The sequence below is a fragment of the Mchenga conophoros genome, linkage group LG1 (genome assembly GCF_057382185.1).
Source record: "Mchenga conophoros isolate Kocher_MC1m ecotype Shallow Benthic linkage group LG1, M_conophoros_male_GT1.1, whole genome shotgun sequence".
NCBI lineage: Eukaryota > Metazoa > Chordata > Actinopteri > Cichliformes > Cichlidae > Mchenga > Mchenga conophoros.
In genome coordinates this window covers 41312598-41456776 of record NC_140526.1, presented here as the reverse complement: position 1 = coordinate 41456776, position 144179 = coordinate 41312598, and the positions used below count along the sequence as shown (strand labels likewise).

Sequence of the window (144179 nt, the reverse complement as noted above, 5' to 3'; positions counted from 1 at the left end):
AATTTACTCTCAAAATACCGTTGCAGGTTTGTTTGTTTGTTCCACATGACTGAGGGTGGTACAGAACAGGGAGGTGTTAGGTATACACACCTCCCCTGTACGTAGAAAGTGTGGTATCCTGTATCCTGCACTTTCATTCTTAAATAAACAGGTTAAGATTCTTGGAGTATGCTGGAGGACCTGGAAAGTGAGGATGAGATCAAGGATACTGAAATAGGACACTTCCTCTCATGTGTTAAAGGTTTCTTGTTGTCTTTCACTATGTAACAATAGTGTGATCAGACATTTCCAGTTGACCTCATGTTGCACTCTTTTGATAAGCTAGGCTTATAGCCTGCAAGTCCAGTAACTATTATTAAAAGAATGACAGATTATTCTTTTAATCAATTTACACCTTGAAAGGTATAAAAGGAGGGATTTATTTTTATTTTTAGAGCTAATGCCTCATCATTGGCGTAACATTTTTGTGTTTTGTCTATTGTAGAATAGTTTTGGATTCACTCTGATACTAACAGACTACGACCCCTTCACAAAAATGTGGAGGTTGTGGTACGTACAAGACAAGGGTAACGGAAATGTAGCTGGCAGAAGCATGAAGTGCGTTTCCAAATAATGAGATGCCCAGAAAGTTGCAGAAGAAGAAACGTGAGCTGACATCAGACCCAAGGCCACCCCGAACTCTTTCCACCAATCATGTTATCGTTATGTTTTTGTGACTTGCAATAGAAACGTGTTTAGCGCCCGGGCGCGGCAGCCTTTTGTCTCTGAGCCAGAGAGAGAAGGTCCATGGCAACATGAAAAACTAAAGTGAAATTCTAACCGTTTTGATAATAAATTGTGAAAACTTATAATTGGAGCACATTTGTGTTCTCTCTCATGAAAAACCTACAGTGACTGTAGCTCAGGAGGCAGAGCAGGTCATCCACTAATTACAAAATTGGTGGATTGATTCCCTGGCAGCCAGTCAGCAGTGCTGCCTTGGGCAAGATACTGTGAATGTGTGTGGATGTTTACATAGAAAGCATTTAGGCAACGTGCTTATAGGAATTCACTAATTTGAGTAAATGGGGCACGTTGTCTAAAGTGGTTTGAGTGCTATTACACATATTTCTCTAAAATGGTCTTCTCGTTGCTGTAATTTCATCACTTGCAATTTCTTGGTCTTTTCTGGTGAATCAATTTTTTTTCCCCCAATTGCAAATTACTACGGAGCCCCGCAGGGGACATGGGAGAAAAAAAAATTAAGATGGACTTTTGCGAGATCTCGCAAAACTAACTCGGGATCTCGCAAAAGTTGAATTCCAACAATGGCAGCAGCTACTTAGTTGTAATATTACTCTTTCTGGGTCACAAAATACACCTTTAAGATATTTTGAGGCATGAATGTAGCTGTGTAAACGTCAGATACCTGCTCGGTTTACAAGACATCACATATTTGCAAAAGTGCTCCGACGTTTTCGGAGATCTGACACCCACTAGCTCGAAGCTAACGGGAGGTCGAGACCTACTACAGCCGGGAGGAACACCGCTTTCCCGGCACATCGTGCCTCGACCTCCCAGTCGGCTTCGAGCTGGCGGCCTCCAAAGAATGCGGCTAAAACTTTTGCGAGATCCCGAGTCCGTCTTAATTTTTTTTTTCTCCCATGTCCCCTGCGGGGACTTTTCAAAGTCGAAAAGTTGGCTTTTGTCATTGCTTTAGAGTGTTCTAACAGAATGTACATTTAAACAGTGCTGTACCTGTGGAAAAACACACATACACATGAATGCATTTGTACAAATAATTTTAACCGTGACCAATCATCTTGTCAACCTCATCCAAGTTCCTGAACTATCATTCTAAACCACTTCTGCTGTCAGTGTCACTATAACCATATGACCTCCGCTATTCAGTCTCGATGTGTCACTCACCTTGTACAGCCCCACAGTAGTTGGACCGCTTAAAATCTAGACCAGATTTGGTCTTGGCTGAACGTGATTGCCGCAGAAGCTGGTGTTTAAGACCGGAGAATGACAGGGATGGGTCATGTACAACAGCAGGCTGGATAAACAGGCTCTCCTCTCCCATCTGGATAAAACCCATCTGTCAAGACATATACAACCTGAAATTATTATGACTGTGTTGGGAAATCTGGTCCTGGAGCAAGAAAAGCATGATTTTAAAAGTTATATTTATTGTAAATTTACATTGTTTATTATTACAACCAATAATTCCAACATAGTGAAGATATAACAAAGTACTACATTTGAAAGAGCTCCATTATTTCTACATTTTTAAAATAAATACAGAATAAAAATAATGTAAAATTTTGGAAAGTTAAAATAATTGCAGGTATTTGTTTGTACTTTTTAAGTAATTTCTGAGAAGAGTTCACATTTTGCTGTAATGTTAATTCTGTTTACCTAGTGTATTGCTACAACAATTTTTTCCCACATTCAAAAAGTTTGTTAACACCTTGGATTGGGGCCAGATTAAGTGTGATTCAAAAAAGTCCAATGATGATAAACGCAAAAAGACACCTGGCAGATGTGGCTGTTTCTCTGGAGAACAAGTGTGACAATTTAGAGGCCAGATCAAGAAGGAAAAACATCAGGATAATGAGGGTTCCCGGGACACGCCTGCTCTGCATCCCGTTTCGGCACTGCTGAAGGAAGCATTGGGCTTGAAAGGAGCGCCGCTGCTGGACAGGGCACACAGATCACTTCTACAGGCTCCCAAACAGGGGGCTCCACCACGGATCATCATTGCCCATCTCCACTACCTGTAAGAATGTGCAAATATCCTGCCGCTTGCTTGGGAAAAACAACAGATCACTGTGAATGGCCTGTCTATTTCCGTTCTCCCGGACTATACCACACTCATGACTGTTTAGTTCATGCTTTTCTATTCCATCTACAGTACTGTGCAACAGTTTTAGGCAGGTGCTGTAAGCAAAGAATGTTTTCAGAAATATAAATGATTATTTATTGGCCCCAAATGTATTCTGCAGCAGGACAGCAAACCCAAACGTACAGCCAAAGTCATTAAGAACTATCTTCAGCATAAAGAAGAAGAAGTAGTACTGGGAAGGATGCTCTGGCCCCCACAGAGCCCTGATCTCCACATCATCGAGTGTGTCTGGGATTACATGAAGAGACAGAAGGATGCGGGGAAGCCTACATCCACAAATGATCTTCCCATCCCAGAAGTTAATTCTGAAAACTGATTTTTCTCTTTTGAATATTTATTATTTCATAGTTCATAATTTTTATGGACAGGATTTCTAGGCGCAGCCAAGTGGCGGAGGGCTTTCGCTTTGGTGGCCTCAGAATCTCATCTCTGATTTTTGCAGACGATGTGGTTCTGTTGGCTTCATCGGGTGAGGGCCTCCAGCTCGCACTGGAGCGGTTCGCAGCCGAGTGTGAAGCAGCGGGAATGAGGATCAGCACCTCCAAATCTGAGGCCATGGTTCTCAGCCAGAAAAGGGTGGAGTGCCCACTCCGGGTCGGGGATGAGTTCCTGCCCCAAGTGGAGGAGTTCAAGTAACTCGGGGTCTTGTTCGCGAGTGATGGGAGAAGGGAGCCGGAGATTGACAGACGGATTGGGGCTGCAGCTGCAGTAATGCGGACGCTGCTTCAACCAAGGCCACCATGATCGTCTCTGGAAGTCTCTGGTGTCCTGCTTCAACGACTACCGTCCCATTACACTCACACCCATTATGATGAAGTGCTTCGAGAGGCTTGTCATGAGGCACATTAAGACCATTATTGGCTAGCTTAGCGTTAGTATGCTGCCTGTGCAGGTGCTTGCAAAAAGCTGAAGTGTTAGCAGCATAATGCAGCCGTTTCTGACCTGGAGCAGTCTCCACTTTACCATCTCTCATGGTCTCATGCTTTTATCCAATAAAAATAAAAGTAATGTCTATATCCACGCTGTAAACACCATTTTCCTCCTTCAACACACAAACTGCAATCAGCTAATCATAGCGAGAGTGCAAGAACCGATAAGCGGGATCGATAGGCAGGCAGACTAACGATTCCAATGAATTGGACTATTCCCATCCCTAATTAATAGTAACCCTGAATTCTTGATCACCTGATTTGGTGCTACTTGTATACAATAGCAATTCAAATTTAATAGCCGAGCTAACTACATTTGATTGCCTCCTACACAGGGCAATCCTGTTTAATTTGAAGTCTTACAGATTTTTTCAAGAAGCATTTGACAGTTTTATTTTCTATTTTGAATGGCTTCAAATCAGTAAAACAGAATAAGGTTTAGTATAGTATAAACACAATGGACAATTATACTCTGCATTTACTATAAACAGGCCTCCTCTGACTATAATGGTGTGGTATGCCATAAAATACAGCTCAGCCTGTTCCAGCATTTGTGCAGACATTCCACTTCCAGCTGAACCTCAGGACTAACAAATGATGTTAGCCAGCAGAATGTGGTCTGGAGGATGGATTAAAGGATTTCTACAGCTCCATCAACATATGAATATGATACCAGTCAGTTACTGGAGAGTAAATATATCAAAACTATGCAAAGTATGTAAAGATAGCTGTATTTGGAGGGATGTGTGGTAACTTTAAAACTTTCTCTATTCTCAGAGTTTCAAAACTTTTAAAGAGATTAAATTGATTCATGAAAGTTTGATTTAACCTATCAAGTGCTGCACAGCGAAAGCAAGTGAGAAATGGGTTTGGTTAAATGATATAGTGTAACTGTGAGAATATCAAATTTTAGAACTACTGCTCTTTCCCATGCTTTTTATACATTATTACACTGAAATACAGTTTATTTATATGGTAAAATCCAGTTTTTAAGTATGAGAGATTTGAATCACCTATGTTTAATTCTTATCACAGTCTCATCAGTCACTACTGGGGATGGAAATTAGATAAGAATTTAGCAACTATCGATTTCACTTATCAAGTCGATTGTGTATCGAGTCTCTTATCAGTTGTCGTTGGGTTCTCTTTGGTTCTGTTTGGACAGTCGCCTGAAGTAGCAATAAAGAAAGTCCTCTCTTGCAAATGAATTCATGCTGTGGGTTAAATGTTTGTGCATGTTTTTTGTGTTGGAGTCGTTACTCAAAAAAGTCATGATTGCAAATATTACATCCTCCTCCGACCACAGGTACAACATGCCCAGGACCCACTACAGTTCGCAAACAAGGCGGATGTCGGAGTGGAGGATGCCATCCTGTACCTCCTGCATAGAGCCCACTCACACCTGGACAAGTGAAAAGGCACGGTCAGGATCCTGTTTCTTGACTTTTCAAGTGCCTTCAATACTATCCGGCCCTGTCTGCTTCAGGAGAAACTGAACAGGATGCAGGTGGACCCCTGCCTGGTCGCTTGGATCTCAAACTACCTCAACGACAGACCACAGTACGTCAGGCTGTGACACTGTGGTCTGCAGCACCACGGGGAGCTGTGCTGTCCCCTCTTCTCTTCACCCTGTACACCTCTGACTTCTGCTACAACTCTGAATTATGCCACATTCAGAAGTTTGCAGACGACACAGCCATCATGGGGTGTATCTGGGATGATCAGGAAGAGGAGTACAGAAGTCTGGTGAGGAACTTTGTCGCATGGAGTCACACAAACCACCTGCAACACCTCAAAGACTAAGGAACTGGTTGTGGACTTCGGGAGGTCCAGAGAAGGTCCACTGCCGGTTCAGATAGAGGGGGAGGAGGTGGTCAACAAGTACAAGTACCTCGGGCTGTGGGTAGACAATAAACTGGACTGGTCATGCAACACAGAGCACCTGTATAAAAAAGCCCAAAGCCGACTGTACTTCCTCAGGAGGCTGAGGTCTTTTAACATCTGCAGGAAGCTCCTGAGGATGTTTTACCAGTCGGTGGTTGCTGGAGTACTTTTCTATGCTGTGGTGTGCTGGGGGAGCAGCACAGCAAAGAAGGACTCATCCAGGCTGGAGAAACTGATCAGGAGGGCTAGCTCTGTGGTCGGCATGAAGCTGGACACTCTGGTGACAGTGGCAGAGAAAAGGACATTAAAGAAACTGATGGACATTATGAACAATGCTGGGCATCCTCTGCACACGGCCATTAACAACCAGAAGAGTCTGTTCAGTGACAGGTTGCTTCTCCCCAAGAGAAGAACTAACAGACTTAAAAACTCCTTTGTCCCACACGCCATCAAACTGTTTAACTCCTCTCTGGAGGGGAGTTTCATCTAATCTAATCTAATCTTTCACGTTACTCTGTAAAACAGCTAAAACACACTGTATCAGGATCAGCCTTTAACAATATAAACCTGAGGCTCCAACCCCACACACCAACACAAATTCCTAATGAGGACATCCATCTCTAAGATCTTTCTCTTAGTAGAATACAAAGCTGACCACACAAAGCAAAGATGAAAACCAGCACATGCGATCAGAAACATGAGGTAGAAAGAGAGGCTGCAGCCTGACTGCTCATCTGCTTGTTACTTGCTGAACTTAAGGATCTGGCTTTTGGCTGAACCGAGAAAGCCAGACCAGACCAGAGTAGTTTTTGACTCGCACAAAACAACGGCATCTCTCTGAACAATGTTCTACTCACTGGACCAGAGTTGTACCTTCTCAGATGCTTCAACCAAGGCCATCAGTGCTGTAGCATACCTCAAAACAACCAAGACCACCATACCCAGATTAGACCTCAGCAATTTCCACAGCCAGCACTGCCGGGAAGAGCTTATTGTCGAGGAGACAGCCTTGGAGTTATGGATGGAAATCAATAAGAAATTAGCGATTTCGATTCCATTGCCGATATAACTTTTCGAGCCGATTCTTTCTCAGTTCTCACTGGCTTTGAGCTTGATGCAGTCTATATATGCACTGGACCAGCATTCTTGTATAAATCACACAAAAGCTCTGTTGAGCAGCAAGATACCTTCAGTCTTGTTGACCCAGACTTTAGCCATTACTAAAAGGTTTTCCTCTTTATTAGTGGCACATCAAGTCAAATGTGTATATGATCCAACTTAAGCTTTATCAAACAGATATACATGAAGTTGTATTAAATCATTACATTAATCACCTTGCTATTGTATTTTTTTTTTTTTTTTTGCTTGATCATTGGCTAGCAGCAGATTCCCTTGACTCCAACGTCTACGAAAAAATTTGCTTTCTCCATCCCTTGTTTTTACCAATTCTGTCTAGTGTCTGATGGAGAGCTGCATCAACATGCTGCCGTGTACCTGGATGATGTCATGATCCACAGTGACACCTGGGCGAAGCATATGCAGCGAGATGCCGCAGTGCTGCAGGGGTTCACCACCAACCCAAAGAAGTGTGCAGATGCAGATGGAGAAGACTCCAGCTGTTGCATCCTGTTCTCATCCCAAGACCAAAAAAAAATGAGATGCAGCAGTTCTTGGGGTTGGCTGATTACTTCTGTAGGTTCATCCCAAATTTCGTGGAGCTGACCAGCCCTCTGACCAACCTCACACAAAAGAGTGCCTCTGAAAGCTATCAGAGCATGATTTAACTAGATTTACCCTCTGGGATCAATGGACACACCCAAATCATATGACCCATTCAAGATGACATAGCAACAAGATGCACCCACACTGAGTTTCCATTTCAACTTGTGCTGAAAGTGCAGAGTTGAAACTATGTACACAACAGTTTTGAAATTGTGTTGATAGCACATGTAAAACAAGACAAATAAATATCAGGTTTAGTGTGGCAAGATTCAGTAAAAATTGCATTTTCTAAGGACCGTGAAAAAAAAAAAATCCATGACATTTCTTTCCTATTGGTGTAAAAAAATAAAAAAATAAATAAAAATTACAAATTTCAACCAATCAAAAATATTCTATGCCAACATGTGGCGTTTAGTTGTTTAGGAAGAGAGAAACGTTTTGGGAGAGACGGCAGCGAGAGAGTTTTGAGATGTGAGAGATTTGTGACATTTAGCGTGTTTGGAGTATATAGGGGGTGTCCAAATTCATGGGCTGCATCCTCCTGAGGACGCATTTGTAGACCAATTGCGTCACAGCGACGCGCCGAAGGCTGTCCAAATTCGTAGACTCCTCCGAATGCAGCCGACAAATGCGTCCTCCTTTTCCCCGAATTTGAAGGATGGGTCGGGTGTGTCCTTCGTGGCCCACCATATCCCAGAATTCATGGCGTGGCCCAGCCAAACTCCAGTTTCCGGCAATGGCGGCCGCTACTAAGTTTTAAAATTACTCTTATTAATCTTCCTGGGTCGATAGCTAGCCGGGAGCTCGAGGGTCATTAGAGCCGCAGAGAACGGCAAACTCCCGGCACATCATGTTCAGATCACCGCGGACTTTCGCTGCTCGGGTTAAATGTAATATATAAGTCACTTAGACAACCTAAAAATGTTATGGTTTGGCTTATTTCAGTGTTTTGTTTGTTCGTGAGTAAATCGGTTTGGCTGAGATTAAAGTTATTAGATAAGATTAGATAAAATAAAACTTTATTAATCCCCCGGGTGGGTTCCTCCTTGGTTTTCACACAGCTGACTAAACGTCAGACAGAAAACTGATTAAACAGACGTGTGAGATGGTGGAGAGTTTACTCCAGTGTCCTGTTATATTTTAGATAGCAGGGAGCAGACGGCTGAGTTTATTAAACTCCACCGAGACAGCGGTGACGCTAATCTGAAGGCTGGACCGTCCAATTTCACAGCCGCTTACTTCCAGCCTACCCGACCTTCTGAGGACCCGGCCCACGTAGACCGCAAAGGCCGGGTCCTCAGGAGGATGCAGCCCATGAATTTGGACATGACTATAGTGTCTTGTCTTATGTTAATTAGTGTGAAGTCAGAACAAAAAGGGCACTAGTGAATGTCACAGTTGCTAGCCAAAAAGTGACCAATGGCAGATTGCAATGCAAACCCTGTTTTGTGATGCAGAGAAACTATTTTTTGGATCTTATTGTGACGCCTAATTGTTCTGTCATTTTAAAATTGACAATTTATATTTGCATTTCAAGTTGTGAAAATGTAAACAGAAACATGTTTGTGGTTTTCACAGAAAAAAAAACTTCATAAGTAATTTAAATTTGATATTTTTCGTGCACTTTTAGATCAATTGTGCTAACACAGAATGTCAAAATGAAAATGTAACTGTAATTTCAGACAAAGGTAAAATCAAAAGTAGTCACAAATGTGTAATTATACACTAGACCCTAGGGGATTAAGAAATTCAAGCACAAAGCGACTGCACTTCCTGAGACGACTGAAGAAGGTGCACCTCCCCAAACCCATCCTTATCCTTAGCACCTTCTACACAGGCACCATAGAGAGCATCTTAACCAGCTTTATCACAGTCTGGTACGGAAACTGAAACGCGTCCAACCACAGAGCCCTCCAGAGGATTGTGTGGACTGCTGAGCGCATTATTGGCAGCTCTCTACCCAGTCTACAAGGTATTTACACCTGACACTGAATTTGTAAAGCCATTAGCATCATGGCTGACCCGCATCACCTCTCCCACCAACTGTTTACTCCTCTTCCATCCGGAAGATGACTCTGCAGCATCAGGACCAGGTAGTTTTTTCCCACTAAGCAGTCCGGCTCCTGAACACCATGCTGCCCTCCATCACACATATAACACTCTCCTCTCACTTCCAATACTTGATCTATTCCATATTACACTGTTCCACTCTTGTATTTATTTATTCTCATTTTTCTATTTTTTATTCTATTTCTATTCAATTACAGTACTGCTGTACTTATTCTTAGTTTATCTTAGTTCTGTATTGTTGTATTTGAAATTTTTAGTGCTGTCAAAATTAACGCATTAACACAAATTAATCCACTACATTTTTTTAACGCAATTAACGCATCTGGAGTGCAGAATGACTCAAAATCCCTGAAATGTTTCTGTCAGCGCATTTCGGGCAGTTTGTCCAAGTAAAGTTACCCTCGCACATGTGCAAATGGGCAGTTGATCTGGTAGTGACGGGCAGCTGAACCAATCAACTCAATATGGAAGATGATAAACACACATTGGCCCTCTCGATGGGAAATTTCAGTATTAAAAAAAATAACAAGATGGAACAGTCGACCGACATAAAGTATTTTGCACATTGTGCAAGAAGGAATTTTCTTTTCACCGAAGCACTTCCATCTTAAAATATCACATTGAAGCGAAGCCTACGTTAGTCAGGGATGCTGCTAGCACTTTGGCTAACGTGTCACCCATCTTGCACCAAACCAATCACGGAGCATCGGGGGCTCGGTAAGTCGACCTCGGACATATTAACTGACACAATTGCAACAAACTGCAGACCTGTTAATATCGTTGAGAAGAGAGAGGATAAATGTTCACAGAGTTTTGTTTACATGAAGGTTTAAGATGTTCAATAAACATGTTAAGTGCCTATATTTTCCCTTTTTTCTGTTTGCTCATGCAAACTGAAATAAAAATGAATGATATTTAATTGTGATTAATCAAAATTAATCCACAGTAACCCTGTGATGAATCTGATTAAATATTTTCATTGTTTGACAGCACTAATATATATTATATATGAGTGTATACTTACTTCTTAGTATATAGGTTTTTAAAAAAGTTGTATTTCACAGGAGAGAAGCTGTGTTAAAAGACTGAAACTATTCAAATTCTCTTTGAATTTAAGCATTTAACATTTTTTGTGTTTATTCTGCTTCATTATGTTGCATAAATGTCAGTTACAAGCTTAAATATAAAGTTGAAAAAGTGTAATTGCAGCCAGGCTATTGATCAAGTAATTGCGATTAATTACAGAAAAATTGTGCGATTAATTAGATTGTTTTTTGTTTTTTTTAAATCTATTGACTAGAAATTTTATTTTTATTTCTACACTTTGTAACTTCGACCCAGGAGGATGACATTTCATCCAACTGTACACTTTGAGTGTATAATGTTGGGTTGACAATAAAACTCTGTTTGACTTGAAATTCTTTGGCCAAGGGTCTGGATTCACAACAGTTACGAATCACCAACAACCTGGAACTTTTTTGTAATTCAATGTCTAGGCCTGTTTTTGGAGAGGGAGAGGAGTCTTCATCAGCCAGTGAGGAAGTTCTGGATGAACAAGAAGGACTGGATGGGTCCACAAAAGCCCCAGTAGTCAGTGAGTCAGAAGAAATCCAACTGAAAGCAGGCAGGGACCAGACCTGCAGGCAAACTTCAAGTAAACCTTAATTCTCATCAAAACACCTTCCCACTTCTTCCTTGTCCTGGAATATTTGAAGGAGATTTGATCACCCAAGTAATGCTTTATCCAAGTTATGTGGGATGATCTGATTTCAACAAGTGTTCGGCGATCACACACCAAAGGAACAAACTCATCTTTACTGCAAATACAGAATAAACATACTGCAAACAGGAAACAGTTTAGGTCACTGGTCAAACGTGTGCCCATATGCCTTATTGCTAGAAAGCAACAGCCGGGGTTTGAGTGCGACCTGTGGCCTTTTGCTCTGTCTTCCCTTGCCCTCCTATCCTGTCTACTCTGCAATGATGAATTTTGAATACGGGTTAAAAAAAATAGAAGAAAGAAATGCAGCAAACCATAATCCAAGCAGACCTGACAGATGGCCATGCAGATATCAGTCTCATTTATGCTTCTTGGTCGCACAAGGGCAAAGTGGGCTTGCACTCTTATGAAATTTATCCAACCACAAACAGTTCAACTACCAGATCAACTGAGCAACATGGTTAAATCAACTCTGTGCACGTGTGTGTAGGCCAGGCTATCTCACACATATACACAGTAAAGTGCGACTGACAGGTGTCCCAGAGCTTGACATGGTTACCATCCATTGCCATGGGTCCCAATTTAGAAATAAATACATTTTTAAAAAGGAAACGTTTCTCTTTCTCTCAGCACAGTGGGCAGCGGTTAGCACTCTCACCTAACAGCACAAAAGGGTCGTTGGTTGTAATTTACCAGCTGGCTTCTTCTATTTGTTAGCCACACCATAAACTGGGAACCTGGCAGGGGTGTATTACACAGCCAGAGCAGGTCAGCCACTAATCAGAAGGTCGGTGGTTCGATCCCAGGCTGCCTCCAGGCTGCATGCCAAATATCCTTGGGCAAGATACTAACCCCATGTTTGCCTACTGGTGGCGCCAGTGTCCGGCAGCCTCGCCTCTGTCAGTGCGCCCCAGGGCAGCTGTAGCTACGATGTAGCTGCCATCACCAGTGTGTGTGTGTGAATGGGTGAATGACTGAATGTAGTGTAAAGCGCTTTGGGGTCCTTAGGGACTGAGTAAAGCGCTATACAAATGCAAACCATTTACAGTCCCACTGTGGAGTCAGCCAGTAGTTTTTATCCAATTTCCACAAAACACTAATCATGGATAAAGTTTGCAATACATTTATAAACACTGGACAAGCAACTGAAACATTTTCATGCAGATTGCATTTCTGCTTTGTTGCTTACAACTTTTGTGTTATTACTTTGGAACATAATTTCTTCCAGTAGTAAAAGCAGCACTAACTGAACTGTGGCATGTTTAACAGGAGTTTTTATTCCCCTTGCTGCCTCAGTGTTCTTTCTCAGTAACCTGCTCTCCAACCTTCATCCAGCTGCTTGTCCTGGAAAAATTAAACTTTGACGTGATATTGTGTTATCATCCCCTCAGTAACCCATTTAGGGTTGGTTTACTTGTAAGTCAGATGTAATGTAATGTGAATGTGAGTTTACAGAATTACTTACTGTAAGCACACATTTACAGTGAGTAACGTGTTTCTGGTCTTTGACCACTTAGCCAATTTAGAATCGCAGAATAAGCTACCATGCAGGAGGATATGAGGCTGTAAGTTCATGGATTGCAGCTGCCAAAGTTTTTGTTTTTCCATATGAACACACTATGTGTCTGTTCACTGCTGGACAATGATCTTCTCATTCAGTGTAGGTGGGTTTAATGCTCAAATGTGGCTACTAAGACTATACAGAGAAAATAAAGAAGCACAGCTTTGAGAACTGACCTCAGGCCTGTTGAATCCAGGAGTCCAGGACTGAACCCGGACCCCTACCTGCACAGTCCCATTACATAAGAGTATTATCAAAATACCAAACACTAACCCCACCCCATTCCTCTACGAGTGCCTCAGAGATCAGTGACTGCTATAGCTAGTAAAAGTACGTGACTCAAAACATTTTAAAGTGATAGTTTCCGATGGATGTTGGCAAACTAACAGATTTGACTATTTAACATCCAGTATTTTGTAGTTAGGCAGTATTTTCCTTGCAATACTTTAAGACTGAAGCAATCGCCTTATTCCTCTGTCACTAATCAAGATGTGGACAAAGTGATTACGTAGCACCACTCAACACACACAGAGCATGAAAGAAACACAAATTGTTAACTCCTGGCCTGCTCGCTCAGCTTACAGGTATGTTTCACAGTGGAAGTTGCTAATCTTTGACTCACTGAGGAGATTGTAAGAAGCAGTTGAGAACTGCTGAGTGGAACTTGAATTACAGTGTTTTGCCAAGCCCTTAATATACAGTTAGTATCGAGCTGCATTGTGCGACTTTGAACTGACTGACCCACCATCAGGTCAGTGGGGTTTAAGAGATTAGCAGTTGTTACAAAATCATGCTTCAGAGGTGCTTCACTAGGTGACTGAAGTCTCACTAGCCAGTTTGCTGTAACGTAGTCTTTAGTTTTATGAAAATGAATAATATGACCCCAACTGCTTGAATCGAATCATATGACACCTATTAACAAGTCCAAACACACACACACACACAAAGAGAAACTGCAGACACATTTACCAGACCACCGCAGGTGCTAACTGATGCCAGAGAGTCTGTATGGTTAATGATGGCTCCAGAATAAAAGCATAGCTGGTTCTTGGATAAGCTGTTTACCACAGCGCTTTCCCCCTTGTACCTCTCCTCTACTACAAAGTCCTTGGACAGAAACGTGCTATCCCGCGTTAGATTTAAATGCAGGTTGCTTCCGAAAGCGGGCAGTAAGACGATGATGTTTTCTGGTTCCGAGCGTCCTTCTCTCGCGGCGTCCAGGGAGCGCTGACCGCGGCGCAGGGTGCGGGTAGTGTGGTCGGATAGGTGCGCCTCCTGGCCATACAGCAGCCTGGGAATTACTTCATCTGTCTCCAGCTCAGACTGGGCTGTGGATAGAGACAGCCTCCATCAAACAGCGACCACATTGGACAAAAATAGTCTATCCTAGTCTGCGTGAGGAGACAGTCTGCTCCGGTGCTCCCTGACTCTTAGCACACACGTTCAACATCCGAGCTCAGTTTGTGGATCTCAAAAATCTAAAGCCTTCGACTATTCGTAACAGAATACAAGTAACTGGTGAGAAACATTTGGATTTTTAACTGCAGAAAGACATTTCTTCAGCTGCCCTGTGTCAGCCGTCGTACAAGGCAACGAGTTCATGCGTAAGAGCTGTTATACTTACCAGTGAATGCGATGCAGAGGAGAAAGAGCAGAGGGACAACATGGCTGTTAACCATGATAAAAACAAAGCAGCGCAGAAAGAAAAACTAAAAGTGCTTTATTTTGAGGAAACCGAAGCGCTCAGCGAAGCATAGGTCGGAAACTCTACTTTTCCAAAGTAGGAGAAGCTTCAGTAACTCAGGCTGGAATTACTTTGCAGCGCAGGACACGCCCACACAGCTGGAGTCCGCCTCTACTCGCGTGAGATTGGGTCCGTTAAACCTTAAGGCGACCGAGGCCGAGAAATCTCTCTATTCTCATTGGCCGGCAAAGCTGTTGGAAAGTGTCGTGGGTTGAAACCCTACACGTGGTTTCAAGTGGGGAGAATTGCTGATAATTGTCAAAGGTTTTTTTTGTATTCTGCTTTTCATTTTTAAGAGAAAACTTTACATAGACGGGAGGGGATGAACAAATGATTGTTGGACAGTAAAAATACAAATAAAAAAGGAGATCATTTTTAAGACTACATAAACCAGAGTTTTTAGGAGTAACTGCATAAATTGTACTTAAATAGTTTTTTATATTCTAATTGTGCTCTCAAGAAACTTTTTATTTCAAGCCTCATCTGACAGTCACACATGACACAAATTCCATAATATACTTTGAATTGCAGTCTGGAGGAGCCAAGGATTGAGGCACCACTCTCTGGATTAGATGACCTGCTCTATCTCCTAAGTCACAGCTGCCCCATAAGGAGGCAACCTATATAATCAACACACAAAATTAAATGATTCAACAGATGCACTCCAGCTCTAAACCTTTGTAGAAGTTACCCATCAAGAATTGAACACTAAACAGTCTTTAGCCTGCTGGCCTCCTAACACAGCATCTGTGCGATGTCCTATATGTGTGAGAACAGTGCAGGTAGTTGCCCGCTTCATTTGTTGCATTTGCTGTATATAAAATATGCCCTTGAGTCTGAAAAATTAAGTTCATATGTAAATTCCTTTAACCTGCATTCTTTTGAATGATTAGTTGTTACTAACTATGATTACTGAAAGAAGTCCAGCTATATAGAAATCAGTGGAGAAATAGAACTTAGCTCCCTTGATTCATTCATTCATACAGTTGGGGTGACCGTGGCTCAGGGGGTTGGGAAGCGTATCTGTAACCGGAAGGTCGCCGGTTCGATCCCTGGGCTCTCTGTCCTGGTCGTTGTGTCCTTGGGCAAGACGCTTCACCTACCGCCTACTGGTGTTGGTCAGAGGGGCCGATGGCGCGAAATGGCAGCCTCGCTTCTGTCAGTCTGCCCCAGGGCAGCTGTGGCTACACCTGTAGCTGCCTCCACCAGTGAATGTGAGAGTGAATGATTAGTGGTATTGTAAAGTGCTTTGGGTGCCTTGAAAAGCGCTATATAAATCCAATCCATTATTATTCCCTTATTAATCAGTGATGAGTATAACATCTCAGTTTTTAGTTTTAAGGCTTTTAAACACAGCATGGTATTCATTATGTAAATAATGGTCCAGTCCACATTAGATTCCAGATGCACAATAAGTACTTTAATCATTTAGACCTCTTTTCAAAATACATTGAGACAGAAATGGCTTTACATTAATATTGGTCACAGGTTTTGAATATGTGAAATTCTGAAACATTTATTTGATACAAAGTAAATGGATCCCTGACCCTGCATACTATCATCTATGGCTACACTCAGTGGCCGAGATGGCCTGTAGGTGGGAGTGGACCCAAGAGCAGACTCAACGGACAGTTAGGTTGTGATTTAAACAAAGCCTTATTCAAATTAGTGACGTGAACTGTAGGTGTGGTGGTGAGAGTCCCTATCGAGGAAGCAACTGGAACAGAGGGAGCGAATAGTTCATTTTAGTGAACGGGTGAGGATGACTGAAGGCAAGTAAGAGTTGGGATGATGAAGCCTTACTTGTAGGTGGATGAGAGTTTGCTCTAGGGTAGAGTATGACCGAGTGAGCGTCTGGCTGACGATGTACGCGAGCTTGCAGTTACAACCTTTTGTTTCCAGAGGTCCAGCGATGGTGCAGCAAGCAGGAGGGCAGGCAGGTGGGAGCAGCTGAGTTTCCAAAGAATGATTTTGCAAGCTTACTTGGAAGGTTTAGCATGAGGAATGTGTCTAATCTTTCCAGCCAATTGCTTTGCCAAAAGGCAGATCCCACGAAGCCCTTTTTAACAGCTCGTTTGAAAGTACTGACATCTGTTGGTTATTCAACGTACAGCAGCCCTGCTGTGGCATTAAATGTGTGCTTCATACCAGTAGTAGGTATGTAAATGTAATGATGTACGAATTATAGAATACCCATATGAGGCTACACATATTGGTGTACACACACACACACACACACACACACACCATGACTAGTGACCAGCATCCAGAGGACTGAGTTACCGGTAAGTTGAGACTGAAAGGATCTAGAGGCATAAAGACACAGGAGTGGATACAAGGCAACACTTGTTTAACAACAAGCACCATGAAGGTCTAGTTACAACCGTGATGACAAACGCTGATTGTTGCTGACGGACGACGGGTAGCGATGCAGGTGTGGAACCAGGGGTTTGCTCCAATGGGTGGACACAAGAAAAGCAGAGCCAAAACAGAAAAACGCTGGACACTCACTCGGGTCATGACAACTAGCCTGTATAGACAATTGCAATCTCTAGTACCTTGCCACATTCCAGAATACTAATACGGGAAAAATCTTTTTAGCTCAGACTTACAATGCTGCTTTAGATCAAGTTGTTTTGTGGAAGAATATACAAATAAACTTAAAAAAGACTGTTGCAGAAATAGTGGTGGCAGACCTGCAAATAAGCACACGGAGCAGTTGGATGAATTGTTGACAGGAATAATGGAGAACCAACAACCTTTGGAGAACATATCAGATCTAGAGAGTTCAGACGAGGGATCACGCACACCTGAACTGAGTATATTAATGCACCGATTTAGCCTTTCTCTCATTTCACACCATTGTTGGTCATCAACAACTGTCTCATTTAATTTGTTCATTTGATCATATGAACTGTTCTTGTGTGTAGGTGGAAGTCAAATGGACAGAACCACAGTGTTGCAAGGCAGTTTACCCTTTATGAAGGACCGCAGTAATACCAGCAGTGAATAAAGAAATGTTCATTACATCATATTGTTTTCCTTGTTAATATACCAGACAAATACACTTCAGCGTGTGAAAATGAGTATTTCAGCATAACAATGAAAAGCTAAATGTCTAACGCTGCTACTTAAAGTGGCACAATGCAAACGCACCTCTATAAGAAATTGTTTCTGTGGTTTGTTAGAACTGAAGGTTGATCAGTCCTGCCTGAGCTGTGTTCATTGTTTTTGTTTGTTTGTTTTGTTTACCTTGTTTTACATTTTATTCTTTTAATCATTTCTTGTAATGCTGTTAACTTTTCAGTACTTATCTTTGCCAATAAAAAGTTAAATTGAACATTTTCAAAACAAGCTTTTGTTTAACATGTCCACCTAATAAATTATATGTATCTAGTTCTTTCATGGACAAGTTGTGACTGACAAAATCTCTACATTTTGTTTCACCTTATAATATTTTTAACCAAATTATATTTGACCTTAAAGTATTAAAGTTGCTTTCCAGGGCTTGTATAAGATGATAGTTTTCATCACATCATTCTGTATCATGTGGTTGCCACAGTAGCTTGACTTACGACTGTTGCTGTGTGAACAGGATGTCGGTGTAATAATGTATCAAAATAGAATTCCAGTGATGACTGTTAACTCTCTCCAGGCAGGCGTTGCCGATTTGCAACAGTTAAAAACTAACAACCTGATTACCCCACATACATATTTTATGAGTTTTTTAACTCAGAAGCACCACTGCAGGACTTGGTTGTGCATTAGCAACAAAAAGTTTAATTTGAGCCTGAGAGGGTTAAACACTTGGTCTCCATGTGTTTTTGTTTCCAGATATATACCATGCACCCAGCTCTTCTAATAAGCAAATCTTCCACTTCCAGGTCTTACTGGCTTCTGATACAATTTATCATCAGTAGCATACAAGACATTTCTTCAAAAATTTAGTTGAGTGTCTCAATGCAATAACTCAACTAGAAAATGTCTGTATATAATTTATCCAAATTATTATTTTGATAATTATGTGTGCCAATGTAATACAATTACTAATAATTTTTTTGTTTCAAGCCCAAACCTTTTGATCTCCATGCATAACACACGCATCAAAATGTAACCAGTGTTGTCCTCTTTCAGCCAGTGTCATAGGATTTATGGTTCCCTCATGAATTCCACCAAAACACAGACTCCTGCAATCACCTTGATCATAGAGAATAATTATAAAACAGCTGCCAAATTTTGTAAACTCCACACGTCCATCTAATCCACAAACATGAAAACAGAGAATTTTGTTTGTGGAGCAATCTCTGCAATAACTTAGAGTTTGCTCTAAGTTATTGCAGGGACATCCCTGCCTCTCCCTGATGAGTGCATATGTAGATGATACCCAGCTTTATCTATCCATGAAGCCAGGAATGGGATGATAATGTGGCATTTGCCTGGTGGGTCAACGCACTAGTGGGCCAATGAGTCAACAACATTTTTTGTTGTTGTTGTTGTTTTTTCATACACATACATAGGTAGAGGACATGCCCCTTAGAGACCTGGCAGCGATGGCGGGGCTATGACAGAAAGAGGAGGGAACCCATAGGGTTAGGTGACACATGCCCTATGGGCTCAGAAGTGGATTAAGCAGGCAGGATGAAAAACTCTAGGAACGCAGGACGGATACGATTTTCTGGAGACATCAGAGACTGGGGCTGCTTGCTGGAACACCCAGCTGGCGCTTGAGGCTATGGCTGCTCGGTAGGGCATGCAACCAATGTTACAGGTGACAACGACTGTGGCTTTTCTGGCATGGGATCCACCGAGGCTCCAGATTTAACTGGGAATCCCAGCTGGGGAATAGACTCTGCACATGCCAAAGTCCCTGATGGGGTAAGCTCAGAAACAGAATATGCAGTCTTGGGGCAAGGTATCAGAGTGAGCCAGCCGGGGAAGACGAAACACAATTCTTTCCACATTGAACAACAGGGAAATGAAACAATCAGAGGCCAATTCAGACACAGAAAAGTCTAAATACTTTCTTACCGGTCGACACAGGAACACCAGGTAGTGTTCTATTTGTGACAACAGTAGCACAAACATCTGTACCTTTATTATTCGGCCAGCTCAAACACATCTTTCTCAGTTCTCAAGTGAACTGACTCATGAACAGAGAAGACACCAACTAACCCATTAACACTGACTGGCTTGGAAACTAAAAACTCAGAAGCAAGCACAATATTGTTGGTTTCAAAAATAGAAATCATAGTCATTACCTCAACTGGGATAGCACCACACAGAACAGTTTTGTTACTGAACTAGAATTAAAAGCCCATCTTTATTCTGTCAGGCTCAGAGTGACCATGGAGGCACACGTCTTTTTCATTCACCCTTCTATTGGGTCACGGAGGCCTGACATTGGCTGATGCAACTGGAGGCGGGCACAGGCTGGAAAGCAGTTGAGAGTGGTGACTAACACCTGCTGTCATAATCTGATGTGTTTTGGTTTTCCTGGAGTAGTTTTCCCATTTCTCTCACTTCAGCTCCAACTTCAGACTCCAGGTCCACCTCACCTGCAGTTCACTGGCAGCAATCAGCACGGCAGTATTGAAAACCAGCTCAGAGCTTCACTCCCTGCCAGATCGTTAGTGTTACATTTACGCTCCAACCATTCACTCAGCTCAGCCAAGAACCTGATTCCCTCTTATGCTGATCCCCTCACGCTTGCTGCCTGCCTGTAGCGCACCTGCTCTTTGCTTACCTCTGAGCCGCTCAGAAATCTTGCGTACCTGCCTTCCTGCACACCTTAGTTCACCTCCGCTCTAGAAAGGAAAGATCAGAAATCAGACAAATTGCTTCCCTCATGCACCTCGAGAATCACCCACCCCATCCTGTCCACGTCGCTCTAACAACAAGTGAGAAAACCTCGCCTTATTTCCTTGAACAACATCACTCCTCACATCAAAAACTCTGTAATTAACTCACCTCTCCCTTGCAGTGCTCCCCCGTCCAGTGAGACTAGATCTCTACTTTGCTTTAGAAATTCCTGTGTTAAATAAAAGACTTAATTCAAATTTTACAGTGTTTTGAGTGTGCTTTTGGGTCCAATCTTGTACGCCGGGGGCAAGAACATTGCTTCTGTTGGGAAGATGGAGCCAATGAAACTGGTGCAGCAGAAACAGAGGAAGCAGGCTCCTCTTCTTCAACCTATAATTTCGCCAGAAAGGAGGCAGGAGGACACTTGCTGCTACAGTGAGATAGACTTGTGTCCTCGACCTAGTTCCTCACTGTACTCTAGCAAACCTGAGTCTGCTGGGTCCTTTGGTATCCTTCTGTCAAGACTGTGCAGGCAGGAGTTGGACCCAAATGCAGGACTCAAATTAAGGGGGGGTAAGCTAAAACAGTTTTATTTAACTTGAACTGAGTAAAAAATAATCAACGCAGGTCAAAACACAAAAAGAAAAACAAAGAGGAGGAGGACATGAAGAAGAACAGAAAAAAAACAGGATTTAAATACACAACAGAAAATGACTACAAAGTAGAGACACCTGCGGAAACACAATTGAACTAAATCTATCTAATGCGACAAAGGGAAGAGAAACTGAACGCAATGCACAGGAGACGAGGTCGCTATTGTAGTGACTGTTGAGAAAACATGACGGGGAAAAAAGGATGCTAGAAATCAGCAGTGGTCCGTGTGAATGCAGCAGCTCAGTAGTCAAGTTGTTGTTTTGTTTGTATTCCCTTTAATGCAGTAAAGTAGTGTTATTATTTTTATTGTTATGAGATTCATATGAAATATTATCTCATTAAACGTTCACATCAGCATCTCTGCAAACAACACATGCTGTTTGTGTGCAAGGAGCTGCTGTTCTGATCGTTATTTCACAAAGAGAGAAATCAGGAAGGTATTTCTGCCTGTCAGACCGAAAGTTAGATCAGAGACTAATGGAACTATGTGTTTGCAGAGACAACAACTTATAGTTGTGATCAAAAGTTTAAATACACTCATCATGAGCATGAATGTCAGAGTGGTGAAAAAAGGACCAAGTGAAGGCACTGACTTTACTCTGAGTGAGCTTTATTTACAGTGGATGAGACACAAACAGAAGCAGAATGTCCCAAAACTAAGTTACAGAAAGTAATACAGCCAAAAACCTGAGCGGAGACATATAACATGGATAAAACACAGACGAAGAAGCAACAAACAGCAGAAGACGCAGAGCTTAAATACACCAGGGAGTAACAAGGGAATGGAAAACAGGAGGTAAGCACAGCTGGGGCTGATTTGACATGACGAGACAAAGGAAATAAAGCAGAATATATTTGACACAGGACACAGACTGTCAAAGTAAAACAGGAAGCAAAACACAGAGACACAGACTGTCAAAGTAAAACAGGAAGCAAAACACAGAGACACAGACTGTCAAAGGGATGCATCACAGGGAACACGGTGTAAACAGTGACTGCGACGTGGAAACACGACTGACTGGAGAGACACATGAACGTAGACAAGAAAACATAACTGACTAGTCGTGACACATGCAGGCACAGCGCAAAACCTAACCTAGTCTTTTTTTTTTGCCTGTCCCGTTTGCCATCAGAATTATTGTCTAAAGGCGAAGAAAGATGCCCAACGGATTTACTTTACCAAAGGGACCATCCCAGCCTTGCCGTAATGGTCCATTTGATTCACCTTTTATTGTTTATTTTATTTTTTATTTTCACTTGCTAAATACGGGACAGATTTGACTGAGGAAAAGAAAGGGGAGAAAGAAAAACAACGGAGAAGAGGAACGGGGATAAAGGGCAAAAAAACCCAAAAACCAACAAAATAAGCAGACAAAAGATACATCTATCAATCACCTGGATCACCTGTTGAGAAAGAAACGACGAAAAAGAGAGCAATAGAATAAACAACATCACGATAACCTAACCTAGTGTAATAAATGGAAACAGAGAATATAAATACTCAAAAACCATAAACACTGAGTCAGAAGACTCAGGACCATGACATCCACGTTCGTTTGAGGGTTTTAATGATTTCTTTGAATCATTTTCCATGTTGGAATGATTGTACAGCATACATCTTCAAAAGAAAAAAACAAGAATTGGGTACACAAATTAAAATTTATTTGAGATTTTCTCTAAATTATACATGCAGGTTGAATATATATCTACCTCCTCACTAATGTTTGGTTAAATGCCCCTTAGTAAGTGGCACCTCATCCACACACCACCTTCTTTCATGGCTGGATGTTTGAACATTCTTGTAGTAAATTTGTTCAGTTCTTGGCACTTACACAACTTTTAAGCTGGTTTTGAGGCAACTGCTCAGTCTTTTTTCACTGGGATAAATACAGTATCTGCTCTGGGGCAGATATTTGTACCAGAGCAAACACAACACACACATTTATTTAACCTTAGCTGTAAACTCATACCATCTTTTCCAACTAGTTTACCATAAATGCAAAACAGATTTTGTTGAGACAATTGAATGACAAGACAACTGTGGTTAATAGACACAACTGAGTAGTCTGATGGAAAACTGGAAGAGTCAGTCTGCTTGGGAGCAGGTTGCTGAGGGCCAATAAGCAGTCTTGATGTGGAGCTACATGTTTGTTACTATAGTTATAGGCCTGCACAGGACTGGTGATGGGAGAACATGAAGCACATATGTGGGAAACGCTAGATCAGGAGCTGTGCTGCTGTCACGTTACTACCTGTTAGATATTGCTGTCCAGGAAAGGACACTAGTTGACATTGCTACTTATGGGCCCAATCCTGTGAGTAGCCTGAGTTCCAGAGGGGCATTAAATACTGGTTACGGCTGTGCCGGCTTTAGAGCAGCCAGACTCCCTTTGAACCAGAGTTTTTGTCCTTGTCCAAGAGTCGCTGGTGGAGCACACCTGAAGGTGTTAGTCAGCTGTGGGTTTGGTTGTTACAGAGAGAAGAGATTAGGCTTCAAAACAGCCGCTGGACTAAAGATTTTGAGCACTGGAGTGTGCAGTACTTGTTTGCTGGACTGATGTTGCTTTTGTTTTTTTCAACCTCAATCAGGATTTTTATTTGTCTTTATGCATGAAAAGAATAATAAAAATCCTGATTGAGGTTGTCCTAATTCATGCATGAAAGGGTTGAATAACAATCATTACAATCAAACACGTCGCACATCACATGCTTTTGCTTTTAACTGTACACAGCAAAATCTCCAGTGTTAAATTAACACTGGAGATTTTGCTGTGTAGACTCTGGTTGTGCTGCTGTCCTAGTAACCTTAGACCTGACTGCAGCCTCCGACACTGTCGATCACAACATACTGTTATCCCGCCTAGAACACTGTGTCGGTTTGAAAGGTACTGTCTTAAAGTTTTTCCAGTCCTACCTGGATAACAGGAGTTTTTCTGTTCACCTCGGTGAACTGTCATCTCCCAGAGCTCCTTTAACTTGTGGTGTACCTCAGGGGTCCATTCTAGGCCCCCTGCTGTTTACTCTGTATTTGCTCCCTCTGGGCGATGTGCTGCGCAAACATAATGTGTCCTTCCACACCTTTGCTGAATGTCATCAGCAAAGGTGTGGAGTCCTACCTGTGCAGGAACGATCTAGAAAGGGTGGTCCATGCTTTTATTACATCACGGCTGGACTACTGTAACTCCCTTTATGCTGGTTTAGATCGTTCCTGTCTGCATCGCCTCCAACTGGTGCAGCACCCTGCTGCTCGCATGCTGACCGGTTCCAAAAAGAGAGACCACATCACTCCGGTCCTCTGCTCTCTCCACTGGCTCCCAGTTGCTTTTAGGATTGATTTTAAAATTTTACTGCTGGTTTTTAAGGTTCTTAACGGTACTGCACCTCCTTACCTGGCAGAGCTTCTTAGCATTTACCGCCCCAGGAGATCTTTGAGGTCAGCAGACCTGATGCTTTTAGATGTTCCCAGGTACAGATACTTGTACATAAACCACTACATTGGACAATGTGTGTCAGCCCATACCTGCCTCCCACTGGTTGTTTAATGTTACTATAGATGTCAAGTCAAGTCAAGTTTATTTATAAAGCACATTTAAAAACAACCGAGGCTGACCAAAGTGCTGTACAATAAAATACAAATATAAAATACAATAAAACGCAAGTACATAAAACACCTCACTGATAAAACAATAAGTTAAAACAATAAGTTAAACCTTGCTAAAAGCCAATGAGAAGAGGTGAGTTTTAAGAGCAGTTTTAAAAGTTCCTAGGCTTGTGGAGAGTCTGATGTGAGGAGGTAAACTGTTCCACAGTCTGGGTGCAGCCACAGCAAAAGCCCTCTCTCCCCTATCAACACTGACACAAATACAAGAAAACAGCTTTTGAATAGCTGTAACTGTGGTGACCACTATGCATGAAAGAGATACGAAATGGTGTCTCGTCAAAGCCAACCTCAGGCATGCGTTTGTCCACAGCTTATCACAGCAATCAAACCCATGTGTTTTTGTTTGTAGGGAAGTTGAACTGAATTTTTTACTACTCCTCACTTCAGTCTTTCATAAGCAAATGTACTGTATTAGTGTAAACTTCACTTTGTTTCCAATTCATCATTAAGAAAAGGCTCTCTGTTTGAGTGTGTCAATCTGTCAAACCCTTAAAAGGGAAATGTGTGAGAGTGTGTTTGTGAGAGGAAGGGGGAATTGAAAGATTTAAGCGCAGAAGTTTTGACCGCCACTGGCAAAATAATTTTGTGATTAAATTTGAAGCCCAAAATTTTTGCTTTCCTTTGGGCTGAAACTCCTGATAGACAATTCAGCAATAAATACAACAGACGAGTGAAAGTCTGTTCATGGAGAAGAAAAGTCAAAATGCATGTATGATTACACAAAACTTCAGTTTTAATGAGGGTAAGAATGGATTTGGTGTTATCTGTTATATTTTCACTCTATTAGACTATCATTGTGTGTTTCAGTATACTTTTTTTGACCCACTACATCACAGAACTACACACATCAACTTTTGGGACAAATTTTTTAAACACAAAAAGTAACTGCCTCTGTGAAGTGCCACTCGTTCAAACTCATTCATGTATCTTCCTGATGGGAAGCACAGACATCAAAGGCAAATTATGTGTTGAACTTTATTGAACTAAAAACATTTGGTAACACTTTATTTAAACTCTATAAGACTGACAGCACATTTTCTATCAGTAATACTGAAACAATAACGATCTGTCACGATCATATAAGTGTTACTTACTTACTTGTGGCTTTTTCATTCAAAGTTAACACCTGAGAGATCTTTAACATTTTCTACTAAGGTGCATGAACTTTCCCTCTCTCCATACTCCACCAAGAGATGAGGCTACAGTTTTGCTGAGTCATTTATGTGGCTGTTTTGCATTAACTTCCAGGGACCTTAGCTAGAGGTGGATACTCTAGGCAACATGTGATTGGCTGTCCAGTAGGAGGTGGGGCCTTTCTAAAGTTAAACATCTGGAAGAGCTTACTGCTCAGTCTTTTGGTTAGTCAGTAAGCTTCAGTTGAATCCAGCTGCCAAAGAGAAGATGTCCTTTATAGCAGTAGATCCAACTTCTGACTTCTCCTTCCACAACCTTCCTTATGGAATATTCTCTACACCTGACAGTGTAAGTGTAGTTTGCTTTTTACTACTATTCTAATGAAGGAATATTGCGTAACCTTTCAGTAACAGAGATGACAGCAGAGCCTCTTTTTCTCCAAGTAAAAACCTGACCCATGGGAATGTTCTGCTCACAAACACTAGTTTAGTCACACAGACAAAGAGAGTTGATTAAAATTGAATGAAAAACCTCAACCCTTCCCCCCATACATACATACATACATTCAGTGTCTATGTTTTCTTGCCTGGTATGGGTCCACTTGTCCCTTTACAAGTGGGGTTGGATGACAATGCTTCCATCTACAGGACACAATGAGAATTAAATTAATGTGAAGAGAGAACAGTGGTATTAGTAGGGAACTATTATTTGCATTAAAGGGAGCCTTTTGCCCTGATGTACATAACACTGGTGGTGGAACTGTGGTGTATGTGAAAGCATAGTAGATAATCTTTAGTCACGTGTATTTCTGTGGATGCATGTACTTCCCAAGCCCAGACATCGCATTGGTGTTGCGATTGGGGACCAGATCCTAGACCTCAGTGCAGTGAAGTCTCTGTTTAGAGGACCTGTGCTTTCCAAACATCAAGATGTCTTTGACCAGGTGAGTCTAAACATTAACCAATAACACAGGTTACCTGTTTAATCTGACATTAACTAAACAAAATTTCAGTAAATGAAATACAGTGGCTTGCAAAAGTATTCGGCCCCCTTGAACTTTCCCACATTTTGTCACATTACAGCCACAAACATGAATCAACTTTATTGGAATTCCAGGTGAAAGACCAACACAAAGTGGTGTACACGTGAGAAGTGGAACAAAATCATACATGATTCCAAACATTTGTTACAAATAAATAACTGCAAAGTGGGGTGTGCAAAGTATTGACTCAGGGCTGAATAATTACGCACACCCCACTTTGCAGTTATTTATGTGTAAAAAATGTTTGGAATCATGTATGATTTTGTTCCACTTCTCACGTGTGCACCACTTTGTGTTGGTCTTTCACGTGCAATTCCAATAACATTGATTCATGTTTGTGGCTGTAATGTGACAAAATGTGGGAAAGTTCAAGGGGGCCGAATACTTTTGCAAGCCACTGTATTACTGCCATACTATGTCTCTTCATCATACAGTAGAATATCAATACAATCCAGCAAGTTAATTTTTTGTGTCAGTTAAAGATCAGATCGTTAATAGACAATCTTATGCCTTAAAAAAGGAAATAAAAATGAAAATAAAGATTCCAGGAATACCGCAGCTTCAGATTTTACAGATTTGGCATTCTCAGTAACATGACAGACTGCAGGTCTCGTCCTAAACATCATTTAGAAAGACAAATATGCATTCTTAAAACATAATAACCTTTCAAATGATGATGGTGTTTTTTTAAATGCTGCCGTTGGTGGCAGTTCTTAAACAAGTTAAATCATCATATTTTGTATTTACAAAGGTTGTCTTTCTATAATATTAAAACTTATTAAAATATTAAAATCTATTTGATCTGAAACATGTAAGTGGGACAAATATGACAAACAGAAAGGGGAGCAAATATTTTCTCAAAGCAATGTAAATATTTTCCTTTGTATAGAGATGAGTCAGGAAGAATCACATTCTGAACTCTGTGGATCATATATTTTAGATATCCTACATTACAGGACAGTAGAAATGTTTGAAAGTATATTCACTAATTAAGCAGCTTTCATTAGAACAAAAGGGTTGTCATTACTAGTTCTACTTTTTGATATGTTCACAGTACAACAGACAAAGCTGGAAGTGATCAAGTGGTTCCTGTGTACATTTAGTCACACAGAACCCCTACACTTGGATTGTGGTCTCGCCCACTAATGTATTGTGCATCAGCCAAAGTTTTATTTGTTTCATGTTCCATTGAAGAAATGTACCAAAAAGGCTACTTGGTGGATCATATACTAACGTTTATCTGTGTCCCTATAAGCCTACACTGAATGCATTCATGGCTCTTGGTTATGAGGCCTGGAGGGAAGCCAGAAGGACAGTGCAAATGCTGCTGTCAGCCAATGAGAGCACACTGAGAGATGATATGAGCCTTCGGAGCAGGTCAGTCTGTTTACAGGAGTGTACAGTACAAAGCATAGTCTACACTGCATCTTCATCCTCAGGCTACTGTGTTGTTTTTCTCTTAGAAAATACATATATTTTTGTGCTTTCTATTACAGCTCTGTAATGAAGTAGTAATAATAGGGTAACAAGGCAGAAACATGAACGTAATAATGTGCTGATTTCTAAGTTATTACCACTTAATTACCAAAGTAATAACCACTTAATATCCAAGTAATACAATGGTAGCAACAGTGGTTACAGTTGAGTAATATTGCACATAAATCTATGTATAAAGCAATAAATAACCTGCTTCCAACTACAAAATCCAAAACTGCCTGCTTCTATTTAATAACACATTAATACCCATGTTAATAAGCTTTTAAAACAAGCTTAAAGAATAGTGATGACCAGGAAACAACTGGCAGTTTTGGTGTAATAAGCAGCAATTTAATACCATGGCAATGATAACTGAATAAAACACGAATCAGAAAGAATCAGGAAGTCTGGAATAAACTGGAAACACATGCTAAATGCTAATAGTTAGGTTTAAAAGAATTATACATGTGAATATATTAGATTTGCTCTTTCACAGCATCTGGATGACAATACATAATATGGTAAAAGTATTTCAGGCAGGAAAGAAGGGGGAACACATGTTTAAAATGTCCAGTAAACAAAAATAAGATACCATCCATGTTTTCCCAGTTGTCCAATTCAGTGTTGTGAGGTGTGCAATCAGGACACAGATTATTTTGGGTTATTAACATTAAGATGAAATTATGTTAATTAGGGCAATAGTCAGTGTGCATCCCTTTAAATTGCCACTTCAACACTAGACACTGTTGCAAAGAGCCAGCTGCCAGTAGGTGGCAGACTGCTGCTTATCGGGAGTCTGCATTTTCTATTATAGCCCAGGATGAAGGAAAAGAATTGAGGCACCAACAGTTAACTTTAGCTGCCATTTTCCTCTGTGGCTTGCCTCACAGAACCATACTTACATAAACCAATGGGTTTCAACAGCAGCAAACCCCACATTCTAGCTACTGCTCAGGACTGCAAGGTAGCTAAAACCTTTTTTATTTCATACATTATATTTAGGACTGTCTCTTGTAGATATTAACTTATACATCATACTATTAACTATTACTAACTATTAATACCCCTGACAGAGTAGTTAAAGGTAGGTAAGTAGCTAAAGTTAGTATGATCAAGTAAACTACCATGTTATAAAAACTTGAGTTCCTGATGAAGGCTCTTAGGGTCCTGTTGATATTGTACAGTTCGACGTATTCTAGGATCCAGGTGTGGGGCATCGAGTCATTGGCCTTCTTCTAATCAATCGAGGCAGTGCACAGGTTGGTCAGCCTGCTCTTGCAGTCTTGGACGACTGCTCTGTCTACCAGGAGCTGTTGTTTTGTGCCTCTAGTATTCTTGCCCATTCCTTTCTGTGCCCCACATCTATCTATCTATCTATCTATCTATCTATCTATCTATCTATCTATCTATCTATCTATCTATCTATCTATCTATCTATCTATCTATCTATCTATCTATCTATCTATCTATCTATCTATCTATCAATCAATCATAATGTGGCTAATGGTATTTAGAATATTCGCCCAAAATTTAAGCACTCCAGTTGTAACAGTTTAGGTGAGGAAGTTGGAGATGTGGTGTACTCAGACTCCACCACCAGTGAAGTTTGTAGTGGTTATTTTCTAATGATAGAGCGAGCTACCATAGAAACTATGCCTGTTGTCAACTAGACTGAAAAATAACTTTGCTGTCTGCACGTGCCTAAATATCTTTAGGTGTCTGCAGCACCAGGAAAACTTGCCATATTCAGTGTGGCTCTAAATTTAGTGTACCCTAGGTTTAATTACTTGCTGTTTTTTATGGCTCATTAACAGCCATTTGAACAAAGCACTTTCATTTTTTTTTACGACAGATTGTTAGAAGTTTTCTGTTGTGGTCTGTTTGTTAACAGAATTAAATGCTGAGGCAAAGCAAGTAAGTGTGTCCTAATTATTGAAGAGATGGCACTGTAAAACAAAATCTCATTGTTCTCTAATTTTTGAAAAAGTTATATAAAATGATAAAATGGTCTCTTTCAATATTCATATTGATCAGTATGTGCATTATAACATCTGTAGTTAACAATATATTATAATTACAATAACAAGGATAATTTTTAAAGGGTAAATCCATTAACTTTATGCTAGAATACACGTAAAAACCTATTACACAGTCCGTATAAAAATAAACAGTAGATTGCTGTATTTTTAAACCACTGTACCCGTTTAATAAAAATATTGTGACTTTTGTTTAATGGGTGGTACAGAATATTATTGCATTAATTATGGATAAAAAGTACAAAAATGTTCACATTAAATTACATAATAAAGCCCAACTAATAAGAGTACTTTTCTGCTGTTAGAGGCCTGATAATTGTATTAGATCAGTGTTTTACCATATTAATAGGTAATGTCATTGTTTTTAATACTACTACTGCATTTATTTTTAATATACAAAGTCTGTGATTCTAGTAAATTTAAAGCTAAAACAGCTGCAGTCTAATTTAATATCCCACACGTCACACACATTTATTGTATTTAAATTACAGAAAATTTCCACAGTTTTACGTGATGATAGATTTTGTTATTTTCAGATATTTTTCTGGTGCAAAGCTGCCAGAATATTAAAGGGGGGGGGGGGGGGGGGGGGTTTCTGGATTTTTTTGCACTCTACAAGTGTGTCTGTGTTTGTAAATGCAGTTTTGTATTGTTTAATCCCCTTTGAACCACATATAACAAAACAAAGCAAAACGTATCTTTGCATTATTTAGTCTTCAGGAGGTTTTATGTCCATAAGTGTGTGTATCCTCTTTTGAGAAAGCTTATTTTGCTAATATCCACCTCTTTCCTTTGTCTGTGCAGAGCATTTATCCATCAAAGCGCAGTCATCATGCACCTTCCTGCAAACATTGGTAAGCCTCACCTAAACTTCTCTTATCAGAGATTTTGTTGTATGAAAATGGACTTGCTTTTGTATACAGTCACAATTAAAAGTTAAAGACGACTTGAAAAATGGCAAAAAACAAACATATTTTGCATGATTATTGAAGAGATGGCATTGCAAAACAAGTTTCCAAGTAGAGCTTCAACATGCAACAAGCAGAATTGGGAGTGAGACAAAATATTTTTTGGAGCAATTTATTGAAAACAACACTTAAATTGAAACAGGCTGTTTCACAGCTGATCAAAAGTTTAGAACCACAGGCCAAACCTGTGCAAAAATGTGGCTTCATTGTCATTTTCTGTCAGGTAATCACGCTATCATGATGTTCTGATAGCAAAGGCAAAAAACGGTTGTTAAACTGCATACGTAGGGTCTCTGGCAGCGCGCCGTAGCTGCTGAGTCTGGACGCAGTGAGAGAGTCATTAGTCTCTCTTGACTGCAGCACTTTTCTAGTCTTTAAATCTTACTGACTGCCCAAAGAACTTCAGAGTACACTTATACACACTTGTATATACCATTCATTCATGAATACATTTTCTTAACCGCTTATCAAACTTCAGTTAATGTGATTTAATGTCATTGTACTTGACCTGTCTGAGTTTAATGTTGTGGTTGACGAGTTTATATAAACTTCCACTCAAAATTTCAAGGTCATGTAGAAATATCATTATTTCCAAAGAAAATGGCAGGAATGGTGCCTGCAAGCACCTTCTGCATTGTTCTGATGTCATATCTATACACACCTGTGTACAAAGCCTTTTTTGATTAATTTCACACTGTAAACGACCACGGCAGGCCCGGTGGCATAAACATGCTTTTCAACATACTTTATTAACACTCACACGGTTGCTATACATCCACACACAGCTGCAGCTAGCCCGCCACCAGCTCAACACACCAACAACCACATTGTTAACCACATCTCCAAACTTTTAAGCAGGCGAGGCGTCATTGCAGATGCCGCGCAGGTGGATCAAGCGCACCTGCAGCAGCATCGTAAACCACGCCCCACCACACACACATCAAATAATGCTGTTTCTTCTTTTACAAGGACATTGCTGGTTCTATAGCAGTGGCTCAAGACACTTGCAAAATTCAGAACACATTTTTACAGCCTACTACAGCTGTGACAGAGCAAATATAACTGGGTGGAGAACCACATAGTGGACCCAGAATGCAGGCGGCAGAGAGTACAAGCAAAAATAAGCTTTTTTATACTTAATCTCGAAATGGTACACTAAATCAAGTGCCTAGGCATGCAGACCGCTCCTGCAAATGTTTGTTAAAGAAAGCATCCATCCCATTCATGAACTGTCTGTTTTTCATAGGAGACTACACGGACTTCTACTCCTCCAGAGATCATGCCACTAATGTTGGGATCATGTTCCGGGGAAAGGAGAATGCTCTGATGCCAAACTGGTACATGTGAATCCAACCAACAGTAAACACTTGATACAATGAAGAAAATGCTGACTGGGAGGCCTTAATGTGTAGTAATATTAAAAGAGATCATTTCAAATTGTCCACAAACTGTGGCCACTACAAGGTTTGCCTAATTAATTTGTACTTCAGAGCTTTGGTGTGGACTTGCAGGAATCCCCACTGAATCCCTCTGTCACAACGTGCGCTCTCAGGGGACTAATGCTAAGTATAACTGTGTGCCCCTCTGACACACTGTACTGGATAATTTCATCTCAGGCAGTGAAGGTTGCATAAAGTTACCTAACACTTCATTTTAACAGTTCATTTATAAAATGAAGCAATTTAAAAGCTCCAAAAGGCAAATGGTAAACCACAACATGTCATATATTGTATGGGGTCCCTGGTTGCTACCAAAACACCTGCCAAACTAAACGCCCATACAGTCTTTCTGAGGTTACTGCCTGAAAATGACATGGCCAAAATGAGTATTTCTGTAAACCACAGTAATCTGTGTAAATATTACAGCAGATGTGACTGTGTCAAAGTTACTAAAGCGAATTTATTTTTGGATTTTATTGCATATAAACACTTTGAAAATATGATTCAGAAGACAATTAAGTCCAGAAAACCAGCAATCAAACTATGAACGTGACCAACGATCGATGCTGCTGAACTGAAACAGAAATGCTACCGTGGGGTTTATCATCTCAAAGTCAGACATTTTGCCATTTAGCAACATATGTGATTTGAAATTTCTTAGTATTCAACATTATTTACATGCCTAAAAATGCTTGTTTTTGGAATATTTTGTGAAGAATTACCCACACGCTCGCGTACATTGAGCTTTTTTACATAATTAAATGAGTCATTATTTACTATGGTTAATATTTCATCTTCAACTATAAGTACCTTTGTCTCATTTCTGCAGGTTATGCCTTTACCCTTATCTTCTTCTTGTTGTCACTAACTGTACATTTCGAAGATAACTGGAAATGATGCAGCTTATTTGCCAGAAATCAATTTCCTATCCATTTTGCACATTGCAGACTTAAAGCAGCACAGCAGCTTGTTGTAGTGACTTGAGTTCTGTATTATGCAGGTTGAGGCTTCCTGTGGGATACCATGGCCGGGCATCATCAGTGGTTGTTTCTGGGACTCCCATCCGCCGCCCTTCAGGCCAGATGAGGCCTGATCAGAGTAAGATCCTTATAATTCAAGGATTCTTTATTGTATTCGCATCACATGTTTACATGAGGTGGAACGAAATTACGTGCACATGTTCCCTCAGCGAAAGAAACAGAATAACAAAGAAACAGAATAACAAGTACTAAGTAATAAATTAGTCTCAAGTCTTGTGAAATCAAACCATTTACATCTTAAGAGTTCATGTAAACCTTTACTCATCAAACAGGATAAGTAAAGTAAATCAATGCTAATTTAATGAATCAGCAGTGATATCTAATGCTAAGGAATTTACAGCAGCAGCAAATAGTAAAAAAGTTTTGATAAATCACTTTACACTATGTGTTCAGCAAGACGCAAAGTTAGAGACTAGTAAGTGAACTGAATTCGATCGATCTATATTACCCCGATGGACCAAATCAGAGGTAAAGCATCCAAATTACATTCATCATATAAGTGCTAAAAATCCTCAAGGCTTCCCCTGATCTAGTTTCAAGAACTTTATTTTATTTTTGTTTGTATGTTGCTTAACTAATTTGTGTTTTATTAGTAATCAGAATATCAATTAATGCATCTTTAGCGTCTAAATCCAATCATATGCTGTATATAAACCATTTACTTGTCCACAGATATGACTGCGTGATGTGCTTGTGACTTTGAGCAGCTTCGGCACAGTCTCACCTCGTAGCTGACGATAACTGTTGCCTTTGTTCTTCTTTTTAGCAAAACCCCCAGTGTTTGGCCCATCTAAGAAGCTGGACATTGAACTGGAGATGGTGATTAATGTGTTTGTTTAATCTAACAGCCCAGGTGTATTTTATTTGTAATTGTATTAATTTAATTTCAACATCTGAATTAACTGAGAGAAAGATCAGAGTTTCTCTGGTCAGAATATTCAGTATTGTACTTCAGTATTTAGTTGTTTTCATATTCACAACTGCTTCTGTTTGTGATCAGGCATTCTTTGTTGGAGGAGGTAATCCGCTAGGGGAAGCCATTCCTATCCAGAAAGCCCATGAACACATCTTTGGAATGGTACTCATGAATGACTGGAGTGGTAAGAGTCTCTAAACAATACACCTCACCAACATTTTCATGTTGTAAATGCTTGAAGATGGTTTTACTATGCAACAGAAATGGGAATGTTTATAGTAGATAATCTGCAGGAGAAGAAGGGGGGACTCCCAAAACGTTACTAGAGAACACATTGGTACGCCACCAACTGCAGTGCCATAGTCAAACTAAGGTTTACACAGAATCTTACATTTCACATGTGGTTGTGACGCTATTCAATAAGAAAACCTATGAGACTCAAATAATTATGTTCAAATGACACATTGTATCTGGTTGTATAAGCTAATTGTCCTTTTATATTCATAGATTGTAATTTTACATGCTATGAATGCTGCAAGCTGTTTTCATATTTTCATAGCTATAGCTACTAAAAGTGTAACTGAAAGTTTATTTCCAGTTAAAGTAAAGTGAAAAAATAAGTCATGAACTTCCACCCTCCACAACAAACCAAGTCTGCTGTTTAGTCTTATATGTATGCACTCTGTAATCCTCTGCACAACACTGGGTGAGTTACTTCTGCCCTGCCCGGCCGTGATTTGGGAGGCTATTCAGGGAGTACAGGTTGTGCCTTTTCAACACAACTACTATTGTAGCTTTGTCTTTTATTGGTACTTGGAGAGAGGCTACATGAATCCCATGTGTCTAAAGTACAGGAGCAGATATTGCTGCTTTGTTATCCCAAGATGTTCATTGAACATAGCAACACAAGACTTTCAAAATAAAACAGGAAACATGGAGAGACATAGACATGACAACACAAGCTTGACACTATGGAACACACAGACCTAAAACACATGACGGACTAGACAAGAAACAAGACACAAAATCCAAGGAGACAGATGATAGTAACGGCTCAACTCAACTCAACTAGACCCTAATAAGAATAACACAAACCTTACACAAGAAACTCAAAAATACAGAACAAACTCAAAACCCCTGACAGGTGGGCCATGTGAAATCACAGGGCAGTGGATGCTGAGATTGACATTGCTGAGGAAGCACTTGACTAGCCTGCACAGAGTCCTCCTCTCAGCTTGATAGAACACCTTTATGATGAATCAGAGCGGAGATTGTAAGCCAGGCCTTCTCGTGTCTGAGTGTCAGAGAGATACAAGCCGTAGGAAAAAGAAAAAAAGCTAAATGTACAAAACCTTTGAATTTAACTTTACTCTTAAAATATCCAGTAAGTAGGGAGTTGTCTTTAGGGAACATATTCTCTGGACTTTTGATATTTCAAGCACATCCTGTCTTACTAGTGAACTCTTCACTTTAGTCCCCAGCTTTTCCTCCTAACAGTACAGTGGTAAGAGGTTTTTCAGCCTGTGACATTTCTGCTGAATATGCAGCTTGAAGGTGAACTGATGTCACTTTTACTTTATACACGACTGCTGATGCCCTCAGGACATCAGGCTGCAGACTTCACCACAGACTTTCTATGAATATTTGCCATGTAAACTTTCTCCCATAGAACTGCACAATAAGCTAAATGCAATGCTTTCTTCTTGTTTATAAAGTATTTTTTTCAGTGGAGAAAGCTCAGGCAATGAAATGTATCTGTGTGCAAGAACAGAAAAAGATTCTGAAAGAAGACTGGCATTAAAACTATAGCCAGCACGAAACAAACATTTCAAAATGGACCCATACATTCTTTGAACATCAAAGAATAAGTAACCCAGAAAGAAAAAGAAAGTGCTTTCATTCACACACATTTTTAATCTGATAGATGCATCAGAGAACAAATTGAGGTTAGTATCTTGCCACAGGATATTTGCTATGCAGACTGGAGCAGCCAGGCATCAAACCACCAACCTTTCAGTTAGCGGAGCTGCTCTGACTCCTGAGCTACAGTCACCCCCAAAGCAGAGAGTTACTCTTCGTAAGTAACAGTCCTGTTACACTGCCACAGCTCCATTTGAGTCATTGTTTGTGAAAATATATACTTACACAAACTGTTGTATAATATACTTAAACAACATCCACTGTCTAATTATGAACTGCAGCTAGATTTCATGAGAGGAACCAGCTTCATTAAAACTAAACCTGTAGGCGGCCATGCTGGTACCTCAGTAGCTAATGCAACTTTGAACCAATCTAGACGATTTAATTAGACGGTCTCCACTGCAGCTTTAAATTGTAGAAAATGTTTTCTTAATTTAATTAAAAATATATTTTTCTAATCACTGATTTGTTAAAGATGTAATTTTAAACATTAAAATGTTGTGAGATCAAAAGAAATCAGTTTCTAAATGAAGTGGAATCTGAGGAACAGTGAATATGAAACTTTGGATTACAACAATGAATTATGGTACCAGGTATGAACTGGATATACTAACCTTTCAAGATCAAGATTAAATTTAACTTGTCAACAGTTTGTTTTAGTACATATAAAACATTACTTAGACTAAACATGTGCTTGTGCGTGTATTTTAGAAATGTCCCTTGGAAAATTGATTCATTAATAAATAGAATGGATGAATTGTCCCTTACTACCAATTCTCATGGCAAAACATGAAAAGACCGTGACAAGGCAATGCATTTGTTCGTGTTCACTGACATAAATACACAAATCATTACACTCTGCATGATTTTGAAACAAAGATATTTAATCTGGACGTATACTTGTCACGGTCTGGCTGGGGCAGACCGTATGTGTTGCAGAGGAGGACTCAAACGCAGACCAAAACGTAGTGTGGATAAACAAAACAAGCCGTTTATTGAGGCTAGCAATGAGGGTAAAAATAATCGGGCATCGGTGAAAACTAAACAATAACCTAAACTGGGTGAGCTAATAACAAAACATGAAAAAGCTTAACCATAGTGAACTGACATGGATGAGCAGACGACCTGACAACAAATGACTGAAAGCACACGGACTAAATACACACAGGAGGATGATGAGGGAAGTGGGAACACATGGGGAAACAGCTGGCACACATGAACATAATGACGTCACAGTGAACACGATGAACACAGAAACACCAGACCTCTTCACAATAAAACAGGAAACATAATGAGACATAGACATGACAACCCGAACTTGACAACGTAAGACACAGACATGAAACGCATGAAGAGCAGGGGAGATTTAACATAGTTGGAAACACGAGGGGGAAATAATAAGAACTAGAAACACCTAGGCATGATAACAAATGAACTTAGGAAACCTGAAGGGCTTACATAAACTAAAACTCAAAACGCTGGGTCAACAGACCCAGGATCATGACAATACTATGTGCGACCAACGTATAGACTATCTCAGTATACACTTGTCAATGTGGCAACGAAGAACACAAAGTTTTATGAATGGACAACCATATTTGAACTCTTGTATTAACCGATAATTATGCACTTTGGAAATTTGTGTCCTGGAATACAACTTATTAAATTAAAGGTTTGCCACAAGAGTGGATTGAATAATCTGCAAAGTAATTTGGAAAGAAAAAAGAATAACCTTCCTAATTTTCTCTCACTTGTGTTTATTCTCAGCTAGGGACATCCAGGCCTGGGAGTATGTTCCATTGGGACCTTTCCTGGGGAAGAATTTTGGGACAACTATTTCACCTTGGGTCGTCCCCATGGAGGCACTGTTACCCTTTGCTGAGCCTAACCCCATTCAGGTGAACATAAGGTTCTCAATTAACAACAACAAAGATAAGCGGCATGTAGTACATTGCTCAAAAATAATTAAGGAGCACATTTGAATCAGACTATAGCATCGAGTCAAAAGATGAACTCAGCTTGGGCGTCTATTGTCTTATGCAGTCTGGGAGTTAACTGCATGGATGGGGCTTCCTCATGCTCTGTGTGGCTTGGTGGTGCTGCTGCTGTGGGCCTCAGTCTGGATGGGCCCAGGCACCCACTGTCCTTGGTGGATATCAGGGAACGGCTCACACATGGGGGTCGGGGGTTGAGCTGACTCCAGGAAGGGGCTTCCTTTCTTCACACACCCCGTTCTCTGTTTGCCATCTGGGGTGGAGGGTTGGGAGGAGAAGCTGGTCTGAGTCTGGGCTGGTGGGCTTCCCTGCTGTTGCAGGACCCAGGGTGGTTTTCTTTCTCCACCCCAGCGTAAAGGGAACCATGTCCATGGTCTGGGATTGCATGAGGGTGGGAACGGATCTTTGTGTCTGTGTGTGCCTGTTCATCTATATCTAGGTGTTAGGTCAGGTCTCAGATTCCACCTCTCTCAGAACATCTCAGGCCCCTCCCACCACACACCCTCCCAGTGACTGGTGCCCCCAGCTGCCGGTGCATTGGTGGTTATGCTTGGGTGAGTACTGGCTCACTCCTGGTGGCATAGCCGGCTGCCAGTGGAGCCTCTGGGCCCGTCGCCCTGTGGCTTCTGTACAGTGGCTGCTGGGTGACCTCTTTCTAGGACACTTCTCAGGTCTTTTCTGAGTGGGTGGTGTGATTGCCCCTGCAGTGGTCCTCATGCTCTGGGCGGCCTCCAGATGTCCGGGGCCCGGATCTCCTCCATGCCTGCTTCTTGGGGGGGCGGGGCTATGACTTCCCACACCCACTTTTTGACACAGGTGTACACACATGTGTTCATACAGGTGTAGAAACATGTACTCAACATTCAGTATTTATTATTTACTGTTACGTGTGCTTATGTTGGTTGTTGCTGTGGTTTCCCTGCTGTGTTGTTTTCTTGTTGGTTGTTTTTTTCCAGCAGGTGGTCAAGTAGATTTTCAGTGTCCTTTCTCTCTACCCATCTTCTCCTTTATTTTTGTCCCCTCTCATTCGTTTAACTCTCTTCCCAACTTCACTTTCCTTCTTCTTAATCTTCTTTCTAGTAATAACTTAAAGTAAAGAAAAATCTAATCAAGTGGACCAGTCAATCAAGACCAGTTTAGCAAATACGTAATGGTCCACTAGGGAAAATAAATCGATTCGGCATTTTTCTTGGCCTTCAGACAATAATTCTGATGGCTACAGTACTGGACAGGACAGGCAAAACAAACAAACAAATTAAAATAATGCTGGACAAGGCGGTAAAGGTCCTTAACCCATCAGCAGAACAGGAGCTTGAACTCTAGAACAGTGGAGACGTGTCTCTGAAGTAATGAATCGTGCTTCTGTCACTCTGATAGAGGAGTCTGGGTTTGGTTGTTGCCACAAGAGTGGTACTTCACTGCCATTGTGCCAAGTGTCATTTTCTTAAAGGAGGGAGGATTATGGTGGGTTTTTTCAGGAGCTGGGATCAGCCCCTTACTTCCAGTGAAAGGAACTCTTAATGCTTCAGCATTCCAAGTCATTCATGTTCAGTTTCATTCAGTTTCATGTTCCCAACTTGATCCCTTCCTACATGACTGTGCACCAGTGCACAAATCAAGGTCCATAACGATGGGATTGACTGGTGAGATTGACAAGGAAGAACTTGACCTGCACCGAGTCCTCATCTCAACCTGACTGAACACCTTTGCGATGAATTAGAGCAAAGACCACAAGCCAGACCGTCCCATCTGACATCACCTCACAACCTTTTTCTTCCATCATTCTAACCTGTGAAATGAAAATGTGTTCTTTTTCATCTCTTTTTGCTCACTGTTCTTTTTCAGCTTTGTATTTTGTGTCTTCCAACAGGATCCAGAACCCCTCCCATACCTACAACACCATGATGCGTATACTTTCAATATTAATCTGTTTGTTTCACTAAAAGGTACCATCCACAAACTGTCATGATATCAATTGTACATATACTCATGGTCAAGTTCTCTCATGAGGAGTAGCACTGTCCCTGCCAGTGTTAAGTAATATATAGTAATAGAGTTTCTGTGATGTTTCAATATGCAGGCAGCATCCTAATGCAGCTGGTTAAGTGAGTCTCATTCAACCTTCTACATACTGTTGGGTAGATACTTTAATGAATGCTCATACCCTAATGACTGGGTAGCATTAGCACTTAATAGACAACAATCTTCTGCTGTTTGGTTTGGGAATAAAATATTCAAAGAAATACAAATTTTTCTCGTAGTTTGATCAGATTTTTTTTTTTTTTTTTTGGCCTGTCCCGTTTGGCTCTTTTGCATCAGAATTGTTGTCTAAAGGCAAAGAAAGATGCCCAACGGATTTACTTTACCAAACTGACCATCCCAGCCTTGCCGTAATGGTCCATTTGATTCACCTTTTATTGTTTATTTTATTTTCACTTACTGAATACGGGACAGACTTGACTGGGGGAAAGAAGGGGAGAAAGAAAGAGGGAAAGAGAAACAGCTGAGAAGAGGGACGGGGGAGAAGGGCAAAAGACAAAAACCAACAGAACGGGCAGAGAAAAAAAAATGCATATATCAATCACCTGGATCACCTGCTGAGAAAGAAAAAAGAAAGCAAGCAGAAGAGAACAAGAGTAATAGAATAAACAACATCACGATGATATATGGGAATATGACAGTAAATACTAAATATTAAACATTATTGTGCAGCACATAAGATCAACAGAACACAGTGTGCTTTGAGGTAGGAGCCAAAAAGGGTGATCAGATTTTTTTCAAAGAATGAGAATTTTCTGGCCTTAAAAGTTTAAGATTGGGTTGACCCCATTGGATTTTCTGGTGTAAAGCATTATTTCTGTATTTACTGTAAACTGGTGGTTGCCTGAAAACCAAATCTCCAAATGAAATAAAAATAAAAATTAGAAACTACAAGACTACAATAACTTTGATCCTAGATTATTATTATTATTTTTGTTTCATTTGGAGGTTTTGTTTTCCCTTCAGTTTAGCTTCAGTTCGTTGCCAGAGTAAGTTTATTCTTTTCAGTTTAGCTTTTAGTCTTTTTAGTCAAAATATTTTATTTTAGTTTGCTTTGTAAAAGTGTCAGTGCTACTCTGCTATTATAACATAAAGGAAGTTGCACTTTTGTTGACTCACAGACACACTGACGGTCCAGGTCAGGCAACAAACACAACTGACCAAACTGTCACAACCCTAAAACAAGCTCATTTATTATATACTTTCATTTGAACTTAGTTATTTTAAAAGTACACAATGCTGCTTTAATTTCTTTTATTAATTTTTTTTAAGGATAGTTCTTATTTCTACTAAATAGAAGAAGATGGATGCGATTTTATTTCAGTTAACCATTTGCCCACATTTTTAGTTTAGTTTTAGTTCACTATAATAATGCTCTTGGTTAGGAGAGTAACATGTTTTGAAATGAATATCTGTTCTGTTGTTAAAGGCAAAGGCATGGCTGAAGCTGTGAACATCTGCAGATCCAACTTTAAGGTAAGATTCATGGTTGCAGAGCCAGAACCACTATATTACATGTTTTTAAACAAACAAACCGTATTATATAAAATACGATTAAAGAGGACTTGACATGTTGCTGTCTCAGCTATGCCTGTTTTGCCAGCATTTTATGGTTGCTTCATTCTTAAATGATTATATTTTATTATATTCTTTGGCTGCACCACTAAAGAAAAACAGCATGTATAAACAAAAGTAGTAAGCCATCTACACATTATATATGCAACAGATGCTCAGTCATGGAGATCCATGCTGTGAAGCTCTCAGCACACGGTTTTTGTGCTGATGTTAATGCCAGAGGGATTTTGAAGTTATCGAGTCATTTAAAGCCTTGGCTCTCAGCAATCCTTTGATTTAACTTGACATGGATTGCTCCGGTTTTTTGAGTTGCTGCAGCAAAGAAACAACATAAAATTGGCCATGGAATAAGGGAAGTCTAAGGAGCCTGGTAAGAAAAGCGTCTGGACTACTTCAAGTTTCCCTCAAGACGTTTCACCTCTCATCTGAGGGGGTCCATGTCTCTCTTGGGGGGACACTCCCATAGGGCTTAAAAGCTGTGACTCTGCACCAGTTGTTCTTAGAGCTGAAGAAGCTTCTCGGATGAAAGTGAAACGTCTTCAAGGAAACTTAAAGACGTTCAGACGCTTTTCTTACCAAGCTTCTTAGACTACAATGACCGGGAGAACCTGGAGAACCTTACCAGACATGGAATAAGGGAAGCATTTTTATGAACTGATTTGAAATCCTGTTACAGCACCACACTCAAAGTCAGTGAGTTCTTTAGAAAGACCGATTCTCTTGTAAATGTTTGTGTTATGTAAAATGTGTTCTGACATTTTTATCTATTTAGTGTAGCTGTAGCAATTTTGACATTGTTGACTTCTTCATTTCTCTCAGCTGGTCAGAAGACTGCAAAAGGAAGGATTGGCCTTTATTCGTTAGGAGAATGGAGAATCAGTATAAAGTTTCAGTTGCTCTCTTTTGGAATAGAATAGAATAGAATAGAATAGAATAGCCCTTTATTGCCAATGTACATCTACAACAAAATTATGGGTGCTCGATGCTAACTGTGTAGGAATAAAAGGTAAATAGAAAAACAGCAGGAATAAATAACAAACAGGTGAAATATATACAGTCAACAGGAATATATACAAAACAAGAGAAAGGCACCCACTGGAGAACCATGTGCTTGGAAGTAGTGCAAAGGATTTGCTCTGAGTATAGAGTCCATATTTGTGTGGCACATGTAACATGTTGTTGGAATTTGGTACAGAGCACAGATTTAAACATGACTTCTGAAAGCAAGATTATGGACACTCTCCGGGCGCTCTCTCTGCTGTTTGATGCAGCTGCCGTTAGCTTGTGAGGTAAATTAAAGGGCCTGCACTTATTTGACATGTGAGTAGTGACTGTCCACAATCCTATTGTTACGGCACCAGTCCTGAAGCACATAAGCACAGAGCACCCCCCCCTTCCTTTGTTGCGGTCCTGGCAGTGTAATGTCTGACCGGTAACTCTGCTGAGGGATCAGGGATGTTTGTGAGGGAGCTGTCATTAATGAGGAGGATGAGGATGGATGGAGGGGTTTGTGTTGTTATTTTGACAGCTGGATATGATAATCAGTTCTCCATCCCCACTTTTGTTTCCTCTCCCTCGGCTGTCTGTTTCTGACAATGTACCACAGAGCGCTGGGTGGTCTCACAATCTCAGGTGGGATAATGTCGGTCGAATCTGAAGTAAAGGCCAGGTTCAGGCTGAGGCTGATGTCTGACGACTGAAAGTGACAGTGTGTTGCAGGAAGCTGCAGTAAAAAGGCATAAAAAAGACAAAATAAAGTGCACAGTAGAAAAGCGTGCTGTGCCGCTGCGTACCATGACTGTCCCCGTCTTGAATTCACTAATGTTTTATTTTTATTTCTGTCTCTCTGACTCAAGTACATGTACTGGACCATGAAGCAGCAGCTTGCCCATCACACGGTCAATGGTTGCAATGTCAAACCAGGAGACCTGCTCGCTTCAGGCACCATCAGTGGACCTGTGAGTGTCCACGTGCACAGTATGCTTAGGACTCGATGACTGTAATGTGTACCTTTTTGTCTGTCAGTTCTCAGTTTGTAAGCTAGATTATATAACATCACTCATTAGCAAATTCTCTTGTGGGCTTTTCACACTGTTGTTGCTTTTCCATTGTCCTTATTGCAACTGGTTTGTTTCATGGCAGGATCCAGAGAGCTTTGGGTCCATGCTTGAGCTGTCGTGGAATGGCTCTAAGAACATTGACCTGGGAGGAGAAGGAACTAGAACCTTCTTGAATGATGGAGATGAAGTCACTATATCAGGTTGGTCTGTTTAAAACGTATGCTTTCCACTTCATATCATTTGGATTTATGTGACAATATTTTTAGAAGTAGCAATAACATTTTTGCATCTTTACATAATGCCAACATGGACATAAAGATAAGGTTAACTACAATAGACAAAACATAAGGATTGAAGAATTAGAACATAACTGTCGGACTCTCGTGTGCTTCAGGCATTTCCAGATAAACTCTTATCTTAATTTTGCAGCTGAAGTTTGGACTTGTTGAACTTGAAAATTTAATCTGGCTGACATTATGAAAGGAATCTGTTCAGTTTCAAAGTGTATTTCAATATTTTATTATTGTTGTTAAAAACAAATAGTTAAATAATAACAATAATACATAAACAAATGTAGCTGTTCGAGATAACGATATCGGCTCGGATGATGATATGAAAACATCCATCGTTTCATATCACGCTACCGTTTGTTTCTGTCATGGTGCTGGGTCGTTGACCCAGCGTTTTGTGTTTTGTGATTATTTTCCTCTGTTCTAGTTATTCTGTGTCCTCCCCCCTTGTGTCCGGTTCGGGTCCTAGATTTCCTGTTTTGTTCTGAAAGTCTGTGTCTGTTGTTATTGTGTTCAGCTTGTCTCCTCCGGTCCTCATGTGTATTAGGTTCAGCTGTTCTTCCCTCCTGTGTGTGATTACCTGATTACCTTGTGTGTGTATATTTAGTGGGTGTCGGTCTGTGTTCGTTGTCGGCTCGTCTGCATTCACCGTGTATCTCTGCGTTCTATGGTGTTCCTGTCTCTGCGTCTCTCTGCCCCGCACGCCTTTTGTATGGTCTCAGGTTTGTCATTTAGTTCTCCCAGTTTAGGTTTCTTCAGTTGTTCTGTCATACCTCTCTGCCTGTTTCTGCCACTACCACTTGTGAATAAACATCACTCGTACCATCAGTCACTGCTGCATTTTGGGTCCTCCATTTCCTCCACACCACACGGCTCACCCCGCCAGCCGTGACAGTTTCGTGGTGTTGCAAATAAACAATTTACAGCAATATTTTATCAGCGTTGTGATGGTCACTGTAGTGGCTCTATTAATTTCTTAAAGTTCTCGCTTTTTTTTTTTAGATATAAGCGGCCTTTACTACTTATATCAGAAAATGTATAGTTTCATGCATGGGTCAAAAGACTCAACACCCAGCTGAAAACATTTCATGCAAGTCGAGATTCACAGAATTGGCAGAAAATCTAAAATTTTTCTGATATATATCGTTGTCAGGACAATAAATGTCTTATATCGGGATATGAGATTTTGGTCATATCGCACAGCCCTAAACAAATGTATGACTACAAACAGATGGCTCACTAAAGTAGAGAAAGTTTTACTTTTATATTGCCTGTCAGAAATTCAGCTTTCGAGCTTACACAGTATTACACAGCATCATGACACTGGTCATATACGTGTCCAATGGCTTCCTCTGTTTAGGTTACTGTGAAGGAGATGGCTACAGGGTGGGCTTTGGGACGTGCCAGGGAACAATCCTTCCAGCTTTGCTGCTCTAAAACAGATGTCTACTCACACAAGTATTTCACTTGGCTTTGATGACAACAATGGAAAACTGCAACATGGACCTTCCCCCTCACTCTCGTCTTCTCTTTAAAGGGGCGCTATGGGCTTTAGTAAAGAATGAATGCAGATTTCTCTCAATGTGATCTCTGACCTTGTTACTGATCTATAATGAAATAACCATCCAGCAGAGAGATTGTCCTGTATCATATCACAATGTTACTGCTGTACCAGGATCAGTGTTACTGATGTTTTGTATCCCCTCTATGACGAAATCATCCATTTTAAATTTGGTTCTGTTATTGTCTTGTTTTCATGCGGACTTACTCAGCCACCTCAGGAACACAGCTGCATTCAGAATTATCCAACTGGAGCTCTTCCACTTCCATAGAAGTTGATCTGAGATGAATATATTATCTCTCTATGTCACCTTACAGAGCAGCAGCTTAAAATTGGTTAAATGTAAATGTTCAGGTCATTCTGATTTTTCAGGACTTGTAAACATTTTGACCTTATTATCTGAAACTCCAGTGGAACAGGATATGCATATGACCAAAAATAGGAAAAAGATGAATTGGTAAACTTGAATACAGGGTAAAGATGATGCAAGAATGAATGCTTCCAAAAATCTGACAATCATTTCTGAAAAGCTGAATAAAAAATGAATAAAAAAAAGCTGTCTGGAGGTGGTGATTCTGTATTTGCTTCAGTGTGCAGTGAAGAAGAAACAGCGTCATGACACACTGTCTCATTATTGCTAAACAGTAATTGATTTTGTAAGCAAGGTTTCAGGTAATATAAGAATATCAGAATCAGATGTGTTCACCCAAAGTTACACTGAATCCAGGTTAGGAAGAAGACTTCTGACATTTAAATAAATAATACCTTTAACATCACAAGGAGTACTCAAACATTTGTAATCTGGACCAGGATTGGGGTGTACATTTCTAGATAAAAGTAGGAAAAGAGCAATGAAGCATTTTCTTTTCACAGATTTTTGTAGATTTCTTCTGGGACCCCAACTCTTTGAGAGGTGAGAGTATGAGGAAATAAACCAGTCAGAAATAAACAAAACAGATGAAATGAGATCTCCCCTGATGATCATATTTGAAAAGCTTCTAAAAGATTTAAAATCCCACTTTTCAATTCAATTCAATTTTATTTGTATAGTGCCAAGTCACAAAAACAGTCACCTCAAGGCGCTTTATATTGTACAGTAGATCGTACAATAATAGATTCAGAGAAAACCCAACAATCATATGACCCCCTATGAGCAGCACTTTGGCGACAGAGGGAAGGAAAAACTCCCTTTTAACAGGAAGAAACCTCCGGCAGAACCAGGCTCAGGGAGGGGCGGGGCCATCTGCTGTAATTGGTTGGGGTGAGAGAAGGAAGACAGGATAAAGACATGCTGTGGAAGAGAGACAGAGGTTAATAACAGATATGATTCAATGCAGAGAGGCCTGTTAACACATAGTGAGTGAGAAAAGGAAAAACTCAATGCATCATGGGCAGTGTTGGTCAAGTTACTTGAAAAAAGTAATCAGTAACTAATTACTTCCCCAAAAAGTAATCCAGTTACTTTACTGATTACTTATTTTCAAAAGTAATTAATTATTTACTTTTTAAAAACACGATTTACAACCTGAATAGGTGATAAAGCGATAGATCTTTCAGCCCAATTCTACTTTTTCTGCATAATCCATCATACAAAATGTAATCAAATGAAAAAGTCTCTTTTTAAAACTTGTTTTATTAGTTTTAATCTTTTAACTTTATGCATCAAGCAAAAATTAAATTATATGCAACATTCTCTGACTGGAAGAAATTAGTTTAACATTTAAACCTATTTTCTGCACATTCCAGCACATAAAATAAAATATTTTTTGTGTTTACACTCAGTCTTTCAAATAGATGCAAGTAAAACACAGCAGAAAATAAATAAAGTCAAAGACTCAGCGGTCCTGTTGCTCTATTTTCACCTGTAAAGCAGGAGTGGGGCAGGCGGAGGTTTACCCTGGTGCAGGTGTGCAGCGGTCAGTTAAAGAATCCGCGAGTTTCTCTGTGAATTTCCCATTACGTCGTAGCTACTCGGTACAAGTAACGCGTTACTGCCCATCTCTGATCATGGGAATCCCCGGCAGCCTACGTCTATTGCAGCATAACTAAGGGAGGATTCAGGGTCACCTGGTCCAGCCCTAACTATATGCTTTAGCAAAAAGGAAAGTTTGAAGCCTAATCTTGAAAGTAGAGATAGTGTCTGTCTCCTGAATCCAAACTGGAAGCTGGTTCTACAGAAGAGGGGCCTGAAAACTGAAGGCTCTGCCTCCCATTCTACTTTTAAATACTCTAGGAACAACAAGTAGGCCTGCAGTGTGAGAGCGAAGTGCTCTAATAGGGTGATATGGTACTACAAGGTCATTAAGATAAGATGGGGCCTGATTATTTAAGACCTTGTATGTGAGGAGCAGGATTTTGAATTCTGGATTTAACAGGAAGCCAAAACAGGAGAAATCTGCTCTCTCTTTCTAGTCCCTGTCAGGACTCTTGCTGCAGCATTTTGGATTAGCTGAAGGCTTTTCAGGGAGTTTTTAAGACTTCCTGATAATAATGAATTACAGTCGTCCAGCCTGGAAGTAATAAATGCATGAACTAGTTTTTCAGCGTCACTCTGAGACAGGATGTTTCTAATTTTAGAGATGTTGCGCAAATGGAAGAACGCAGTCTTACATATTTGTTTAATATGTGCATTGAAGGACATGTCCTGGTCAAAAATGACTCCAAGGTTCCTCACAGTGTTACTGGAGGCCAAAGTAATGCCATCCAGAGTAAGAATCTGCTTAGATACCATATTTCTAAGCTTTTCAGGGCCGAGTACAATAACCTCAGTTTGATCTGAATTAAGAAGCAGAAAGTTAGCGGCCATCCAGGTCTTTATGTCTTTAAGACATTCCTGCAGTTTAACTCATTGGTGTGTGTTATCTGGCTTCATGGACAGATAGAGCTGGGTGTCATCTGCATAGCAGTGTAAATGTATGCTATGTCTTCTAATGATGCTGCCTAAGGGAAGCATGTATAATGTAAACAGAATTGGTCCTAGCACTGAACCCTGTGGAACTCCATAATTAACCTCAGTGTGTGAAGAGGACTCTCCATTTACATGCACAAACTGGAGTCTATTAGATAGATATGATACAAACCACTGCAGTGCAGTACCTGTAATACCTACAGCATGTTCTAATCGCTCTAATAGGATATTATGGTCGACAGTATCGAACGCTGCACTGAGGTCTAGCAGGACAAGCACAGAGATGAGTCCACTGTCAGAGGCCATAAGAAGATCATTTGTAACCTTCACTAAAGCTGTTTCTGTGCTGTGATGAGCTCTGAAACCTGACTGAAACTCTTCAAATAAGCCTCTGCAGATGATCTGTTAGCTGTTTGACAACTACTCTTTCAAGGATTTTTGATATAAAGGAAGGTTGGAGATTGGCCTATAATTAGCTAAGACTGCTGGGTCTAGAGATGCTTTTTGAGTAAAGGTTTAACTACAGCCAGCTTGAAGGCCTGTGGTACATAGCCGATTATTAGAGATAGGTTGATCATATTTAAGATCGAAGAATTAATTAATGGCAGGACTTCTTTGAGCAGTTTTGTAGGAATGGGGTCTAAAAGACACGTTGATGGTTTGGAGGAAGTAATTATTGAAGTTAACTCAGAAAGATCAATTGGAGAAAAAGAGTCTAACTTAACATCAATGGTACTAAGAGTAGCTGTAGATAATATTACATCTGTGGGATGATTATTGGTAATTTTTTCTCTAATGACAAAAATTTATTTGTGAAGAAGTTCATGAAGTCATTACTAGTTAACGTTAAAGGGATTGTTGGCTCAACAGAGCTCTGACTGTTTGTCAGAGACCTTAGTTTTCACAGGAGCTACAGTATCCAGAGTCGTACGTAGTGAGGAGGTGAAATTATTAACAAGATAATCGACCTCTGTTGGAGCAGCATTCAGATAGCTGCTCTGCTCTGTGTTGGTACAGGGCATTGAAGATGATAACAGTGGGTGGATTATATTCTTAAACATAGTTACAGCGCTTTCAGAAAGACATCTACTTTGATAAAGTCTACTCTTCACTGCTGTGTAATCAATTATTGTAAAAGTAAATGTTATCAGGAAATGATCAGACAGGAGAGGGTTTTCAGGAAACACTGTTAAATGTTCAGTTTCTATGCCATATGTTAAAACAAGATCTAGAGTGTGATTAAAGTGGTGGGTGGGTTCTTTTACATTTTGAGAGAAACCAATTGAGTCTAATAACAGATTAAATGCCATGTTGAGGCTGTCATTTTTAGCATCTACATGGATGTTAAAATCACCCACAATAATTATTTTATCTGAGAACTAAATCAGATAAAAAGTCTGAGAAATCAGAACTCTGTGTAAGGCCCAGGTGTATAGATGATAACAAGTAAGACTGGTTTCTGAGTTTCACAGCTGGGGTGGACGAGGCTAAGCATCAGGCTTTCAAATGAATTAAAAGTCTGTCTGGGTCTTTCATTAATTAATAGGCTGGTGTGAAAAATTGCTGCCACACCTCCCCCTCGGCCTGTGCTTCGAGGTTTCTGGTAGTTAGAATGACTCGGGGGTGTTGATTCATTTAAACTAACATAATCATCCTGCTGCAACCAGGTTTCTGTAAGGCAGAGTAAATCGATTTGTTGATCAATTATTAAGTCATGTGCTAACAGAGACTTGGAGGAGAGAGACCTAATTTTTTTTTTTTTTGCCTGTCCCATTTGGTTCTTTAGCCGTCAGAATTGTTGTCTAAAGACCAACAAGGAGACCCAATGGATTTACTTTTGGATCATCACGGCCTTGCCGTATTGGTCTATTTGATCGACCTTTGTTGTTATTATTTCTTTTATTTTATTTTCAGTTGTTACAGATGGGACAGACATGACTGAGGGATAGGAAAGGGAGAAAGAAAGAGGAAGGAAAAGAAAACCAGAAGGGACAGTGAGAAAGGGCACTTAAAAAGAGAAAGAAGAGAAAAAAATCTCCTGGATCACCTGTTGAGAGAAAAAGAAGAGAAAACAAACAAAAAAACAGAGCAACATACTAAACACAACACCATCACGTTAATCTAGCTAAGTGTAAACAGCAGTAAATACTAAATATTGAATGTTGTTGTGTAGCACGCAGGACCGACAGCGCACAATGTGCTTGGAAATAGCAGCCAATAAAGGTGTAGTTTATGATTATGAACAGTGAACACGGTGTGCCGTGCTGGTTTTTAGTTTGTTTTTTGTCTGTTTGGGAGCTGACACAGTCTCTATGGAAATGGGGTTTTGCCCTTTGACAGGACTAGAAAATGTGTTTTTTTTAAGTATATATAGAAAAATATAGAAAAATATAGAAAAAATACATGAAAAAGAGCTGCTGAGGGTAACATGCTGATAGACACGTAGCAGAAATCCACTCGGTTTGAAAGCTAATTCAGTCCAGGTCTTTGGTCCAGTCCCAGCCACATGATGTTGTGTGACATCACATGTTGACCTGGAAATCAGTTTGGATGGAGATATTAAACAAAATCTGACCACATAAAGCCTACAACCTCGTTCTGTTTTCTTTCTTTCATTTTCTTTTGTTTAATTAATTAATGAATTAACTTGAAATAAAATCTGAAATGTGTTTTTCTGAGTGTTAGAGGATGACCTGTCCTGGCTACTGCACCGAGAGGAACCTAGGACCCAATGTTGGACCTGTCAATTCTCAAATTCTATGGCAAATCTCAATGAGACTCTGTGGTGTTGGGCAGTGCACACAGGGCCAGTAGAGGGCACGGGGCCCTCGGGCCACCCTCATGAAATGTCTTTCTCATTGTTTGGTCACACCAGTGGGCTGCTGGAGGCTGGAGGTATTTTGTTGGACTACTTGTGCAACATTGATAGGGTCCAGGTATTCATGAAAGTTTAAATTAATTACAAATAATTAGCAAATTACATAAGGCTCTTTGGCGCCATACAGAGGCCAGTGACAAATGCTGTAATCCAGACTGGAATGTCTTGATGCATCCTCCATCATCCTGGCAAGGAAATCCCTCCCTGCATTTCACTTACCTCGACACAGGGAAACTAATCTTTGCATAACAGAATTTGAGTCTTCCTGTTCTCAGCTTTGGCCCCTTAGACATCCAGGCAGCAGGACAGTGTGCTCTCCACTGAGGAGCAGTAGAAGGCCAGCAGCAGCTTCTGGTCGAGGTCATTCTTCCCGAGGACACGGAGGAAGTGCAGCTGCTGATGGACTCAGGGTGAGTGTAGTGCATCCAGGTGAGAGCGGCTGATATATGGGTACCCAGAAACCTGAAAGTGGAGACAGATTCCACCTGTTCTCCAGTCATAATGAGACAGGAGTGGACCTGTCTGTGCCTTCTGAAGTCTATAAGAAGTTCTTGAGAATATCACATAACCAAAGATAAAGACCCTGTTTCTGTGAAAGCTGTCTACAAGACACAGGAATTTTCTTTTTATGTGAACTGGATCTGAGGTAATTCTGAGGATCATCACGAGCTTGCAAGGAGACTGTAAGCACATTACGGAGCCACCGAAAAGGTGAAAAATACCAGCAGTTAGGGAGCGTTTAACATGTCATTTCCCAATAATAACATACGTCTTCTGAAATCTCAGAGGATGGTTAGTTAGAGAGGTGTGTTTGTGAGTAATTGATCGGAATTAATACTACTACTACTACTACTACTACTAATAATAATAATAATAATAATGCAATTTCTCAAATGGAAACCAATGTTTAATAGTTCAACTGCAAACAACAACTAAAAACTAACCCTTTCAGTGTATTTACATGGCATATCAAATGTGCAGTAATGTCAAATAAAATAAGGTATACTTGTGTCTCCTGTGTGTCCATGTGTGTATTTTTGTGCATGTGTTTCTGCCTGTGTAAGTGTTAGTGAATGAGTGAGTCTGTGTCTGTATTGCTTGTATGTGGTTGCTGCAGTAAAGAAAAGTTTGCCCTGTGCGCTGATGCAACATGTTATACTGCTGAAAATGACTCATTGTGATGGTGTAGATGTTAATAATTAATGTCCAACCCAACAGCCCCTCAGCTCAGAGTTTTATTGGCCCATGTACATTTTTATTGATCTGTGAAAAAATCTTTCATTTGTACATTTTTACTAATACTATTACAGTTGGATGCTGGTCTGCTGCTGTTGTTTGAATCTCCCTGCCTGCACGTCTCAAGCTGTGCTGGGATTCTCCTTCCCTTCATGGTGGAGCTTCCTGGTTTCTGGCACTTCAGCTGCGACACATGTTGTCCATCTGGCTGATCTTCTCCAGTCTCCATCAGATCATTTTCCTCCTTCATGTGTTTCTCTATTGGCTGAAGTCTTGAAGTCTTTATACATTTTGTCGTCAACAAAATGTCATTTTGGTCAACTTTTGGATAACAGCTTCTCACCCTTGAAAAATACAGTTTTATTGCTATAATACTTTTTATTTTATTTTATTTCACTTTAAATCACGTCACTCACTGCTCTGGTTCTTGTATAACATTTTTCTGCTCTTTGTGAACACAAGTTTTGACTCCAGCTCACAGATAAAAAGTAAGAAAAAAATTTTGCAGAAAGTCTTAAGATACTATACAAACAAGTTTGTATAGCTTGTAAATGAAAAACTGTGTAGTTCATTGTGCATATGGGTATACAACCTGAATGATATAGCAGTGCGTTATTTCACGGTGTCCTTCCGAGTGACAGCCTGAGGGAAGAAACTGTCTCTGTGGTTTTTGTAAACAACACCTGCCTGAAAGCAGCAGTTGGAATAGTTTTTCTGGGGTGTGAGGGGTCTGCAGAGATGTTTTCTGCCTGTTTCCAAACACTGGACCTGTACAGGTCTTGGATGGAGGGAAGATCAGTACCGATAATCCTCTCTGCAGACCTGATTCTCCATTGCAGTCTGGTCCTGTCCTGCTTCGTAGCTGAGCCCAATTAGACAGTGATTAGTGGGCACAGGATAGACTGGATGATGGCAGCGTAGAAGATCACTAGCAGCTCCTGTTGTAGGTTGAACTTGAAGTCCGATAACACACACCAAGTAGTTAAACTGCAGGAATGTCTTAAAGACTCAAAGACCTGGATTATCTCTAATTTTATGCTTCTAAATTTAGTTAAAACTGTGGTTATTGTGCTCGGCCATAAAAACCTTAGAAATATGGTGTCTAACCAGACTCTTACTCTGGATGGCATTACCTCAGCCTCCAGTAACGCTGTGAGGAACCTTGGAGTCATTTTTGACCAGGACATGTCCTTCAACGCACATATTAAGCCTTCAGTTTTCAGGCCTCTCTTCTTCTGGAACCAGCTGATAGTTTGGAATCGGGAGACAGACGCTCTTTGTAAGATTAGGCTTAAAGCTTTCCTTTTTGATAAAGCATTTAGTTTTGTTTGGATCAGGTGACCCTGAATCCTCCCTTAGTTATGCTGCAATAGATGTAAGCTGCTGGGGGATTCCCATGATGCATTGAATGTGTCTTCTTCAGTCACGTTTCTCACTTACTATGTGTTAATAGGCCTCTCTGCATTCAATTATTTGATGTTATCTCGGGCTGTCTTCGACATGTGTCTTTGTCCTGCCTTCCTCCCCTCACCCCCAACTAGTCGTGGCAGATAACCCTCCCTGAGCCTGGTTCTGCTGGAGGTTTCTTCCTGTTAAAAGGGAGTTTTTTTCCTTCTCACTATCACCAAAACTCTTGCTCATGGAGGTCATATGATCCTTTCATCTGTTTTCTTTGTATTATTGCAGGACCTTTACCTTACAATATAAAGCACCTTGTGTCATGGTCCCCGTGTCTGCCCGGCTGACTCAGGTTGGCTACATATGTTTCTTGTTTACATCTACCTCTCTCACGCTTGCTGTGTCTCGCCGGGGCAGAGCTCATTGCGGGCTCCCGCCCCTGGCCCTCGCACCTGAAGTTAATCACACACCTGTGGCTCATCGCCTAAATTCATCCACTACTTAAGGCAGTGGTTGGAAACATCTCGTTGCTGGACTATTGAGTAACCTCAGTAGTAAGCTCCGGAGTACTAGTCTCTTGTTTCCTTTTCGTGTCGCTGACCCTTTGGATTAATCACTTGTTGTCTGTAAACAGGAATTCCGTTTCCCTGGAACCCTTGGTGTGCGGGCTGCTGATGTGCTGTGTTTTTTGTGAAGTCCCTCGTGTGTGAAGAGCTCCTTTCCCGGATTTCCCTGTGCCCTGGATTCCCCCCGCCCTCTCACTTGTATATATTTGCACCTGGTGTTGTATAGTAATAAACGGAACTGTATTCTAGCTGCCTTTTCTGCGCTTGAGTCCATCCCACTTCGTGACACCTTGAGGCAATTGTTGTTGTGATTTAGCGCTATTTAAAAATAACATTGAACTGAAATGAAGTAAATATCCAATCGGTTGTCACAAAATGTTGCAGCATCACCTGATCCTTTCAGTGATCATCTGTGTTTGTCTTTTAGTTTGTTGCCTATCTGTTTGTTTCTTGGTAGTTGCTAGAAGGCACGCACACATTCACATGAATGCATTAAGGGCAACTCGGCTTCAGTATCTTGCCCAAAGATATTTGGACATACATACTGTAGTAGCTGGACACTTAACCCCTCAGTGGTAGATGACCAGTTCTACGAGTAGTTAATGCCTATAGAGTGTAGCCCACAGACTCTGGGATACAAGGTAGAGCAGGTCATCTACTGATTGGATGGTTAGTGGTTCAGTCCCTGGAGGCTCCAGGCTGCATGTCAAATACCCTTGGGCAAGATACCACCCCCAGGTTGCTCTCTGATGCATGTATCAGAGTATGGATATGTTTTCTGGTAGATGGAGCATGGCTGTCTGTGGAGAAAGACACTATACAATTTTGAAACCCGAATGAAAAGTTGTCCAAGGACTTTAAAGGATTTGAGGAGCTGATCTAGAACTCTGTATTAAATGGCTCCTCTGTTGTTTATTATGAGCATAGGCACTTCATAACATGCATCTTACATTTCATACATGATAAATGCAGTCTACGCACAAATATAAGTCAGACATATGCAACAAGAACACCCAGCTTATTTTAAACTAGTAGCTGAGACAGGCAAAGGTGTCAGTGCTATACTGCCCTAAACCGGGACACATTCAATCTCTGCTTTGGAGTTTATCTTTGCATGGACACGGTGTGTGCATTCCTTTCACCACCAGGAGAGGAAATCCTATGCATCAACATGCATTAGCACATAATCAAGCAAGACTGCTGTCGTAAAGGCTACAGATTGTTTGAGCATTTATCCTCACAGACACTACATCAAAAACAAGCTATAATTCTGTCAAGTCAGAGTTATTTAAAAAAACATATAAAATTTTCACATGTGGCTGACAGCGAAAGTAATATTCAAAGGCCTCGTTATGTTGTATTTGTGTAATAAGTGATATAAAGGGGCACTCTGGTGATTTGGCTTTTCATCTCCATGAGTCTGGCAACTTGCAAGGGTCATATTTAGAAGACTGAAATTGCTGCAATTTATCTGTTAGTATTGGTGAAAACCTTAAAAACCTTGGACCCTACAGGTCCAGTAATGCAGTTTGTTTTCTGTAGAGCCTGGTAACCACTCATATGTTATCTTGTTGTCCGTTATTAAGTTCTGACTAGTACTTGAAATTATTAGTAAACTTGTTTAATCAGTTAAGTGCCATTGTCTCTGTCCAGAAATGAATCATTTTAAAGTATGCTGGTCTAACCTTTTCTTTTGTGATGACAGCATTGAATATTTAAGTAACTGGGGCTGTTGCATTTGTCTACTGTGGATGGCCAAAATAACATTACATCATATGTCAAAATCACATCATACGATATACTGTCAGCACATAACAGAGATCATGGCTAATGTTCTTAACACAACTTTGTATTTTTGCAGTTTTGTAGGCCATCATTTCAATAGTAATAATGAGACCTGGGACCAACACAACTTTACTAAAAGGTCAAAAGGTTTGTTAAAACCATGACCTGCCATGTAATTAATCAAAATTTAATTACATTTTTTACTTAGAAACTTTGGGCCTGTAGTCAAAAATATGATTATTTAGGTATTCGTTCCCTGGAATTATATGGCAAAACAAGGCATTTGGCAGGAAGACGGGAAAGTTTTGGGAGTGACATCAGGCAAGAGAGAGCGAGCGAGCGAGGGAGATAGCGTATTTTCACATTTAGCGTTTTAGGAGTGTGTAGTTTGTGTGTATTGTTGTCTTATGTAGTTAATGTGTAGTGTAGTCATTTGTTTGTTTTGAGCATCAAAACAATGAAGCCACTAATGAAGGCAGATTGTAAACGCTGTCTCCAGGTGGAAAACAGGAGGAGTGATACACCTGTTGTCAGTTTTTAGACCTAGGACTGTTCCTCTGTCTTGTTGTGGGCAGAAAATATTTGTTGGAGCGGCAAAAATGGTCAAATTTGTGTGGCATCTTATCGTGAAACCAGATTGTTCTTTAATTTAGTAGTTTTAAAGGGTTGTACAAAAGCGCCTGAGAAATTGGCTGCATTTTTAGGTAAACAGCATGTTACTTTGCTGTTGGCAAAATTTGTGCATACGTTTTAAAAATGTGCGATTTATATTTGCATTTAAAAGTATGAAAATGATTCGCTAAACATGTTTGTGAGTTTTTTCCGACTCTGATTTTATGTTTTATGTGTGATTTTAGATCAGTTGTGTTAACGCAGAATGGCAAAATGAAAAATTGATGAGAGGTTGTGCTAAAAAATTATAGCAAACAAGGCAAGACAAATAGTTTTTTAAGGTGAAATAAATATAAAAGTACGATCAAAAGTATTAAAAAACGGCAAATTATGCCCTGGGCCGCAGAGGGTTAATGGTTAACCTCGTGGCTGCATCACATCATGTGATCTCTTGACTGAAATTTGGTCAGTTTTCAGTGTCTTGTCCTTTGCTGTTGGGGACCAGGTAGCACATGGCCCAACTTAAATAACCCATCAAACACTGCTGTTGTTTAGTTTTTTCTGTCTTCATTTCTCTTCAGAGCCTTTAGTTGTTCTGCCCCGAGACCACACACTGTCTCACCACTTTTAAATCACGTCTCAAAACTCATCTATTTAGAATTGCACACACCTGATCTGTCTTAGTCCATTTTTACCTGCTCAGTTTTTATACTTGCCTTTATGACTGTTTATGTCTAAATTTTATTTACCATGTTTACTATATATACATATTTTTTTTATGTTTTTATGCTATTGTTCACGTGTCATTGTAAGGTGACCTTGAGGGTCTGAAAGGTGCCAATAAATAAAATGTATTATTATTATTATTATTATTATTATTATTATTATCTCCAAAGTAATGGCAAATCTCTATATTTTAGGCTTTTTTTAAATAAAAAAAATTTAAAAAAAAATCAATCAGGTGTCCATGAGGTTAACCTCATGGCTTCATGATTATCTACTGCTAATTTCTACCAAAGTTCCAAAAACAGGGAAAAACAATATTTTGGACAACTGTAATAAACTGTGGTTGATGACTACATATAATTATCAGTCATCAAATGATGACTTTGATTTAATCTGTTCCAATATCTTCAGACGTTCCATCATATTTGTCAGCATTCCAGAATTGTAAATAAAACACCAAGAAATAAAACTTGCAATAAACTAAAATGATACTTTAGATTATTCTTAAACATTGCTTAAGTTATGTGTTATCACTATATGGTATTTTTCTTTGTTTCCACTTTTGTGAAAGGGTCCTCTTCTTTATATCATCGTCTGCTTTTTTTCTCCAGTCTGTAATGTTGTAAAGGGAAATGTGCGGTCAGTCAAGTGTTTTGTCCACTTGTAAATACTAATAGTGTTTATTACACAAACAAGAATTCAGGCTCTGGAAGACATCCCTAGGCACAAAAGCCAAGGTTATTGTATCGGTTGTATTAGTGTCACTCCAACAATGGTTTTTCAAACAGCAGCATTTCCTTCAATCTTTGCTGATGTGTAAATTCCATGTTTATGTCTGGATTTCATACAATTTTCGATTGTACAGCAGTACATGTGTTCTGGAGCTTCAACATTTTAGAGAAGAAAAAAAAAAACACACACTGTCATTTAGTGAAATGAAAAACCACCACTACCCCCTTGTATATGTATATATGTGTTTCAGTTTGTTAGTCATCCAAGTGCTGTTCCTCCCATGTGGAGGTAGGAATCGCACTATATGGGTCCATTATGACCTTGGCACAGCGGATGATCATGGCCATCAGCAGTAAGCAGAGGAAGGCGACACAGGCTAAAGTCAGGCCCTGGTCCACATCCACAAAGGCTGGCTCAGCAGTACCTTCCATCTCCATGACTGCTGTTCACTGCTGCTGCTGTCCTCAGACACGCCCACATACCATGCTACCATCCTGAAGACCTGACTGGAAGCACAACAAAGAGATATGGTGAGTATTATACTATAGATATGTGGAGGCTCCTCATACCCTGCTCATAATCTCTTCAAACTGCTGCCATCAGGCAAAAGATACGGACACATCAGAACAAAGACTAATAGACTAAGAAGCGGTTTCTACTCTGACATATGTGTTTTATCATAAATGATTATGCACAAGTCATGTTTATTATAGTGTATTATATGATTTTATTTAAAAACTGAACAAAGAAAAAAGAACAAATAAATTTTAAAAAGAAAAGAAAAATGTTTATTTATAGCATATTTAAAGGACATGTTGTTCTGTTTCAGAGCTGCAATGGTAAAAGTCTAATTACCTGTAGCAGCAAGTCTGGTACATTGAACTATGAACACCTACTCATCAGCTGATCTAAGTATTCAATAAGGGGCATGTCAAGGTTCGCAGGGCAAGCCGTGTGGAGTTATTAAGAAGGGCCCAAAATGCAGGCACTGGCTGATGATGCAAGTAAGCTTTATTAACAGGAGGTGAAAACAAACAAAAGCGAGGATGGCGAGGACAGAACTAAGAAAAGATCTGAACTGGGAAAACTAGAGAACAAACCTGAAACCATAACATGCAGGGAAGAACACGGGATGATGAACAGAGATACGAAGAGAGACACCAGGAAACACAGGCAACCGCGCACTGTATACACACACGGAAACAAGGAATGGCAAACAGGAGGGAGGCACAGCTGATCCTAATTAACGCGACGAGACAAAAGACACAGACCTTCAAAGTAAAACAGGAAGTCCACAGACACAGAGACACGAAACAGAGCACAGAGAAAGCACCTGGACAGGGATAAGTAGACACTAAACAGAGGAAGAAAGCCTAAGACCTAGAGACCCTGAGAACAAAACCTGAACACTAATAGAGAATGAATGAAATGAAAAAAATCAAACATCAAATCAGAACAAATCTCAAAGCACTGGGTCGCCAACCGAGCACCATGACAGGGCATTTATTAGTGAACAAAAGGATTTTAAGATGAATTCTAGACAGGACCCAAATGCAGGACTTGGAGACCAAAAAAAAAAAATCAACTAACACAGCAGCTTTAATACTGTAGCTTGTAAACACAAAAGTAGAACAACCAAAAACTCACACAAGACACAAAACGAATCTGAGAAACCAGGATATGAATGGTTACTGTGTAACCTCGGTTCTCTTCTGCTCTGTTACATATCCCGCATGTACAGGAGAATGACCCCCCATTAGTCAGGTTGTATAAAATTCTTGAAGACAGTACTGCCACACCTCACAGCTTAACTATAAAACAGCTGTGCAGACATGAAATCGCTGATAGTGTCATTGGGACGTGTTTCCAAGTGTCCTTAAAGTTGGGGAGAGAGTTTCTCACTCAGAGAACCAAGGTTGCAAAATAACAGCATGCTTTCTATCACATCAAGACTATCTGTCCGCTCATTTACATATTCCATATGTAAAACAGCGCATGGGGAGATGGTGCGGTCCAATACCTTAAGCACATGCCCACCAGGTCAGCACCCTGCCAGAAATGAAGGCCAACCCTAAGAAGCAGAGGAGCTATCAGTCTGAAAGACACAAGACTGACACAAAGGGATCCCGCAAGATCCAGGTACCACACTGTAATGGAGTAACTGCTCTGCTGACACGCATGATACCAGGCTGACTGTGGAGACAACACCTAGTTGGCTACCGCCAAGATACACCCAACACCCACTCTAGAAGGAGGGGCTGTCTGCTCCCTCTTCCTGTCAATGCTGTAAAATTAGAGTTCAACAAGAGTCCGAGAAAAGTTCAGGGGGTCGACCCAGGGGTCGACAACACAAAGACCAAGACAGTTCTGGAGGCCGGCCGTGCACACGGCAACGGCGGCGCCGCAGGCAAAACCAATCAGGAGGCCGACCACTTGGAAGGCAGTGGCGGCCACTGAGCAGGTCCGGAGGTCGGCCACGATGCCAGCGGCGGCGACAAACTTTTTCAGGAGGCCGTCCCCGAAGGCCATGATGCTAACTTAGAGGCCCGGAAAATGGCCGGCAGAGGCGAGGCGGAACGGGTCGAGTTGGCTCTGACAGCGGTGTGGCAACCGCCGGACCAGACGAGGCAGGACCAGACGAGGACGAAGACGAGGCAGGACCAGACGAAGACGGTGTCACGGAGGCAGGACCAGGTGTGGATGAAGGCACGGCTGCGGAACCTGACAGTGGTGATGCTGCAGTAGGTGATGTGGATGCAGGCAACGGTGTAGAAGTCACAGGGGATGATTCAGCAGGTGGTGGCTGAACAAACTTCCCCGGACCGTCAGCAGATGTGAGGATGTGCTTGCTGGGTCCTCGAGGACCCCCAGCAGACGAGGCGTGGTGCTGGGTGGGCTCCTCAGACCCACCAGCTTACTTGGCTTAAAGCTGGACAGGCGTCTCGGGCCCTCCAGCAGACGACACTCGAGGCTGGACGGGCGACTCGGGCCCTCCAGCTGACGACACTCGAGGCTGGCTGGGTTCTCCCGAACCCCAGCTGACGACACTTGAGGCAGGATGGGCTCCTCAGGCCCTCCAGCCGACGAGGCAGGACGCTGGCTGGGTTCACCTGAACCCCCAGCTAACGTGGCTTGAGACTGGACGGGCTCCTCGGGCCCTCCAGTGGAAACAGACACTGAAGCAGCCAGTACGCAGACCTCTGCCAGTGTGGACACTGGCTGGGACTGAGCTGCACAGTGGCTAGACTCAGGCAGCAACAGTGGGATGCAGTCCTCAGAGGGCTGAAAGTGTTCCCCAATACACTCAGCAGAGGACGGAGGCGGACGGATGAACTCACTTGAACTCTCAGGGGGTGCTGAGAGCCGAGACTGTTCTGGTGAGTTCTCCAGTGAGGCTGCTGGCGCTGGCGTCTTGACCTCTAGGGGTCCAGAGTTGGCTGGTGACTGACACCCAGCCTCTGGGGAGGCCCTAGAGGGAGCAACTGTCTCTGACATGGCCAGCTTAAGAGAACCAGCAGATATTGTGGTGAAGTGTGTTCCCTGCTTAGAATTAGACAGTGAAGATGGAGGCTGAATGAAAGAGTGGGTAGGCTGCTGAACTGGTGGCAACTGAGCTTCAGGTAGCAAAGTTGTAACAGGTGGTGGAGCGGCTGACTGAACTGCGGTTAACTGAATTGCAGACCCAACGTTAAACTGTGGTGAAAGTGTGGATGAAGAACATGATCAGGAAAAACTGTTTCGGTGAGGTTTACAACTTCCCCTGAATGAATCAGCGCAGGTAAAAAAAGGGTCCCAAACATTTCCATTCTCTAAATTCATAATACCAGGCTTGGAAACAGTCATTAACACAGAGCGTGGGCTCAGGAGAAACAGACTTTGAAGCAGTGGCCATGGGTGAGACAGAAAAATTATTGTTATCTTCAGAAGACACACAAAAAATAGCTCCAGAAAACACAGTCACAGAGTCTAACGCAGCAGAAAAAGCGTCCCTTTCACTCACCACAGCCGATTGTTTACATGTGGGGTGCCACGCCGACAGCGCAAACGTCGCTTCTTTCTTGGAGACGGCTCCGACAGGCCGGGTAATCCTTCGTCCAGCGGTTCGGACGGCACGTCCTCCATTGAAGCGAGCAGGCGAGCGGTAGCAGGGGGGCGTAGGTGAAGCTCGTGGAGAACGAAATTCTGCACGAGCGGATGCAGAGAGTCCAATAACCAGGGATAACCGGAAATGAGGTGTTGTAGGTTGGCTTCCACAGTGTAAAGAGGGGCTTCTCCCTCATGCTCTAACCACTGGTAAATTAATTTAGAAGCAGAGTCGATAACGGCCTCCTGAAGCTCCCTGGGTGGTGTGACTGCCGCTGGATCCATATCTGGCTATTCCGTACTGTCACGACGAGTGAGATGAGCCGTATGAAAATAATAAATGAGGATTCAATCGCATGCAGAAGTGGAGGAGTGAAGGTGGTTTATTGAACACAATGCGCCAGTGGAAAAATGGAAACAGAGATCACACTAAACTATACTGGAGACAACTAAACTACTGAATACAAACCGGAACTCAAACATGAAGCAAGGTGGACGACGGTACAAGATGGTGACGGCAGGGAACACATGGATGAAACATGGTGGAATACACAGACAGACCACCAACTACAAAGACTTTAATGCACACAGAGAAACACAGGGAGATTACACACAGGTGGGGGCACAGCTGGGAGTAATCAACGAGACGAGACAAGAGGTAAAACTGAACACACTCACATGAGACGCAGACCTTCACAATAAAACAGGAACAAGAAACCACTAAACAAAGATGCAGACACGACACAGAGACAGACAGAAAATGACACATGGAACTAAACTAAACCTGCAAAAACATGACAACTCAAAATACTGGGTCAAACTGACCCAGAACCGTGACAAACTAAATGCAAAAATAGTGAAAAACACTCGGAAAGATAAGGAGGGCAGCAATGTTAGTAGCATGTAAAACCATTTCCTTTTTTGGGGTTGTCTCATTGTTGCCTCTCTAGTGCACCTGTTGTGAAGTTTGTTAACACCAAAGTAGCTAAACCTGGTCAACAATCCCCTCTGCTACTTAACTAGCAGAGTACTATTCCTGAAGTTCATTGACTTCATGCTATACTCTGATTCAGAGGTGTTTTTACATTTTTTGAGCAGTATCAATAACTTCCTTGTACAATTTTGTGACTTGTCCAGGTCCGGGTCACGGGGGGAGCATCTAAGCAGAGAAACCCAGGCCTCCTCTTCCCAAGCCACCTACTGCAGCTCATCCAGGGGATTTCCAGGCCAGCCTAGAAAGATCTAATCTCTCCAGTGTGTCCTTGGTCTATGCCCTCCTCAGAGTAGGACATGCCTCAGAGCACCTCTCCCAGGTGGCACAGGGAGGCATCCCAGTGAGATGCCTGGACCTCCTCAGCTGGTTCTTTTCAATATTGAGGAGCATTGCCTCTAGTCTTAGTCCACCTCGAATGTTTGAGCTCCTTACTCGGAGAAGCCATTCACCTTTCTGAGAAAGTTCATATTCGCCACTCACATTTGTAATTCTTTCAGTCACTACTTAGTTAATGATTTTTAATTGCAGAAGTATTTTAGAGATTTCTTTCAGCTACTCGCTTTAGGGGTCACCACAGTGGATCTTCTGCTTCCATCTTATCTCAGCATGTACTAATCCGAGCATCCACTTCTGTCACACCAACTGTAACATGACTCAGAACATATTCTTGGCCAGAACAACCCAATTTACAGCATTGCCTTTCCAGGATGTTATGGCAGCTAGCTCATATTCCCCATAATACTGAACAGCAGCAGCTGCAGCTGTTCCACACAGACAGTTGCTCTGTCATGTCTGCTGTCTGCAGCTGTCCACTTCCAGCTCCTCTCCTCTCTCTTCTAGTTTCTGACCGGTGCTACTGAAAAAGTGGCGGCATGACTTAATGATGACCACCAACTGTGCTGGCCAGCCTCCCCCGGTACTGCCACCTGAACCCACTGCACCACACCTCCCCTGCAGCTGAGCTACAGACCACACCCACCATTTGCATCTCCTCTTTCACTACTTCCACGAGTCGTCTCTGCGGTATCCCTCATATACCTTATCCCTTCTATACATTTGCAAACCAACTCAACCTCGCCTCTTTAACTTTGTCTCAAAACTACTTAACCTGAGGTCTTGCTACTGGCAATGTGCTCAGGGGGGGTTGTCATTAAGTAAGTTGCGACCTGCCACCTAGGGGAATTTCACTCCTAGGAAATATAAAGATGGAATATTTAAGCAAATTAAATAGAAGGCTGCACAGGTTTTAAAATGCAACCCAGTGAGATACATTGGTTTAAATATTAAGATATATTTATTACATGTATAAAAAGAAATTATAAGCAGTTGCAGGCTGGATCACTATCAAGAGTTGACTGAAGCAGATAAATCTGTCCAATAATCAAGTAAAAACAAGAGAAAGGCTGAGCTGGACTCACCAGTTGCTCAGGACAAAAAGAAGAAGAAAAAAGGAGCACATACAAACTCACCAACGTTACACCCAGGTACTGTAAAACAAAGGGGGGGTGGAGAAGGACCACCACCATGGACCTCGCATGGCTTCAGGCTTATCCTCCTGGAAGCCAATCCAGCCACTGAAATAATCAACATGAAATGGACATTAAAAACCACAAAAGGTAGTAAGACATTCAGCACAAGACTTTGAGTTTTAATATACTTTGATGTTTATGGATTATGTTTAAGTTCACTTAGTCATCTTAAGCTCCTGTTTCCCAGTTCTAGTTCTTTGTTTATTAGACCCCTTGTGTCTAAGTCTCCCTTCATGTGTTTCAATAATGTCTTTGTCCACCGTCTCCTCCTCTTGCCCCCCCCATGACCCATTCCATCTACTATGTGTATTTTCCCCCAGCCATCATGTTCTTTTTGTACTTCGTTATGTCCATGTCTCATGTTCCCTTTTCCCTCTGAATATATCTACAGTGTGTTTCTCGTCTGTTCGTCATGTTAGGTCTGCGGGTCTTAATCTCTCATGTTTCATGTCTGTGTGTCCTATGTTGTCAAGCTCGTGTTATCATGTCTGCATCTCATTATGTTTCCTGTTTACATGTACAACAAGCTTATGGGTGTTCCACACCGCTGTGAATATATGCAAAACAAGAGAAAGGCACACAATGGACAGCAAAGTGCTTGGAAGAAGTAAGGACGTGGTGTGAATATAGAGTCCATATGTGAGAGGCCTGAGTGATGAGGGTTACTGAGACCATAGCTCAGATTGGTGAGGTGGGTGGGTAGGGGTGTGGTGTGGGGTGATAGTGTTTGTTAACAGTCTGAATGGCCCAGAGGAAGAAGCTGTGAGTGAGTCTGGAGGTGTGGGACCTGACTGACTTGAGGAGCAGACCAGAGGGCAGCAGGTGGGCGGGGTGCAAGGGGTCACCTGTGATGGCCCTGATTTTTCTGAGACAGGAGGATCTGGCAGAGGGCAGCCAATGACTTTTTGGGTGGTGTTAATTACTCTCTGCAATAATTTAATTAATTAATTAAACATATAATTAATTACTTCGTGGCATATTTAATTCATTCATTTTGGTGCCTCTGGCCCTCCACGGGTCACACACACTTGCCTACTCAGGCTATAAAAACTCTGAACTAGGGGTGGATTCGGATGAGCACGAATATCGTGTTTTTTTACGAATACTTATTTTGAATAAATATTTTTAAAAATATTTGTGTTCGGGAACAAGAAAAACTTTATATCAAAAAGCTGAGTGTCCTTATTAGACCGCAGTGCATGTAAAAGGTGAATGACACAGGCTGCTCCACGCAGACAAGACTGAACTGAACTGCATCACTATGTTTGTTGAATAGATTTTTTGGACCTTAACTGGGTTCCGGAGGCAGTTTGTAACTTTAGCGAGGATCGGGAGATGATTCCATTACGCTGCATTATTGACGTCTGCAGTGCTCTCATGTTCGCTCTGTTACGTAGCTCTGTTAGTAATTTAGACCAGCGGTCCCCAACCCCCGGGCCGTGGACCGGTACCGGGCCGTGAGTGATAAGGTTCGGTTGTGAAATTTATGGTTTATAGGGTTTTATTCGTTTTTATCGTTACCTCAGTTTCCCTGTGTCTTTTCCCGTGTGTTATGAATACATATTTTTATTTATTTATTTTTGGTACCGATACTCGTTTTATTTTGTTGTATTTAAAGTCCGGTCCGTAAAAATATTGTCCGTGGCGCAAAAAAGGACCGGATTTAGACAATAGGCTGTTGACAGAGTAACGTTAAAGTTCGGTTTAAAAGGATAAAACAATGCTTCTGTTGTGTCGAACTGTATGCACCTGTGGGAGTTATATGGTACATATATGTTACTCTGTCTTTTGCAGACAGCAAGATATAGGCTAGTAGCAGAGCTTTCCGTCACTCATTAACTTAGCTGAAACTCCCCACATGGAGTTGGTCAACCAAACAGAAAAGAGTGCTGCTGCTGCTGAGCCACCTCTTGGTCCTGCACCAGCCAAAACAACTTGATCAACTTGTGTGGAAGCATTTTACACTCAGTGCTGCAGATGAAACCAAACTGTTATGTAATGTGTGCAAAAGTCAGATCAGCAGAGGCAGTTATGTCAAACATCTGTCAACATCTGTTATGCATAATCACATGCACTTAAAGCATCTTATTCCTGGTACTGTCTGCCAACCCCCCCATAAGCACCAATCCCCCCCACCGGCACCACTACTAAAGAATACTTACACTAATGTTAATTAGAACTGTAACACAAAAAAACTGGATCTTTACGCCTATTTTGATACTTCCCCCCCTCAACAAATACCAATACCGACTGCTTTGCACATCTCTGCTCTGAACACTGAATTCACTAAAAGCTCTTTCAACATCATGCCCCCCCCAAACACACACACACCCTTAATACCATACATAATTCTTATTTACTCATTTATCTGTATCTGTATGTAATTTGCATCCATTCCCTTTATATGTATTTATTTGAATATTTATGGAGATGTTTATGTATTATAGATACTCAGCAGTCCCCAACGTTTTTTGCCCCACGGACCGGTTTATTTCTGACAATATTTTCACAGACCAGCCTTTAAGGTGTCGCAGATAAATACAACAAAATAAAACCAGTACCGCTACCAAAAAGAAAAGAAGCAGATTTATTCATACCACATGGGAAAAGACCCAGGAAACCCCGTTAACGATAAAAACGATTAAAAAAAATAATGATAAAAATCGATAAAAACCCTGAAAACCATAAATTTCACACCCAAGCCTCAAATCTCGCGGTCCGGTACCAAACGACCCCTGGGGGTCGGGGTTTATTCTTTTTTAAATGACCTCCAACAAGAAATGTTAATGTCTGCTGTTCAATACTGAAGAAATGTAAACTTAGAAATGATGCCAGATCATCATTGCCAAATTGGATCACTATAGCATCCCTGACATCACTGCCATGCTCCAGCAGCTGCGTGTGGGATTGTGTGTCCCCTATGAAAGATCTGTAAATCCTAAAATACATTTGGATGCAGGCAAATGTCTAACAAACACATCTAGATTCTGTAGTTCCACAATTTTCAGGCAACCATATATAATAAGGTCATCTAAACCCTTGCATCTTGTGAGTTATGATCTGCCACAGCCAGGTGTTGGGGTCATTACTCAAGAAAAATAATGCATTACACATTACTCATTACTTATCATAAAAGTAATTGAGTACGTTAAGCATTAGATTACTGTGTTACTGACTAATGTATTACACCCAACACGCAAAGTCCAAACTGGCTTCCACCAAAGAGCAGGAAAAAAGAGTACAAAAGAGTTCCCTATATACATCTTAGCAGTCCCAGATGCACCACAGGTATAACATCAACATTTACATGGCACAATTGGGTTGCCTTTCTTTAACCAATGATATAGACTTGCCTGTATAACATACGGTAGAGTAAAGATTCATAAATCGTATCTGGAACGGGAGATCACCAGGGCTAAGCTCTCTAAACTTTGCTCTGTGCTCATGAAGTTGCTGTTGTTGTTTTTTAAATGAAAAAAGTTATCGACTGTGCAACTGAATCATACACAGCCTGCAGAGCTTTCAATGCACTATTAGTTGGAATTCTATCACAATGCCAACTATTAAGGTTTCTCCTGTCACAATGGGGGTGTACATCCCTAGCATGACTCTTGTGGGTCAATATTTTGTCATCAGCTAAAGCTGCTGTTTCAAGAACATTAGTAATTTTGTGCTCTGATATTCAGTTCTTAAATTACTATAAGACAAATAAATCAAAAGGCCTTTCAAAAGCATTTGCAGCAGAACACTACTGATTAAAATTAGCCAACAAATCATCATCAAATTCCACATTAGCTTGCCAGGACTGAAAGTGGTGGCTGGATGTCTGTAACATTAACTCAGACTTTAGTTCAAGCTACCCTCTGTGCTTAATGCAAAGTGACCAGCCTGAGCTTTCTCAGTAAATAAACCATTGAGCAACAAAGTTTGTTTTGAATTCACCCACTGCCTCAAATTAGCCACCTGCTCAAATAAAGACCAAATCAAACATAGGCATGAGACACAAGTTCGTCCTGATATGAAACGTATCAGGACGGTGGCGCCAGTGTCCGGCAGCCTCGCCTCTGTCAGTGCGCCCCAGGGTGGCTGTGGCTACAATGTAGCTGCCATCACCAGTGTGTGAATGTGTGTGTGAATGGGTGGATGACTGGATATGTAAAGCGCTTTGGGGTCCTTAGGGACTAGTAAAGCGCTATATAAATACAGGCCATTTACCATTTACAGGCCATCCTGGCCACACTGTCCCTGCATCAAAAGCAGCTCCTGCTGCTCAAAATTAAGCCTTGTAGTCACCAGAGGAGCAACTACTGGCTCTAAACCCAAACTATGTTCTCAGCTACAACTTTAATAACCTTTGTCTTGAAGACCATAACCTTAACGTCAGTTCATAGTGTCCAGCTATTTTCAACAGCTGTTCCTTGGTATATTTTCTAACAAGATCCAAGAAGGAGAGCCAACAAAAGCTGCGACTGAGGCCATGGTATAGGATGACACAAAACATCAAAGATAGCAAAACCACTAGAGTTTTCCACTATCTGCATAACCACAACTAACACTACACCCCTAGTCTTTATGTGCCTTTTACACAAGTAGGTTTGTAAAGCAACCTACAAGCTGGCAACCCCACAAATTCCTGTGCACATGTAGAATTGTCCAGAGGCAACTGACACTAACCATGACACCACAACACAACCAGAATGTGGGAAAGAGAAACGATGCAACCCAAATGACTAAAGCTCATCTAAGCAAACACCAACCATTGTTCTCAAGGCGTCCAAACATCTAATCTCTGATGGAAAACAAACACACCTTATTTTGAACACCTAGTGCATCCACCAAAAACCAGACCAAACCTGGCTTAATGCACAACATGATCAAATGAGCTAATTAGTACAAACTCAAATGCACTAAACTGATCAAACCTGGACAAACTCTCATTTTTATCTGAACCTGGAGATGTACTCTAGCAGTTAAAAGTTTGGACACACCTTCCCATTAAATGTTTTTTCTTTAGTTTCATGACTATTGACATTGTAGATTCTCACTGAAGGCATCAAAACTATGAATGAACACATATGGCATTATGTGGTAAACAAAATGGGCGATTGTGGCTCAAGAGTTGGCAGTTCATTCTGTAACCGGAAGGTTGCTGGTTCGAGCCCGGGCTCTCTGTCCTGGTCGTTGTGTCCTTGGGCAAGACGCTTCACCTACCGCCTACTGGTGATGGCCAGAGGGGCCGATGGCGCGATATGGCAGCCTCGCTTCTGTCAGTCTGCCCCAGGGCAGCTGTGGCTACAACTGTAGCTGCCTCCACCAGTGTGTGAATGTGAGAGTGAATGAATAGTGGTATTGTAAAGCGCTTTGAGGGGTCCTGAAAAGCGCTATATAAATCCACTCCATTATTATTAAAAAAGTGTGAAACAACTCAAAACATGATTTATATTTTAGATTCTTCAAAACAGAAACCCTTTGCTTTCATCAGTGCTTTGCACACTCTTGGCATTCTCTTGATAAGCTTCATGAAGTCTTCACATGAAACAGTTTTCCAGCAGTCATGAAGGAGTTCCCGGAGATTGGCCCTTTTGACTTCGCTCAGTGGCCCATCTCATCCCAAACTAGGTTTAGGTCTGCTGACTGTGGAGGCCAGGCATTCTGGCACAGCACTTCATCACTCTCCTTTTTGGTCAAATAGCCCTTACACAGCATGGAGATGGTCCAACTAAAAGCAAACTGGATGCGATGGCATGTTGCTGCAGGATGCAGTGGTAGCCATGCTGGTTCAGTGTGCCTTCCATTTTGAATAAATCCCCAACAGTGTCAGCAGCAAAGCTCCCCCACACCATCACACCCTCTCCTCCATTCTTCACGGTGGGAACCATGCATGTAGAGACCATCTGTTCATCTTTTCTGTGTCGCACAACGACACGGCGAGTGGAACCCGAGATCTCATCAGACCAAAGCACAGATTTCCTCTGGTCCAGTATCCATTCCTTGTGTTTCCCGGCTCAAGCAAATCTCTTTCGCTTGTTGCTTTTCCGTAGTCGTGGTTTCTTAGCAGCTACCATAAAGGCCTGATTCGCGCAGTCTCCTCTGAACCGCTGATGTAGAGATGTGTCTGCTACTGGAACTCTGTGTGGCATTTATCTTTCTACAATGTAGAAAGTGGTAAAAATAAAGAAAAAACATTAATAAGAAGGTGTGCCCAAGCTTTTGACTTGTAGTGTAAGTCATGAAAGGGCCAAATCAGAAACCACAGTTTTATTTTGAACAGAAACCAGGAGTGTGAACAGGCTATCTGCAGCGCAACATCAACAGCAGTCAACTTTCAAATCTGTAGAGATACAGGAAGGAAACAGAGTTTACGCAGGGAGGTGATGGATTCTGGAACACTTACAAAAGGACAGTGTGCAGTTTTCAACCTTTTGGAAAGGAAGGTGAAGACTTCTCAAATAGCCAGTAACAAGAAAAAGGCCATTTATAGTTTGAACCAGGTGAAGGATGACAAATGGACCTTTCAAGATCAATCAGTGTAAATGTTTAATTTCAGATACACACCATTCTTTTGTTTTTTGACCTCCACTCATGACTTCTGCATGCAGCCTTAATTAAGGGTTAGTTTTTAGTTTAACCAGAGTACCTGTCTAAGTATTTCTCTTATTCCACACTTCATCAGAAATGACAAATGCATAGGCAAACTTAACCTAATCTCTTTGGACATAGACACTATGCTGGTGCAGGTGTAACAGGCAGACCCTCACTACCCCCCCAACACACACACACACACACACACACACACACACCCTGTTTTCTATTTCTCCCATCTGTTCTAGTCTCAGGTACGGAAATAAGACTGGAGAATTGCAATTACAATCCACTGCTTCCTTAATTTCTACAAAAAAACATCTCACACAGTGCTGCTCAAATACAGCACTGACAACAGTTGGGGTTTCTTACCTGCTTTTCCTCACATCCTGCAGCTGCTGAAGGTAGGACGGCTCTGCTCTGCACTGAGGAGCTGCTATGACTGAGAGTCGGGGGAATGGGACAGAGGAGTGGATGAGGAGACAAGGAAGGATGACAAGTTAATGGAAAGGATGTACAAAGGGAGGGCAGAGGAAAAGATGATGTTGGGGGCAGATGGGCAGAGAGCAGGAGGAAGAGTTACTGGTGGCTGCTGCATCTCCGCTCTGCATCTGAGTCTTATAAGCATAGCAGTGCAGAGTGCAGCACACAACCCTACCACTGCTCCACTCTCACTCTCAGTGTGCAGCTGCATGTGTGTCCACCTAACAGATGCAGCAAGTATTTATGGCACTGTATTTGCTGAACTGCCAACAAAAGCTCTGGTGTCATATGCTACAACTGATAGAATGTTTTCAAAGGTTAACGAAATTACGCCATTTGATGATGTGCATTTACACTTTGAAAAGGGGGATGTATTATTTAAGGCATTAATCAGGCTAAAAGTTAAATCTGCTTTAAATGAACTGGGGATGTTTGTCTGAATCTATATTTTTCTTTTGATCAACAATAAAAAGATGCAAACAAAACATCACCTTATCTAATAAGAGTTGTGTATCCAAGCTCTGGCATACAATAGCATTACACACTTCCTTCAGAACTGTCAGCTACACATTCACATGAATTTCTCCTTCTACCAAATCCCAAACTCTCTTGAATTGGCCAGGGGAGGACATCTGAGTGCAGCCAAGTCATTGACAGGTTCAAGAATCCAATCAGAGATGATCTGAGTTTTTTGATCTTACGCCACACTCTCCTGCTGGAAACAGCCAAAAGATGGGAACTCTCTGGGATAGAGATGATGGTCCGCATTAGCACTTGGGTAGGAGGTGGCGTTTATATTAAATTGAAAATTGCTAAATTGGGTGTGGAAAGTGTGCCAAGAAAATATCCCTTGCACCATTACATCAAAATCATCAGGCTGAACTGTTATAAGCAGGCTTTTATGTCGTTATGCCAAATTCTGACCCTAGAATAGAATTGAATCGTTTATTTCAAACTTGTAAATATAACTAAAACAACAAAAGGAAAAACACTTAAAGGCATAAATTTTGCATGAATGTCTCTATAGCTACACAATAACATTCAATAACACTGAATATGTTATTTATTGTCAGTATGGTAGAATATATGTGATTCCCAAATGTTATGAACTTTAGCCAAGCCAGGACCCACAGCGAGTAAAAATCATTCAAATCATTTGCAATTTTTTTATGTCACTGATTATTGTATTTTGCATTTGGAAGTTGTTTAGATAGTCCAATCCTTTAGTTCCTTTGTTTACAATATTATTGATTACTATCCATATGCTTTTCATATTATTTTTATTTTCATCTAAAAGCTTACTGTAGTAATTTCCTTTGCTGTGTTAGTATTACAGAAAAGAAGTTGTCATTAAGTGTAACTGTTATATAACTGTTAAATCAACTTTCTTAAAAGCAGAAATGTTACCACTCCTTCCCAATATATTTTACATTTAAGATAAGAAGCAGTGAAATAAGTAAGGACTGAAGATCATAATAGTATCAGAGGATCTGCTGAGACTGAGGCGTTTACATTGTCCAACTTCTCTCATTCACACAATAAAATATCGTCTCGACCTAATTATTTACTGATGAAATCATTTTCAACTAATGTAATTTAGTAGATGAAAATAATGTGAATGTTGACCAGTTACAAGTATGTGTGTGTGTGTGTGTGTGTATGTATACATACACACACACACACACACAGATATATATACATATATATATCTGTGTGTGTGTGTGTTGGTGGTCTTTTTCTTAATTATTTTTCTTAATTATTATCAGTAATTAGTGTGAAATCTTTTCAGTTGTTGAAGATTGCATTATCCTGTGCGTAGAGGGAAAATAAGGCCTGTACTTGTGTCTTAACTGTTTCAGGTTTTGCCAAAATCGATTGATTTAATATAAAAGGTACAAGCCAGTGAGGAGTTAAGCTCAGCTCAGTTTTATTATATAGCGCGAACATCAGTCAGGACCCTGCAGTGATACGGATACTGCAATGATACTTGATGGCAGATAATATTTTAAGGCAGAACAAATGCAAAGGTTAACAACTGACGATCTTGTAATAAGTCCACGACTGCACGGCTCGGTGCCGAGAGGAAGAGCAGCGAACAAGCGTAGGCGGAAATGTATTCCTCCAAGCGTCCCAACAAACAAGCCCGCTACAAACCACCGATGCCTGCTTCCACAGCACCGTGCATTACGTACACTGTCCACACTGTAGAACATTAATTTATTCAAGCAAGTCGAAAATCTCGCGGTGTTACCATTCAGACATCTTGAATTTTATTAAAACCACTTTTTTTCATTAAAGATACGTCATATATATATTTTAAATCTATCCATCTGTCTCTCTCTCTTTATATATTTATACAGACAGGCTTTGTTAGCGGCTTGAGTTCACATTATTTTCCGCTGCTTTAGCGGATGTGTAGTTGGTGGCTAGACCGAGTCTCGCGTGCTAATCCCGCGGAGAAGAGACAGTCTCTCACGGGGGCTTTCGAGCCGTATTGTGCGTCATCTGCATCGCCGCCGTTTTGTTATTTTTCTCCGCCGAGGAAACATGGCAACCCCGGCTGCGGTCAACCCGTCCGGTAAGTGAGCAGCTATAGTGTGCTGGTGGAGAAATAAAATGGATATGTTCAGGACAGTAAAGGAGAAAATGCAGCCGGGTTTTGTTTCGACTGTTGCTGAAGAAGGTCGAAGCTCCGACAGGCCGCCGTAGCCTGGCTCCAGCATCCATATCCCTTCCCCCACCAAGCCGACATTCACACCACCGCGAGGCTTTTCTTCCCAGGTTTGCAGCCAACTTCTGTCGAAATGACGTGGTTGCTGTGTGATTTTATGGCTTTATGCCCATTTGTTGTCATACTTTTGCTGCGATTCGTGTCCCGTAGAACTGCTAGCTGTACGGGTTTGGCTGTCCAGCCCGTTGCTTTCCTCTCTCAGTGATACAAAAGGTTATTTTGCATATTGTTGCCGTACCCCATTGCCCTTTATACGCTGTGTTGCCTCTAAGATATTTAAATGCTCGTTTTTATGAAAGGGGAGCAGTCTCACATCGGCATTTGCCTTATTCGTGTATCTCTGTTCCGTGCCTGTTGATTCTTTATTGCACAGAAAGCCGATAAATATGTTCCGGGGCGCTTGGACAAAGCGGAATGCTGTTTAAAAGTCTGCCCCTGCACTTTGGGATTTCCTCTTGGTTTGGGGTAAATAAACAAGTAACTGCAAGCCGGCGTCAAGCCACGGTGAAAACAAGTGAGCTGAATCCATATATCTAAACTTTTAAAGACCACAAACAGGCTGAGGGGAAATTACGGTTGAGCGGCGTTGGCGGTGCGTGGACACGGTGTCCATCTGACAACTGATGCAGAGAACATCAGGTGTCAGAAATATGATGCACAACCTTTTGTGGGCTACTGTTGCCTGTGCTGTTGTCGGTCCTTAGCCAAGCACGGAGACGTTATAAGATACAAAATGCTAAAAACAACGAGAAGTGCCCACTGTAGCCGGTGTCGGTCACTTTTCATGATGCTGTCCTGATCTTTGGTATTTTGTTTTTCAATCTTTCTCCCATTCCTGGTAAACTCCACCGATCACCAGTCAGCTTTTGGCCCATGTCAAGCATCAGGCAGTTGCAGCATGCATGGAAGTTGGTTAAAAACCCCTCACAACATGCTTTTTGTTGCCAAATACTTGTAGATATGCAGACGGACACAACTGCAGTACCAAATGTTAAGCATCAGCATTAATAGACGTTAGCTGCTTGAATCAGTCCTAAAAATTTCACTACAATGCTAATACATTGTCCTCATTTTGCCAGTTTACTAAATAAGTTGTATGTGAAGTTCTACCTGTTTGCTACATTAATACTTGGTAAAGAATGAAAGTATATACTACTAAATAGGTTGGATTTTTTGAATTTTGATGGCAATTCAAAGGGAAAACAACCACGAAATGCTGATAAAGTTATACAGCAGCTTCAGGACTCGCTGGAATTCATTCAGCAAGTTTCAGAATGCTGCTGAACCATTTTCATCAGCAACAAAGATTTCAAGCTGTGACTGTCATCCTAGAAGAGAGCACTCCACAGTCTGTTGTTGTTAAATGGGGTCAAGCAGTCAATTACAAGCAATCTGTTTTTGATAATACAGTAATTAACTGTGGTAAATCACATGTTTTCTGCCGTCTACATAGGTAGGGATTCCTATTTAAAAAGTCCATTTGTCCTCAGCAAGTTTTCCTGTTGTACGAGAAAATAGCCAGGACTCAACTCAGCTGGCACAAATAGAGTTGAGTTCTCTGTGTGTGATCACGGACACAGACTCTGCAATCTGTTTACATTTATTAGTTGGACACAAATCATTTGCAAACCTTCAACAGTCCGAGTGAGACAGCGACTGTCTGCGGAAACGTTGCGTCTTCTCAGGCGATCTGTGCACTCGTCCTGTGATCAAAGGTGGTTGTGAGTGTGGAGCACCCTTGAGAATTTTTTTCTTGTCACACATCATATGTCACTGTAGCATAAATGAATTCAAGTTGACGTAATCTGAAAAAGTACTGCGGTAAAGTAATTATTCCTGTGCGGATGACAGAGACTCTCTTGAAGAAACGGGTCAGCCTTAATGCTTTGCGTCACTTCATTGACAGTGTAAATGAAAAGGGAATACAAATAAAGAACTGACTGGTTATTAGTACCTTTGCTGCATACAGAGTGTTGAAATGAGGTGCAATTAGAATGAAAAATGAACAGTCCTGTCAGACAATGAAAGGGCACTGTCAGCAGACAAACTGCAGAGAAAAAGGTGAAGAAGCGTGAACAGGCATGGTGGAGGAATTTCAGGAGTCATTTCTGACAGAAGGATAGAAGCAGGAGTGATGATGTATGGTTTGAAGAGGGGGGCACTGACAAAATGACAGGAGGCAGAGCTGAAGATGTTAAAGTTTTCATTGGGAGTGAGCAGGATGGACAAGATTAGAACTGAGTAAATCAGAGGGACATGCAGATGAGGGAGAGTGCATATACTGGACCAAAGATTTTGAATATGAAGCTACCAGGCAGAAGGAAAAGAGTAAGATCTCAGAGAAAACTACATGCAGAGGGCTGGTGTGACAGAGGTGCCTTCTAGGCATGTGGTCAGATGGAGGCAGATGAGCGGCTATTGTGACCCCTCAATCGAGCAGCTGAAAGAAAAGAAGACGGGGAGCAGACAAAACAAAATTCTTCTTATTCTTAGTCAAAGAAGATCTCAGTCAGTGCAGATGTCTTGTATGGAGGCTGCATCCAACTGTATAATGAGCCATTCCAATGTGTGGTGGATGCAGGCAGTGAGAGCTCTGTGTGTCATTAAGCACAGCCAGAGGAAAAAAATCAGCCTTATAGTTTCCCTGGGATGGCAGTAGAGTCAGGCACATTGACTCAGACCAGATACCCAGGGATGTGGGAGGGGCTGGTCACTGCAGGATTATTCCCATAATTCTGTGGCTCAGACTCATTTGGTGTAAGAGGGTGAGAAACACGAGAAGTGAAATGATCTGATGAGGTCTGTGTGCTTTGAGAGGACAAAAAAACCCATAAAAAAAATCAGGCCATAAATCAAACTGCAGCTCAGAAGAGTAATCCGGTTGTTCAGTGATGACGCGACGAATTCTACTTCCGGGCCTAAAGTAGTCTGTGTTTAATATGGCTTTTGTGTTGTTAACATGTTTAATGTTTTGTATTTTCTTCTATTTGATCTCAAAAAGCTCCTAAAACAGTCAGTGATCACTGTTGACCTCCCTCGGCTTTTATTACCACTAATCATTTATTTAAGCTCAGTTTTTAAAACCTTAGGATGTAACTACAGCCCAGCCCATGCAGCAGTATATGAATGACTAACCTCGTATTGTGGATGGATTATCTCAGTTGTTCTCCTGGCTGAAGTTTGGTCCTTTTACAGCATCCTGCCATGCGATTACATTTGTTCCTGACCACCGAGAACACTCACGTTAACTTTTATCGAGTGGAAAAAAAGTTAGCTTGTTTATATCATGCTAACATAGCTGTGTCGCTAGCGGTCACGTAGCACATCATTATATACCAGCTAGCCCAACTTCAGTAACCCTACAAACGTCACTGCTGTTTAGTTTTCTGTCTTCATTTATGCTGGAAGTGATAACAGAGCTGTACGTTTTAATTTGTTTCCAAAACCCCGCAGTCAGGACATGCTATATTGTATTTAGATAGAAGCTAGCGAGCTAACTCCCTGCTAACTTCTAACTCCGTTAAATGTCATAAATTCCGTTTTCATGGATGCCTGGATGTTAAACTCAATTGTTACACCTGGTAGAGCAGAACGCTGATCATTTTATTAAAGATGAAAGACTTTAGACAGTTTTTAACTCTCAGTAATGCCATAGTGATCGTTTGATATATGGACCTGCAGCGGAGTTTAGACCCAGACACGGCTAGTGACGTCAGACTGAACAACCGGATTGCTAGAATGTAGCAGAGCATCCTTGTCAGATCTTTGACTGTTCATTTATCAGTTAAACTAGTCTTATTTATTGCTGAAATCATTTTCCATTAACTAAGTGATCAAAAAACAGAAAGTTGTTCTACACCTGTACTAAGGTCAGTTGATTTATTGAATTCATAAACCTTCCAAGTAAAGTTAGTTTCATAGCCATGCCCTTATATATACACTATATTCTTCATTTCCGGTTAATACTTGTACAGCTGCTGTTATTGTGTATATATTTATTTATATTTAGATTTCTTCATACATTCTTATATAGTTCTATATTGTGTATTGTGCATTTTGTTGTACAGTTATTTTATTTTCAACTTTAATTTATATATTTATCTTTATCTTATTCTTTCCCAGTTAAATTTACCCTTCATTCTAATTTGTGTTGTACAGTTATTTCATTTTTAACCTTAATTTATATTCTATTCCTTCATAGTTAAATTTACCCTTTTTAATTTTTCATATTTATTTCCTATCTTATTCATAGCCTTTTCCTTTTTTGTTTTCTTTAGGTCACGAGCAGTTGTCCAAGCATTTCACTACATATCGTACTGTGTATGACTGTGTACGTGACAAATAAAATTTGAATTTGAATTTGATTTGAATTTGAAGCGATATATGGAGCGACTGCCTCCTCTTGCTGCTACTTCAATCATGAAACTGATCTGTGATCAGCTGATCGGCTTTTCTGTCGTGAGTCCGTCTCTCTAGTTTGTTTTTGGCCCACTTTGCACCAGAAAGAGGAAACCAGCGGCTGAACAACAGCAGCACGTTTAAGCTTGATCAGCTGTTGTTAGAATTTATTTAATATTACTTTCTACTCGAGGATCTTTTTCTACGTAGCTGACGGCTGTAACTGTGCAGGGACGGAGCTAGCAAAGTTTAGCCAGGGGGGCTGATACGGCATGAACAGGGAAAAGGGGGCACAAAGACATACTTTTCTTTCTTATTCTCATTTAAAATGTCTCGCTTTTAATAAATAATTATCTGACACCCAAAGTTTAAATTTGATGTAAAATGTATAGAAGTCCATTACTGTATATAGTGACTGTTAAGTCTAAAATACCCTAGTAAGCTATAGTACTTTTTACTTTGGGAAGGTACCATCTGTGCAGTCTGCAGTTCTGTTGAAGAAATATGTTGAATCTATTTAACATTTCTTGAAAAAAAATTTCACACTGCATCAAATTAAGGTTGATTACGTCGATTAAGCATCATGAGGTGGAGCGTGAGGGGTGGTTCCCTATTTTTTATTTATTTATTTTTGTTGTTGCTGGGAGTTGGAACCCTATTAGTTAGGTTGCTTAATATTTATGCTAAGTACTCTTTAAAATACCAGAATAGGGAGGATGGTGTAGGTCTAAGTTTATTAGATTGATCAGTATTGCTGAACTATGAAATATTTTTTTTGCATACAGGTATAACAGAATAGCTTTAGTGTTGTTGTTGTTTTAAACTTGAGTATGAACTTATACAAAATGCAGCAAGATATTTAAAAAACAGTTTTGTTGATTAAAAAACACTATATCGGATTCATATCGGTATCGGCAGATATCCAAATTTATGATATCGGTATCGGACATAAAAAAGTGGTATCGTGCCATCTCTAGTATACACCAGTATATACCAGTATACACCAGTATATGCCAGTATATAACAGCAGATCAGAATATCCCTCCAAGACTGTAAATGGTAAATGGCCTGTATTTATATAGCGCTTTACTCGTCCCTAAGGACCCCAAAGCGCTTCACACATCCAGTCATCCACACATTCACACACTATGGAGCAATTTGAGCTTTTCCCACTACTTCTATTGGATTCATGCATTCACTATCAGACTAGCTTGTCTGGATTAGGGTTGTGGGATGCTCAGGCCGATCCCAGCTTCAACTAGGTTAGGCTGTTGGGAGTATTTAAGTTACAGAAAAGGTCCCCAAAAACCATATTTACACACAGGGACTAAACAATTAACTGTCCATTTATACAGCAGTGAAACTTGGTGACTTGAGGCATATATTTTTAAGGGTTCTGCACGTTTCTATTATTAGCCAACACATGCCAGCATTAATGTATGATTGCAAACAAGCCCTGTGTACCTGTACAGGCTATATCATTCGGATTCGATTTAGACACCTGCTCAGTAAACATAGTTTGTGAATACAGATAATGTTACCTTTAAAATCAAGTCTTTTACATTTTGGCCTTTGACTTCTACGTGATGATAAGTGATAATTCATCATGAGAAATGATAGCAGAGGTATAGAGAAACACTGACGGTGTTCAACATTTTAACCATGACAATTAAAGGAGATGAAACACTGTGAAACTGACATAGTTATAACTCTTAGAAGCTGTTATTTTTTTAAAGTGCTTAAAATTAAAGTTTTAAAAACATGTTCAGCGCCATCTTCTACGTTACCGGGTTGGTTGGTTGCGTCTAATAGACTTCCATTAGTTCATGTTAGCTAACTAGCGACAGAACTGATAACTCGGGGGGAAATCGAGGGGACTAAAACTAAAAATGAGCTTAAGCGGGGTCGCTTTTGTGCTGCCCCTGAGTGCAACAATGAGTTTTAGGTTAAAACTAAGGATATAATTTCCACTTTCACTGTATGTGTCTTTAGCAGCATTTGTTTTTTTGTTATTATTTAGCTAGCTTCACTCGAAACTTGAAAGACGTGTATAGTGGTATTTTGAGTGTGTAATAATCCTGCTGTTTGAGGGCTGTTTGTTACGCTTTGTGGCTAGGGGAAAAAAAACTATGGAGGTCAGAAATAAAGCGTGACTGAAGAGCGGGAATAGAAACAACCTTGGGTAAGGGTGTGCAGTGATTGAAAAGGAGAAAGGAGGCAGCATTTCCTTCAGTCTCCCCAAAGGCTCATTAATGGATTTAACCCCAGGGCTTTTCTACTTCTGGCTTTCTGGTCGAGCTCCAGACTTCTCACTGTCTCATCAACATAGTGAAACGAGTAGAGTAGAAGATGGCGGAGGCTAAAAACAGAGCTACGAGAGAACAGACACCTATCTGATATGAGGGATGTTTGTACTGGTGTTACTAGTGGCTTTTAATTTCCTAGGTTCCTTTTTGTTGTATAGATCAGGTTTTTATCATCATTTTGTTGTGGCACTCAACAATGAGGAGACATTTAGCCTGCTTTATTTAGTGCAGTGTTTGTGTCTGTGTGCATGTGAGATTGTGTATGTATATATCTCTGGGTGCAGTAACACATACTGTATCAAATTTTAATTCATTTACTTTGTGCACTGAGTTATACTGGCAGGTTTGCTTCACTTATCCATTTCACCTGGCTTAATGAGTGAGTGGCGCAGAAAGATGTAGAGGCACAGAGTGATGATAGAGACTCCAGGAGCATAGACTGTGGTCCTCACACTGTACCAGCTTAATGTTGAGTAAAAGAGGAAGCCTGTATTTTTACTGGTGTGTGTGTATATATATGTCTAAAAACGTGTTTGATAATCTGAAAGTGTGACAAATATTTTTTTAACAGCACTGTAACATAAAAGCAATGTAAACATACATGTGAGTAGTTTAGAATATTTGACACATCTTACAGTACTTCAAATGCACATTTGCAAATTACAGTTTATATTAAGCAATGGAGAAGACACACACAGAGGACACACAAGCATAGAAACAGTTTTATAGCTGCAAATTATATTGCTTTAAGATTAGAACCATAGTTAGTCCTCCCTCTGTTATATCTTCCAGAAATGGGCAGTGAGTTGCCAGGGACAGTTTCAATGCCAGGAGCTGTTGGATCTGGACCGGTGAGGATGGGTGGAGCCGTCCCAGGTCGTGGGGGCAAGAGGAGATCAGGAGGGTGAGTGTCTTTACTGCTGATATGCTGTGGAAATTAGCTTTAAAATTAAAGGATCAAAAAAGCTTTGTTGGGTCATCAGTCCTTTAAATCCTGTTAGTGTTAAATTTACTGTATTCTGAACTAGTAAATGCAATCGGTGTAATTGTATTGAGGTTTAGGACTCTCGCAGTGTCCTCAATACTGCAGCATAACTGTATTGACACGACAAATTTTCTTATTGTCTTCTGCTTTTAAATGTATCTGCACCTACATGTCTGATTTTGGGCAATGAGTACACCATCAAAGAGCGATTTTTATCACTCCTGGGAACAATGCTAAGCCTCTCTCATCCTCGTTGGAACCGTGCAAGATTTAACACGTTGGTATTTCTAATTCACAGCGGTATGATTACACACTAGACAACTCGCTGCAATAAACTCACCACTTGCTAATTGCAAACTGCTCAGTGGAGTTGGTCCCACTGTGGGACATGGAACTGATTCTTGCTCTGTTGATGCAGCAAGATTCATTGCTATTGATAATGGAAAAATGCAGTAGTTCAGCATTTTCCCATTATCAATAGTAATTATCAACACATTGTGTCTATTGATAATACTTATTGATTTTTCTAAGAAGCGTGGGTGCTCACGTAGTTGCATCCCACAATCTCAATACCAGAAAGACAATCAAGGTTTAAATGAAAAACTAGAAGTTTGGGTGTCTCAAACTTTGAAAGCATATTGTTTAGAAGACTCGTTTATAAGAATAGTTTCTCCGCACAAGATACTATTTGTGAGGTCCAGCTGTTCTCTCTGCAGGAAAAAGCCAACAATGATCGTCCCTTCCATCGAGTTGTGATTCATTAACAGTATTAACTGAAAAAGTAACTGTATACTGTTAATACTGTTCTGTCATTCACAGTTTCTGTGAATATCCTCGCACATTTTATTCTGTGAGTGATAAAATGTGCGAGGATATTTTCTCACCTCTTTATATGAAAAATATTCTAGTGGAAAATGGAAGAAGTTGTTTGAATTTGTCATTTCAACTTTAAAAAGGATTCATTTAGAATGGAACCACATCTCATACTGAAGGCAGACCGCATTAGCATGGAAGTCACAGAATTACAAGAATGATCTGGAATACACATCGATTGCTCTAGACTTTGTATATTTCTGTTTGTTGTACATTAGTTGGTCAGTTTACACTTAACGGTGCACTTAACCCATGCACAGGCAATGTAGAAAGTAAGGTATGGCTCAAGGTTGCGATACAGTTTACTCCTGTCTATGGTGTTCCTGCTGTATGTGCCCAGCTCAGAGTGTATGTGAACGTGTTCACGTGTTTGTGTGGTTTCGAAATGATGTCAAGGTAACGAACAGCTAAAAATCTTCTCTGTTGCCTGCAGACAGTGTGCATAACAGTTTTAATTCTCCAGCAAGTATTCTTAACAGCAAACCCTAACCCTGAGAAAGGGAAATGGGCCCATAGGGGTTGGTAGCAAAGTGTGTTGGGCGGCGGCCAGAAGCGGAGGCCCTGGCGGACCGACCCCCAACTACCAAAACTAGTGACTGAGACATGGCATGTCACCTCTCTGGTGGGGAGGGAGCCTGTTAGTGCATGAGTTTGACAGAGGTACCAGCGAGATATAGTCTGGCTCACCTCCATGCACGGCCTGGGCTCTGGAACCACTCTCCTGGAGAGAGACTGGACTCTGTCTCAGTCTGGAGTTGACTTTGGTGAAAGGTACCGGGCTGGGGTGGTATCGTACTATCCCCTCGTCTTGCTGCCTGTAATGTGGGGTTTCTCCCAGTGGATGAGAGGGCTTGTTCCCTGCGCCTTTGGTTGGGGAATAGGTCCTGACTGTTGCCTGCACTTCTGCACTGAACCACAGTTTAGAGTACCCAGCTTTCTTGGGGTTCCTGGGTGGGGGTGCTTGAGGGTGCTGGGGACTCTATTGTCCTACTGGGAGACTTCAACGCTTATGTGGGCAACAACAGTGAGACCTGGAGGGGCGTGATTAGGAGGAATGGCCTCCTGGATCTGAACCTGAGCAATGTTTTGTTATTGGACTTCTTTGTAAACCACAGTTTGTCCATAATGAACACCGTATCCGAGCAGAAGTGCACGTGGCACCAAGACACCCTCAGCCGCAGGTCTGGTCATACGATTATAAATTCGAACATCAATCACCAGACCTGTGGCCTAATGTTCTGGACACTCAGGTGAAGAGAGGAGCTGTGCTGTCAACTGATCACCACCTGCTGGGGAAGGATGCTGGACAGACCTGGCGCACCTAAACATGTAGTGAGGGTGTGCTGGGAACACCTAGCAGAGGCCCCGGCCCACTAGATCTTAAACTCACACCTCCGGCAGAGCGTCAACAGCATCTGAGACTGGGGACACTGAGTCTGCACCTGAGTTCAGCATCTCCAAATTAAAGTGAATAAATAACTGTAAGTGACACTTGACTCACTTTTAGTCACTTACAGTTATTTATTCACCTATTCAGTCAGTTAAATTTTAAAACTGTGTATATACTGTATATTCTGTGTGCCTGTTTATGCCCTGTCCTTATCTTCAACGCCATGCTGCTCTGTTGTATCTTAATTGCCCCTCGGGGATAAATAAAGTCCTTCTGATTCTGATTGCTGAAGCTGCTGCACCTAGTGGAAGGCTTTTACTTTGGTGGTCTCAGAATCTCAACACTGCTTTTCACAGAGGCTGTGGATCTGTTGGCTTCATCAGGTGATGGCCTACAGCTCACATTGGAACGGTTCGCAGCCGAGTGTGAAGCGGTGGGAATGAGACTCGGCACCTCCACGTCTGAGGCCACGGTCCTCAGCCAGAAAAGGGTCGAGTGTCCATTCTGTCTCAAGGACAGATTCTTGCCCCAAGTGGAGGACTTCAAGTATCTTAGGGTCTTGTTCACAAGTGAAGGGAGCAGGGGCAGGGTACCTGATCACAGGCAGGGCCTAGGTGTTGACAGTTCTTACCGTTCAGCTCCTCAGGACTTGCCTGACCCTTTGCAGGTACTTGGTGGTTACAGCTTTCTCAGCGGCCTCTTTGTGGTTCCCATTCGCCTGTGGGACTCCTAGGTACTTGTAGCTGTCCTCAATGTCTGCAGTGTTGCCTTCTGGTAGTTCAGTCCACTCATTTCTGACTACATTTGCTTCTCTTCATTACCGTCCGCTGTCTTTGAGTCCAGCTTTGTCCAACCATTGGTAGGTATTCTATCAATGACAAAGGAGCTTTTCTACCTCTTCTTACGAATTACAAATTGCTTGTAATTTGTCGGCCAAACGTAGCTTGTGGCTATGTTCTGATACGTTTATGCAATATTTTAAATTTTTTATTAAAAACATACTTAATTAAATTAAGAAGTGGTAATTCTCTTTCCTGTTGTTGTTTCTCAGAATGGACTTTGATGATGAAGATGGAGAGGGGCCTAGCAAGTTTTCAAGGTGAGAACATTCACAGTAGATGGCACACATACTGTCTGAAATTGTTGAGTACATAGTTCATGAAAACCACACAGTTTTTGTTTCAGGGTACCGGCAGGTGCAATGAGTTGTTAATGGTTTCTTGGAACAAAGTAGCAGTTATGTTGGTTTAAATTGGTCCCTTAATTTGAGGTATCGTTCTAAAAATTCCCATTTTGTTTTGAGAATCCTCCTGATACCCTGTTTGTAACTGATGTGGACACATCGGGACTTTTTTCTTTTACATAAAGGGGACTCGAGTCTTCCTCTCACTGCATCTCAAGTGTCCTCTCACAACTTCCTTTCATTTCAGCCTGTCTTTCATTTGTTCCTTCTAATACAATGTAATGTGTGAGTGTGTAGGATAGTTCTGAAGTATAGCAGTCAGTGCTGTTTGGAGCTGACGGAATCTGTGAAGTTGAACAGTGACAATGGAGAGCAGGAGCTGCTCTCTGCTGGCTACACAAGGAACTGCATTTCATGTCTGATCCATGTGGATTGAGAAAGGCATACCATGAAAGGATGTGCCGCTGCATATGCACATTGTACATCTGCTGTTTCCACTCCAGCATATTCATCGTTGCTTTCTCCCATATGCAACAGCTTTCATTCACCTTGCATCTTATTTCATGACACAAAAGAATGAACTGAAAAAAGGAATTCACTTTTATTTTTGAGGGGGGATGGTGGGTGGGGTGAGCTGGTACTGTTTTAGGCTATAACACCTGAACTGAAGGTTAGAGGGATGAGCAAACACACTGCCCTGTGTACAGGCAGAGTGTGAAAGGTTCTCAGTCAGGTAATATTCCCTGCTAGGGGTTGAATGCGGTCTAATATTTGTTTTAAGAACTGATGAAGGTGACATGTCTTTACAAACAAAATACAAGCTCAAGCAAATACGTCACATTTCCTCCCACACTCACCTTGAGGTTGGACGGTGCAGATTCACCAGTTTAATTATTTAATTTTTCTTTGTTTTTTGTTGGAATCTGAACAACTTAAAGACTTTTACAGATATTGTGGACTTAATTTAATCGTAGAAACAATATTCACTAGTGGGTTTGTGGGGTTTTTGCAACTTGCTTATGAGCTATTGTTTGATTGAAATTCTAGTAAATGTTTAGCATGAGATGAGTGGTCCATCAAGATGTTTTCTAGCCTCATGTAGAATTTGACACTAGATGACATTTGAATGCTGGGGTTTATGTGTATTGTAGCGTGCTGTAACATGAAGTGGATCGATACACTAATTTAATTTATTAAACAATTAAAAAGATTGTTAATTTCATTTTAAAAAGGAGGCAAACACCCTCCTGTGTAACTGGGCTCAGTTCGTTGGTGCCTTGACGTGGCAGTAGTAGTGGTTGTGAGTCACTGCTGAGTCAAGTGACAATCCTAAAAACACACATGACCTGAGAAACCATCTTGTTGTCCATTTTTGTACATCAGACTTTGTCGCATTGATCATCAATCTTGAACATGTTAGGAAGTATTGCGTGGCAGCTGAATATGGACAGTGAAGCTGCTCTTGATACTTTTCCTGTATCTACATGTTTGTCACGCGTGTTACATGCTGTGTCCTCTCCTTTCTGCAGGTATGATGATGATGATCAGAATCCTGGTGGGGATAAGGAGAGATACGCCAGGTAGGCTTAGCCAGCTGGGCATAAAGAGGATTTTGCATTGATGCAGGGATCAACAGACACTTTGATCCTAACAACAACAAAAACACTTCTGTGTTGTTAGAAATGCTCACAGCGAGTTCCCCAAAAAGATGGCTAAAAATAAAAGTGGAAGCATTGAGTTTGTTAAAAGCACCCAATTTTAGTACGAGAGAGGTGAGCACAGACATTTTTTCAACAGTTTTAAAAGAGTCAATAATTCCCACTCAGTTTGTAGGTTTTGTTTTTTTAAAACCAGGTCATATTCCAGCAGTTAAACACCTTCTGCTACTGCGAGGTAATCGGAGCACCACATCCAAGATGGCAACACTGAAGTCACTTTTTTAGCCTTATATCCTGTGGCAGGGCTTTGGGATTGTTCAGCGGCGTGTAGAACACGAAGGTCTTTGTTAGACAAACAAAAGGGAACCAAACAAACTAAAAACAGGGAGGTAAAGTTAGACACTGGAATTTGGGGAAAAAGTAAACTCAGTAATGAATTCATACGAAGTTAAAATAATCAAAAATAATCATAAGTAATAAAAAGCAAATTCCAGAATCATGAGGTTTATACTGCAAGTCTTCTCTCCTCTCACAGGGTGCTTCACAGCATGGTCGACGTTCCTGCTACATAACAGAAACGAGCAAGAAGCGCACTTTATCAGCCTTGCATTAAGATTTGGCTTCACTCTGTGTTTTGTTGGCTCTTCATGAGTATAGCCAAACCATAAATGTAAAATATAACTATTATCTGAAGCCACAGAGCCTTAGTTGTACTCTGTGGTTATACCTTTGCTGTTACATCTAACAAGATTTCCAGGATGGTTTTTTCCATACTTGGATTCCCAACATGTGGGACAGATGTAAGCCAAGCCGAGAGCTTCCCTTGTGTGCTGAGCTTATGCAGGCTTGGTATGTTTTATTTTGGTATTGTGCAATTGTCTTGTATTTTATTTTATCCATTTATTTTTCAATTTTTACCCAAAATTTTCTGAGAATCGCGAGTTTCATGAGAATCTGTGAGGTGTCAATAAAAACTGCCAACTTGGCTCCAGCATGATTTTTATGTATATCCACACCGATATGATGGATTTTTTTAAAAACCTTTCTCTGCTGGTAAATCTGTAAAGTCTGCAGCGTAACCTGCTCGATGGAGCACACACAACTTAAAGATTCATTGGTTGTTTTTGTGTCTTCCCCAAATAAAGTGGGACCAGCTAATCTGGCCGTTCTAGACTCGTGTCTGTTTGTATAATAATGGTCAGAGTGCAGGAGATTATGTCCAGGATTAAGACTAATAGGTGTTTTTTACAAATAGAGTACTTAACAATACTTGGAGGAGCCACTGAAGTCCTTAACTGTTTGTGCCCTGTGTTATTGTCACTGCTTTCTTCTTAGATGAATATTTAAACACTGAATTGTTAAAATAAAGAATAATAATTTGACAACAAAGGGCATCTTTGAGATCAAATTGTACAGTTATTCATCTAAAGTTCCAAAACATCCTGATAAGATACATCCCAAGGCTGCAAGGGGTTCTCAACTTGCATCTTCCAAGCACCTAACTGATCTTCTCTCTGTTGTAGAGAGAACCACAGTGAGATTGAGAGACGCCGGCGCAACAAAATGACCCAATACATCACCGAGCTGTCAGACATGGTCCCCACCTGCAGTGCTTTAGCTCGAAAACCTGATAAGCTGACCATCCTGCGCATGGCTGTTTCCCATATGAAGTCCATGAGAGGGACGGGCAACACATCTACCGATGGCGCCTATAAGCCTTCCTTTCTCACGGAGCAGGTACTGCACTGTCAGAGGAGCAAAGCTCTAGCTGCTCACAGCAAAAAGATGGATGGCAGTGGAACTGAAACTGGCATAGAAAAATATTTTTTATTGTGAAATTTCATCACAACAAAATATTCAACAGTCAACTGTTAGTTGAAGTGGGAATGTCTGGGAACAACAGCAAGGATGAGGTTGGCCAAATAAAATCACAGAATGGGGTCAGTGGATGCTGAGGTGGGTGGTGCACAGAGGTCCCCAACTTTCTACACAGTTAATCATTACAGACCTCCAAACCTCACGTGGTCTTCAGATTAGCGTAGAGGAGAAGAGTGAGCTTTGCAGATTGGGTTTCCATGGCCAAGCAGCTGAAAGCAAGCACTACATCACAGAGCGCAATGCAAAGTGTCGAATGCAGGAGAGTAAAACATGCTGCCAGTTGTCTCTAGAGCAGTGATGCGTATTCTCTGGAGTGATGAATCATCCTTCCCCGTCTGGCAATCAGATGGACGAGTTGCTGGGAGAACAGTACTGTCGGACTACACTGTGTAAAGTTTGGTGGAGAGGGGATCATGGTGTGGGGCTGTTTTTGTGTTCTAGTGAATGGAAATCGTAGTGCTTCAGGATAACAAGACATTTTGGACAATTTCATGCTCCCAAAGTTGTAGGAACAGTTTGGGCCCCTTGCTGTTCCAACATTAGTGTGCACCTGTGCACAAAGCAAGATCCATAAAGACGTGGATGAGCGAGTTTGGTGTGAAAGAACTTGACTGGCCAATGTCAGTGTCTGACCTCACAAAGTGCTCCTGGAAGAATGGTCCAAAATTCCCACAAACAGGCACTTAAACCTTGTGGAAAGCTGTTTCAGCTGCAAAGGATGGACGGACAAGATTAAGAATGGGCTGTCACTCAAGTTCATATCTATGTTAAAGGAGACAAGCAAATGCTTTTGACAATATACTGTCTGTCTTCTAGTGTGCAACAAAGACCACTTTTGTTAAAAGAGGTCTTTAAACTGCACTTGGTGACCATTGTGACCAAAAATCTGCACGCTGTAAAATCTCATTCGTTCCCAGAACTAAAAAAAAAACAATTATGCAAACTCATTGCCTCAAAAAAACTAAGTAAAGGTTACTTAAGATAACTAAGTTGGGCAATGTACTCATTCTGAGTACACAGTAATAAGATCAACTTGTTGTTCTGACCAACATCTCAAGTTCTACTAAATTAAAAACAGTTTGTGGCTACTTACTGTTTTTCATTTTGCTTACACACAAAGTAAATGCAACAAAATCACACCATGTTTTATCATCCTTGAACTAACAACACTTAATATAAACAAATATGATTCAGAAAGAATAATTAACGTGTTTTGTAATGGAGTTAAAATCAGCCCAAATGCATTATTATGCCATTCCCAAAAAATGCTGTAAATCTGATATAAACAACCATCCTTATCTGCGGCTGAGTCGTGGAGGCTACCAGCCAAAGCAGAGAACCCCACACCTCCTCCTCCCTGGCCACTTAATCCAGTCTATCCAGGGGAACTCCAGCATGTGTCCTGGTCCTGGGACATGCCTGCAACACCTCACCCAGGAGGCATCCTTGTCAGATGCCCGAACTATCTCAACTGACTCATTTCGATGTGGATAAGTAGCAGCTGCACACTGATGCAGAGCGGGCACTCCACCCTTTTCTGGCTGAGGACCACGGCCACAGATTTGGAGGTGGTGATTCCAGTGAGGGCTGGAGGCAACCACCTGATGCTTAACCAAGCTTAAGCTGACAGGACATCTCTACAGCTTCATGGCAATTACCATCACAAGAGGCACCAACCGCCTTGCAGTCACAGCTCCTTGCAGCAGCTTCAAGATTCGTAAATCTTGCAAACCACAAACATGTTGAGAAGACGAGAGAGAACAATATGGAGCTGTCGGAATTCCCCATCACTTTCAAGAGTTTCAGACTAGACTAACCAACCTGTGCGCTGCCTGAATTGACTACAAGAAAGGCAATGACTCAGTACCTCACGCATGGATCCTGGAATGCCTAAAAGTATACAAGACCAAAAGGACACTAAGAGCCTTCATTAGAAATTCAGTGGGAATGTGGCCAACAACACCAGAGGACAACTTTAAGCCAAAAGTCAGCATGAAGTGTGGGATTTACCAAGGAGATGCTCTCTCTGTGTGCATAGGCCTGAACCCCCCTCAGCCAAATGATCAACAAGATTGCTGCATTCGATATCCCTGCAGCACATAAGAGCAGGGTGCTAGATGCTAGCAGGCAGGGCATACATAGAACGCCATAACCAAGTGTTATGAAACATCTGCACTGAGTATGGCCTGGAAGTCCTGAGGTCAAAATGGGACACACCCCTTAGGGTGGTTGAGGATGAAGTTAAGATCCTGTGGGACTTCCAGATGCAGGTAAACAAACTGGTGCTGGCAAACCAGGTGAGAGGAAGATGGCTGTAATGAAAAATACACCTACATTAAGAGATGGCAACATCAGGAAGAAGAAACGCAAGAAGCGTGAGAGATTCCAAGTGCAAGCTGGAAACGAGCAGCTGCTTCATGCTGTTTCTGACTTTAATACTGCATCTATTGACAGTCATGCCCTTGCTGCTGTTCTGCCTGCCTGCGGCCATATATGCAGACGGAGCAGCAGCACGGAGCCATGCTACCAGATCTCAATGACTATAGCTCAAAGTAACAGGAAACCTATTTCTTCAACATTACCAGAGCTGTAATTATTTTAAGTTAATCAAGAGTTTCCATCTTCTGATAAACATTTATATCTACTTAAATGCTTTATTAACATTTACTTTTACTCACTACATCTTAATTTGAGTTGAACACATTTTCACTGTGTATTTGGTTGAAATTAGCTTGATTTGTCTTTGTCTATTTGTTTGTGCTTCTTGGTTAACCAACCTTTCTTTCCCTGTAGGAACTAAAGCACCTGATCTTGGAGGCGGCGGATGGCTTCCTGTTTGTGGTTGCTGCAGAGACGGGTCGGGTCATCTATGTATCGGACTCGGTGACACCAGTGCTGAACCATCCCCAGTCTGAGTGGTTTGGCAGCACTCTGTACGAGCAGGTCCACCCTGATGATGTGGACAAATTGAGGGAACAGCTCAGCACCTCAGAGAACTCCATGACAGGTAGAGAAAGGATCGTCACAAATAATTCTTGCAGCTTGACGTGTTGTACTTTTGATCATTGTTGTTTCGTAAAATGATTTGAGCAGCAGAGCGTCTTTACAACCACCTGCTACACACACTCACCACCTGTCAGGCTGCACTACGCTTACCTTTTAGAACAAGTAACACTCTGATATTCATCACGGTCTGAAGGGTTCGCTCTTATTCTGAAAAGATTTGTTGATGAGACTTCATAGACTGGATTCATCATAACACAGTACGACAGAAGTGGTTGATCTGGCCAGCTGATCATCTCAACCCAGCGGCATAAGGCTTGAGTCACAAACATTTGGGTTTCCTTCTCATTCTGTTCTGACATTTTTGATTCGTACCACCATTTAAGCTTCAGGTCCAGTTGAAACCGTCCTACAGCCAGCTATGTTTTGGTTATTTATTTGTGAAGCTCCACAGTTTGGAGTCACTGTCACGCAGGGAGATCACAGGTGGGTTCTTGCTGTTTGGAAGATGAGCAGCTTTCTTCAATCTACCACTCCTCTCCACCTCGCAGAACTGAGTGTCATTATTGTAACGTTGGACACAGAGGAAGAATCAAAATGGGGAGAAGAGGAGAACATTTAAGATTAGGGTGGAATATTTATCAAAGGCCTTTTAATTTAGCATTTAGAAATGGAACTCTGAAACTATTATTAAGATTTAGGTCTGGTTTAAATCTGCTGTTAATCTTTCTTATATTTGGTGTTACATTATAATTCTAGCTGCATACATATGATGTATTTAAAGCTGAAAGACTGACAGTAACATTGGAACTCTAAAAACCTCTGCAATACTTGGATTGCTCACTTGAGGGCAGCATTGTTTTCTTAAACCTCCTTCTGCAGACTGTAGTCTGGATCACCACAAAGCGTGCCTGTTGGTCTGTGCGTGGACTCCAGAGCGCCTCTGAACACCCAGCAGTACTGTGTAATCCACGTAACCCAGTAATCCCCGTGTCGAGCTCTGGCAGATGAAAACACACCAGAATGCACGCGTACACAAGCACATGAGCACACGCGCACAGCCTTTGAAGTCACTGGGTTGAGTTTAATTCACTCCTCTTCTTCTCCTCCTCATCGTGTGCGTGGCTGCATGGTTTTCCAGTTTGTTGATGTGGAAGGACTGAACAATATCCGTCAGCTCCCAGTAAACCAAAACTCTCCAAAGGAGTTGCTGACGTCTGTAGCTCATTGCAGAAAGTTGATTATTTTTGGTGAGAAGGTCGTAGTACAGTTCACATCTTTCTTTTTTTTATTATGGCACACAAAAATATTAATGCTATTTTTCTATTCATATTTAGTTTAGCCCAGTACACTTTGTGGAAGTCCCCAGAACCACATCCCAGTCACTTTTAATGAGGATATGTCCTTCAACTAGTACCTGCCAGTATTTCTAACATACCAATACAATACGTCCCGGTCGTTGTGTCCTTGGGCGAGACACTTCACCCGTTGCCTACTGGTGGTGGTCAGAGGGCCCGGTGGCGCCAGTGTCCGGCAGCCTCGCCTCTGTCAGTGCGCCCCAGGGTGGCTGTGGCTGCAATGTAGCTGCCATCACCAGTGTGTGAATGTGTGTGTGGATGTGTGGATGACTGGATGTGTAAAGCACTTTGGGGTCCTTAGGGACTAGTAAAGCGCTATATAAATACAGGCCATTTACATTTGTCTCTGAGTGATGCTGAAATACAACAAATACTTTTGCATTTGTTGCTTCTAGACTCATCTGTTGTAATTCCTTATCTCACTATTCTAAAAGCTCCCTGAAAATCCTTCAGTTGACCCATAACATCCTGGAAGTTTTTCCTTACTAGAGTTTTTAAAAGTAAAATCGAAGGCAGAGCCTTCGGCTGTCAGGCTTGTGGAAACAGCTCCCAGCTTGGATTTAAGAGACGAGTACAGTCTTTGATTATGATTATCAGAATGCTGGTGGCAGCGTGGTGTTCGACGGGTAGCACTGTTGCTACACAGGAAGAAGCTCCTGCGGCGTTTGTGTGTGGAGTTTGCAGACATGGGGCGAACATGTGTGGCAGAGGGTTAGGGTTAGAGCAGGGGTGTCAAACTCAAACACACAGTGGGCCAAAATTCAAAACTGGAACAAAGTCGCGGGCTAACGTTAATATTTATTGGAAAACAAATCTTCCTCCAGATATGAGAATGAATCTTTTCTTATGGACTCAAACAAGTTTTGCTGAAAAACTGAATATGGAACAAGCAAAGCTTAATACTAAACAATATATATATTAGCTGTATAATACCAGTAGGCCAGCTCTGATAGTCATTTGGTATGGCTTCGCGGGCCAAATGTAATTAGGCTGCGGGCCAAATTTGGCCCGCGGGCCAGAGTTTGACACCTATGGGTTAGGTGGTTCTAGACTGACTGTAGGTGTGAGTGATGGTCTGCCTCTCCCTGTGACGGTCTTTGGTGTACCCGGCTGCTCACCCGGTAACATCTGGCCCAGGGATCGAAGCAAACTTCCTGCACTCCTTCCTGAACTACAGCTGCACCTGTAGTTTTTAGTTTGTCCTGTTTGTTGTATGTGGTGCTGCTCACGGGGGATCAGCTGGTTATTTGTGTGTCTAATATAATACCTTAGAGTATAAAGCAGTTTGAAGGTGTGTTGTACCTTATGATAGCTGAATCTCTGGTCCTTAACCGAGACGTTGTTGGGTTCTTTTGTGACGAGTGAGTTGGTCCACGTTTACTATGGTGCTTAACCTTCTTTCCTCTGTATGGATCATTAAGTTTGTGTGTAAAAAATCTAATATCACAATATGTTTACATAACCTCCAAAAACTGTTATCTTCAACCACTTACTGCCTAAAGTTGCACAGCTGTACTCATTCAAATGGACCCTTCATTACTTTTTTCTACTTTGAATAAAAAAAAATCTGAATGAATTGAAATGTGTGTTTTTTTTACCATCAGCTGCACTCAGACTTTCTGTGGTCAGCACCTTTAAGAAACAAAAATCATCAAAAGTACGTCAAGCAAGAAGTCATGAGACAAAATTAAAAGCGAAATAAAAAGGCACTCTTTTGTGTTTATAACAATAGTGAAAAAAACCATCTTTTTCTTTGTGTAAGCCACTAACCTGCCACTGTGAGAGCTTTGTCCAGTGTTTCTTTAAACTACCGTAACTCTTGAACAGCTTGAGTGATCTTAAAAATTCCAACATAATTAATGATGCATTTACAGCATGAGGGGGAAAACCTCGACGTGAATTTTTTCCGCTTAAGCACTTTATACTTGATGGGTACGATAAAGCCGTCATATGTGGGGAAAACTCAGGATTCCTTGAGTATATTAAATATATAACGCCCACCCCCAGTGTGAATATCCAGTCAGCTTCATGGTTTCTGGATACTAAAAGTAATGAACTGCATTTCTGAGAGGTCGGTGAAGTTGCTTTTTTCTGGCCGTCTCAGTAATCAGCTTTCTCTTCAAGCCTTCAATTCGAATGTCTCTCTTTTCATCCCCGTCTCAGTGCCAGTGAAGAGAATTGGTTGAGGGATTTAATGTGCACTTAGATCCCACAAGTGGTTTGATGTCAGTCACAGGACGATTAATTAGGCTTTTTACTGCAGCTTTATTGAAACACTCATTCTAGATACAACAGACTGATTGGATATTGCTAAAATGGCAGTATTGATGTTGATCAAACAAACATTTTACTCTGAATAGATTCTGATCTCAAGGTCCTGCATGGATCTACTCCCCAGAAACTGACCCAATGCCATTTGTTTGGTTCATTACCACAGAGGAAATCAGTAAACGCGTTCTTTTGAATGTGATAAAGGATGAGCCTGTACTCACTGCTGCTGTCAAAGCAAAAGTACACAAGTACACCTTAGCTTCACTGTGTTCGAGCCATCACTTACAATCAATAGAGACAGACCCGCCTGCTGCCACTCATAAAACTACATGTCCACTTGATGCGTTTTTCTGTCATGAAACACTGTGGCACTCAGGATTAGCACCCAGATGCTTCAAACTGCTTTAAAGCTGATTTCAAAATGAAAAACAAAGCAGTGCTGGACCGAACGTAAAAGAGCAAAAAACACAGAACACTGGGCGAAAGACCCAGGACCGTGGCAGTGTTGTTGCAGACTATACATGTGTAATATTATTATTAAAGATGTTGTTTGTGTGTCAACAGGGCGAATTCTGGACCTGAAGACGGGAACGGTGAAGAAGGAAGGACAACAATCCTCCATGAGGATGTGCATGGGCTCCCGACGCTCCTTCATATGCCGAATGAGGTGTGTGTGACCAAGTTGTTTTTTGGGGAGGGGGGATTTTGATTTTGTGCCTTTCGAGCACCCAAAAGTCAAGACTGCTGTGGGCTACCTAAAAACCAAAACTTCCAGTGGGCCCACCCAAATATACATACTTAAATTTCAGCTACGACCTTTGTGGCCCTCCAGAGCCCCAGCCCACAAATGACTGCACTATAGAGCAGTGCATTGAACTTATATTACAGCACATAAGACAAAGTCGGACAACCATTCAAAATGATAGTACAGTAACGACCGGGTTAAGCTTCATATGCACGGTTATGGAGTAGATGGTGGGATGTTTAGCTTGGCCGTTAGTGTGATTTTACTAGTTTCTCTGGGTTTAATTCCAGATGAGTTTTACTTGTCAGATTGTTTACATATATAATGTAAACGTGATCCATGGAATTTTTCAAGTGGTTACTTTTTAGTGATCACTGCATCAGTCATTTATTTGGGTAATGTTAAAGTGTTTGGGGAAAGCAGGGTAGTCTGATGTAAGGCCAAATCTGCTCTTTCATTGCTTTCAACTTGAGCTTGCATGTCAGCAGACTGAAATCTGTTGAAATGCAAGCGAGCACAGATGAAGTGATTCTTAGCAGCGTTTGATGTATTGTAGCAGGAAGGGAGCGTCTCTGTTTTTTCTACTTTGTTGTTTTAGTCTTTGCTGCGTTGCCCCTGGATCCCTTTAGAAATAGGTCATCTCAGACCTATAGGGCAGTGGTGAGACCAAGATTGAGACTTGCGTTCAGTGTAATATCTATTGAGATGTTGAGGTTGCTGACGAAAGGAAATGGAAGCCTGGTTATAATGATGTGTCTCTACGCCTCCCTCTAATCACTGCAGCGTTAGTCCACACAATAGCAATAGCAGCCTGTTAAGTGCAGAGTGCAGTCACTTATCCTGCAACCACAACAGCCTCCCTACTGTGTTAGGAGCTATAAAAAGGTAACACTGACAATGACATCTAATTTAAACCGGGACAGTTAATGGATGTGTTTATACCAGAAATATAAGATGCAAATCTAGCTCCAGAGCAGATCCCATAAACGTCACATCAGAAAGAAGTTAAGCGGTCACAGAAATGGTTGGGGATCTGTCATTGTTGTGAGACTTTTACATCAATGTGGGCAGAGTAGAGCACTGCTTTATTACCACTGGTAAGCTGTTTACTGACAGCACAGTTTGTCTAAATGTGCCTATGAGACACCTTATAGGAGGTGTAGTCCATGTAAAGCTATGTGAATAAAACAGTGATATTTTCTTTTAACCCTTTAGAGCCGGTCGGAGCGGGCACGCTCCGTTTTGTGTAACTATTTTTAAATCCCGGTAGCACCGCAACCACGTAAGCTAGCACAATAATTCTTTTTGCATATGAAACCAGAGGAGTTGTACTTACATCTTATGCCATCAGCTTGTCCTCGGTCACGGTTTCCTTCCACATACAGCTTTGCAAAAATTGCATAAAAAGCACTTGCAGCAACAAAAACATAATATTCCAGAAACACGCTTTGCCGATCCAATCAGCTGCTTGTAACACTTCCTACGTCCATCAGCGCGAACTATCGCATGTCCGCCATGTCCTGCCCGAAACCGGAAGTGACGTCATTTTCGCGGAAATGTAGTTTTTTTTACCATCAAGGCCTCATGAGCTTATGCTGGTGTTTTTAAAAGTTATCTTTGACTTTATGACTTTCTGTGTCGTTTCTGGGATGCTGAGGACTCATATTGCACTGCTGGAAATAGTTTATTTTGATGCACATGCTGCTTTTTTGCAAATTTGCACTATTATATTTATTTTCGTTTTTCCTGCAGTGTATAAAAATTGGTGTATTTCAAAAACAAAACTATAAAGACACTCAAAATAAATTTCCTGTTGTTGTAAACTATTTTGTGCAACTTTTTTGTATTTACAGTTTTGAGGGATAAACCTCTTAAATTTCTCTAACTAGAAATATATGTTAAAAAAATCAAAAACGATTTTCAATTTTTTTGTAGTTTATTGCACTTTTTTGCAATTTATGTAATTACTATGCATTTAATGCAGACATATTATTAAAATTTAGGCTGTAGTGGTTGTATTGATGTATAGCAACTTGAAATGCTCCCATAAATGGCACTACAGCATGTAAAAATATAATATAAGCTCTAGCGGACTTGGTTCTATGGTAGGTCTTAAAGGGTTAATGGTCAAACCTCAAAAATGTGTATTTTTTTCAAATAGGAATGGCTTATTATCAATTATTTTTATGTTGTTGTTTTTTTAAATTAATGAATAATGAATGAATGATGTGTTGATTTAATTATGTTTTATTTACATAGTACCAAATCGCAACAAGAGTTGCCTCAAGGTACTTTGTATTGAAAGGTAAAGACTCTACAATGATAATTCACAATCAAAGTCACAGCTGTAGGAACAGCCTAGCTACAGTCAGTAATGGCCTCATTTACTTAAAATGTTACATTTTACATTGTTGGAGAATTTTCCAGCTTCTCCCACTGACTCCCTTTAGGGGTCACTACAGCTAATCATCTGCCACAACCTCACCCTGTCTTTAGCATCGTCTTCTGTCACACCACCCGTCCTCTTTCAGTACATCCATGGTCTTCCCCTTTTTTCCTGCCTGGCAGCTTCATATTCAGTCTCCTTTGTCCAGTAGAGTCACCATCTCTCTTCTGCATATGTCCAAACTATCCCAACCTTCCCTCTCTAATGTTATGTTGTCCATCCTGCTCACTCCCACTGACAACCTTAACATCTTCAACTATGGCACCACCACTGCTCCTTTTGATGAATACTTACCACTAAAAATCAGGAGTCTGTTCACATGTCGTGCCTGTCAGTGTAAACCTTTGATCCTGTGAGGTTTATTTATTGACCTTTTGTCATGCATCTCACGCAATTCCAATTGAACAGTCCAGCAAATGATATTTTATGGTTTTATTTTATTGCATTGGACTTGGAGTTGCTCAGGTAGACTTCATGCAAATGGTGTTTCTCATCTAGAAGATGCGTGATTTTCAAATATAGACAGCAATTCTGTCCATAAGAATTATGAACAGAATCAGTGACAAAGGGCCGTCCAACACCCACTGGCAATGAGTCTGATTTATTGTCTGTGGTCCAAACTCTTGCAACGGTTGTATGAGGACCGAATGGCTCCTAGCAATGGATCAGGCTCCACCCACAGAATCCTCAGACTCCTCCTTCAGCATGATAGCTCCCTCCATCTCCAGTGTCCACCATCTGGTTTTAGGGTTACCACGACGACAGGCACCGGCCACATTTCTGCCACAGCTCAGTGAAGCAGTTTCATGTGCTGAACATGGTCCACTTAATGTCCCCAGTCTCCCGCTGAATGCTAATCTGCCTACGGTGCCTCTTGCAGGTGGTGGGCTTACAGAAGGGTGGGCTCATGTCGCTTCTTCGGGGTATGCCTGGCTGCGCCCCGTAGGCTAAGGCATGGCCACCAGGTGCTCTCCTTCGGGTCAAACTCCCCAGGCCGAGCTCCAGGGCAGGACCCTGGTAACCCTATCCCACGATGGGTGAACTGTTCCCTGGATTTTACATTCATAGGGCTTTTCTGAATCCCTCTTTGTCTGGTCCCTCACCCAGGATCAATTTGAATGACAACATAGCCCCTGGGATCCCTGGGACAGACAAAACCGCTCTATCACGATAAGGTAGAGATTCACTGTGGGGCATTGATATAGGGATTTGCTAATAACACAGACAATGCGCTAATAAGGCCTGAAGGCCTGATATCTTTACATGGTTTACATCAGGGTTATCAAACTCAACTGCACAGGGGCCAAAAGTCAAGGCACACTTTAGGTCGTGGGCCAAACAAGAAAAACATTTATTGAACACAGTAAAACATGTTTTTTTAAACATAAATATGAATAAAAACAGACGGGAATATTATTCCTTTGGTTATTATTGGTTTGCGAAGCAGCTTGAAGTTCTCTTTTTGTGCTTCAGAGTCACCAAAGTGCCGCGTGAACTCAGTGCGCTCAGCTTATCAGCAAAGTGCGCCTTCTTGGTTCAACATTACTGCAACAGGGAAAGTGCGGCAGGTTGCACTGGTGCATTTGTGACAGCTTCACGTGAAACGCCTTCACCGTATCATACACGTCATGTCCATGAACCGACAGGTTTCCTTGCTGAGCTCAAAAACTGTTTTGAGAACTTTCCCATAACTCAGCCAGCGGAGCTCTGCATGAAGGAATGTGGGCAAACTCTGAATCCATTTCCCACATAAAAGACTCAAACTGACGGTGATTTAAACCTTTAGCTCAGATAAAGTTTACAGTTCGCATCACGGTGATCATTACATGCTCCATTTTTAGGACTTTACCACACAGCGTTTCCTGGTGTGTGATGCAGTGATGTGCTGTTAACTCAGCGTACATTTCTCCTGCATCTTTACTCGCATCCTGCTGACTAGTCCGCTTTTTTTCACCGCACAGCACCGGCGCTCCATCTGTTGTAAGTCCAACAAGTTTGTCCCAGGACAGTTTCACCTTGACATACGTTTAAAAAAAATGTCTTTTCCTGTCGTTGTCCCGTGCATCGATTAATGTCCAATATTTCCTCTCCACGGATGAAGATGGCCAGCTGTGCAGTGTCCATCATGTCTGTACTTTCATCCACAGTAAGAGAGTATGCAATAACGTTTTTGCTTCTTTCACACAACTGTGTTCTTAAATCAGTGGCCGTCTCACAAACCGATCAGCAATCGTGTTTCTGCTCAGGCTCACATTTGCTAAAATCTGCGTTTTTGTCTGGACGGAAGACGTCGCACAGCTTCATCCTGCAGCTCTTCAGAGCGGTACCGGGCTCATTTGGCTCCTCTGCTACGATAAAACTTGCTTTCACAACAGCTTCACTTTGTGGTTTTGCTCTGGTGACAAACGTCTGCTGAAATGTCAGGTTCTACTTCCTGTAGTTTCTGCATTTAGGTTTTTCAGCTTATCCTGACGTTTTGTCTCGCAGTGCCGTCTTAAATTAAATTCCTTCATTACAGCCACATTAGCTCCACTAATAAGACTCATGGGTTTACCAGCATGTCTGTAAACATATATTCAGCCTCCCACCGGTGCTGAAAGGCTCTGCTTTCAGAATCTTTTCTCTCCACCATTGTGAGCGGCGAGCTTCACAATAACAGAAGTTTGACTTGATTGACGCGGGAATGTTCCCAGGTAGCCTAGCGTTCAGCAAGGAGGCTGCAGCGCTGCATTATGGGATCTGTGTGTGTGTTATTAGCGCCTCATATCGCCAGGCCATGCATAACAATAATAATAAATCTATATAAAATGATCTCGCGGGCCGGATATAAATGTCCGCCGGGCCGGATGTGGCCCGCAGGCCTTGAGTTTGACACGTTGTTAACATATCCTGACTTTACTAAGATTAGGATACAGTGGGTTTAAATCAAGTCTTCGAAGTGTGAGTATATTTTGTCGATAAGGTATTTTACAGTGATGACTTGTTGATTCTTCTGTAACATTAGATTTGTACCTAGTCAGCTGTGAAAGTGCACTCACCAGGCTTCTAAATGCCACGAAAGAAAAATCCAATATATGGCTCATACCTGATTTTTAAATGACCTTTTTCACACCACATATGCTCAGGCTATATGCCTTTTTATCCTTAAGTAATATTACTAGAAATGTTGTCTCACAGTTTTCTTACCAGGTGGCTGATGTTCTGTATACAGCTCATTAGGATTTCCCTCTGTGTATATTCTCTCCACGCCATCGCTTCAGACCCTTTGCAAATCCAGTTTGTTTCTAAATTTGTCTTTTTCTCTGTGTCAGGATGTGACTCGGTTTGCCCCACAGCCCTCATTACCCTTTGGCAGAAATGACATGAAAGCAGCACTGACTCCTTTGAGAGCTTAGAAAAGCCTCGCCTTTTCCATTTTTTCCCCTAACATGCTGTTTTTGTTATTGCCAGAGTGTGCTCTTAGCTTGTTTGGTCTGGATCTGTCACAAAGGCCTGAGAGTTGCACGGAGCTCAGTGTGTTATATTCTCAGAAATCTGTCGACTTTTTTCCTGTTGCTATTCTGGCTCTTCATAATGCAAACAGCATGCTGGAAACACTGAAATGCATCCCCTCTGTGACACATGCAGAAACAGCACTAGAGGAGAACGCAGCATGATCACCAGGCTAACATTTCTGTGGAGCCTTTATTAGATTGAGTCTCGTTTATGTAACGTTCATCTGCAGAACTAACCTATGGAGAGAAATTTGCCTCAGAAGTGCTGCAAATGTGTGTGAGATGATGTAAAGCATGAACTTTACAAACGTGTACAATAATTTGTAGGTAACTTTTAAAGGCTAATGAAGTTGTGCTTCAATCCACACAGAAATATGAAGCAATGTGACGACACGTAAAACTGTTTAACAAACTATTTTCCATCCAAAGCTGAATAAATACACACAAATCTTAGTTTACACTTGTGGATCATATCTTACACATTTGCAACACCTTTGAGGCAGATATCGATTTAGTTATTAAATGGTAGCAGTGTCACCTTCATTATGTCCATTAGGTCGTCTACTGATTGGACGCTGGTGGTTCGATCCCTAACTTGGACAATATACTAACCCCAAGATGCTCTCCGATACATTGGAGTATGAATGTGTGTAGATATTAGAGAACACCTTAGGAAAGCATAGGAAAAAGTGCTTGTATGAATAAGTCTAAAAAGGTGACTGAAGCTGCTATTGGTCGCTTCACTCTTGCTCTCTGCTGTGCCTTCATCGCTCAGATGCAGTCAATCCGCTGCACTATATTAGCTGCACTGTATAAAGCCGCTCCTAAACGATAGGTGTCGCCAATCAGACAATATCGTGCCATACGAAAAAGTTAACGCTGAAAGCCAAGTGGGTCTTTTCACAAAATCAAGTTTGCAACATCTCTTTTTGTGTGTCAGTGTAGCTTCTGTGTAGGATTACTATTAAAGTGGCGGTAAAAACTGGCATGATAGTACGCTCGTGTCTTCAACCCAGCTGCATCGGCCGCGGCACAAAGCACCAAGTTATGAAATTTAAGATGTGCACGACCGGCCGATGCACCACAAAGATTGTCTCGTGACACAGAATGTGATTTGAAAATCATCTTGAGACGCAAGCCACGTGGCGAGCATAAAAACCACTGGACTGAAGGCATATTGTATACCGCAGTGGTCCCCAACCCCCGGGCCTCGGACCGGTACCGGTCCGTGAATATATTGTCGGGCATAAACCGGTCCGTGGCGCAAAAAAAGGTTGGGGACGCTGGTATGCAGGGCTTTGAGGGACAGTAAAAACTCCCTATATAAGAATCAGTCCATTTACCGTGCACTGTTTTGTTTTGTTTTCGTCCTTCTTCTTCTTCTTTATTGTGCTGGTAATGTGATGTGTGAAGGCTGAAGGCAGTACCTTCCTTGGTGTGGTTGCAGGTGTTCCCCAGGGATCAGTTCTGGGCCATCAACAAGTATCAATTTCCATTTTTATGCTGATGACACTGTGATGTATTCTGTTGGTTCCACACCTCAGCTCCAACAATCCTTTGATACTGTTCAGCAAATTAGTTTCCAATGTTTCCAACACTAAATTAAATTCATTGAATTTTCCTTGGTTTGAAGATTGATTTAGTATTGAAATATAAATACTTCAGAATTTTGACTGATGACTCTTGAAAAGACTTTTGTCTTCCAATATGTGATCTTACAACATGCGTTCACAAAATCTGGTGCCAAGGGTTTGCACTCAGTTGGAGAAAAAAGTACTTACGCAGGGAATCGGCGCCACAATGAGCTACGTTTGAAGCAGCCTGTTTCTCTGAGTTTAAACAAATGCTTAATATTTTAAATAGTCAACGATCAGCATACAAATGTTTCAATGGATGAATTATCTGACAGCTCTGTGAGTAGTGAGTACTCTGTAACTGTCTCATTTTGGCATCTGTAGTTCAAGATGTGCACACTTTGTTCTGTTGCAGTTCTGTAACACTGTTGTCTGTGTTGTGTGTTTGTGTGTAGATGTGGCAGTGCTCCTCTGGATCACATCTCCTTAAACCGCCTGGCTAACATGAGAAAGCGATACAGGTATGTTTAAGGCTTTAATGGCAGCCATGGTTGTGATCCAGGCGTAACTCCTGACTTTTCTGGGGTTGAATGGAATATAGACACTAAGCTTTGTAGCTGTTACCAACTAAACCTTTATACAGTAAATATTTTCCTAAAAAGGAGCTTTTATTTTAACAGTCAGAGCCTTCGAGTTCTTCTTGTACTAAAGATTTAAATGCAACAGTGTAATCTTATTTCCACCAAAGCAACCTGATACTCCGAGTTGTGGGTACATTTTTAAGGAACTAAAAAGTTATATCAGAAATTCTCTTCTCATTTCATCATTATGTTGTATTCATTTTTAAGTGTAAAACTTGTTTCTTTCAACGGAAAAATGAAACTGCAATGTAGCGCTGTCTGTGTTGCTAACATGTTTTGGTTTTTCCCTCCTTTGTCAGGAATGGCCTCGGGCCCTCAAAAGAAGGAGAGGCTCAGTACTCTGTGGTGCATTGCACTGGCTACATCAAAGCCTGGCCCCCTGCAGGTAAACAAGAGCGCACTCATACATATCACACTTCTACTGAGAGTTCTTGTAAGTGAGATGTGGTGGTGGCCTCTGCTGAGCTCTGGATCAAGACTTCAGTCTAGCTGTATCTCTGTATCTACAGAGTTCAAACAGTTTCTTGGTGTCTTGTGACAAAAGGCTTTTTTTCCTGTCAAGTTCATGTTCAAATACAGTCCAAAGGAAACATTACATCTTCTCAAGTCTTTGACAGCTGGAGTGGTGTTGTACTGTGTCTTTTGGCTGATGGGTTTCCCAGCGGACAGTTGGGTGTTTACAATGAGAACAAGCTTGCGTGTCTCAGCCTCCCTTTCTCACTCCCACTGTAAAAGGTTCTTATGCAGTGCTTCTCTACTTTACCTTAGCCCTCAAAGTGCTTTATACAGCATGTTATTCACCCATTCACACTCTGATGAACACATCAGGAGCCACTCAGGGTTCAGTATCTTGCCCAGGAATACTTTGGCATGCAGACTGGAAACAGGGCTGGTACTTCCATCTGTTGGTGAATGAACAAGTGACCTTTTAATTAGCAGATGAGCTGCTCTACCTGGGTGAGTCACAGCCATAATGATACATACTCAGGAAGATGTGCTATACAGCTCAGCTGGACTGGGGGACAAAATGTTAAAATAGATTTTCTTTGATAGAAATGAGCGATGCCCAATATAAAGTCAGTACAAATCATTCTGTCTGTGTTCTGACAGACAACACAAAAGTCCAACGACAGTGAGAGTAGGACTGAGCCAATCCTGTGGTTGGCACAGAGTTAGAGCCACTTCAGATTAAGTTGAAACACATGAAAACATGAGGATCAGCATCATGTCCACAAAGGCTTGGGTATGCTGTATGTGGCTGCAGACACGAGTGAGATGAGCAGTAGCGTTACTTATTATGGAACCCTGCAAACACATACCAAGGCTCAAAAGACATTGTTGATCAGAAGTAGTAACATTTACTTACACCGAAACAGAAACTTTACAGCTTCAGTCAGCTCTTACTACTGATGGTGTTTTACAAACGGAAGCAGTCCCATCCTTCCACTGTTCACTGTTTACCTGTTCAAGACCTTAAAGTTCCAGATATTTTCAACTGCATAATTCTGTATGGCAAAAATTAAGAGCGACGCTGATACCACAACAGGCAACAGCTGTAAAAGACAGTCAAAAAGTAAGGCCAGTAAACCGCAAAGTAAAACCAGTTAGTGAAACCATTAAGCACAGTCAAAAATGTCAGATATACACGGCTGATTAAAGTAAATGACCCTCATTACCAACTCGGTCCATAACCATTTCTGTTAGCACTTGCCCAGTGGCAGGTGGTGGATGAACAAACAGCTGCATCTCATCTACCACACTGAATATGCAGTGAAGCTGCAGATCCATCATCAGATCCATGTTTGAGCCTTATTTATGTATTAATTGCACTGGAGCATACGTGGACCGCAACTGAGGGAATATATGAGTTTTGTTTTATGTTCTCCTCGGTGTAAATGAGAACATTTCTTAACTTTGTTCTGAGGACATAATCTTTTGAGGTTTTTTTCTTTCACTGTGTCACGTTTTTAGTTGGTGTTGGGGCCCATTCGCAATGCTCAGTGCACAGCTCCCTGAATATCGCTTGGTGCTGTACTGCTATTGGGGTCGCAAATCCCGAAAGATCAAATATGCTGTTTGTGCTGCTGTGCTTGACTGTGGAAAAAATACCCCCACAGGTCAAAGGCTTCTCCTGTCGGAAGACAAAAAAGGTAAAACTGTCAGTTTAAAAGTGCCAAAGTGTATTTAAGTTGGTTCCACTCAACAGGATGTTATTAAGGGAGACAGCATCATGCGCTGGAGTTGAGCACTACTTGTACTTGGCCTGGTTTACGCAGGTAATAAACTCCAAAGATTGGAAAATACCAGCACTGTTGTTCACCAGTGGGTGGTGGGGCTGGTTCAGCATGCCCTGCCTCAGAGATCTTCCCCATAAAGGCAATCATATGTTCTTTCATGTCTTTCATCAAAAGACACTTGACCGCTTTGGTTCGATTGTTGAGGAGATTGCACCTTGGTTGGTTGCCCACAACCAGCCAATGATGTCACGCGCTGTACTGGCACAAGATGGCACTAGACATGTTTTAAAAACTCTACTTTTAAGCACTTCTTTCTTAAATCCAAAACACACAGTGTTACTTCTGTGTCAGCTTTTGAGAGCAGGGCCCCATAGTGTGAATTGTCTTTATAACATGAAGTGCTTCATGTCGAAACCTTCATTCTAACAGACAGCAAAGGGCAAGTCATCTGGTTTCAAATGAAATCAGACTGTGTCAAAGTGTGAATTTGAAAACTGTCTTTGGTGTCCTGACTGTAAACGCGTAAACACTGCTGTTATAAGTTGATGGTCTTCACTAATTTCAAGCCTTATTGAATACATCATGAAGTTAATTTTGTACATTATGTTTTCGGATGGATCTTTGTCTGAAGTGCCCACCATGTAACCCCGGCTCTCTGAAAACTGCCAAAGATGAAGGAGGAGTGTTAACCATCTCTTTGAAGATTGCTAACTGCAGCTGGGCAAGTGATGTTGTTAACCTGTCTTTAAACTCAGTGTTCCCCTGAGAGGATCCAGTGATAGTCGTAGCTAATATTGCTAAGCTTTAATAGCAGCGGGGAAACAAAAACAGAAGGGCCTTCTCCTCAACATGACACACACACACACAAAATGTAAAAATATAAAGTCTGAAAACAGAAAACCTTTGAGGTGCACGTCTTTCAGATGACTGGTCTTTACATGTACATGGCATTTACGGACCTACCGTGGAGGAGCTACCACTGGTGATGCCAGAAGGTTTGGGTCCGATGCCGAGTGAGGATTAAAAGAGAACCACTGCTCATTCCTTGCAACTAGTTTCAAAATACCAAGACGGCAAAAGTGAAAGTGTTCACCTGAAGGCTGACATGGCTGTGTCCATCTTTTATATAAACGGTTGGGTAAAGTGTTGGCAAACATTTTTCAAACTGAAGATGAACCACTTTCTTTGGACCCCCAGTTTTAAGCAAATGCCTCTTACAGATAAAATAACTGTCGCCCAGCTATTTTATCTAGGAGCTGCCTTTTTTACCATTTATTTGAACTTTTGTAAGCCAGCGGTAATTTTTAAGAGGCAAAGGAAGATTGACAAAGACACAAAAGTTTATATAGGAGTTTAAAAAAATCAATCCAGCTAAAAACAAATCTGCTTCTCCCAAATGTTGGTCGAACTCCGTGTATGATTTATATGAAATTTGTTCATAAATCAGATTTCTTACAGCTGTGTTACCGTATGTTATCATGAGGGGAAAAGCCCGTATTTACAATGTAACACGCACGTGCGTGGTATGCTGCCGTGGTCTCAGACCAGGTGTCTAAATTGATGACGTGACAAAGTAGAGCGATGAGACTGAGCAACACCAAATACAAACAACAAAATTCCTCCCGGGGTTCTCAGGCCACACTGGAATAATTCCACATGTGTTTTGCAATCAGGGACATATGGTCTCTCTTCCTTGAGCTAAAAATACTCCTTTGGAATGTTCTGGACACAATACATCGGGTATCAAGCAACATACAGACGCTTATAAACTTCAGATGGATAACAGAGACACGCTATGAAAAATCCAGACACGCACAGTTCCACTTTAATGAGCGTGCATTTGGTGTTGGCTGAACATTGAGAAATGTAGCCACAGATGACGATGAAGTCATCGTCTTATTTGGAACTTGGATTTTTGTCTGTCTGTGCATTTGTATTTCCTGCTGTCGTTTAGTCAAAGGTATTTTAGCTTCATCCCACAGTACAAAGTTCATTCATCAGTGACTTCTGGCAAAAATGAAAGAGGAATTGATTTAACTTCTTTATTTTTGCCTTTTTGTGGTCTAACTTCTGTTTTTAACTGGAATTATGACGTGACATGAAAGGCTTCACTTGAACAGATTTCACTCAAAACATCTCAGCCCATCCAAACATGTGGCGTTTGCAGAAATGGAAAACAATGTTTTAAAGGTCATTTTATGATTGGTTAGTTATGATTGGGGTCAAAGCATCGGAGAATATTTAAAATGTGCTGACACAGCAAAATAGTAGTGAACAATGGTAGCGCTGGCTGATCCAGGATATTATAGCGAATGCCCATAACTGGCTATCACAAAGTGCATGCGTTAGAAAAGCTGAAAGGGCTTCCTTGATCCAGTCTGGGCATTTTGGGGTTCATGGTTAATGATGGACTGGATGTCAGCCAGTAGATTACTTCTCACTGCTTGAATTTTGTCTGACGTAGCTCCTCTGCTCTTTGTATGAGGATTAAAAACCAAAGGTTTTAGTGGGTGAAACACAGTTAGCCAACCTGACAAACTATGGCTTTCCTGTCAGCTAATCTGTAATCCAGGAAACAGAGGAATACAGTCCCGTGTCTGTGTGCTTGTTTTTGAGCATATTTAGTTGGATGGTATTAAAAGCACTAAAATCAAAGAACATAACTCTCACATCAGCTCCAAATGCCCCCAGATGAGGAAGGATTTCATGATGTGCCGTGTAAGGGCCACTGATCTGTAGTCGTTCAGTTCAAGTGGACACTGGTACTGGCAGAATACAGGATGCTTCCACAGTGTCGACTCAGATTGAAGATCCTGTTGAGAAGTAGACACAGTTGGGGGGGAAGCACAGTCCTCAAGCAGCTTTGAACACACCCTCTGGGCCATCAGCCTTCCCAGAGCTTAGGCTTCCTAGCTCCAGTCTCACCCATGCCTCTGTGACGTAAAAGAGGCACAGGTGTGAGAGGGGAAGTACCTGATCCATATTAGAAATGCAAGGAGGAGGAGAAGCAGTGGGACTGGGTGTGACCATATAGTCAAATCCGTTGAAGAACTGGTTGAGTCCATCAGCTCCTTAAATGGCTCTTTTCTTTTTGTTGAAGCCAGAGATGGCACAGATTCCCCATCCATCTCTAAACGTTACCCTTTTCTGGTTGAAAATTGCCTTCATGTCACTAGTTTGTTATTGTGGAAACAGCATACAGTCTTTGTGGGTATGATTGTGTGTCTACAGAGGTTCATGTCAATCTATCTGTTTCCACTAGCACGCTCAGAGCAGGCGCCCTCAGAGCTTCAGCAGCATCAGGTGAAACCAGTTAGATCCACATTGAAGTCGGGCGATGATTCAACCATGTTTCAGTAAAACATATGAGACTGCACTCACAGTATACTAAGTCTCAACCAATATCTGCAGCACATCACTTTAAGAGTTGACATTTCCCATGATGACTGTTGGCAGAAAGGGCTTAATGTCACCACTTCTAAGCCTTCAGAGCTAATCTGTTTCACTGAAAAATCTCTTCTCCTGAGTAAACACTTCCCACAGAAGGATCTGTCTGTGCTCGACAAAAAACACACTTTATGTTTCACACCTTGCTCTTTTCCTTTCTCTTGTGCTCAGGTATGACTATACCAGAAGAAGACACAGAGGCGGGTCAGACTGGAAAGTACTGCCTCGTGGCTATTGGAAGACTGCAGGTGTGTGGTGACACAAACAATTTAAACACTTTGATAAAATGGAAGGAATGGCTGTGTTTGTGTGTTTTTATGTATTCCATGTGGACAGAACATCTCTGTCTTTGAATACCAGTGTTTTCAGGTCCACAGGTGTATAAAATCAAGCAGCTAGCCGTAGAGTCTGCCGTTAGAAATTTTTGAAAGAATAGTTTGTTCTGAAAAGCTCACTTAATTTGAGCGAGTTATTGTAAGATGAATAGGACTCTTCCCTCCTTGATTATTCTGCAACTGTAAGTGATATTGTTGTAACGTGTTCAGAAAGTGGCAGACTATGTAAATGTGTAGCATGCATAAAATTCTCCAATGATCTGTTGAATGAATAACTGCAAGATGTGTGCCGAGAGCTTTATCACAGGTGTGTGTTAGCACAGGGCTGTTCGATATAACCATATATATGGATGACGATATAAAAACGTCTATGTTGCATTTTACGCTATCGTTTGTTTCGTGGTGTCGCAAAATAAACTGTTTACGGTAATATTTTTTCATGGTTCTGATGTCACTGTAGTGTTTATATTCATTTCTTAAAGTTCTCTCTTTCTCTTATATTTAATATAACCACACTACGGACGGACAAGCACCTGTATTTATGCGTTGTCGTTAGCAACAACAACGGTAAAACCATCGCGTGTCCGCTTGTTTATGTTCCACATAAACCTTTCACAATAAAGCGCAAGATCCTGTTGAGACTTTTCAAAATAAACTGAATCACGTGAAAGAGCAGATTATTTACGGATGAGAAGTAAAAAAGAGCCGCCAGGTGTTAAAAAATAAAGCTTAGACGCAAACGTTAGAACAGGCTTTCCCCCGCAGCACGCCGTGTAATAAATACTCACAAAGAAAACGGCGGCAGTTACAACTTATGTCTAAAAATGTATCGTTTCATGCATCGGTTAAAACACTCGACTCCAGCTACACGACGCGCAGCTGGAAACACTTCATGCAAGACGAGCTGCCCGAGATTCACAGAATTTACAGCAAATGTTACATTTTTGTGATTTATATCGTTATCGGACGATAGATGTCTTATATCGGGAGATGAGATTTTGGTCATATCGCACAGCCCTATGTTAGCATAGCTTTAGTATTTGTAACTTAGCAGTGGGAAGAGTGATCCAATGTAAAGTGAACTGGGATAGATGTACTCCTGCAGATGAGTTGATGGACTTCAGGTGTACATGTCTTACATTTACTCAGGCACAAAAACAAGAAGCAAACAGAGAGGAGAGCAGTGAGCGAGAGGAGGTATTTCCAGCGCCATGACATATATAATTGTCTTTCGTATTCAACGAGGCAAACAATGTTGATTAGACAAATAACTTAAAATGAATGTACAGTGAAATACATTCGTTTTTTAGGGGTTATTTTAAATTCTCATTGAATTGCCCTAGCATCCTCATTTATGGGAGATGTTTACATTGTATTTAATATTATATTGTATTGTATTGTATTGTCGAGGCGTTCCCAGGCACGCGATAGCTATATTCTCTCCACTGAGTCCCGGGTCTACTCCAGGATCTCCTCCCGATAGGACCTCCCTGGTCTGAACACCTTACCCAGGAGGCACCTGCCTTAACTGGCTCCTTTCAATGTGGAGGAGCAACGACTCCTGAATGATTGAACTCCTCACCCTATCGCTAAGGGAGAGCCATTTCTTATCTGCAATCTTTCCCGACACTGGGCATCAATTAAATGTAAAACAATTAGATTAAACATATAGTAGATTTGGTACCGACTAGTGACAGTAGTAACAATTAGTTAAGCACATCCCTAGTATCAAACAACAGCTATGAAGAGAGACAGAATATCAGTCAGAATAAACACATTACATAGAATTTATAAATTGATTTGCATCTCACTGTGTGAAGTATTTGATCCCCAAACGAAGCATGACGAAGTACTTGGTGGAGAAACCTTTGTTGGCAAGCCCAGCAGTAAGATGTTTGCACTTGAGCTCTGACCAGTGTGACACTTTATTTAAGGTTGCTTGGATCCCAGTACTCATCATGGAGCAGCTTTCCAGCCACTCACTGCAATCTTGTTTCATTCGCTCTCGCTGTCTGCTTCTGCTCCTCAAGTTCACCTCCCTTCCAGGTTCTGCCGTCCTCCTAAAATACGGGAGGCATGATTGGCTCATGATGACTGGCTGCCAAACAGCCTTCCCTGACACCACACCCTGAACCCAACCAGCTGAGCCACAAACCGCACCACGCCACACATTTTAGGATTGATTTGGACTCCTCTTAACAGGAACTCTTGAAGTCACTTAGATTTCTTGGCTGCCAAACGGAAGCTCAAAACTTCAGCGCCACAGATTTTCTATAGTGAGGTCTGGAAACTGGGTAGCCCACTGCTTGACATTATGGTTCTTCTTTAGCCATTCCTATGTTGCATTGGCAGTATGTTTTGGGTCATTATCATGCTGGAAGACCACACACGACTCATCTTCAGTGTTCTGGCTGAGGGAAGGAGTTTCTTGTCCAGCGTTTTAGGGTACATGTCCCCGTTCATTGGCCCCTTAATGCAATGAAGACGTCTAGCAGAAAAACGACCCCAAAGCATCATGTTTCCCACCTCCGAGTTTGGCTGTGGGGATGGTGTTCTTTGAATCATACTCAGCATTTCTTGTCCTCCAAACATGGCAGGTCGAGTTAGAGCTAGATTTTTCTTTCATCTGACCACAGCCCTTTCTCCGAAGCCTTCTCTGATTCATGTAGATGTTCACTGGCAAACTCAAGACAGGCCTGTTCATGTGCCTTCTTGAGGCTGGGGAATTTGCAGACACCGCAACATTGTGATTCAATCCAATTTTATTTGCATAGCACGAAATCACAACAGTTGCCTCAAGACATTTTATGTTTTCAGACCTTACCATGACACATAGAAAACCCCAACATTCAAATGACCTCCTATGAACAACACTTGGTAATGTTGGGAAGGAAAACAAGAAGAAGCCTCTGGCAGAAGCAGACTCAGGGAGGGGCAGCCATCTGTCACAGCTTGTTTGTCAGTGCATCATGGAAGACACCAGCAACATGGGGATTCAGGGTCACCTGATCCAACCCTAGCTGTAGGCTTTATCAAAAGGGAAAGTTTAAATTCTAATCTTAAAAGTAGAGGGTGTCTGCCTCCAGTCTAAACTGGGACACTGGTTCCACAGCGGCCTGAAAGTTGAAGGCTCTGTCAACAGTGTTCTTAATGAATGTGGTCCCACCTGCCTTTATAATCATCCTCACCTCATGCGCCATGATTTTGATGGAGCTCTAGACTGAAGGCGATTGATGTTGGTTTTTTTTCCATTTATGAACAAGTTGCCACCTTCTCACCCATTCAAACAAGCACTTTCTATCTGCTTTTTCCTATCGAGCATTCATACGGAGAGCAACTTTGGGTTAATATTTTGCCCGAGGATATTTGGCATGCAGACTGGAGCAGCCAGGGATTTTCCCCTAAACCACCCCCAAGTTTACAGCACCTGAAATTCCCAGACGGCTTCTATCCAAATGCTAACCAGGCCCAACCCTGCTTAGCCTCCGAGATCAGACAAGCTCAGGCTTGCTCACAGTGCTATGCAGGTCTACAGTATTGTCCCCAACGTCCTTTGACGGCTCTTTGGTCTTGCCCATGGTGGTGCAGAGGAAAAGAAATCTGTGATCAAGTTTGATGTATATACATAATATTTTGATATCAGGAGTATCTGTAATTGATTTATTGTTGTGCAATGTTGATTTATTGTAATCTTTGGGGGCCAGAATCCTGGCTGTTATATTGGATCAAATACTTAAATCAATCAATTTGTAAATCAATTTGCAACTTTTACGCAGTGTGTTTTTTCAAAATTGTGGTTGATATTGAATCATACATATTTTGTTCTGTGTTTTCACTGAAGCACTACAAATTGCTTACAGTTTTTCTCTTTACCACTTTTGGCAGTCAGATCACCAAATAGAAGGTTGTAATAACCCCCCATTAACCTTCCTGAATCTCTTCTTCATACACCTAAATGGCGTTAAATGTGTGTGTGTGGGGCTTCCTCAGGTGACCAGCTCTCCAGTCTCAATGGATATGAATGGCCTGTCAGTTCCCACAGAGTTCCTGTCACGTCACAACTCTGATGGTGTCATCACTTTTGTGGATCCACGCTGCATCAGTGTCATTGGTTATCAGCCTCAGGTCAGACTTTGTACTATGAATGTCATGAAAAAAGACGACAGTTATCATGTTGTTAATGTGTTTTATGCAGTGCAAAATAATGCAAAATAATGCATAGTAAGTATGGAACGCCAGGACTGCCATAATGAATTAAATACACCATTAAATAATTAATTAAAATTGGAAATAATTAATTACATAAATATTTCTGACACATGTAATTAATTAATTCTTGACACATTTAAATAATTATTTAATGATTTATTTATTTAATTCATTTTGGCACTTTTGTCCCCTTCATCTCGCTCCTTGAAATAATTTTATCTGTCAGCCTCACACATCAAACTAAGTGGGCGGGGTTAACACTGCCCATGCAGCTCAGACAACAATTTTACACGTATGATCTTAAAACAGGACACAGCCACTATACGTGCTGGCCTCATATCAAATGTGAAGGCAGACTGAGTCTATGTTTGACGTTTGTTTATATCTAATCTTCCTTTTCAAACATTTAAACAGCAGCGAGTCTGCAGCTGAGGGAATACAAACTCAAATTGTCGGAACAGGTTTGCTCGTTTCTTGCGTGGATTCATTTGGTGATTTATTAAATGTGTAACTGTTATTCTAATCTGCTGCTGAGTCTCTTGCGCTGATTAAAATGCAGATAACACAGATCACACCTGTTCAACCAATCACTTTCATTCCACTTTGATCTGGACAAACTGGCGGTTCATCTCTGCTACAGTGTTGTTAGACTGCTATATGTTTGTGTTCTTTATGCTGTAGATTTTCACGTCTCTGGAATAGTTGGCAGTAATACGGATGATTTTCTGTAAAATCATACTGATATGAGCCGTGACATATTCGTAGATGACCGTTAGATAGTCAGCTGGGAAACTCTGTTAACTCATGGAGCTGAGGATATCGTGGATATGCTGACCTCGCTCCGTGGTGTACAGGGCCGTTTACCCTCATGATTAATATTCGCAATAAAAATATTAGCCGAACATCATGAAGTCTGTATGTGTTTCATAGTGTCGAACAACCTTTGTACAGTTAAAGCCAGCAGTTACTACATGACGGAAACACCAACGTTATCTCTTTTATGCGTTTATACACAGGTCACGCTGATTACTGAACAAAAACCCAAAGATCAGATGTTAATCGAATTTATTTGCTCTCTCTCCTCCTTAAACATGTTTTTAATGTTAGTTATAATTCAGAATTATACTGAAACACGTAGGACACATAAGAACATCAGGAAATAAAACATCGATAAATATAACCTCAGTAAAAGAAGTCAGCGGGGGTTACTACAGCTGTGTACCGGGGCCTGCGCTTTGTCGGTGGGATTGCTTGCGAGGCGAGCGGGTCTATCCCACGCTTTGCCGTGAGACTGGGCAGACATCTCCGAAATCATCGAAACACTTTTGCAAAGAGGCTGTATCTAAGCGTATGCAGCTGTCTTTGTTTGCCTTGTGGATGGACTGGAAGACGTACCCTCTTTCTCACCTAGTGACATCAGGGATATTCTCCAGCCCTGCCATGTCACCGAAGAAGATAAGGGGTTAAGAAAATAAATGGATGGATGATTGATGAGTGACCCAGCACAACACTCGAGAATAGTTTTACAAAAGTGCAAACAGGAAGAAGGAGAACACAGAGAATTTACGTTCATTTCACAACTACTTGCTAGCCCATATAGACTTTTATTGACTGACTTAAGAAATACAATTGAGTCATCTGTTTGTTATATTAGGATACAAAAACACATCCTGTTTGTTGAAGGTCATCTCACTCTAATATAACTGTTATATTGTTGTTGATATTTTTTCTTTTTAGTCACTTTATTCAAATATAATTACATCTATAATATCTGCCAGGAAAATAAATGCATACACCCCAAATTAATGTGGTATAATTGAAGCAAGAATAAGCTCCTAACAACTGACTGTTTTCTTGTCCTTCAGGACCTGCTGGGGAAAGATATTCTGGAGTTCTGCCACCCCGAAGACCAGAGCCACCTGAGAGAAAGTTTTCAACAGGTAAGACTGCACTGTAGCTTTTCGTCTTTCTGTACTCATTCACCGTCAGCAGAAGAAGCTTTTACATCAGATTACCTGGGCTGGCAGGGAGGATATAAACACAGCTGAATACATTCATAGAGAAAATTTGGATGTTACTTTGAAGCAGTCATTAGAGGCTCATCCATCCATTGATCACATTCATGAAGCTCTTTCCTGTCAGCATCAGTCATCCAACATGTTTTATTCCTAGACGAACAGGTAGTTTTTCATCTGCTGTGGATTTTTCCATGTGTTCCTGTTTCCTTTGAGCTTAGCTCAAACAATGAAACACAGCAGTTGTGGTGTTTAGTTACTGATCACTATCGCAAGTACAATAGCAAACACTTGATCAGGAAAGGTCAGGCTTGATCAGTCTAAGATAAGTAATGGGGAGAAGAGAAATCCAGTAACACACACATACAAAGTACATCAACAACTCTTTCACAGACACAGTGTTCCATAAGCTGTCTCTCAGCAGGCATCTCTATGGTTGAATGATTGGGTTTACTGATTGTGTATTGTGCTTAAGTCGACCACTTTTTCATTTCTCTCAGTCACAAGTAAAACTGATTGTGATCATGTAGGGGCTTAACTTTAATTTTCTGAAAGGTTACATACTCTGGTCGAATATCATAACTTGACTTGGTGATTAAAACCTTTGCCTCTAACAGAGTTCTGGGCCTAACCCATTGGTGCATAGTTCACATAAATTCGGAAAACATCAAAGTGTAAGTTTTCCAACTACCGCTCTCTACTGTGGGGCACATTTGTGGATGGATGCAGAGGAAACATTCCACATGCGTGGACACATGGATTTGGATACTAAGAAAAGCCACTAACGATACCTCCAACAGGGTTAAGATCCCAAACTTCCAAACTATGATTGCATTATGAGTTTGTACTACTTGTACAAAATCTTTTCTGATAAACTTAATTGCCCCTCTAAGAATTGCGTGTACCAGGGATCCCCGCGGCTATGTTGTTGGGGGGGCTTTCTCCCATGGCAAATTAGTCCTTGCTGAGGGACAAGACAAAGAGCGATTCAGAAGACCGCTATGAGTGAAAAATCAAGGGAACAATTCTGCTACCCTGCCCTAGAGCCAGGCCTTAGCTGGAGGCGCTGTAGGAGTCTGTGCAGTGTATGCCAGGTGATTGGCAATGGCGGGGACCCTGGCGGACTGATCCCCAGCTACCGAGACAAGTGATTAGGACATAAATTGTCACCTCTGTGGTGGGAAAGAACCTGAGCTAGTTGGTTGAGAGGTTGAGAAGTACTGGCTAGATAAGGTCTGGCTCACCTTAACACACCTGGACTCTGGAACCCGGTTCTGGATAGTGTCTCCTGGAGAGAGGCTCTAATCTGTCCAAGTCTGGAGTTGCCCTTGGTGAGAGGCAGCGGGCTGGGGTGGGTATCTCGGTATCTGCTCGGCTTCCTGCCTGTATGTTTGCATTTATTCTGGTGGACAATAAAGTTTCTTACCTGCACCTTCAGGTTGGGGAACGGCCCTGACTTTCTGCCTGTGTTTATGTGCTGAATGACAGTTCAGAGTACCCGGCCTTCTTGTAGTCCCGGAGTGGGGTGCTTGAGGGTGCCCCACCCGGGGACTGTGCCATCCTATTGGGAGACTTCACAACTCAACTGAGGATTTTGTCAGGCAGTGGACCTCCTTAATCCCACTGACACGTCTTCCATAGAGGAAGCAGAATCTGGGGACTAGGGGGATGACTTGTCCATCGCTGGGGGTGAGGTCACTGAGACAGTAAAGCAACTCCTTGGTGGCAGGGCCCATGGAGTGGATGAGATTCACCCTGAGTTCTTGAAGGCACTGCATGTTGTAAGGCTGTCTTGGTTGACACGCCTTTGCAATGTTCTGTGGAGATCTGGGGCGGTACCTTTGGATTGACAGAACAGGGCGATGGTTCCCATCTTTAATAACAGGGACCAGAGGGTGTGCTCCAACTAGAGGGGGGCCACACTCCTCAGCCTCTCTGGGAAAGTCTATGCATGGGTGCTGGAAAGTAGAGTCTGTCCGTTCAGACCTCAGATACAGGAGGGACAATGTGCTTTTTGTCCAAACCGCGTAACACTGGAACAGCTCCTCAGCCTCTCAAAGATACTTGAGGTTGTATGGGAGTTTGCCCAACCAGTCTGCATGTCGTGAACTTGGAGAAGACATTTTACAGTGTCCCTTAAAGTATTCTGTGGGAGGTGCTTCGGGAGTACGTTAGGCCTGTTGCTATGGGCCATATATCAACCGCTATACAATCTCTGCAAGAGCTTGGTCAGCATTCCCAGCAATAAGTCGGACTCGTTCCCACTGGGTGTTGGACTCCGCCAAGCTGCCATTTGTCACCGATTCTGTTCATAATTTTAATGGACAGAATTTCTAGGCATAGCCAAGTGGCAGAAGGCTTCCACTTGGTTGGTCTCAGAATCTCACCTCTGTTTTTTGCAGTTGATATGGTTCTGTTGGTTTCATCAGGTGCTGGCCTTCAGCTCACACTGGAATGGTCCAGCCAAACAGCAAAAATGAGACCCAGGACATGTTGGAGACACTATATCTCTTGGCTGGCTTGTTAATCCCTTGGTGTTCCCACAGACAAGCTAGAAGAGATGGCTAAGGAGAGGGAGGTCCGGCCTTCTCTGCTTAGGCCCCCACAAACCAGCCCCCGAATAAGCAGAACAAAATGGATAAATTGGACTGTTCCCTCCCTTCTCACACAGGCAGTGTTGTTATCTCAGTCACCAGTCGGACACTGCATTTGGGCAGGTGTTTTTGTGGTCAAATTATCTAAAAGTTATCAGACAGAATTATCAAGTTGACTTTGATGTATGAAACCACGCAAACATAAAAGGGTAATTCACAAGTATATGTACTTATGATGTACGTATTTCAATAAATGATCAAAATACGGGGTAGAAGCGCCTTTTGCTCAAAGTTATTGGGTGAGGACTCTGAGATCAATAATGATCACCTCCAAAGATCAAAGAAAATCTTTCCATATTCTCTACCACAGAATGAGAAAGACGTCACTCCACTTTATTTCTGTGTTTACATACCAAAGTTTAAAAATCAGCTTTGTGACAAATGGATACCGGATCATGCAGATTAAATAACGTAATGAAGTAAAGTTTAATTCTCTAAGTGCCCAATAAAATAGGCAGGAGGGATATCTGGTAACTTCTTTATTTGATTTTGAGTGTGTGGTTTATTGATCGATCTCATTGATAAAGCCATGTGGTACATTTATTTTTGGTTATGTAATTTATTTCACTTTGTGATGTGGGGCATTTGTTTTGATAGCAACAAGATATCACTGAGTTTTTCACGGCTGGATTTTACAAGATGAAAATGTTTTCGTCTCCTCTTTCCTCCCCATGTCTGTTGGGGGTGGAAACAAATCCTGTGCTACTCTGGCCTTCCTCCATCCCAAAGTCAACTTGGATGCATTTCACATTGAGAAGAATTGGAGAGCTTTCATTATTCAGACTATAGGCCGAGTGATTTCCTCAGAGAAAGAAAACTCGGGTCATACTGAAAGCACTACTGTGACAGCTCAACTCAAAACCTTATTATTAAATGACATTTTAAAACGGCTGCAAATGATATATTTTAACATTCTCCTGCCAGATCAAACTGATTTCCTTGACAACTTGAAGCACTTAAATGGAATAAATAGGTTCCCCCTTTTGTTCTTGGCCTGGTGAATACTGGCATGCTAAAATGGTATAATTACATGCTTGATAAATGAATGTTTCACACTCCCTCAACTGCAAACTTAAAGTGAATTGTTCTAAGATGAAACACAAAAAAAGCTGTTGTCATATTATTTTGATTTTCTGACACACTTGTCACCAACTTGCCTGATAAAACACGGTCAGTGCTGTATTAAACTGTGATTGTCTTGCTTCTGTAGGTGGTGAAATTGAAGGGTCAGGTCCTGTCAGTGATGTATCGTTTCCGGATGAAAAACAGAGAGTGGATGCTGATCCGAACCAGCAGTTTCACCTTTCAGAACCCATACTCTGACGAGATCGAGTACATCATCTGCACCAACACTAATGTGAAGTATGTTCTTTCTGTGTTCCACTATTTATCTAATAATTCAAATGTATTAAGACCATCAATCTAAATGGCTACAGTGGGGTGGGGGGGTAAAAGGAGAACTATAAAGAGTTTGAAGTTCCAGCAACACTGGTAGTGAAAGAAGAGCTTTATTACTTGACCCGTGTGTTTCGGCCTGTGGCCTTCATTCATCAATTGTGACAAGATGCCTAGCACCATTGTGGAGCCCCCCATGTTTATGACCCACTGCAGGGGTCATTTTAACTCCCTGATATTTTAAAAATGTATTTAACTCTGTTAAATTAAAACCCCATCCTCTCATATTTAATGACTCACTCATGAATTAGTGAATTCTGGAGTGGATGGAAAAAAATTATTGTTTACACATATTTTGTGTCAAAATATGTGTAAAAGGAGCCAAAAGTAGCTGGATGTGATTGCTGAATAAATATACAGCGGGGAAAATAAGTATTTGACACATCAGCATTTTTATCAGTAAGGGGATTTCCAAGTGGACTATTGACACAACATTTCCACCAGATGTTGCCATCAAGCCAAATATTGACGTCATACAATCAAATCAGAACATATAAGTATACAAGTTAAACCATAATAAATAAAGTGAAATGACACAGGGAATAAGTATTGAACACACTTTATTCAATACTTTGTAGAAAAGCCTTTGTTGGTGATTACAGCTTCTAGACGCCTCTTGTATGGATAGACCAGTCGTCTGCATTGCTCAGGAGTGATTCTGGCCCATTCTTCCACACAAACGGTCTTTAAATCTTGAAGGTTCCTTGGGCCTCTTTTATGAACTTTAATCTTCAGTTCTCTCCATAGATTTTCTATGGGATTTAGGTCAGGTGATTGACTGGGCCATTCAAGCAACTTGATTTTCTTTCTTTGAAACCACTTCATTGTTACCTTGGCCTTGTGTTTGGGATCATTGTCTTGCTGAAATGTCCACCCTCTTTTCATTTTTAGCTTCCTGGTAGATGGCAGCAGATTTTTATCCAGAATGTCCCGGTACATCTCTCCATTCATCCTGCCTTCAATAATATGAAGTCTGCCAGTACCCCTTGCTGAAAAGCAGCCCCAAACCATGATGCTTCCACCCCCAAACTTGACTGTTGGTATGGTGTTCTTGGGGTGGTGAGCAGTGCCATTTCTTCTCCAAACATGGTGTGTAGAATGACTGCCAAAAAGTTCAATTTCGCTTTCATCTGAACATACTATAGTCGTCCAATAATCCACAGGCTTCTCCAAATGCTGTTGCGCAAATTTTAACCGAGCCTTGACATGCTTTTTGTTCAGCAATGGAGTCTTGCGTGGTGAGCGTGCATGGATGCCATGGCGGTTCAGTGCATTGCTTATAGTTTTCTTTGAAACAACAGTACCTGCTGATGCAAGGTCTTCCTGAAGTTCTGTCCGAGTGGTTCTTGGCTCTTGGAGAACCCTCCTGATTATTCTTTGGACTCCTCGGACAGGGATCTTGCGTGGAGCACCTGATCGTGGCAGGTTTATGGTGAACTGATGCACTTTCCATTTCCGGATAATGGCCCCCACAGTGCTCACAGGAACATTCAGCATTCTGGAAATGCACCTATAACCATTCCCATCAAAATGCTTTTCAACGATAAGATTACGAAGATCTTGAGAGAGTTCTTTGCTTTTACCCATCATGAAGTCTTTCCTGTGTGCCTTCTGGGTAATGAGGAGCCTTTATAGGCCATCAATTAGGACTAAAGCAGCTGATATCAATTAGTACTGATAGGGGACAGGATTTCTCTATCAATACTGACAGATTTCAGGTGATCTCCTGGCTTTCTATGTCATTTTGCCCCTTGTTATCTCCATGTATTCAATACTTATTCCCTGTGTCATTTCACTTTATTTATTGTGGTTTAACTTGTATACTTATATGTTCTGATTTGTTTGTATGACGTCAATATTTGGCTTGATGGCAACATCTGGTGGAAATGTTGTGTCAATGGTCCACTTGGAAATCCCCTTACTGATAAAAATGCTGATGTGTCAAATACTTATTTTCCCCGCTGTATGTAGTTAGATAAAACATGAATAATTACTGCAGGGCCTAATAGGTCACGGGTTGAGCGGTGAGTCAGAACGGGGGAGTGTGTGAGGAACGTGTGGAGAACTGGGCAGGTTGCTGGCTGTATAATAGCAATGTCAAACTAGATTAAACAAATGAACTTTTTCAAGGAATGAGAATGACTAATGTAACCTTGAGGGTTTTTAAAGTTGCTAATAAAATTTGATCTCATCTTGTTGCAAGATGGGATCAAAATGACCCCTCCTGATGGCTCTAGTGTCAAGAATGGCTTCTTGACAGTCACCTTTCCATTGACACAATTTATGATTCAGTGAACAGTAGATGGATCAGCTGAAAGGCCAGATGTGTCTCTAAGGTCCTGTTGCTGAATTTCATTTTCCTGTTCCTTAAGGACCTGAAATTCACATACCTGCCACTTTTTCTGTTGTCCTCCATAGGCACAGGTTACTCAGATTTTACTGCATAGCGAGCTGACACGTGACACGTTTTGACTAATAGCTCTTTGGGAATCACCTTCTTGATGTTCAACTAAGGAAATGGGAAGAAATGATGTGTTTTTGGAACAGGCTAAATGTTACAAAGCCTAAAGTTCAAATTTAAAAGTGGTTCTTTGATAAGTTGTCATTCATTCCTTAAATTGAATTAACAAAAGGGGAAATAAATGTGAACATGAGTGAAAAAAGCTGCCATTGCCCGAAGAAAAATACAGAAAGAAATTCAGACAGCCTGGAGAACATCACTATAAACATTACAAGAAAGTCCGGCTCCTTCAAAACATTAAGGGTCACTTCACTGTAACAAGCAGAGTCTGTTTTTTGCCCTGCTATGTGTGGTTGTACAGAATATCTGCTGTACTGGTCCTTTGTTAAGATTAGTAAATAGTGGACTCGTTAGGTTAATATTAGCTAGTTTCTTCACTGCTGACTCTGCATCAGTGCAGGAATGTGGAGGAATGGAGTTAACGGTGTCGTCAGACACTCCCCTCACTTCTCTTTTTAAAGATAAAAGCGGCACCAATGGGTCGGTGTTGTTCATCTAATTTATTTGCACTGGTCTGATTTCAGCTCAGGCTGGGTCAGTGAGTGCAGGGTGCTGCCAGTTATATTCAGACTAGCTTAATCAGATCAATCAAGGTCATGACATGTTGTCTTATCATATATGTAATAAATGCTCAACCAGCCAATGTTGCACCAAACCAACGTCCTTCAGCTGACGAGACTGGTGTTAGTTACAGAGTGACAGAACGAGGGATTTTTAACGTTGTGTTTCTAAACATGCTAATTTTCTTTTGAAAACAAATAATTTCTATTTGCACATATTAACAATTATTTCATTACAAAAACAGTTTTTGACAAATCGAGTGAAAAGAAATGATTATTACTCATCTTGTCAGCTCGTATTTCCTCTTCCTGCTGTGGAGATGCTCCAGTGTACCTCCTGCATTTATTAAGGCTTTCTACAACTGAAGTGAGATCAAATAATGCTGCAGTGCATCGAGCTGAGGATGGAACTAATGCAAACTGAATAATGATAAAATCTCTACAGAGCACTTTGTATAATCCTATTTCTTTACACACGCCGATCAAAGTCTGATTTTTGGGATGGATTATTCTCTGTTTTCCTTTCATAAAGCAGAGAATAATGGATGCATCGATCTATTATTATTTAACAAATTCTCTCATGAAGAAATTGCCATGTGTCGCTCAGTCACAATGTTCTTTAGCAAAATGTACTCATGAGTAAATCGCCCTGCTGTGTGTTGACGCACTCATTGCTTGACTGGACATTTTGCTGGCAGCCTTTGGACTCGCTGTACGTTGTAGGTCTTCTTCAACAGAGCAAGATGCTGAGTTGAGGGTTCTCGAGTGTTCAGGAGAAATATGTTTGCATGTTTGTCAACAACCTGGAATCAGAAGAACTGAAAAATACTGATATGAAGTCTTTGGCTGTGCCTGTACTTTATACTCTATATGAATATTTCTATTTTTCTTTCAATACTTATTGTATTAAACTTAGAATTGATGTAATTGATCATTACATCATGTGGTAAGTACAACATGTCTGAAGTGTTTGTGTGGTGCTTTGCAGGCAGCTACAACAGCAGCAGGCAGAGCTCGAGGTTCAACAGAGAGATGGGCTGACTGCCTACGACCTTTCCCAGGTAACCCTCTTCTTTGGAGTTTGGGATTCGATGTAATTGAAACATTTGGATGTTTTTGCCTGTTTTGAGGGTTTTTATGTGAAAGGATTCTTCCTGTTTCCATTGCTTGACAAACATGACTGAAAGCATTGACAGCAGTGAGGTCAACTGAGATGGTTGCTGACGTTGTTCCTTTTTCTTAAAATGTTTGCAGTGTTTGATAAGAGAAACCTCAGCAGCTTGTCTTCATTTTGTCTAGGTTGCAGTTGTTTTTTTAAAATATACTTTTAAACCAATCAGCATCCAGCCTGAGATATGTGTTTACTGCATTTTTTTTTTTGGGTTAAATCATGCCTGAAACGCAAACCTGTACCCTCAGGTACCTGTGGCCAGCGTTGGCAGTGGAGTTCATGAGGCTGGAAAAAACATCGACAAGACAGAAGCCCTGTTCTCCCAGGAAAGAGATCCACGTTTTGCTGACATGTACACCAGCATCTCCGGCTGTAGGCGCGCGCGCACACACACACACACACACACACGTACACGTGTCTTTATATCCTTGTGGGGACACGCTTTCCCTAGCTGCTTTTCTACCATCAAAAATGAATGCCTGACCCTGACCCTGACCATAACCTAATTGTAACATTTTGAGGCTCGACAATGCTTTCAAACTCACGGGGACCAGCATGTTGGTCCCCACAATTATAGTAAACTTCCAATTTTAGGTCCCCACAAAGATGTTAATATCCGTCCACACACGCACACACATCTGCTGTTCAACAACACAAACTGGACCACATTTCTGTTGCTGGTCAGTGATTTATCACTGCTTATTTGTTGCAGTGATAAATCACCTGCGCAGACAACTAGAAAAAGCTACTGGCCTCTCAGCTTGACAAACTCAAGCTGTTGTTAACGGGAGACGGACACACCGTTTGTTTGTTAGTTTTTCCCTGCATCACTAACTGAATACATGCAGGAACCATGGCAATGACATGCAGACAGTTTGCAAGTGCACAGTTAGGTGTTAGCAGAGGGTCCAGCATACTTAGCAAACCCATTATTAACTTCAGAGTGTAATCATCTGTTGTTTTGGTTCCCTGTCCATGTGTGAAGCGGGAGATAAGAAGATGATGGTTCCCTCCTCTACAGCTGGAGGACAGCAGCTCTATTCCCAGAGTTCTCCCTTTCAGCAGGGACATTCGGGCAAAACTTTCAGGTACATGTTCATGGTACATGATGTTCCTTGGACTGGGAACACTGGGAACATCGTCTGGTTCTAATTGCACTGTATTCCTCCATAGAAAGGTGGAGTATAACTTACCTGTTTTTTGTCTCGTGTGTGTGTGTGTGTGTGTGTGTGTGTGTGTGTGTGTGCGCGCACGCATGTTTTCATGTAAGCAGTTCTTCTGTGATCCATGTCCCTGGTGTGAACGACATCCAGCCATCAGGTTCAGCCAATCAAAATCTAGCTCAGATCTCCAGACAGCTTAATCCAGGCCAGGTAGCGTGGTCAGGGAACCGACCCCCCTTCTCTGGACAGGTAACACACACTGACATGCACACACACACACACACACACACACACTATTATTATGTGACTATGTGCGCTAAAATTGACCCTCACAACTAAATACTAACCCTTAAACTAGACAAAGTTCTCAGTTTAAGAACTCGCTCTAAGAAACCAGGCAGAATGTCCTCACTTTAAAGACCTCATAGTACCGTATTGTCCTAACAGAGCACGCTGCTCTTATACTGATGGATAGTTGTGGTTCCTGGAATTTCTAACAGTAGAATGGAAGACAGACACACACACACACACACACACACACACACACACACACACACACACACACACACACACACACACACACACACACACACACACACACAGTGTTCATTTCTAAAGTTAAATAAATACCTAGAGTCAGCTGCTCCTGTACCCCAGACTCCAGTCTCTGGTGCTTGTTAGCAGATGGACTTGTTGCCATATTCTGTGTCTCTGTTTCACATTCTTGCAAAGTGACTTGCACGCAGCATATGTTTCTTAATAGGCTCATCCGTCTTCCACATGCACGGCCACACTTGTCAGGTCATTCCACTGGACTGAATTCTTTGTTCAGTCAGAAAACAGCCAGATGATACAAGAGATAAACACTGTTGGATGAAACAATCAAAATTATTACCTAATAAGAGAAAAGACCTCGTGTTCTAAATTTAACAACCAGCTCTTTGCCATCTCCTGTCGCCGGGCAGTTACAACATTAAATAAGAACAAATACCTTAAAATACAAATACCTATCAAAGATGCAGTATATATAAGTACAATCATGTAATCAATTATGCAAACCAAGTAAGTTTTTACTAGTCTTGACTTTGACCCAATTTTCACCAAAAAGAAAATCAACTCGAGCTGATCGTATAAAATTTGATCAGGATACCTTGAACACTGTGGGACTGCTAACAGACGGACAGAAGCTCTTACAATAAGCTACTTGCATATCATCCCATGAGGTCACGCTGTGTCATTATGTATTTCAGGAAAACTGGCGAAACGGAGAAGCAGTGTGTAAAAGAAAAAACCAAAACACGTCTCACTACTTCCATCAGAATTAAGAGGATGAGTAGTTGTCAGGTGCTGCTAATCAAAGGCAGATTGTTAACTGATCAGCAGCAAGTGTAACAATCGGTTCCTGTACACTAACGACCTCAACATAACTGGACGTCATGGCAGGTGCAGGTCAAGCACAGTAGCACCTTGCAGACATTGAGTCGAGCACGTTTCCAGAGTCAAATGCGAGGCCGTCTGTCTGAGGCCTAAAGCTTGGGTCGTGCAACATGAAAATGACATCTGCAGACAATTTATAACAGAGCGGCTGGACCAAAGACAAACTCGAGGTGCAATGGCAAAGTCAAATTTCAGACCTCAACCCAATTAAAATGCTGTGTTTGGACCAAACTTCAAATAATTGAAGCCAGATTGTAAAGTGGGCAAAACTTCCCCCACAGCAACAGAACGACTGATAAAGTCGTATAGGACAAACACACTCTCCCTCACGCTAACATGCTGTATGCCACAGTCTGGAAATTAGTGCCCAAATAACAGAATATGCAGTACTTTGGTGAAGTTAAATTGGTGTAGCGCATGTATAACTGTCATAGAAAATAATTTGTACAAAGTCATTTAGCTAAGTTTGGATTCAAAGGCGGATAAATAAGTAAATGTATTTTCTTTCTAAAGGGTCGGTATTCAGTATGTGTGATAGATGTAGACTACAACCCTGGTTTGCTTTGTTTCAAGATTCAACGCGTTTATTGTCGTGTTTGCAAAGTAAAAGCATTTCTCTGTACAATGAAATTGTTTCTCTGCTGTCCACACAGAAGCAGGTTAATATGTGCAAACAGATCAAATACAAATAGCATTAATAAACAAGTGGAGACAAAAAAATGAAGCGTTAAATAGATTTATGTGCAAAGAGCTATGAGCTTAATATGCTGGTTTGATATGTGAGAAAATTATTATTACGTTTAGGTGGATTTTAACCACTGTCTTTGTTCTAAAGTCCAGTAAAGCCCAGTCCAGTCCTTTTGGTATTGGTTCTGGCCACAGCTACCAGACTGATCCAGCCTCCTACAGTCCGCTGTCCTCCCCGGCCACTTCCTCCCCCAGCGGCAATGCCTACTCAGGACTGACAAACCGCAGCACAGCTTTTGGTAAGCACGTCTGTTTGCCTCTTATTCTCATTGTGTTCTGTTTACATGTATAACTTGGTCTTTACTGGCATGTTCACATCCTGTCATGTGGTACAAATAAAGGTACAGCCCACTGTTGCATGATTTCCATCCTCCCCACACACGAGCTGCATAACAAGCGAGTTTCCACAGTCCACCATCTGTCAAAGGACAACATAAAAGTTCGTTGTTACTTTCTTCAAATGATTGACTTGTTATTAAGTGATGATTAGTGACTATTTCACAGAGTATTTAAATAACAGTATGAATCTTCACTTAATCCCAGACTGAGTCAAAAGGTTTTTCTTCCTATTAAAATGATGTTGTCTGAAAATTCATTTCAGCATTGAAAGCATTCGAAAAATAGAATGCAGAAGTGAATCGACTGTACAGTTCAATTCAATTCTATTCATATAGCGCCAAATCACAACAAGTCGCCTCAAGGCGCTTCATAGATACAGAGAAAACCCAACAATCATATGACCCCCTATGAGCAGCACTTTGGCGACAGTGGGAAGGAAAAACTCCCTTTTAACAGGAAGAAACCTGCGGCAGAACCAGGCTCAGGGAGGGGCGGGGCCATCTGCTGTGATTGGTTGGGGTGAGAGAAGGAGTTCAGTTGTGTAATTTCTGTGGAGTGGAAATGCTTGAAGGTAACAGTTATAATGATTCATGTAGCAAAGAAAATAATTTGCATCTTCAAGAAAAAAGACTTGTCTGCACAGTGGAGCTGCTAAAGAAAGAAAGTGTGTTAGAGAGGCTGCAATGCTTCTTTGTGACAGCTAATATCCTTACAAATGATAAAGTCAGACAGCTTCTCCCATACAGGACCTTACGTTATAAACTCAGGAGTCCTGTTTGTGCTTGTTGTGACTGAACCTTGTTAAAGTGTGTTCACAGACTAACATGGCAGCAGAGTCTGGGAGGTGTGTCATTACTGTATTTGCACTAATAGTGGAGGGTTTGAGGTAATCACAGGAAAGACTTATATTCCATTATTCAGTGCTAAAGATATCCCACATGTAGTTTCCAATAGTTCGCCTCTCCCAATAGGACGTGTGAAGTGATGTTGGCTCCAACGTCCTGGACCGTTAGTGTGTTTGTGGAGTTGTCCTCTCCATGTCAGCATACGTGTTTCTTCAACCAGATGTGTAAATGTAGATGAAGCAGCTGGAGGAATAAAAAGCTGTGTGGATGGAGAAAAGGGAAAATGTGGCTCGTAGCAGGAAGAGCTTTGAGCTCTCAATAAATCGGAGCAGCTTTTTCCATTCAGTGAAATAGCTGGCTTACTGTGAACTAATACTTTGTATTTTAACCTTTCATACTGTCATAATCCTGTTTGAGCCTCTACTGTATTTTGGAGGCCTAGTTTGAAGGATGTTTTCAGGTTTCTAACCCTGATGAGCAAATAGGCTCAAACATTAAGCCACTAATGTTTTACCAGTATTTCTACTTTTTATAGCATGTATCTAGACAACCAGCATATGCTTATGTTGAAAAAGTATTTACTATCAGTGTAACAGGAACTAAATAAAAAAACATCCTAAAAAGCTTCACAAACTCTCGTGGTTCTTTGACACACATATAGAAAAAGGTCATTCTGCCTCCGACAGTCTGAAAGTGTCTTTACTGACGGAGGGGAACTTTTTTGTGGAACATTTGCACATAGAGATGAAAGTACGATCATTAAAGTTGCTTTCAAGATTTCAAAAGAAAGCATAAATCTTTACAACCATGAACCAAACATAATAATCCAGATCTTGGTGCCATTTTCAGTCAGGAAGGAGGCAAACATTTTCACACCACTGTATGTGTGTAAAACACTACAGGCTACATGCAGTTACACCACAAGTAGTTTTAGCTTCAGCTTAGCATGATCTTTTAACGTGGGCGAGCTGTAGCTCTGGAGGTAGAGCAGATCATCTACTGTTCGATCCCCGGCTCCCCCAGTCTGCATGCAAAGTATCCTTGGGCAAGATACTAACGATAAGTTGCATCTTCTGCATCCATGGGAGCATGAACATGCATGAATGTTAGCTAGAAAGCACTAAAAGAAGAACGTTTGTGTGAACAGGTGTAGAGCGCTTTGAGTGCTCCGGAGAGTAGAAAAGCACAATATAGGAAACAGTCTGTTTACCATTTACCATGTTAATTACAAGTAATGCTTATCATGTTGTATGTATTCTACAAAAGGTCTGTATATTACAGATAATGGATAAGCATTACCAACTTCAAGAAAAAACAATGATTGGTTGTCATGGCTTATATTTTCCATATTCAGTTCAATTAAGATTCAGTTTCCTGGTTTTGAAGTAAATACATGGATGGGAAAGCAGAGCAGACAGAACAGGAGGAGACTGATGTCTGACTGTCTGACAGCCACCATTCATAGACATCAGTATTTTTACAAGCCACTTTAAAAGTGAGAAGAATAACACAGCAGAGCTGCATCTGTGTGTGGGAGCTATGAAATCATTTTTTGGTTTCAATGAAGTTCTGGTTTCCTGAGCTTTTTCCATGCTGAGATGTTTTGTGGTGTTTGCAGTGTTTAATAAGAATCTGTAGGTCTATTAATATTGTATTATTATTGTAGCTGCATCAAAGCCTGAAACGTGTGGACGTTCTTTGAAAACACATTAATGTGTAATTATGTTTTCCAACAAATTGATGCATTTTCCTAAACTTATAATTGAGCAGGTGCAGGCAGAGTTAGGATTATTAATTATTATTATTTTAAACTGGGAGGACTAAGAAGACAGAACTCAGTTGACAGCAGTCTGCAATACACTGGCATCTTTAACCCTCTGGGGTCGCCGGACGCGCCGGCGCATCAAAATCACATGACCAATTTAAGAGGACACAGCTACAAGATGCAGCACGTCAGAGTCTACATACCAGTTTTTGAATTGTGTCGATGGGCCACGTAAAACCAGAGTTATGATTAAAAAAATACACGCGACGTTTTTTCTGAACAAACCAGCGGCGTTTACAGCGGGAAGGACGGTAAAAACGGCGTTTTCTACAGACATCGCTAGCAAACACTCTCCGCTTGCCAGTGAAAAAAGAAAAAACACCCCTTCCCTATTGGTGTTAGAGTTTACATGTCAGCCAATCAAAAAAATGATAAGGCAACATGTGACATTTGGTTGTTTGGGGAGAAGGGGAAGATTTTAGGAGTGACACCCGCGACGGAAAGCGGGCGAGCGAAAGAGAGAGAGAGCGAGTTTCCATATGTGAGACATTAGTGAGTTCAGCGTGTTTGGAGGCTGTAGTTCGTGTGTTGTGTAGTTATTGTCTTGTATTGTGTGTCAGTGAGACTGCTGAATTTCTCATTTGCTCTAAAAAAGCCGTCAAAGGCAGATTCCAGTGTAAACGCTGTTCCCACATGGAAAACTGGACGGATGCACCTCCTGCTGTCAGACCTGCAGGTTCAGGCCTGTGCTGTTCTCCTCTGTCTTATACTGAACACAAACTACATTTTTGGACTGGCACAAATAATTTGTGTGCCTTCTTCTTTGATGCAGCACACCTGATTGTTCTGTAAATAGATTTAAATGGTTATGTAAAAAACGCCCGAGGCCTTGGCTGCATTTTTAGGTAAATAGTACCAAATAACTTTGTTGTTTGCAAAACTTGTGCATAATTTTTAGAAATGTACAATTTCTATTTGCATTCCAAGTTATGAAAATGATTCGTTAAACATGTTTGTGGGTTTTACAGTAAAAAATAGAACTTTTTTCTACTCAGATTTTGAATTTTTTGTCTGAATTTAGATCAACTGTGCTAATATAGTATACCAAAATGAAAAAATAACTCAAATTTCAGATATTTGAGGTTGTGGTGAAAATAATTATACCAAACAAGGCAAAAAAAAAACATATTTTAAAGGTGAAATATAGAGGTAAAATCAAAAGTAGTCAAAAACGGCCAATTATACCCTGGACTCCAGAAGGTTAAAGTATACAACATTTGATATGCCAATGCATCGACCAGTTTTTCAGTAAATTACTATCTTGTATTTTTTTTAAACGGGTAAGATCTTCCCTTTTATTCTAGTTGTTTAAGCACACCGCCTTTCTTTAATTCACCTTTCTGTATAAGCCCAAATTTACACTGTTTATTGGAGCTTAGATAACCAGAACTGATCCTTTTGAGATGAAACCAAAAATGGTAAATGGTCTGTATTTGTATAGCGCTTTACTCAGTCCCTGTGGACCCCAAAGCGCTTTACACTACATCCAGTCATCCACCCATTCACACACTGGTGATGGCAGCTACATTGTAGCCACAGCCACCCTGGGGCGCACTGACAGAGCGAGGCTGCCGGGCACCAGTGAAACCAGTCATAAAAGGTTTCAATAAGTAAAGCTGTGAAAGAATCATTAGCAGCACTTGTTTCCTCCTGGAATAATTATGAATTAGGTTTTTGCCGTGATAGAGCAGCCAGAGTCTAATAACAGGCTAAGTGGGGTACAAGAAATGAAGGTTTAATATTAGCACAAAAAAAAGAAAAATGTTGGCTCACCTGGGCTGATAATAGATTGTATTATTTAAAGTGACAAGATATGAAAAAACCCATTGTATCGCATTATTTTCACAGAATCACATAGTTTGCTTTACAAGCAATACTAGTAATACTTCATAGAAATGTCCTGAACAAACAAACATTATTTTGACATGTTTCTCTTTGGAAGATTAGGTGAAGTACAGGTTTTTTTGTTATATTTTCTTTTTTTTTTCATGTTGCGAGATGACTGCTGATGGGATGTGTAATCTTTGGCATTATACATTCAATTAGAAACATTTCGGGGATCATGTTTCTGTATCTTTTCTCTAGAATTGTAAACAGGATCTGTTGTAATTGTTTATCCAGTTCCAACTCCATGTTCTTTAACTATACTAAAATGTAAATAAAGCCTTTTTAATCTCCTACTAGGCCTCGGTGCAGCCCTGCAGCTCTTTCTTTGTCATGTTGGCACGTTTTCACCGTTTTTACTCAGTGACTCTTATCAGTTGCTGACTGACTTAGTGACACTAGTCTAAATCACGAGGTAGGCAGTTTGACTAATGGGTTAGCCTGTCAGGGTTACAACACGACTGTTCGGCTTCAAGTCTCCAATGACAAAGACGCTCTTGGGCATATTTGACATTCATCATGTTCACAGTGTTCATAAGTAGAGCCCAGTGGTTTTATTCTGAATTAAAGTTTCTTAAAAAAATGTAAAAAGCTATTCAGCTGGAATACAATAAGTAGGCAACTGTTTGACCAGAACTCCTGTAAAGGTACTGAATGTTATACTTACGTTACCTTCTTATCCACTGCCGAACACGACTGCTCAATTTAAATTGTGTACGCAGAGTTTGGACAGTGAAAGGAACTTTCCCAAACTGTGAGCTACAACATGGCATCAAGTGACAGGTTGTAGATTAGACATCAAGGACCGAAAGTCCTCAGAGGTCGACTCTTACTTAATGGACCTACTGTAACATCAGTCATTTCATTTTATTGGTCACCTCACACAGCATTAATGGCTGGCTAACAGGGTCATGGAAAACACAAGAGTTACAGTGCAGTTACAGACATCCAGCTGCTCCGACTCATTATGTATATTGTAAAAGTTATCGGACTCAAGTAAGCTCAAAACTCCCACTTGATGGTCTTTTAATAGACGCACATTAGATTATCTTTTGTGCTCTCTATTGCCAAATTAACTCCATGCACCTTCCATGTTTAAGCCCCTTTTCCATTAGTACCCACTCAGATCGATTCAGCATGGTGCGCCACGGTCTTCAGGGTTTTCCATCTGTCCAGGGTCATAGTATCTGCTACCTCGCTCGGGGCTCCAAGCGATCCAAGCTGCTACTAACTGTGACGTCATCAGACTGCATGCCGGTCGGTAGCGTCACTCGATGAGTCTTGAGAGCGTCTTGTTCACTAAAATTTAAACTACCGTCTTTGAAACCTGGACATGAGGAAAATGGCTCCAAAAAAAACGCCGTGTTCCCCCGAGTCTGAAGAAAAGCCACAAAGTCCTTAAAGTTCACCTTTTTTGTAGGGTTCATGTCGCGGGACATTCATACGCGTTGCTATGACGACAGCAACGCAGTTAGGTTGTACCGGATTGTAACGGAAAACAAGTCAATCAGAGTAGAGTCGTGGCGAGTCCTTCCAAGGAGGTACTAGTGGAAAAGATTTACTGTCTTAACCTCATGCACCTGTTCATGAAGTCAGTGACGGTGTCAGTGTTGCATATGTTATAGATGTATATACGTTACACATTTATGATAAACTGTCGCTGTGTGTGCTCCAGTTAATGGGTTTATGGGTTTAACTGGTGTTTTAAACGCATCTTTGTCTGACCCTTATCAACGGGTCCAAACACTCCCAAAGGGGCAAAGTCCTGCAATGTCCCCACCACATGCAGGCACAGACTGCACTAATGTACTCTACCTGAATGTAGCATCCCCATATCAGTTTAAATAAAATACATTTTTAAATGCATACATCATAAAATATAGCAGTTGGGTAATACTTTGAAATCGACCAGAGTTATTGGTCCAGCAGGTTACTCAGAGTTGACATCAGATACTGAATAAATCAGTTTGTCTTTCATAGCTCCGACTCGATTTTCCATCTTTGGTAGATGCAACACGCCTCATTGGAAAATGTCTGATTTTAGTTGCACATCAAATGTCTCTTTAAAATCCACTAATACAATCATTCCTTCTAATTCCACTGCTGTTAATGCCACAGTATGATTAAGCCTGTCCATCCAATCATCCAGTCTCTTCCATTTATCCTTGTCAGGGTTAGTTAAGCTATCCCACTAACTGCATGTCTTTGGACTGTGGACTGAACCCACGCTAACACAGGGAGAACATGCTAACTCCACACAGACAGACCCCACCAGGTGGCGAAGTCGAACTTAGGACCTTCTTCCTATGAGGCAAGCGCACCACATGCGGCCCTGATTAATACTACCCATCAGTAGTTAGCAGTGTTAATGTCGAGTCCATCTGTTTAGGGTGTAATGGGAGCTTTGTGTGCCTTGAGGCAGCTGTCGTTGTGATTTAGTACTTTATATAAATAAAATTGAAAGATTTATCTGAAATTGTTGCGTTGGTCTCTATAACATTGTTAACGTGCTGCTCTAGGGCAATAGTAAAAAACTGGCCAAACACATTAGCTGTGTCTTATGGAGAAACATCAGGAAAAATAAATGCATTGCTCATCCTGTGGGGGGGGGGCACTGTGACTCCCTGTGGAATAAGGTTGGTGAAGGGCTTAAAATGGAGTGTGGTGGTGTTTTTAGATTAAAACACAAAATGTAACCACATGTTGGAAATCTCTTTGCTTTCTTGTAGAATTGTGTTTCATTTATTTTATTTTTTCTGTTGAAATCACAACAGCATAGTTGGCGAGTTTCAATAACACTCCTGGCAACGGCAGCATTTCTCAACACCCATATAGGTCAGGGTTTGGGTCGGGCTTTTTTAGAATGAAAAATCTTTCAACAAAGAAAACTAAAACTAAGATGAGCTTTATCTGAAAAGATTGCATCTTCGAGTTCTTAGCATGTGGCCAAAAAAGACAAACCTAACCTGCTTAGCTTTGTTGGGTTTGGATTTTTTTAAATATATTTATATTATATTGAGCAAGAGATTTGATCAAACAATGATGTTTTAGCCGAACAGCCAACCGTGGTTCGTTTACAGTAGGGTGTTTTCAAATCCCGATCAAATGATGTCAAAGAAGTTCTTCTTGGATTTAAGATTTATTAAATATTGTAATAAGTCAGTGCCTTCTCTACCATTTTTAAATCCTGGAGCGTTTCCGCAGGTCCCTCCTCCCTGCAGCTGTCAGACTGCTTCCAACAAACACAGATGTTTACATCTGCGCTGTAACTTGCACATGTTATCAACCGATTCACACTATAACCAGGGTTTGCCTCTTATCTGTATTTAATTGAATTTTATTTAATTACGGTACAGGAGTCTGTGGTAACCACTGTCCTTGATGTAAATATGTAAACATTGTGTATGTTTCTGTTCTGTGTCCTGTTTGTTTGTATATGTGTCTTTCTTGCAGCTGTTACACCCAAATTTCCCCTTGTGGGACAATTAAAGGATTATTCTATTCTATTCTAAATACTTTGTGCATCAAAGGATCTGTCAGAAATGTTTTCACGAATAAATAAATGTGTTTTCAGATGTGTCCGGTGAAAGCAGTCAAAGTGGAGCCCAGTTCCAGGGTCGCCCCAGTGAGGTCTGGTCCCAGTGGCAGAATCAGCATCACTCCCAGCAGACTGGGGAACAGCACACACACCCCAACCCTAGCCAGACAGAAGTCTTCCAGGTAATGCTGAGGGAGACTGTCCTGCTGCTGGACTCTGTGTAGTTGGTCAGCCTTCCAGCTGCTGGCTGCTGACCAGTGTACACAGATATGTAATATGTCTGATAAGAGCCGTGTCCTCTGCACACCTCGAACCTCTGACTCTCCATCCCTGTGTGTCTCTGCAGGACATGTTACCCATGGCTGGAGATCCCACCCAGGGAACAGCCAACTATAACATCGAGGACTTTGCTGATCTTGGGATGTTCCCACCCTTCTCTGAGTAATATCCGCCTTTCTCCATCTTGCTCCTGCTCAGAACTGGACTGATGTATGCATTTATCTCATGTTCTGTCTCGTTTTTCTGTATAGCTAAATCACCAACACAGCCATGTTAGTCACGATGAATGTCTGGGTGGACATCGTCATTTGCACACATACAAACGTACAGCGCACTGTTGGTTAGGCTCCAGGATCTGCAGTATGTGCCAGTGAACATACACATACCTCATCTCTGCAGAGAGGCGCCTCTGTCAGGCGTAAAGAACATTACTGTTTTTGGTTCGCTCTCAAAAAGTGTCTAAAACTGCTTTCTGCAATTAGTGTTAGCAGAAGCAGATTACAGGTACACCTGTCAGAAATGATTGCTACTATATTAGATTTTATACTTCCTATCTTACAGACTTGTGTGTAAATGGTCATTACTGACACAAGCTTTAGCTGCATCCATGTGGAAGACTGTAAAAAGTGGACTGCGATAACACTCGGTTAGCAAAGTCCCAGCACTCTTCTCATTTCCCTTTTTTGTAACCGTAAGTAAGCAAAGCATCAGTCTGATTTTGAGTGCACTGCATACCTGTTGGCTTGTCAGCCACAAGTTATCGGCCAGGACACGTTTTTCTTCCTTTTTTCACTCTTGTGAGGACCATAATTTACTAAATCAGCATCTTGTTGTGCTTGATATAACTTGAAATTATTAACTGAGAGCAGAATCTCACAGGGGAAGTGTTTATGCTGAATTGACAGATCAAGGGGAATGAAAGCCGTTGTCCCCTCGACGTCCACGCATTCTCACTTTAGTTTGTCATCAGGTGGACACTCCGACTGTTGGTTATTAGGGGAAAAATGCAAGTGTCTGGCATCTTTGCTCTGCCTCTGCGTTTAAGATCCGGAGCCTGTGGTCCTCTTTTATACGGTGTGTAATGGTGACAGAGTTTCTACACCAGCGTAGCAGTAACCTTAACTGGGTCTGTTTGTCTCAGTTCTGTTATAGCTTCCATGTATCACTACTCAACACGACAGAGAAAATGTCTCAGTGCCACACAAATGGCAGAATCACCGGTTGCATAAAGGGTTGACGATGTCCACCTCCATCTGTCTGAAATGGCCTCTTGCACATCATTACCAACTCTGCCAAACAGCAGCAGGAGATGAGACGCTCACCTCCGGTTGATGCTGCAAACGCTCTCTCCATCAACTTTCTTGTATTACCCTATATGTAGTGATGTCGTAATCTCTAGAAAGAAAACTTGATGCGCCCATAGAAGGATTCTCTGTATACATAAAACTAAATTTTTTACAAAAATCTCATTGCAGAAAGTTGCTAAGGCTTGAAGTGCACTTCATGAAGCTAACTGCTAATCACACCAGCCTGCTTTAAAAAGGGAAAAACCGCCATACCGTCCTAGCAAAGCGCAGTATAAACTAGTGTATTCGGTGTTCTTCAGCTCTCGCTACTTGAATTTATTACTTTATAATCTTTTCAACGATTAAGAGACTAAAACTTTGTAGTGGGGGAGCTTTTACATGCTAGATTGTATAATGTCTCAGACTGATGGGAGAACCTTCAAACATCCTTTTGCTAAAGATCTCAAATTGATGGTTTTATTGTTTTTTTTATGTTGTTGTAAATAATGTGATTTTTATGTCGACTCGTGTTACTTTCACACAGTACATTTTTGTGTAGGTTTTAATGATATCGTGTCCAATGTGAGTGCATATTTAACTATTGGTATTTAGTTAGTAGGTTAATTGTACATTGAGTTCTAGATCTGTATAAAATGTGTAAATGTGACCCATAATTTTTGTGTAACAAATTGTGCTTGTGACAATAAATTCTTATTGGTTATGTGGCTTTTGTTAGAGGTTCCGTCTTTCATTACTCAGGAGTCACTTCGCTCCTAACCCTTAACTAAATAATTTTATCATAAAAACTCTTTACAGATTTTCATATACTCTAAAACTGAACTGCAAAAAATAAACATGTCGATCGCCCTTTGAAGATCTCCCTCTGTATTTGTAGGTAGGGCTGGGTTCTGCTTTTTAGCCACATCCTAAATGGGACAATTTACAGTTAGCCTCGGAAATACAGATTAGTCTGGCCCAGGGGTCGGCAACCCTGGGCACGCGTGCGAAGGCTTAACTGATGGCACGGCCATAGCTGGACTGGCCATCGGGCATACCGGGCATTTGCTCGGTGGCCCAATGATTTTTTTTATTATTTTTTTTTGTAACGGTATAAACAATGAAAGGCGTTGGACTGGCCAGATGCTGGCCGGTGTGTAAAAATAACTAGATGTTTGGTGGTGGCATCGCGGAGCTTCCTCAGATTCAGTAAAATTAACAAGTGGTGGAGGCCAGCAGGTGGATGAGGGAGATCGGAGGCAGGAGGAGGAGAGACCCGAGGCGGCCGCTGGTCCGAGCGTCAGGTGAACTGAACTTCAGGTAAGAAGTTATGAGCTGCAGTCCATCTGGGTCAGATATAAACCAGGTTTAGCTGGAGTTTATTTTCATTGTGCTGACTTTTTACAGTCAGTTACAATAACTCGTACTGCTACTAGCTAGCAGGACGGAGTTTCTATACAGCTGTTGCTATGAATTTACTAATAGTAAAATTTATTTTATTCATAAGGTTAGTTATTAGAGTTGCCAACCGTCCCGTATTCAGAGAAATTATTACGCGTTTGGTGTTGAGCTGAAAAAGAACACAGTTTGTCCCGAACTTCAGCTAGAATGGAAAAAGACACAAAGCTGGAGTTATTCTGTCATTACGCTGCACAGCTGCCTCTTCTTCTCTCATTCTCTCCCCTCCCTCTCTCATGTTTCTACTTCAATCATGAAACTGATCAATGATCAGCTGATCGTCTCTCTTGTTTGTTTATCGCCCACTTTGCCAGCGGATGTCGTGGTAAACAACAGCAGCACGTTTAAGCTTGATCAGCTGTTGTTAGAATATATTTAATATTAATTTCTAGTATCAGCTGATGTTTGCTGGAGCCACAGCTGTAAAACTGCTGGTCATGATGTTGGTTTGGATATGTGGTGAGAGGGAAACATGAAGATGAAACCAGGAGATGTCCTTACTGGATCATCAGAGCTGTGATGGAGAAACAGGTTTACCTTTTAGGTGACATGAATGAGTTGAAGTTATGAACTGTTTCTGAGACACAAATAACACCAGGATCCTTTTTTTACTTAGCTGACAGCTGGTAACTGTGCAGGGGCGGGTCTAGCAAAGTGTTGCCAGGGGGGCAGGTAGGGCATTAACAGGGAAAGGGGGGCACAAAGACATACTTTCTTATTCTCATTTAAAATGTCTCGCTGAATCTGAATCTTACAACCAAAGTTTTTATCTGATGTAAAATGTATAGAAATCATACATATACCAACAAGACTGTACATCACTGTCACAGCAGCATCTGTTTCCATTCAAAGGCTTTATGGCTTTAATACCTGGGGGGCCGGTCTCTAGTCTAAATGCCCGGGCTGATTTTTTGTGCCAATCCAGCCCTGGGCACGACACACAGTGAATTAATCTGAGAAGGATGCCTATTACGCTGTTCCCTGTGCAGCTCTTGGACTTGCTGATCACATAACTACCAACAGAAAAAATGAAAAAGTTCTAAGCCTGACATCAAAACGATGAAGTGGATGAATCAAAGGAGAAATTACAAGCCTGCTTCAACTGCACAGACTGGAGTATTTTTGAAGCTGCACACACTGACCTAAATTAACTCACTGACCGTGAGGTTATGCATCGGTTTTTGTGAGGACCTCTGTGTGAAAACGCATACATTTGAAAGCGGTGCATTCGCGTCGCAGTGTGGACAGCGAAAATGCAAACTTTCCAAAACGATGACACGTTAGTCATATGGTGCAGTCATGTGACCAATCAGCCCTATTAAAGATTAACATCAGTCTGTACGTGCTCCAGAGCTTTTCTTCAAATTCTTTAACTCTCACTGGCTTTTGCAACTTTGTACTTTTGTGTTACTCGCAGCAACAACTCCAGCTCATTGTTAGTCCATTTAAAAAAAACTCGGTGCTTTTCCTCAACATTTGCCGCGACGTTTCAAAGAGTCTGAAAAGTAAATAAACGGCAGACGGAAATGAGGCAGGCCGAATCGTCTTGCGTTTCCCGCATGCGCAGGACTGGAACGGAAGCATGTTCGGCCGTTTCAATGTGGACGCACAACTCTGTGAAAATGACTGAAAACGTTAGTGTGGACGCGGAGCGTTTTCAGTTGAAAACACCGTTTTCAAACCTCTCCGGGCTACTGTGGACGTAGCCTGAGAAGAATCCCTGACTAGTTAATGACCTTAACACCTTCTATTGCAGATTTGAAAGACAACCATTCACACCTCCCTTCTGCTCACCCTCACACATACACAAAATTACTACCTACACTCAAGACCCTTCCGACTTTCATCCTCAGACAATTGGAACATACTTACAGAGCTTGCCTTGGTGAAAAGACCACTGGATTCTGGGTATGATACCATACTGGAAACATCATAACTTGAACCTTCCAATCAGGAAGGTTCAAGTTATGGTATTGATTTCCTTGAGCCTTGTTTTAAGTTGTGCCATGTTTCCTTTCGGGTGCTATCAGTTCTTACCAGACATTGGATGCCTTGGTCTTGAATGGGTTTTCTGACACCTTATCTTTCCATGAAGCCAGATAACACACACCAATTAGTTAAACTTTATTTCTTAAAGACATAAAGACCTGGATGACCTCTAACTTTCTGCTTCTTAATTTGGATCGGCCCTGAAAATCTTAGAAATATGGTATCTAACCAGATGCTTACGACATTACCTTGGCCTCCAGTCATTTTTGACCAGCATATATGTCCTTCAGTGCAGATGTAAAAAAAATACGTGGGACTACTTTTATTTGTGCAATATCTCTAAAATTACAAATGTTCTGTCTCATAGTGAAGCTGGAAACCTAGTTAGTTATCACTTCTAGGCTGGACGACTGTAATTCATTATTATCAAGATGTCCTAAAAACTCCCTGAGAAGCCTTCAGTTAATCTGCAGGATATACTGCAGGAAGAGTCCTGACAGGCCCCTGGCTGTGAAACCAGTTTCTAATTTGGATTCGAGAGACAGACAGCCTCTTTACTTTTAAGATTAGGCTTGAAAGTTGGTGACCCTGAATCCTCTTTTGGTTAAGCTGCAATAGGTCTAGGCTGTTGGGTAGTGATGTGCGGATCGATCCTGAAATATCGATTCCTCCGATACCAATCATTTATGTTCTAGAATCAATTCTCACATTAAAATATCGATATTTTAGTAATTTAGGGTAAATTTGTAGTTCATCATTAACAGGAACACAGTGGAAAGAAACTATATCATTCGGATTGTCTACATTCAAAGGAACTACTTCCTCTTCCGCCTTTCATAAGGAACTGTGTGAAATACATCTGTATAAATGTCTCACAGCCCCTTGGCGTGCGCACTCACAACAATGGCTGAGCGTAGTTGAGTCATGTGTGGACTTGTTTTACCTCCACAAAAAGCTGAGACGTGGTTTGCGATACATGTGGCAAAAAAAGTGAGGTGTTGTGAACATACTTGCCAACCTTGAGACCTCAGAATTAGGGAGACATTCAGAGGGGCTGTTTGGGAGGATAAATATATTTTACAGTGTTTATTTATCGGATAAAATACGTTAAATGTCACCATTATTATTGGTCGGCCTGGAAACAGCGCGGGTGTCCAAATTCAGAGGCTGCTTCCACCTGAGGACCGGCCTTCGCGGTCTAAAGAAAGCCGGGTAGTACG

At 41.3% G+C, this 144179-nt stretch overlaps 4 protein-coding genes across 9 annotated transcripts in view; 2 read left to right on the top strand and 2 right to left on the bottom strand.

Moving 5' to 3' along the window:
• Positions 1 to 14584, bottom strand: part of adamts17 (ADAM metallopeptidase with thrombospondin type 1 motif, 17) — a 98289-nt gene extending 83705 nt beyond the window's left edge. The window contains exons 1-3 of the mRNA XM_085278698.1: positions 14398 to 14584; positions 13743 to 14101; positions 1909 to 2080 (exon numbers count right to left, since the gene is read on the bottom strand). Of these exons, the coding sequence (XP_085134824.1) occupies positions 1909 to 2080; positions 13743 to 14101; positions 14398 to 14452 (586 nt within the window). The 5' untranslated portion in view covers positions 14453 to 14584. The remainder of the gene's footprint in view (positions 1 to 1908; positions 2081 to 13742; positions 14102 to 14397) is intronic.
• Positions 14585 to 25969: 11385 nt separating this feature from the next.
• On the top strand, positions 25970 to 46682 carry fah (fumarylacetoacetate hydrolase (fumarylacetoacetase)). The gene is made up of 14 exons (XM_085278688.1): positions 25970 to 26113; positions 26598 to 26708; positions 28063 to 28184; positions 31124 to 31173; positions 32534 to 32624; positions 33727 to 33824; positions 34533 to 34585; positions 34767 to 34866; positions 38370 to 38500; positions 40467 to 40542; positions 42066 to 42112; positions 44068 to 44169; positions 44354 to 44471; positions 45922 to 46682. Exons 1-14 carry the CDS (start codon positions 26033 to 26035, stop codon positions 45996 to 45998), a joined length of 1257 nt encoding a protein of 418 aa, XP_085134814.1. The 5' UTR covers positions 25970 to 26032; the 3' UTR covers positions 45999 to 46682.
• Positions 46683 to 57960: 11278 nt separating this feature from the next.
• Positions 57961 to 75677, bottom strand: ctxnd1 (cortexin domain containing 1). Of its 2 annotated transcripts, XM_085278672.1 has the most exons (4): positions 75491 to 75677; positions 72524 to 72593; positions 65510 to 65614; positions 57961 to 59469 (listed from the first exon to the last, which is right to left on the bottom strand). In XM_085278672.1, exon 4 carries the CDS (start codon positions 59398 to 59400, stop codon positions 59218 to 59220), a length of 183 nt encoding a protein of 60 aa, XP_085134798.1. In that variant the 5' UTR covers positions 59401 to 59469; positions 65510 to 65614; positions 72524 to 72593; positions 75491 to 75677; the 3' UTR covers positions 57961 to 59217. The 2 variants fall into 2 exon arrangements, with proteins under 2 accessions (XP_085134798.1, XP_085134806.1); XM_085278680.1 differs by lacking the exons at positions 65510 to 65614; positions 72524 to 72593; positions 75491 to 75677 and adding an exon at positions 62964 to 63035.
• Positions 74886 to 140240, top strand: arnt2 (aryl-hydrocarbon receptor nuclear translocator 2). Of its 5 annotated transcripts, none has more exons than XM_085278657.1 (20): positions 74886 to 75212; positions 82862 to 82973; positions 86369 to 86416; positions 88030 to 88080; positions 89682 to 89895; positions 92830 to 93043; positions 97233 to 97335; positions 105383 to 105448; positions 105868 to 105953; positions 111424 to 111500; positions 115578 to 115712; positions 117662 to 117736; positions 121676 to 121827; positions 125990 to 126062; positions 126421 to 126544; positions 127158 to 127260; positions 127443 to 127584; positions 129608 to 129758; positions 137987 to 138132; positions 138297 to 140240. In XM_085278657.1, the coding sequence occupies exons 1-20, from the start codon at positions 75182 to 75184 to the stop codon at positions 138393 to 138395; spliced, it is 2202 nt and encodes a 733-aa protein (XP_085134783.1). In that variant the 5' UTR covers positions 74886 to 75181; the 3' UTR covers positions 138396 to 140240. The 5 variants fall into 5 exon arrangements, with proteins under 5 accessions (XP_085134783.1, XP_085134789.1, XP_085134766.1 ...); XM_085278663.1 differs by having other exon boundaries at positions 74888 to 75212; positions 127446 to 127584; XM_085278640.1 differs by lacking the exon at positions 88030 to 88080 and having other exon boundaries at positions 74888 to 75212.
• The last annotated feature ends 3939 nt before the right edge of the window (positions 140241 to 144179 follow it).

Bases quoted from the DNA above. Each gene is read 5' to 3' on its own strand.
- ctxnd1 (XM_085278672.1), bottom strand. From the start codon at position 59,400: ATGGAGATGGAAGGTACTGCTGAGCCAGCCTTTGTGGATGTGGACCAG.
- arnt2 (XM_085278657.1), top strand. From the start codon at position 75,182: ATGGCAACCCCGGCTGCGGTCAACCCGTCCG. The intron at 105,954-111,423 runs GTAAACAAGAGC...TCTTGTGCTCAG, and splicing joins CAAAGCCTGGCCCCCTGCAG to GTATGACTATACCAGAAGAA. The intron at 126,063-126,420 runs GTAACCCTCTTC...CTGTACCCTCAG, and splicing joins CTGCCTACGACCTTTCCCAG to GTACCTGTGGCCAGCGTTGG.
- fah (XM_085278688.1), top strand. From the start codon at position 26,033: ATGTCCTTTATAGCAGTAGATCCAACTTCTGACTTCTCCTTCCACAAC. The intron at 32,625-33,726 runs GTACATGTGAAT...TGTATTATGCAG, and splicing joins AATGCTCTGATGCCAAACTG to GTTGAGGCTTCCTGTGGGAT. The intron at 44,170-44,353 runs GTGAGTGTCCAC...GTTTCATGGCAG, and splicing joins CAGGCACCATCAGTGGACCT to GATCCAGAGAGCTTTGGGTC.